General features: G+C 40.2%; 3 protein-coding genes across 6 annotated transcripts; 2 read left to right on the top strand and 1 right to left on the bottom strand.

The window, feature by feature from the left end:
* Nucleotides 1-15,692: 15,692 nt before the first annotated feature.
* On the bottom strand, nt 15,693-19,821 carry LOC132395919 (uncharacterized). The gene has a single exon (XM_059973124.1). The coding sequence runs from the start codon at nt 19,781-19,783 to the stop codon at nt 18,518-18,520; it is 1,266 nt and encodes a 421-aa protein (XP_059829107.1). The 5' UTR covers nt 19,784-19,821; the 3' UTR covers nt 15,693-18,517.
* Nucleotides 19,822-23,847: 4,026 nt separating this feature from the next.
* On the top strand, nt 23,848-63,410 carry LOC132395915 (B-cell CLL/lymphoma 7 protein family member B-like). Of its 3 annotated transcripts, XM_059973105.1 has the most exons (8): nt 23,848-24,035; nt 45,134-45,209; nt 45,565-45,594; nt 53,606-53,720; nt 59,023-59,193; nt 61,075-61,154; nt 62,665-62,790; nt 62,911-63,410. In XM_059973105.1, the coding sequence occupies exons 1-7, from the start codon at nt 23,944-23,946 to the stop codon at nt 62,761-62,763; spliced, it is 663 nt and encodes a 220-aa protein (XP_059829088.1). In that variant the 5' UTR covers nt 23,848-23,943; the 3' UTR covers nt 62,764-62,790; nt 62,911-63,410. The 3 variants fall into 3 exon arrangements, with proteins under 3 accessions (XP_059829088.1, XP_059829089.1, XP_059829087.1); XM_059973106.1 differs by having other exon boundaries at nt 61,096-61,154; nt 62,665-63,410; XM_059973104.1 differs by having other exon boundaries at nt 62,665-63,410.
* Nucleotides 63,411-68,278: 4,868 nt separating this feature from the next.
* On the top strand, nt 68,279-125,733 carry mks1 (MKS transition zone complex subunit 1). 2 transcript variants are annotated; one of them, XM_059973102.1, is made up of 18 exons: nt 68,279-68,402; nt 69,835-69,962; nt 72,195-72,259; nt 73,896-74,051; nt 75,220-75,317; nt 76,504-76,632; nt 76,722-76,826; nt 81,916-82,024; nt 92,044-92,100; nt 96,247-96,289; nt 99,917-99,979; nt 105,845-105,915; nt 108,684-108,753; nt 112,210-112,314; nt 117,813-117,946; nt 122,919-123,001; nt 123,661-123,758; nt 124,583-125,733. In XM_059973102.1, exons 1-18 carry the CDS (start codon nt 68,320-68,322, stop codon nt 124,684-124,686), a joined length of 1,701 nt encoding a protein of 566 aa, XP_059829085.1. In that variant the 5' UTR covers nt 68,279-68,319; the 3' UTR covers nt 124,687-125,733. The 2 variants fall into 2 exon arrangements, with proteins under 2 accessions (XP_059829085.1, XP_059829086.1); XM_059973103.1 differs by lacking the exon at nt 122,919-123,001 and having other exon boundaries at nt 68,306-68,402.
* The last annotated feature ends 6,400 nt before the right edge of the window (nt 125,734-132,133 follow it).

The following is a 132,133-nucleotide window of genomic DNA, read 5'->3' as shown; positions in this document are numbered from 1 at the left end:
CTCAGACAAAAGGAAGAGCGTTTCTGCTCTTCTTCAAAATAATACCTCAGTCCCAGGAGAGAGACCTGATCTTGTATTAAAGTCTCATTCAGCATATCAGGCATGCAGCAGGCGCAGACATTTCAAAGAGGGATGGTTTGATAGAGATTAGAACATAGAATATAGAACAGTACAGCGCAGGAACAAGCCCTTTGACCCACAATGTTGTGATGAACCAGCTAAAAGGTAAATTAAAAAAAACAAAAACAAATCCCTCCTACCTACATTATATCCATATCCCTCCATCTTCCTCATATTCATGTAGTGTCTCTTAAAAGCCTCTAATGTATTTACCACCATACCAGACAGTGTATTCCAGGCATCCACACTCTCTCAGTAAAAAAATTACCCCTCACATCCCCTTTGAACCTACCCCCTCACACCTTCAATGCATGCCCTCTGGTACTAGACATTTCTACCCTGGCAAAAAGATACTCCCTGTCTAGTCTATCCATGCCTCTCATAACCTTATAAAGCCCTATCAGATCTCCCCTCAGCCTCCACTGCTCCAGAGAAAACAACCCAAGTTTATCCAACATCTCATTAAAGCACATACCCTCTAAATTAGGCAGTATCCTAGCACCCTCTCCAAATCCTCAACACCCTTCCTGTAGTCAACATAAGTGCTGGCTCCATTGTCATCCTTAATTGAGCAGTCCTGACACCTATCACAACAAAAGGCAAAAGTCGATTTATAGTGTGGAGGAAGTGGCACAGCAGTGATAGGGAAGTGAATTAAAAATATTTGATTTAATAGGGGTAGTATAAAGTGGGGGAGAGTTGTAAGTGAAATACTCAGCTCAATCAACTTTTGTTCTCTTTTTATAGATTGTTTAAATTAGTATTTGGGGGTTGCAACATGAATATTTTGCAGATTGCACTCAAGTGAAGCATCAAACCATATGCTGGATGAACTCGGTGGTCATGCAGCATCTGTGGAAGGAAATTTTGTGTTAAAATCCCACATCCAATCAAGACTTTATCAACAGTGATGAGAACAAGAGTAGAGAGTAAAACAAAGAGAGATGGAAATAGGTATCCAATGGTTAATGTACATTGGAAAAATAAAAGACCAAACAGCACTTGATGGGAAGAATTTGAAGACTGCAGATGAACTGAATGTGGTAAAAGTGCATAATGCCTTGAAAGTTAATATATTGGCAATGCCTTTGTTCAGAGGAAATACAATATTTGAGCCAAGTGGTACAGGATGACACTGGAGGTGAGGAAGTTTAACCAGATGGAGAGATGTGAAATAATTAGACTGTTTTCACTAGACTGGAAAAGGCTGTTGAATATTGTTTAGAATCATTTTTCTTAAATTATTCCATTTGTTTAGGGCGGAGCAGGTTCTGGATGGGTAAAATAATATTTCATCTCCAAATTAGTTAGTGGTGAAAATCCAAATAGGAGAGAAGCTGGTGTTGGTAAAGGGGATCTTTCACCACAGGTAGAGGCCATTAAACATGTTGGGATGCAGGAGAGATATGTATCATTTTTAGTTTCACAGTGTGGTAAGAGTTTGGGCACTGGGTTCTGGGTGGGGTTGATATATTACATTGTAACTATGGATGTTTAAAATATATTCTATTTTAATGAACTTATTAATGTTTGTGTTCACATTTAACAAAATTCATGCCAAAATGATGTCACAATAATAAAGCTTTATGTTCAAGGCTGTTTATTTTTTCCTAACTAATGTTGAGGAGGAATTCCAGTCAATGGTTTTTGTCTGAGGCAGCCCCATCACTCATAAGATGCCTGTACTTGCACAAGAAAAGGATGCTACAGTCAGCTCAACCAGTCACCTGCTGCTCTCTTTGTTACTAAAGGCTGTAAATTGTGCTATTTACAAGCAAGCAAATTGATTGCAATTTCTCTTCCTTTACTTCAGGATATTGGTTGTTGGTTGGGAGCCAAAAGTTACGCCTCGTTGATGAAAGTGAAATGATGGTAGCAGATGGGGCAGCGAAGGCAGGGTTCCACTCAAATCTAATCCCTTTAATCAGATAGACAAGTGGGCTTGATGCAAATGTAATTGGATGAGTAGAAATATGGGGCATGATTGGGCTTTTGAATGACTGAAAATTGTCAGGAAAAGCATTACAATTTCACCCTCTTCTCTACCACACTGGCAATAGTCCTCAAGCCATTGTAAACATTCTGCCTATATGTAAAACCATGCCAAATAAATTGCAGTCCCGGCACAAAGAAAGTGAAACTGTGGCATTGGGACATCCATAAAACAAGAGGGAACATTAATTTTATGCAATGTCAAACATGAAGTACAAAAGATAAATTACTACACAATGTTTTAAAAGTCAATTCCTTGCGTTTTTCATCATGTTCCTATTGTTACCTATCTAGAGTTCAAGTTTCTTCTACATGAAACACTGTCGCAGGAAAGCAAAATCCATCATCAGAGATCCTCACCACCCAGGACATGCTCTTTTCTCACTGCTGCTATCAGGTAGAAGGGGCAAGAGCCTCAGGACTTGCACCACCAGGTTCAAGGTTAGTTACTACCCCTCAACCATCAGGCTCTTGAACAAAAGAGATAACTATACTCACTTCCCCACCCATTGAGATGTTCCCACAATCAATGATCTCACTTTAAAGTCTCTTTATCTTGTTATTTCATGTTCTTGTTATTTATTAATATTTATTTATATTTGCATTTGCACAGTTTGTTTTATTTATGCACTGTAGTTGATCTTTCATTGATTCTGTTTTAGTTACTTTTCTATAAATTTGCTGAGTGTACAATCTCAGGGTTGTATGCGGTGACAAATATCTACCCTGATAATAAAATTTACTTTGAACTTTGAAGTGATGGCAACAACAATGAGACAGGTAAGTTTAAGTGCTGAGATCCTTCAAAGGTACATTGTGCTGGAGCTGTGCATTACAAACAAGCCCAACCCACACTGATGGCAACAGCTAATGCTGAATGAGGGGGCCAAAGGAAAGAGGAAGGGCTGTGACCCCCCCGATGCAATAATGGAGATAGTCGGCTATTGTTGGTTAGCAACAGTATGAGCTATGCTTAGAATGAGAAATAAAATTATTTTTACATTCTAATTATTTATAGCTGACGAGATTGAATAGGAGGATTGCAAAGAACCTCCATATTAATCACTCCAAATTCAGTATAACCAGTTGATCTTCACACCCAAAATGAAAATGCTAGAAAGCAGGTCAGGTAGCACTGTGGAAAATGAAATATTTTGAGCCAGGACCTTTCATTAGAACTCTTTCAGATTTCAGCATTGCAGCTTTTTTGATTGTCTCAGTGAATTTTAAAATTGCACAAAGCCCAGGTATCATCTGACCCCTTTACTTTTTGTAACACTCCATGGAGGGTAGAGAGCCTCTAGTTGAAAACTGCATTGATATGTCAAAGTCAATGCTGAGTTTATTGCCTTATGGACAAGCTGCAATGAAAGACTGTAACAGCATCACATGCACATAGAAGGATATAAGCAGCATTCACAAGAAAATAATATAAATTAAGCATAATGTACACTATTTTACAAGAAAGGACACAATTAAAACAAATGTATATGTGTTTTGGTGCTAAGTGATCAGTGTTGCTAAATCTAGTGACTAGGTGTATGCCAGCTGGTTCAAGATTGAATGGTTGATATACTTTGGAAGTGCTGCTCATTGTGGTCATATGGCTCCCATTTAAGCCCATAAAGAAAGAACGAGCACATCAATGAGGATATAGATGAACATTTGGGAAACTAGCCTGAGAAACAGGGAGTACCTTAATCACCATAAAGCCTGTTGAGATGCCACCTGCTGGCTAGTAATGGAACAGTAGATTCAAAGCATATAGCGTACAGTAGTACTTCAAAGTTTCATTCTATGGTGCTCTTTCTTTCATCATAATGCAATTGAAAATCGATTCTTCTGTTCCAAGTTGAAATATGTCTGTAACTATTGTTAAATCATTTTGCAGATTCTAATTGTTGTGATTTCCACATCAGTGCACGTGTGAGGATGGCATTCTTCAAGATGGACTCCTCTTGAAATGTTGAAAAGGAACTTCAAACACATTATTCAGGAGATGCCCAGTACTGGTACTTCCAGGGCAATGTGGATATAAAACTGCATTACCAAACTGGGAGATCAGAAGATAAGTGAAGCACTTACAAAAATCCTTGGAACTCACAACAAAATAAAAGCACACTGCCCTTCATCGTTCATTCAGGCAGCATTGTGGTGTAATGGTGAGTACAATGCTTTACAGTAGATGACCTGGGTTCATTTCCCACCGCTGTCTGTAAGGAGTTTGTACATTGTCCCATGGTCACGTGGGTTTCCTCCGGGTGCTCCGGTTTCCTCCCACAGCCCAAAGATGTACCGGTTGATAGGTTAATTGGTCATTGTAGATTGCCCCGTGACTAGGCTAGAGCTAAATTGGGGGTTGCTGGGTGGCATAACTTGAAGGGCTGGGGGGGGCTATTCTTTGCTATATCTCAATAAATAAATAAAAGGTAAATAACTAAAATTCTCTAATCTGTCATTTATGATCCTGACCAACCTGCCAACAATTTGATGCTCTCCTTTGTGCCATCTGAACTTGCTTCCCCATTAATGTAGGTGAGACAGAATTACGATGGCACTCAATGGCGACTCCTTCATGTTCATTTGCGGAAACAGCTTAATTTCTACCTGTGATGTCTCTCTTTTTCCTTTTCAGGGTGGATGGGGTTCTGGTAGAGTCTGACTTTGGTTCTTTGTAGTGGTGGGACCAGGTTCATGACCGGCTGCTTTTCAATGTCCCAAGGACACGGCCTAGAAAGCGAGTGTGCCTTCAGCGTTCTGAGGTTTCGTAGCCCTGTGCACAGGTTGATTCTAAACCGCTGCCGCTGGCTGAAGCATTGCATCAGAAAACAGAACACCGGGAGCTGTCCGAGGCTCTGTATTTGGCAAATCCCATGCACACACTCTCTCTCTCATTGGAGGGGGAGAGTTTGTTGCCAAGTATCTGGGCAGAGAACTTGGGGGGGGGGGGGTGGAAGCAGTGCAACAGACTTTTAACACTGTAAATCAAAGAATTGTTTTATTATGCCTCCCCTCTCACTGTGAGAGTGGAGGCTGAGAAAGCCTGAGGTACGTCGAGTTGTCAGGTGAATGATTAGTTTTTGTTATACTGCAGATCATGGCCCTTTGCTATTGCATGTTTGGTGGGTGGAGGATGCCGATGCTTTTTTGTGGAAGTGTGTGGGGGTGGGGAGGGCCTTTGTTTTGCTGCTGCTTGTGTGTGGGAGGGGGAAATAGGGGGTCTTTGTGGTTCTAACATTTTAACTGTCATTCATTCTTTGGAACACTTCTGTTTTTGTGGATGTCTGTGAAGAACAAGAATTTCAGGACATATGTATTTGCATACATTTCTCTCATATTAACTGGAACTATTGAACCAACCCAAACACCTCACCATTACCTGAGAGGATACTCTGGAATGCCGTACTCCCAACAATAAGCTCCTGGCTGTGATCAACAAGAAGCCCTCATCCTACAATGACTACTGCCATTCCTTGTCCCTGTTCCCAACACAACATTATGCAAGTCACGCTCGTGATCTCAGCTCAACACCCTCACTGCTCTAAGTCACAACCTTGGCATTGGAGGATCAGGTGGCACATTTTTGCCTATCAAAAACACAATGCCTTGTCTTTTACCATTCTGCTTTGGGCTACAATTACAACCAGTTCTATGCACTTTGGCCAATGTGCATAGGATCCTCCCAGTCCATCATTTGAGTGCACCGGAACTTCTCAGCAAACCTCTATTGGGCAGCACTGCACCTGAAGCTGCCAAGCTGAAAGCTGGCAGCACATCAATTTGCATTAATAAAAGGCAGGTTAACTTTTCAGGTTTCACATGTAATTCTGCCATTTTATATTATATGAAAGGTTTGCACTCTCAATGTAGGTATGTGCTGTCTGTAAGGTATAATGAATTAAATACACATTCTCATAGTTCAAAACGTTCTACTCTTAAAGAGATTTTTTTAAGCTTCTCAGAAATAAATCAGTCAAGTATAGTTTGAATAGTGGTGTTCTCTTCTGTTCAATAGTGCTGAATGCAGTTGAGCTTGTAAGAACTTCTGGGAGATGCACCAAGAGCTGAGACCAAGGCACCAGGATTCACTCTGATGTACAGGGATAAGGAGGAATGTCTACCAAAGGTAACCAAAGATTCCATAGTGGGGATGGAAGTAGGGGAAATAAGAGTTTCATTTGTGATTTGAGGATGATATGCTGTAGTCATGATAGTAGGTGCTGAGCAACTCCAAAACATCTGAGGAAGCAGCAAAAGTCATAGTTCAAAGGGATTCTATTAATGTAGACAGAAAGAGGGAAGGAGTCTTGCAAACAGATTACATGGGCAAAAGAACTAGGTGCAGGAATTGATCATATAGTCCTCAAGCTGACTGCTATTGAATGGTTCATTTGATCTTTAGCCTTTATTCCATTTTGTTCTTTGATCCCAACATTGCCCTACATCAAAAATTCTTTCAATCTCAATCTTTAAAAAACTAAATGAGAGCAGAAATTTCATTTTCAGTTTTAAGAGTTTGAGTGTCTGTCCTGAGAATATACTCCCTATTTTTCTACTACTTCATCAGGAGAAACATTGACTTTGTCAAGTCCCTTCAGTGCTTATGTTTCAATGAGATCGGCTCTCATTCTTTCCTAACAAGATAAGCCCCTCATCCCCAGGGCAAAGAATTAATATACACTTGTAAAGGCAGGGATAGAACAAGGAGTCAGCACCACTTTACCGCTGGAAAATACCGTCAAACATTTTTTGAGTATTTTGAATCAGTAACAAAATATCTTGATGTGGGCCATGTAGTCAATTGATCTGAATGGACTTAACAAAAGCTTTTGAAAAAGTTCCAGATGGAAGGCTAGTCCAAAAGGTTTCATACCTATGAGATCCAAAGCAAGTTGTCAAATTGGATCTAAAATCGTATTGATAATAAGAAATAGAAGGTGATGGTAGAGTGCTGCTTTTCTAATTGGAAGCCTGCAACCAGTGATGTATCACAGGAAATGGTATTGGGACTATATTATTTCCCACATGCTTGATGACTTGGATGTGAATCTAAGTGTGCCTAGTAAGTTTGCAAATACCACAAAAACATTAGCATCATTGATACCGACGAGTATAGCATTGGACTATATGATTAGCTGTTAAATTGTGTACAGCAAATGACAATGAAATCTAATCTTGATAATAGCAGGATGTTGGGAAGTATAAGACTAAGATGTATATCACAAATGGTGATGTTATAGGAAGTCTTGAGGAACAGTGGGACCTTGGTGTAAAAGTCCATAGATCTCTGAAGGTGACAGCACACAGGTTAAAAGATGGTGAAGGCGGCAGGTAAAATGCACATTTTCATTAGCCAGGGCATTGAATTTAAAAGCCTAGAAAGCTTGAATACAATAGTTTACTTTGTAAACTATTGGTTAGGCCATGGCATGAGTACTGTGTGCAGTTCGAATCATTACACTATAGTAAAGACATGAATGCATTGAAGAAGGTGCTGAGGAGATTCATCTCAGCAGATTGTTTGGGATGGAGTGTTTGGGATGTTTACGTTTAAAGAGGAATCTGGGTAGGCTGGAATTGTTTATAAGGAGAAGAGGAGGTGTTGCATTGCTTGTCCGAGAAAATCTTATGACGGTGCTTTGGAAGGATAGATTAGAGAGCTCCTCTAGGGAGACTATTTGGGTGGAATTGAGGAATGGGAAAGGTGTAGTAACACTGATAGGAGTGTATTATAGGTCGCCTAATGGGGAGCGTGAGTTGAAAGAGCAAATGTGTAAGGAGATAGCAGATATTTGTGGTAAACACAAGGTGGTGATTGTGGGAGATTTTAATTTTCCACACGTAGATTGGGAAGCTCATTCTGTAAAAGGGCTGGATGGTTTAGAGTTTGTGAAATGTGTGCAGGATAGTTTTTTGCAACAATACGTAGAAGTACCGACTAGAGTTGGGGCAGTGTTGGATCTCCTGTTAGGGAATGCGATAGGTCAGCTGACAGATGTATGTGTTGGGGAGCACTTCGGGTCCAGTGATCACAATAGCATTAGTTTCAATATGATTATGGAGAAGGACAGGACTGGACCTAGAGTTGAGATTTTTGATTGGAGAAAGGCTAACTTTGAGGAGATGCGAAGGGATTTAGAGAGAGTGGATTGGGTCAAGTTGTTTTATGGGAAGGATGTAATAGAGAAATGGGGGTCATTTAAGGGTGATATTATGAGGGTACAGAATCTTTATGTTCCTGTTAGGTTGAAAGGAAAGGTTAAAGGTTTGAAAGCACCACGGTTTTCAAGGGATATTAGAAACTTGGTTCGGAAAAAGAGGGATGTCTACAATAGATATAGGCAGCATGGAGTAAAGGAATTGCTCAAGGAATATAAAGAATGTAAAAGGAATCTTAAGAAAGAGATTAGAAAAGCTAAAAGATACGAGATTGGTTTGGCAAATAAGGTGAAAGTAAATCCGAAAGGTTTCTACAGTTATATTAAAAGCAAGAGGATAGTGAGGGATAAAATTGGTCCCTTAGAGAATCAGGGTGGTCAGCTATGTGTGGAGCCAAGGGAGATGGGAGGGAGAGTGAACGATTTCTTCTCTTCGGTATTCACTAAGGAGAAGGATATTGAATTGTGTAAGGTGTGGGAAACAAGTAAGGAAGTTATGGAACCTATGACAATTAAAGAGGTGGAAGTACTGGCGCTTTTAAGAAATTTAAAAGTGGATAAATCTCTGGGTCCTGACAGGATATTCCCCAGGACCTTGAGGGAAGTTTGAGGGAAGATAGCAGGAGCTCTGACAGAGATCTTTCAGATGTCATTAGAAACGGGGATTATGTCGAGGATTGGCGTATTGCTCATGTGGTTCCATTGTTTAAAAAGGGTTCTAGAAGTAAGCCTAGCAATTATAGACCTGTCAGTTTGACATCAGTGGTGGGTAAATTAATGGAAAGTATTCTTTGAGATAGTATTTGTAATCATCTGGATAGACAGGATCTGATTAGGAGTAGCCAGCATGGATTTGTGCGTGGAAGGTCATGTTTGACAAACCTTATTGAATTTTTTGAAGAAGTTACGAGGAATGTTGACGAGGGTAAGGCAGTGGATGTAGTCTATATGGAGTTCAGCAAGGCCTTTGAAAAAGTTCCACATGGAAGATTAGTTAAGAAGGTTCAGTCGTTAGGTATTAATGCTGGAGTAATAAAATGGATTCAACAGTGGCTAGATGGGAGATGCCAGAGAGTAGTGGTGAATAATTGTTTATCGGGATGGAGGCCAGTGACTAGCGGGGTGCCTCAGGGATCTGTTTTGGGCCCAATGTTGTTTGTACATAAATGATCTGGATGATGGGGTGGTAAATTGGATTAGTAAGTATGCCGATGATACTAAGGTAGGAGGTGTTGTGGATAATGAGGTGGGTTTTCAAAGCTTGCAGGGAGATTTATGCCAGTTAGAAGAATGGGCTGAACATTGGCAGATGGAGTTTAATGCTGAGAAGTGTGAGGTTCTACATTTTGGCAGGAATAATCCAAATAGAACATACAGGGTAAATGGTAGGGCATTGAGGAATGCAGTGGAACAGAGAGATCTAGGAATAACAGTGCATAGTTCCCTGAAGGTGGAGTCTCATGTAGATAGGGTGGTGAAGAAGGCTTTTGGAACGCTGGCCTTTATAAATCAGAGCATTGAGTACAGAAGTTGGGATGTAATGTTAAAATTGTACAAGGCATTGGTAAGGCCAAATTTGGAATATTGTGTACAGTTCTGGTCACCGAATTATAGGAAAGATAACAATAAATTAGAGAGAGTGCAGAGATGATTTACTAGGATGTTACCTGGGTTTCAGCACTTAAGTTACAGAGAAAGGTTGAACAAGTTAGGTCTCTATTCATTGGAGCATAGAAGGTTGAGGGGGGATTTGATCGAGGTATTTAAAATTTTGAGAGGGATAGATAGAGTTGAATAGGCTGTTTCCATTGAGAGTAGGGGAGATTCAAACGAGAGGACATGATTTGAGAGTTAGAGGGCAAAAGTTTAAGGGAAACACGAGGGGGTATTTCTTTACTCAGAAAATGATAGCTGTGTGGAATGAGCTTCCTGTAGAAGTAATAGAGGCCAGTTCAGTTTGTCATTTAATGTAAAATTGGATAGGTATATGGACAGGAAAGGAGTGGAGGGTTAAGGGCTGAGTGCGGGTAGGTGGGACTAGGTGAGATTAAGAGTTCGGCACGGACTAGGAGGGCCGAGATGGCCTGTTTCCGTGCTGTGATTGTTATATGGTTATAAGGGGGAACTTGATGACGATATACAAAATTAAGAAGTGAGTAGATAGTAGGAAAGTGGAGACATAAAAGACTGCAGATGCTGGAATCAGGAGCAAAGAAACAAACTGTTGGTAGAACTCAGCAGATCAGACATCATCTGTGAAGTGAAATGTTTCAAGTCAAGATCCTGAAAAATTGAGGGGAGAAAGAGGAGAAGGGAAAAGTATGAAGCAAGAGCCAGCATGTGATAAGTGGATGAGGAGGAAAGAGTGGGAGCAGTGACAGAAGCTGAGGGCTGTTAGGTAGAGGCACGAAAGGGACCACAAATGTTGGAATCTGATAGGAAGTGAAGGTTTTTGGAACCAAATAAGGGAGGTGGGATGGGCCAATGGGAACAGTACAGGGTGGGGCCCAGTGGAAGGGATATTTAGATGATGGGTAGATGGAGTGGGTGAAAGTGAAACAGGATAACAGGGAGCTGGGTAGATCAGGAGAGAGACTAGGGACAGAGGGGGAGCAGGTTACCAGACAATGGAGATTTCAATTTTCATGCCATTGAGTTGCAGAATATCAGGTGTTTTTTCCTCTTTCTATTGAGTCTTATCCTGCCAGTGGAGGATGCTGAAGACAGCTGATGTAGGAATGCGGAAGGGAATTAAGATGATCAGAAAACAGAAGCATCAGAAAGCGATGGTGGATGGAAGGCATGTGCTCAATAAAGGGGTTGCCTCAATTGTGCTTGGTCTCACTGAGACAGTAAGGGCCATATCAGAGGCAGTGAATGCAAAAAAATATTGGAGGAGATGCATGTGATTCTCTGTCCCATCTGGAAAGATTATAGAGTAGCAAACAATTCTTTGCAGCAAGAATTTCAAACATGAATTTCTAAACATTAAACATTCATGTTTAGAAATGGACAGCATAGGTTTAAAGTGAAGACTAAGAGGGTTAGAGCGATTATGAGGACATCCCACCCTCCACCTCACCACCACATTAAAGGGTGGTTACAATCTGTAACAAAGTGCCTGCCTGAGAAAGTAATAAAGCCAGATATTCTTCTTCTTTTGAGGTTTAATGGAGGTTGGCAAATAGCTTCAAGGTGTTTTACCACCACCTTCTGAACTGGAGTGAGTCCTATATAGAAGTCAGATACTCTTTCTCAACATTTACAATGTATTTCAATGAGCACAAATTTCTGAGAACTGTCACAGCAATTCATTTGCAAACAAATCTGGCATTCACTAGGAAGCAAGTAGTGGCCAGAATTTTACAGTCCACAATGATCTGTCGGTCTGTGGTGCTAATATCCCAAGGTCACATTTACATTTTGAGTATTGTAGAGGGAATATTCTGAATGGCTGGGGTTTCTGTATTTTAAATCCCCTGTGTTGGGTAGGGGATACCGTGATATGATATATCCTACCATGTGAAACAACCTGATCAACTTTGATCTCCCTCAGCTGTTGAAATCGCTGGAGATGTATTCTCATAATTTCAGAGCTGCTCTGTCACAGGTTGTCTGAGCAGACTGCCCACCATTGATGATGGCAAATTGCTACAAGTTTGCACTCTGCTGCAAGACTCCATGAAACATGCAAATTTGAAATGCAGCCTAGAAAATGGAAGGTAACAAACACCAGCAAATTTACAAAAACCACTATCACATACATATTTGCAGAAATCCCAAACTTACACAATACCCTTGCACAGTCCAGTCCAATGTAAAAGATTTGTAAGGCTCTAAATTTGTAAAGAGAACTTTTTACATCTGTACGTAGCAAGCCGAACAAGTGAGGTCTTGAATTTTAGACTGAAACTGAGCTTGTGGAAGTAGAGTCAATGAAGGAGTATCCAGTACTGTTGGAGCCTGTGATCTACATTTTGGTCGTGTGCTTTCAGGCTGATCAAGCAGTATGGTGCTTTTCTGTCTCCGAGGAGGTTCCATAAGGTTTTGAGTGATGTGTGTGGCCTGGAGACAGGGTGAGAGCCCATGATGGACTCCATTTCTCATCAATCTCACTGATTAAGGCATCGAGGAAGTCACGGAAATTATTGAGGCAACTGAGTGTTTGGCGCTGTCTACCAGGCCCTCGTGCACTCCTGCCTGAGGAAGGAGTCTGTGTGTGACAGTTTCTCTCTCCTTTTCGTTTGCTGCTCATAAAGGAAGGTCCCTGCTTCTGAATGGTCTTTTTCTCCCTCTCATACAATACTGCCAGAGTCCTGGGTCTTGGGCAAGGTTAAATCAACGTGGTTTGTGGATTGGACTCTGTAGTTCACGTTATGATGTTTCTGGTCATTCCTTTCTCGTTACTATTTTGTGTGATTTTGATCGGGGCGGACTGGATGTGCAGCCTGAAGTTACCGAACAACACAAAGTTAGTTTGGACTGAACTAAGCTGAACTGAATATGCCTAGACTGTTTGATGATTTGTGGCTTGGCGTTTATATTCTGTGTTTCTTGCTCATTTTGTTGCCATTTGCTCAATTTGGGTTTTTTTTCGTGTGCTGGGAGTTTGATTTTCTTCTTTGAGCGGGTTCCGTAGTTTTATTTCTTGGTTTTGTGGCTGTCTGTGAGAAAACAAATCACAGAGTTGTATACTACATATATGTTTTGATAATAAATGTACTTTGAATCATGGAGTTAGTGATCATCCATAGAGCAGTTAAGGGAAAGGATAAAGTTAGAGCAATATTAAATGTAATAAATTGGAAATGCCTGATTTATTTGATTGATGTATGATTTTATATTAATTCACTGGTCAGAGCAGTGAAAGATATTCAAGACAAAGACAGTGGGCATTCAGGGATATCTAAACCTCGATACCCCTGGATATTAAGAAACTTTTCGGATGTGAGAAGTCAAAACTAGAAGCTTATGTTAGGCAGAATCAAAGCTGCTGATGAATCAGTATATAGGAGGGATATTGAAAGTCTGGCTGAGTGGTGCTACCTTCTTACTCAAGGTCAGCGAGATCAAGACTATGATTATTGACTTCTGGAGATGGAAACTAGAGGTCCATGAGCCAGTCCTCACCAGGGATTAGAGGTGGAGAGAGTCAATAACTTTAAATTATTTGGTGTTATCATTTCAAAGGATCTGTCCTGGATCCAAAACACAAGTTTACATTATGAAGAAAGTATGGCATCACCTCTACTTATAAGTTTGCAAAGATTCAGCATGTCATCTAAGTCTTTGATAAATTTCTATAGACGTGTGGTGGAGAGTATATTAACTGGTTGCATCAAAACCTGGTATGGAAACACCAATGCCCTTGAACTGAAAATCCAACAAAAATACAGCCCAGTGCACCTTCGGTAAAGCCCCTCCCACCATTGAGAACATGTATACAGAGCATCGTCACAGGAAAGCAGCATCCATCACCAAGAACCCCCACCACCCAGGTTATGCACTCTTCTCACTGCTGCCACCAGGAAGGTGGTACAGGAGCCTCAGAACTTACACCTCCAGGAACCACTCAACCATCAGGCTCCTGAAACAGAGGGCATAAACTACTCACTCAACTTAACTTGACCCACCACTGAGCTGTTCTGACAATGTATGGACTAACTTTCAATGACTCTTCACCTCATGTTCTCAATAGTTATTGCTTATTTTTTTTGTGTGTATTTGCACATTGGTTGTTGTCTGTTGTTGGGTGTAGTGTTTTATTGACACCACTGTGTTTCTTGTATTTACAGTGATTATCCATAATCGCAGGGTTGTATAAGGTGACATCTATGTACTTTGATGTTCTCCGTGGATTGTCACCTTGTCGTGGTGGAGCTTTGTGGTCCTGAGATCCCAAGAGCGATAGTGTTTGGAGCTATGCTCCTGGTAGAGTCACCCATGGTGGTAAGGTCGAGGGTGAGGTCCCTGACAAAGAACAATCAAACCAAGATCTCAATGGTGGAACAAGCGGATGAAGTTACTTCGAACTCAAGGGCTGTGAAGGCAGATGAAGGCTGCAACAAATCTATCAGCTCCAATCGTCATGGTTTCCATGCCATTGGAATCAGTTGGTTGATTCGTGAAGTATCGTGTGCTTCTTGGGAGTGCAACATTAAGTACACATTAAACAAATACATGCACAAGCGTCTTCACTCTGTGGGCTACATCTTCAAGTAATCAACAGAACGAAGACCATCATCCTCGACCTTGAGGGATAGCCACGACGATGTACTTTGATAACAAATATGCTTTGAAGAGAACTTGGAACATTGTATGACCAAGCATAAAAAAGTTGAAAAGTTGTAACAAATCATTAAAAATGTTAAAATTGAGCTGGCTTTACAACTGGACCTCAATCTGTGTGGGGTGGGGGGGAGAGCAAAGGAGGGAAGATGTTACTTGACACCATTTCCAACAGGTTAAACAGACACAAGACATTGTGTTCCCACAGTATGAACATCATAGTGGTATAACCTAAGTAATATGACCAACCACATGGCACCAATTTTCAGCAATGCCACGTATAGAACCTTATACCCTAAAGACTCCCGTCAGATAATTTTTAACTATCAGCATGTTAAACAAATAAAATTTATTGTATAATTTCATATCTTCAAGTACTCCTATCAGCAATGTAAGGATGCATATAAATAAAAAGTCATAGTAAAGGCTTCCACACTCACGCAAGGCATGTTCTTACATAGGAATTTGAATCAAATTGCATAACATCCTAGATAATTTAGTGTAAATATATACTGTTGTATAATGTATAGATTATTGTAATTTTATTAATAATATTTAAAGCACAGAATACTCTGTTCCACAACTTAATGGCTGCACATTTGTAGTTCCACTTACTTAGGTGATAGAACACATTCTAATTGGTTAGTAAAAGTCAAGAGGCTACTTTCTAAAGAATATAACTTGCAGCAATTAATTTATGTAGTGTCTCTCGTAACTAATTACGTTTGGTCATAAAGTTTCTATAAACCATTGCTCATGAGAAAAAGCTGCAACTATTGCATGTGATAGACCTTTTGTTCAATGCTGCTTTCAGAAGCACCAGCTTAACTTTGGTGGGGAATAAGTGGTGCTAGCAAATTCCACATGGAGTTTGAGGATTAATAATAACAATTACAAAAATGTTCTTTGTAGGAAAAATTGCTAGCCATGTCCCAGAAGCATGCTCTCCCACCTTCAACTTTACATTGTAATGCAAATTAACTATACCCCGGGCGAAGAGTATAATTTCTTTTATATCAATGTCTGAGCTTTAAGCTGGATAGATGAAAACATACAGTTAAAGACTGCATGCAAGAGATAAATCCATATTTCCATTAATCTGATAAAAATTCATTTTGCCGACACAATGAATCATAATTCTGATTTGGGATTTATCCATTAATCAGGTAACAGCCTCAAGAAAATAAAATTTTCTGGCAAGCAGGACTCCAAAATATAAGTATACAACTTGTACTTCACTAAGGCAACTTTACATAGCAAAACCTCCCAGGGTACTTTACAGCAATCTTGTTAAATAAAATATGACATTGAATCATGAGAAAATGTTAAGACAGATGACCACAGGAAGATCACACAGGTAAAATTTGAGTGTGTTAAAAGTGGATAGGTTCAGGAATAAACTTTAAGTAGTGAATTCTAGACTCTACGGTTGGTAGCTGAAGGTGCACTCATCAACTGTGGATTAATTAAATTCAAGAGTGATGAAGGGCTAGAATTGGAGCACTGCAAAAAGTACAGAAAATTACAATGGCAAGGAAGGATTAGCAAAAGAGATGCCTGAGAATAAGAATGACATTTTTCTAATTTAGGGTTAACAATGATGACCAGCAAGCACAAAGGTGATGAATGAAAAAGGAGGTTGAGATCTTAGAGTTGAGGAGCAGAATTTTGGATGACTTCAGATTTACAGAGAATTAAGGTTTATATGTGTATATATAGTAACAACTATCTTATTCTTACAGGGCAAATTATCTGGAAACCACATCCTTGACAGGAAAGAATAGCTGGATGGATCATCTTAGAATGTAGATCCTGTGGGTAGACTAGTGTTAGAATACATCAGGGATGAAACAATGTAAGAAGCTAAAAACAGTGGTAGGACCCAATGATAAAACCAACAATAGGTTCTAACATAAATTTTAGCATTTTTCTGACCAAAACAAAATCCAGTAACCTGTTGGATCTTCCTCATTTCTGTTTCACCCATCACTACCACTCCAAAATTTCCTTGTCATAGCCAATCTGACCCTGCACTCTACAGCAAATAGTTAAACATTGCTTTTTTACCATTCAATGGGCTTTCCTCCTCTCCCAAACACATTAATTCTAACTAGTGTGGATTTCATCTGGACTTGAAGTCATTTGGGTGTACTACATTAGAACTCAGGTAATGAATTTGAGAGGATTTCAAGCTGAAAAGTGAGAATCTTCATGCATAAATCCACTTTTTTATCTTTCTAACTGTAAACATATATTTTAAACTTAACACAGAACCACTACTAGTGTAGTGAAACATTCTATGACAATTAACAAAAGGATTACCCAATAAATGTATGCTATCCTAATGCAGTATATCCTAACAGAAGTCTTAAATGTACAGTAACTACATCAGGAAAAATGCAAATATATACTCAGAACCTCACAGTTAATGTTTCATCAACAAACCACACCTATGATATAGTGAAAGGTCCCAAGGGGGTCAAATAAAATTAAGACATCAAATCACACTTCAGGCAGGCAAATAAGATCTTGGTGAGGAAGGTTTTGAAGATCAGATTTGGGAGGGGATCTCAGATCTTAGAGCCCAGTGAACTGAAGGTAAGGGCATCTAACTGAGAATGCATATGGGTAAATAAGGGAGAGTGCAGACACTTCTGGGTATTAAGGCTGGAATAGATGAAAGCTTTGGGAAAGTGTAAGACTCCGAAGATTTCTTCATGATTTCAAGGAACCAATTGCCAAACTGGAAGCCAATGTTAGCCAGTTGATGATTTGATGTATTTGGATTTCAGACATTCTGTAAGGGGAGACAGTTAACTGAAACTCAACCACATTGCATTTGTAATGGTGTTAAAATCCAGAATCAGGATCCTAACTGGCTCCTGAGAGGAGTAAATAGCTCTATATAAATGATCTTATTGCAAATTTCCATAAAAAGAACCAATTGCTTTGCACTGTTCTTTTAGGCGTAGTGTAAGCCTGATCTTTTTAAGCAATAAACTGAACGATACAAAATGTTGTTTTAAGTCTTTTGGGATTCCATTGTTATGTGTTGCTATAATGCAGACATATCCATTTTAAAACAGCATCTAAATGAGACAAACACATAAAAACCCCACAGTAAAAGAAACAAGATGGAAATGTTTATAAATTATCTCAAAGACATCATGGCCTTGTATGGATACACCAATACCCTTAAATGGAAAATCCTACAAAAAGTAGTGAACATAGCCCAATCCATCATGGGTAAAGCCTTCCCACCATTGAGCACATCTACATGGAGCAATGTCATCAGGGAACCCCACCACCCAAGCCATGCTCACTTATTGCTGCTGCTATCAGAAGGTGCAGGAGTCCCAAGACCCACACCACCAGATTCAGCAACTGTTATTACCCCTCAACCATCTGATTCTTCAACTAGGGGATAGCTTCACTCAGCCCAACAGTAAACTGCTCCCACAAACTACGGGCTCACTTTCAAAGACTCTTCACCTCATGTTCTCGATATTTATTGCATTTTTTTGTATTTGCAGTTTATTGTCATTTGCACACTGGTTGCTTGCCTGTCCTGTTGGATACAATCTTTCATTGATTCTATTATGTGATTATGCCAGCAAGAAAACAAATCTCAGGGTTGTATATGGTGACTTTTATCTACTTTGGTAATAACCTTGTAAGTACAGGGAGGGTTGCCTGAATCTATAAAGAGAACAGTAGATGAAAGAGTTCAGGACAGTTCCTTTCCATTTTACAGACACTGCCCAGCTCGCTCTGTACACTAGCTTTTCAGCATTTGCAGTTGTTTTGACCCCAAGACATAGGATTGCAGCAGTAAAACATCTTGCTGTTATAATAAAAATGCAGCAATTACTGCAACCATGCATCTTACAAGTTGTGGCTATCGTGACAATACACGTTCCCTGAATGTCAAATCCCTGAAGAAGCTTGGTAAGTTATTTTTATTTTAAATTGCACAAGATGGCAAGTCCTGCAATAAGCATAGCAATCATTGACAACTCTACTAGCCTTTGAAGATTCAGTCTTTCCTCAAGGCTGTCCCTGCTTTTGAGAAGCTGCATCCTTCGCCGCCGCATCAACTGCTCCATCTCCAGTTGTTTTCCATAGTGAGCCCGGTAGAACTCATCAAAATCGAACTTTGATTTCCCATCATTTAAATTACCTTCTGAACTTCCAGACTGAGTTTGTTTTATTGTTGAGGCATGAACTTTGCTTGAAGGTTTCTTGGCAACATGCAAATCTGCAGGAGTCAGAATTCCTCGGTCATACTTTTTCCTTAGACTCACACTGCCCAGCACAGAATACGCCTCACTGATTTGAGTAAACTTCAGTGCTGCCTTCTCACTACCTGCATTTCGGTCTGGGTGATAAATGAATGATTGCTTGTAGTAAGCAGACTTGATCTGATTATGTGTGGCATTGGGAGAGACTTTCAAAATATCATAGTATACTGTCTTGCTCCTTCCTGGAAATAGGGCAGCATTCCCATCACCTTTATAGTTGCCATACATTCTGCATTGTTGTAATGCTTTCATGCTAGAATAAAAATGACTATATCTGCTACTGTTCTGAAGCAATGCATAGGTCTTTGAGCTGATTAACCGTTGAAATGTCCGAATCCAAAGCCCACTGTGGTAGTTCTCATTCACCCCTTGAAAAAACAAAGGATGCCAACACCAACCATCTCCACGGCTGGGAAACCCTTTAAACGTGTATGTGTCACTGAGGGTCCAAGCACAAGGGGCACAGTCACCACCCATTTCACTAGGCTTCAACGATAGGTGCTTTTTGCCGGGTGTCTCTGCTGGGGAAGGACTCACAGGTTTTACCACCGGGCTGTAGAAGGGCAACACAGCAAGGATTTGGGAGAAGCGTCCCACCACACGGCCTCCAACCTTGGCTGCTCCCCACCTGGCATTGCCTCTCACAGGGAGCAGTGGCAGTCGCGGCTCCCACTCTACGGCAACGGCTCGGTTCGAGGCATCGCGCCCCAGTGTCGGTGGGCAGGGCCGAGGCGCGACCCCCACACCCGGCGGCCCTCTCCGGCCGCAGGTCTCCGAACGGACAACCGGCCCCTGCCGACCGTCAGCCTTCGTGGAACCCGAGTTGTTTCTTCGGCCGCCGCCAACCATAAATCTCCCTGTCCGGTCTCCAGCATTGCGGTCACGGCGCAGCACCGCACCTCCACCGGCACATAAAAACGCCATCTTCCCACACCGGGAAAGCCGGGCCTAATGGTGATTGACATCCGTTTCACCAATCACCGAGTAGGGATCCGGAGTTACGTATTAACGCTGTGGACCAACGAGAATGCAAATTATGATGTCGGTGCCGCCCAAACGTCCTGATTAACAACTCAACTTCAAGGAACAATTCTCAAGTCGATTTGAAACGTTAAGTTCGTTTCACTTCTCACAGGCACTGTCTGGCATTTTCTGTTGTCGTTTAAGAGTTGCAGCACTTGCAGTTTTTTTTTTAACTTTCACTTAATATTGTGAGGGGTAGTACCACAATCAGAAAAATTAAGATTTATTTGGCTCATGGATATTGAAACCTTCAAGTACACAATGAATGCGCCGTTTTGCATCAGTAATTGTGCTGGTGAGCAGCCCGGCCGTGTCGTCACACTCCTGCTACCAACGTAGTATATATAGCTTCCACTCACTAACCTTACCATGTGCATCTTTGGAATGCGGGGAGGGGGGAACCAGAGTAAACCCAGCCAGTACAAACCCCTTACAGACAGTGATGGGAATCAAACCCCAATCAGTAATCAAGAGTGCCTGTGCTAACCGCTACGCTACCACACCACCCCCTTAAGATCTACTGAAGGAGGGGATTGTGTCTGGTCTAGTGTAGAGGCCTTGTTGTTTTGCACTGCTTTATCCTCCTGAATTGTTAGGGTTTTGGTCAATATGACGTCAAGTTGCATTCTCCATCGAGGTCGTGCCAAAGACTTAGTTTATTAAATTTATAGCAATGGTTTTGAGTAGAGAGGAGGGCTAGGGGTCAGGATGGGGTTTAACGACAGGGATTTGGTAGATTAGATTAGGGTTTAGGGACAGGGATGTGGAGGAGTTTGAGGTCAGATCAGAGTCTAGGCCTCTGTTTATGTTTGAAATGGATGGACATCTGGTGTTTAGACCTGCACTCCATGCTTGACAACCAGCGATCTGGACATGGGATGAAGGATGATAAGACTATAAGATCATAAGACATAGGAACAAATTTAGGGCATTCGGTCTATCAAGTTCGGCAGCTTTATTATCCCCTCAACATCATTCTCCTGCCTTGTTCCCATAACCTTTGACACCCTTAAATTAGTCAAGAACCCATCAACCTCACCTTTAAATATACCCAATCACTTGACCGCCACAACTGTCTGTGGCAAGGAATCTCATAGATTCTCCACCATCTGGCTAAAAAAAACTCCTCTCTGTTCTAAAGGGATGTCCTTGTATTCTGAAGCTGTGCCCTCTGATCTGAGACTCCCCCACTATAAAATCATCTTATCTACGTCTGCTGTATCTAGGTCTTTCCAATAGATTTCAGTGAGATCCTCCCCTTATTCTTCAAAACACCAGTGAATACAGGACTAGAGCCATCAAACACTCTTCATACATTAACCATTTCATTCCCGGGATAATTCTCATGAAGCTTCTCTGGACCCTTCCCGAAAGATGTCTGGAATCCAGGCTTCTACTCCATACTCGAAAGCCAACAATGTGGATGAGTGACGAAGGACATCCGTGGATCTCAGGTTGTCCCAGTTTGGTGGTCCTGGGATCAGATGTCTACTTGAGCTGGAAGCATGGGGGCAGTGAGTCAGTGACCCTGAAGTTCAAAGTCCCACCATTGGCTAGTCTGGATATCCATCGGAAGCTTGGAAGTCAAAGCCAAAGCCTAGAGGCAGGAGGACCAGAGGTCTTTCCTGGGGTGGGAGAACAATCTGTGTGTGGGGGAGAGTGTGGGAGGGAGGAAAGGGGCTTTTTTGCCGTTGTTGCTTTGTTGCTTGTAGATTTCTGTTTTGCTGTGCTCTGCTGAGCATTGTAGGAACACTACGTTGGCATCAGAATTTGTGGCGACACTTACAGGCTGCCCCCAGCACAAGCTGAGGTTGTGATGGTTGTTAGCGCAAATGGCACGTTTCACTGTGATAAATAAATGAATACGATCTGATCCGAATCTGAAGACTGCAGCAAGTAGTAGGATCTGGGTTGAGGGCTAGGACACTGGCGTGAAGATCTTTGATGTTCTTCTTCACTTCTGCTCCACTATGGTAAAGCTCTCCTCCATTCACCAGAGATGATATTAAGGCTCTTGAGCCTTAAATAATTTTCACAGTGATAAGAAATCCAGGTATGTGCTAGTTATCATTTTGTGCTTATACAACTGTCATCTAGAGTTTTATTGGGATTTTGCCCTTCAGATACTTATGTAGTTTTCAGCTTGAAAGCTGATATTTCCAGTCTAGGATGTACCAGAGATTAAAATAATCAAACTCCTTGCTTTCTCATCAATTCATCCTCGGTGTTTTGTAGTGGAGAAGCGATAATCTCTTTATAGGTGCCAATTGTAGAAGGCTAGAAATGTCCAATGTCCAGGTCACTCTCTCATTGACTAGGAATGGTTGGGTTGTTTTGAGTGACTGACTCAGTATATCTTTCCTTGAAGAGACTTGGAGTCCTTTGACATCAATTTGCACGTCACCGATTCCTAGCATTCTGCTCCCCCATCAAACCTCTCATGCCTAGCAATCCACACTGTTTCCCAGGGCAACTGCCCCATTACCTCCTTTTCTTGCATCCCTACGTCTCATTCTCTCACATGTCCATCAACCCCTCGTTAATTATTTTTGCCATTAATCTGCACTAAGGGATAACTCAGAATAAAGACACAGATTTGTCTTGTTTTTGTCACATGTACATCAAAGCATGCAATGGAATGCATCGTTTGCATCAGATTGAATCACTGAGGATTGGGGGCAGCCACAGGTGTGCCACGCTTCTGGCACCAACATGGTATGCCCACAACTCACTAACCCTTACCGACTCATCTTCAGAATATGGCAGGAGGAAGGTACAAACTCCTTATAGGCAGTAGCGGGAATCAAAGCCCCATCAGCAATCATTGGCACTGCAAAGCTATTGTGTTAACTGCTACGCTACAGCGCAGCTCTACAATAGCTAATTAAACTAAGGCAGGTATTTCAGATGTGTGAGGAATTCCATAAGATCTTAAGGTATAGGAGCAGAAGTAGGCCATTCAGTCTACCGAGTCTGCTCCGCCATTCAATTATGGGCTAATTCAATTCTTCCAGTCATCCACCCACTCCCCTGCCTTCTCCACTTGGTTACCGGGAGAACATGCAAACTCCACATAGTTAGCATCTAAGGTCACTGGAGTTACTAAAATGTAGTGCTAATTGATGCATTACTGTTGTCACCTTCTGCCCCATCTATGATATTCTGAGGGTCCCACATGTTTCATCAGTCACCTCAGAACCCAGTTCACTATGTTAATTTTTTCAAGTTATAACAGCATTACTTTTCAAAAATGATTATGGTTAATCAACTGACCATTGAAGCATCAGAATTCTTTTCTTTTACGTTAAGAAATATTTCACTTTGAAATCCAAACCAATTGCAAGATTAACCATGATTTTGTTATGAAAGAACCATCTTTACAACTTGTAACACATACAAAATGCTGAGGAACTCAGCAAGCCGGGCAACATCCTATGGAAAAAGAGTACAGTTAAGATTTCAGGCCGTTATTTTGCTGAGTTCCTCCAGCATTTTGTGTGTATGTTGCTTGGATTTCCAGCATCTGCAGATTTTCTCATTTGTGATTAGTTTACAACTTGTAACTAATGCAAGTTTTTATGCGGTAGTTATAACAAATAGTTTAAAATATTTGGATAATTATCTTAAGGTGTATCATTTATTGGGCAGAGATGTTATTTTTTTAAATACTCTTCATCATATTTTCTGGCGTACATTAACAAGTTTCAGGAAGATGGTAAGAGTTCAAGAAAAAGTTTCGGACCAAGTTTTCCATCACTTTCCGAATACCTCCACTTTCTAGTCATCACCTATTTCTCATGCTAGGTAATAGCCATGTAATACAGGCCCTATAAACGTAACCAGTTATTGTATAAGGAGAAATCCAGGCTTTACGCCTTTCAATGCTCATAATATTTAAATAACCTTGCGGGAAGGTCGTGATGACGTCCGCCAGCCACGTGCCCGATCTGCGTCAGGCTGTCGCCGGGCGCATGCGCATGGATGTACCGTGGGTGGGATTGGACCGCGCTTGTCGGGAACCCGAATAAAGTTTTTTTACGAAGAAGATAACGGATGAAAAGATGTCGGGCCGGTCGGTCAGAGCGGAGACTCGCAGCCGAGCCAAGGATGACATCAAAAAGGTTATGGCAGCGATAGAGAAAGTCCGAAAATGGTGAGCAGGTTTCCTGATAAGTACTTTTCTTATTCAGGCAAGAGATGAGCATGGGCGGGCGCAACGAAAAGTGACAGCGGATGTGACGTCTCGGATGGCTGTTGCTGACGTTTAATCTGGCCAATAAACAGGGGCATTGCGTTGCAGGTTCCGTGGTAACCGCGTCTCTGGGCCGACAAAAAAAAATCGGAGGTGGGACTTCCTGCAGCTCCGCGGGGGCGCGGTTAGGGGGAGGGTTTGATTTATCGGGCACACACAGACTTTCGCTGTGGGGTCGGTCGCCGTCACGCAGGCCTGAATTATGAAGCCGTCTCCTTCAGACCTTTGGCATTACTATTCAGCCTTCATTCTATAGACATGTTCTTCGTGACCACGCTTAGGAGACAGATTTGGCTTCATGAGCCTGTCCCATCGTTACCTGAAGGCAGCACACACCTCTTCTCCAATAAATGAAACTTTAAAAATATGTAAATAATGAAAATTGGAAAGTATCTCAAGCAATTTCCATTATAATGAACAAGTAAACATTGTGTGTTTCCAGCATTTTCTGTTTTTATAATTGTATGTCTGAAACTTTGGGGTATTTTAATCGGTTAACTAGCACCATTACTACGTAAGAGAGTTTCAGCTTGAGCCATCTTCTTCGTGTGGAATAGTTTCCTACTTCATTCTTGAAAGGCCAACTCTAATTAGACCATGCTTTAGACCATGCTCTGTTGAGGTGAAGTTACATCTCTCTGAGAAGCTAGCATCAGATGATGTATTAGTATTACAGTAGAATAAAAGGAATGAGAGAGGAGCTGGCCAAAGCTGAGTAGAAATGGACACTGGCAGGATGACGGTAGAATGACAAGGCTGGAGCTTGCAGGTGCAGTATAGATACATCCCAAAGAAGAAATATTTGAAAGGGACAATGAGACAACTATGCCTAAAAGGGAAATCAAGAGGTACCAAAAGTTTTTTCAGCTATTAGAAGAGTGGATGCTGGACTGCTGATTGAAGACAGCATTATGCCTTAAGTTTGAGAGTTAAAGGGATAGAAGTATGTGCAGTTGCAAGGTGCTTGGGAAGCTGAAAGGTTGGAAGATGTATACGTCACCTGAACCAGCTGATCTAAACATAAAAACATAGAAAACCTACAGCACAATACAGGCCCTTCGGCCCGCAATGCTGTACTGAACATGTACTTGCCTTAGAAATTACTTAGAATTACCCATAGCCCTCTATTTTTCTAAGCTCCAGGTACCTATCCAAGAGTCTCTTAAAATACCCTATTGTATCCGCCTCCACCACCGTCTCTGACAGTCCATTCCATGTACTCACCACTCTCTGCGTAATAAAAAAAACAACTTACCCTTGACATCTCTGTACCTGCTTCCAAGCACCTTAAAACTGTGCCCTCTCATGTTAGCCATTTCAGACCTGGGGAAAAAGCCTCTGTCTATCCTCATGATCAATGCCTCTCATCATCTTATACACCTCAATCAGGTCACCTCTCATCCTCCGTTGCTCCAAGGAGCAAAGGCCAAGTTCACTCAACCTGTTCTCATAAGGCATGCTCCCCAATCCAGGCAACATCCCTGTAAGTCTCCTCTGCACCCTTTCTATGGTTTCCACATCCTTTCTGTAGTGAGGGGACCAGAACTGAGCACAGTACTCCAAGTGGGGTCTGACCAGGGTCTTATATAGCTGTAACATTATCTCTCTGCTCTTAAACTAAATCCCATGGTTGATTAAGACAGGTAAACCATATGCCTTCTTAACCACACAGTCAACTTGCACAGTGGCTTTGAGTGTCCTATGGACTCAGTCCTCAAGATTCTTCTGATCCTCCAGGGATCTGCACCCCAGGGTTCTGATAGAGGTAGCTGAAGAGATTGTAGAGGTATTAGTAGTGATCTTTCAAGTATCGCTAGATTCTAGAATAGTTCCTGAAGAGTGGAAGATTGTAAATGTCACTCCACTCTTTAAAAAGGGAGGCAAAAGACAGGAAATTATAGCCCAGTTTGTCAGACTTCAGTGGTTGGGAAGATGTTGGAGTCTATTATTAAAGATGAGCTTTTGGAGTACTTGGAGGCATATGATAAAATAGAATGAAGTCAACATGGTTTCCTTAAGGGTAAAACCTGCCTGACAAATCTGTTGGAATTCTTTGCGATAGACATAGAGTCAGTGGATTTTCAGAAGGCATTTGACAAAGTGCTGCACATGAGGCTACTAAACAAGATGAGAACCCATGGTATTACTGCAACAATACTAGCATGGATAGAAGAATGGCTGACTGGCAGGAGGTAAATAGTAGCGATAAAGGGAGCTTTTCTAGTTGGCCTCTGGTGACTAGTGGTGTTCTGCAGGGATCACTATTGGGATTGTTTCTTTTCATGTTGTATGTCAATAATTTAGATGGCAAAATTCATGGTTTTGTGGCCAGGTTTGCAGGTGGTATGAAGATAGGTGAGGGACAGGTGGTAAGGAAGGCAATTGCTATTTTTGCATTCATTTCAAGAGGACCAGAATATAAAAGCAAGGATGTAATGCTGAGACTTTATAAGGCATCGATCAGACCATACGGCATATTGTGAGCAGTTTTGGGCTTGTTATCCAGAAAGGATGAGCTGCCATTGGAGCGGGTTCAGAGGATGTCCAAGAGAATGATCCCAGGAATGAAAGGGTTAACGTAAAGGAGTGTTTGATAGCTCTGGATCTCTGCTCAGATTTTAGATGAATGAGGGGGAATCTCAATGAAACCTTTTGAATGTTGAAAGGCATAGGCAGAGAGGATGTATTCTGTATTTCAACTTTAATTGTCATTCAACCACACATGAATATCTATGAATATAGCAAAATGAAACAGCTTTACTTCAGGGCCAGGGTGCAAAACACAGCACCAACAGTCACACAGCACAAGGCACATATCAGACAGCAAGCATGTAAAAGATACCAGTAAAGTAAAGATATAGTCCAAAACCCTGAGGCCATGAATAATGCAGGAGTCTGCAGTTGAACACAATACAGCTTGTCTTCTGCTGAGTAAACACTAGGGGGCAGCACTGACTCCTGCTTTGATACTGTGCCACACTGCCCCCGGTGGAGTGCACTGACTTTGATGCCTCTCTCCTGGGCAGTTGTAAACAGGCAACGTTGTGGCTTGAGGCCTATTCCTCACTACAACCAAGACCACACAGCTTCCCCACCAACTGCTAATAAATTAGTGACTCGGACTTGCAGCATTCCATGTTAACAATGTCTTAACAGGGTCTTGCGATCACAAGAAAAGCAATCAAGACAATCACTTGCTGTCATACTGCACAGCTCCTTCGTACACCAACTCGTCTGTTGCCTCTCTGCCGCAACCAGCAGCAGCATGATCCGCACCATCCAGCTCCTTCAGTTTCTCTGCCAACGAGCTATTCACTGATGAGGTAGACCTGCAGTACCTTAAGTACTTAATGTACAGCAGGTTCTTTTGATCGTTAAAAAAAAATGTAAAAACAACCCATCACTTTTGGTTGATCCCGTAGAAGCCACTGCAATTGAACATGCCATCGTCTTATCTTCTTAGAGTGGGGAAAGTCTAGGGCCAGAGGTCACAGCGTCAGAATAGAAAGACATCCCTGTAGAACAGAGATTAGGAGGAATTTCTCTATCCAGAGTATGGTGCATCTGTGAAATTCCTTGCCACAACTAACTGTGGAGCAATTCATTAGGATACTTAAAGTAGAGGTTAATAGGCTTTTGCTTCGTAAGACCACAAGGTGTAGGAGCAGTGTTAGGCCATTTGGGCCATCGAGTCTGCTCTGCCATTTCATCATGGCTAATCCAAATTTCCTCTCAGCTCCAATTTCCTGCCTTCTCCCGTATCCCTTCATATCCTGACCCATCAAGAATCTCTCGACCTCTGCCTTAAATTAACATAAAGACTCGGCCTCCACAGTTGCCTGTGGCAAAAATTCCGCAGGTTCACCTTTCTCTGCCTAAAGTAATTCCTCATCATCTCCATTCTAAGAGGACACCCTTCTGTTCTGAGGCTTTGTCTTCTGGTCTTAGGTTCTCCCACCATTGGAAACATCCTCCCGACATCCACTTTATCAAGGCCTTTCACCATTTGTTGGGTTTCGGTTAAATCACCTCTCATTCTTCTGAATTCTACTGATTTCAGGCCCAGAGCCATCAAATCCTCTTCATATGACAAGCCATTTAATCTTGGAGTCATTTTTGTGAACCTCCTTTGAATCCGCTCCAGTTTCAGTATATTCTTCCTTAGATAAGGGTCCCAAAACTGCTCACAATACTCCAGGTGATGCCTCACCAGGGCTTTATAAAGACTCAACATTACATCCTTGCTTTTTATTTTAGTCCCCTTGAAATGATGCTAACATTTCATTTGCCTTCCTCACCACAGACTCAACCTGCAAAGTAACTTTTAGGGAATCCTGCACAAGGACTCCCAACTCCCTTTGCACTTAAGTTTTTGTATTTTCTCTCCATTTGGAAAACAGTCAACCCTTTCATTTCTTCTACCAAAATGCATGACCATACACTTCCCAACACTGTTTTCCATCTGCCACTTTGTCCATTTCCCTAATCTGTTGGAAATCCTTCTGTAGCCTCTCTACCTCCTCAAAACTACCTGCCCCTCTACCTATCTTCATATCATCTGCAAAGTTTGCGACAAAGCCATCAATTCCAACATCCAAATCAAATATGTATAGTGCAGAAAGAATCGGTCTCAACACAAACCCATGTGGAACACCACTAGTCACCGGCAAGCAGTCAGAAAAGGCTCCTTTTACTCCTACTCTTTGCTCCCTGCCAATTGGCCACTGCTTTAATTATGCTAAAGTAATACCATGGGCTCATAGCTTGTGAAGCAGCCTCATGTATGGCACCTTGTCAAAGACCTTCCAAAAATCCAACTACACAACATGAACTGATTGTCCTTTGTCTATCCTACTTGTTATTTCTTCTAAGAATTGCAACAGATTTGTCAGGCAAGAATTTCCCTAGTTTATCATGTGCCTCCAAGTACCCTGAGACCTCATCCTTGATAATCGGTTCCACCATCTTCTGTAGTTTCCTTTCTTCTCCCTCTCTCCCTTCTTGAAGAATGGATTGACATTTGCAATTTTCCAGTAATCTGGAACCATTCCAGAATCTGGTAATTCTTATAAGATCCTTACTAATGCCTCCACAATCTCTTCAGCCAACTCTTTCAGAACCCTGGGGTGTACACTGTCTGGTTTACCTTCAGACCTTTATTTCCCAAAAAAAGTATAACTTCTCACACTTCTTGACTCCTGGAACTTCCACCATACTGTTTGTGTCTTCCACAGTGAAAATTGATGCAAAGTACTTATTCAGTTGGTCCGCCATTTCCTTGTCCCCCATTACTACCTCTTTAGCATCATTTTCCAGCGGTCCGATATCCACTCTCACCTCTCTTTTACACTTTATGTATCTGAAGAAATTTCTGGTATCCTCTTTAATATTATTGGCTAGTTTACTTTCGTATTCCATCTTTACCTGCTTTATGTCTTTTGTAGTTGCCTTCTGTTGATTTGTAATAAAGCTTTCCATTAATTTTTGCTTTAATTTACTGTGACATCTTGCCTTTAGAATATCTCTTCCTCTTTGGGATGTATATATCCTGCGCCTTTCGAATCGCTTCCAGAAATTCCAGCTATTACTGCTCTGCTGTCATCCCTGCCAGTGTTCTTTTCCAATTAATTCTGAAAAACTCCTTTCACATGGCTCTGTAATTCCCTTTACTCCACTGTAATACTGATACTCTGACTTGAACTTCTCCTTCACAAATTTCAGGGTGAATTTGATTATTTTCTGATCACTTTCACCTTGGAGTTCTCTAATCAATTCTGAAAGTTGAATACAGGACTGAAGGTCTTGTATTTGAATGTGTGTAGTATACAGAATAAGTTAGATGAGCATGTAGCACAGTTACAGAGTGACATGTAGGCTGAAAGAAGATTACAGCTGGGAGATTAATGTCCAAGGATACACATTGTATTGAAAAGACAGGCAGGAAGGTAGAGGGTTGGTGTTGCTCTTTGTAAAAAATGAAATCAAATTATTGGAAAGAGATGACGTGGTGTCAGAAGGTGTTGAATTATTGCGGATAGAGTTAAGGGACCGTAAGGGTAAAAAGACCCTGAAGGGTGTCAAAGGTGACAGGGAGAAGTCAGGAAAATGAGGTTGAGGAGGATAATAAATCAGCCATGATGGAATTGTGGAGCAGACTCGATAGGCCAAATGGTTCTCGATTTGAGAGAACTTTGGAAAATTACAGTTAGTAACTGTATTGTTCTTTCCTTCCCTTGAAAGTTCTGTGAAGGGAACCATCTGGTTCTGTGGCCCCAATTGCCATTGTTTTCTTCATTCTTGTTTCGTGATTTAATCCTGCTGAATTAGTATTCTTTTTATTTTTCCCAGGTTAACCGGAATACTATTTTCTATTATAAGTATTGGAGCAAAATACTTACATAACTTAAATCAACAAGTTAATTATTTTCTTTTTATTTGCAATTTCACTGACCACCTCTTTTTATGAAAATTTAGAAAATTCCTTTTTAAACATCTTCAGCTTTACTATTAATCGTCTATTAGTATATTTACACTGTGGGCAGTTACCCAAATAAAGAATCAGTGGAAATTTCAAATGTACAATTTCAGGTGTATAAATATTAAATTTCATCCTTGCTCACCAATTCTTTTTCTGCATTTTCCATGCTCATTAAACCCAAAGTATTTGTGCTGAGGTTAGTGGCAGAAAGTAGGGCTTGAATTACAAACATGACTTAAAATTTAAAAGGAAAAAATGCTTTCATAAGCAAATAGATCTAGAGTAGTATTTATAATTATGGTCGCAAATTTGGGTGTTAGAAAAGAAAGCTTTGAAGAAAGATTTATTTCTTGTGATATTTAGGTCCCAGCCATTGCAGTCAATCTCATTAAAGGTTCCTTGCATGACACTCTAATCCTGCAGTCTGGCCATGTAATGCGCTCTGGAATAATGCCAATACTTATATTTTAGTTTTTGATCTGGAAAAGAGGGCCCATAGCATACTGATGCATTTCAGATGGTTAAGTACTCATGGAAATGTTTGCAGGTTGCGTAAGATCTTAAGGCACATGATCAGAAGCTAATGAAATATGGTGTTCCTTTAAACAAAATGCAAGAAGCCATCCCCTTAGCTACCTTTCTATTTTAATTATATGCGTGGAGCATATATGAATAGGTTGAGTGGCCTAATTCTGTTCCTATGTCAAATGGTCATTTTATTTAGATTAATTGAAGAACCCCTCTTCTAAACTTCCTGATACATCCAATATGGTCTTACTCTTTCACTTGTGTTTTGTTAAAATATTGAGCTATTTGTACTGCAGACTGCAAACCCTGGTAGGTATTTGAGTTTGTGACTGCTGTTGTAGCTGAGCATCCTGACTGTGGTGCCCCAAATGCAGGACTGAAGTTCTTGAGATGCTTCTGAGATCTTTGATAGCTCTGTGTTATGATATAACAATTCAAACACTTTTGGGATGGCATGATAGCAGAAAAATGTACAAATATAAATTCAACTGGACGCAGATTGGGGACTGCTTTGTCGAGCGTCTTTGTTCTGTTTGTCACAAAAGGCCAATTCAGATTTATTGATCACATGTATATCAAAACAGTGAAATGTCATTTATGTCAACAACCAACACACTGAAGGGTGTTGAAGGAGCAGCTGTAAGTGTTGCCATACACTCTGGTGCCAATGTAGCATGACCACAATGTTCAGCAGAACAGTACCAGAACAAAGCAAGACGACAACAGCAAAACATCTCCTTTCCTAACCTCACTGTCACACCCTTAAACACATACACGCAGACATACCTCTAACCCAGTTTGCCACTGGGTAGAATTTCCTGGTGGCTACCAATTTCATTTTGACTTCCCATTCCCATGCTGACATGTCTGTCTATGGCTTCTACTGCCATGATGATGGCAATCTCAGGTATTTAGGAGTAACACCTCATGTATTGCCTGTGACCTCCAACCTTATGGAAGGAATATTGATTTATCTAACTTCCAGCAATTTCTCTCCCTCCTTGTTCCTAACTACATTCAGCTTTCTTTTGGTGTGATAGCTATCCATACAGACCACCAAACACCAAGACCATAAGATATAGAAACAGGATGAGGTCATTTGGCATATTGAGTCTGCTCCACTGTTTCATCATGACTGATCCATTTTCCTCTCAGCCCCAATCTCATGCCTTCTCCTCGTATCCCTACATGCCCTGACTAATCAAGAATCTATCAACCTCACCCTTAAATATTCCCAATGACTTGGCTTCCAAAGTCAAGTCAAGTCACTTTTTATTGTCATTTTGACCATAACTGCTGGTACAGTACACAGTAAAAAAGAGACAACATTTTTCAGGATCATGGTGCTACATGAAACAGTACAAAAACTACGCTGAACTACATAAAAACAACACAGACAAAAAAAACTACACTGGACTACAGACCTACCTAGGACTGCATAAAGTGCACAAAACAGTGCAGGCATTACAATAAATAATAAGCAAGACAATAGGCACAGTAAAGGGCAGTAAGTCAGTGTCAGTCCAAGTTCTGGGTATTGAGGAGTCTGATGACTTGGGGGAAGAAACTGTTACATAGTCTGGTCATAACAGCCCAAATGTTTCGGTGCCTTTTCCCAGATGGCAGGAGGGAGAAGAGTTTGTATGAGGGGTGTGTGGGGTCCTTCATAATGCTGTTTGATTTGTGGATGCAGCGTGTAGTGTAAATGTCCGTGATGGCAGGAAGAGAGACCCCAATGATCTTCTCAGCTGACTTCACTATCCGCTGCAGGGTCTTGTGATCCGAGATGGTGCAATTTCCGAACCAGGCAGTGATGCAGTTGCTCAGGATGCTCTCAGTACAACCCCTGTAGAATGTGATAAGGATGGGGGGGTGGGAGATGGACTTTCTTCAGCCTTCTCAGAAAGTAGAGACGCTGCTCGGCTTTCTTTGCTATGGAGCTGGTGTTGAGGGACCAGGTGAGATTCTCTGTCAGGTGAACACCAAGAAATTTGGTGCTCTTGACGATCTCTAATGAGGAGCCGTCAATGTTCAGTGGTGAGTAGTCGCTCCGTGCCCTCCTGAAGTCAACAACCATCTCTTTGTTTTGTTCACATTCAGAGACAGGTTGTTGGCTCTGCACCAGTCTATTAGCCACTGCTCCTCCTCTCTGTATGCTGACTCGTCATTCTTGCTAATGAGATCCACCACGGTCGTGTCATTGGCAAACTTGATGATCTGGTTTGAGCTGTGTGTTGCAGCACAGTCATGGGTCAGCAGAGTGAACAGCAGTGGACTGAGCACACAGCCCTGGGGGGCCCCCGTGCTCAGTGTGATGATGTTGGAGATGCTGCTTCTGATCCAGATTGACTGAGGTCTCCCAGTCAGGAAGTCTAGTACTGTATCCAGTTGCAGAGGGAGGTGTTCAGGCCCAGTAGGCTCAACTTTCCAGTCAGTTTCTGAGGAATGGTTGTGTTGAATGCTGAACTGAAGTCTGTGAACAGCATTTGAATGTACGTGCCTTTTGTCCAGGTGGAGGGTGATGGCAATGGTGTCGTCTGTTGAACGGTTGGGATGGTACGTGAACTGCAGGGGATCCAGTGAGGGGGGGCAGCAGGATCTTGATGTGCCTCATGACGAGCCTCTCGAAACACTTCATGATGATGTATGTGAGTGCAACGGGATGGTAGTCATTGAGGCAGGACACTGAAGACTTCTTCGGCTGTGGTAATGAATTACACAGATTCACACTCTCTAGCTAAAGAAATTTTTCCACATCACCATTCTAAATGGATGGCCCTCTATTTGAGGTCGTGACCTCTGGTCTCAGACTCCCCCACCATAGGAAACGTACTCTTCACATTCACTCTATCAAGGCTTTTCAACATTTGACAGGTTTCAATGAAATCACCACTCATTTTTCTGAAGTTCTGTGAGTGGAAGCCCAGAGCCATCAAATGGTGCTCATATGACAAGCTTTTCAATCCTAGAATCATTTTCATGAACTTCCTTTGAACCCCCTCCAATGTCAACGCATCCTTTCTTAGATAAGGGGCCCAAAACTGCTCACAATACTTCAAGTGAAGCCTCACCTATGCTTTATAAACACTCAACATTACAACCCTGTTTTTATATTCTAGTCCTCTTGAAATGAAAGCTAACACTCCAGGTTGAGTCTGTGGTGAGGAAGGCAAATGTAAGTTAACCTTTAGGGAATCCTGCACAAGGATTCCCAAGTCCCTTTGCACCTCAGATTCTTGAACTTTCTCTCCATTTAAAAAGCAGTCTGTGCTTTTATTCCTTCCACCAAAGTGCATGATCGTACATTTTCCAACACTGTATTCCATCTGCCACTTCTTTGCTCATTCTCCTAATCTAAGTCCTTCTGTAGCCTTTCTACTTCCTCAAAACTACCTGCCCTTCCACTTATCTTCGTATTGTTTGCAAACTTGGCCACAAAGCCCTTAATTCTGTCATCCAAGTCCTTGACATATAATGTAAAAAGGAGAGGTCCCAACACAGACCTCTGTGGAGTGCTACTAATTACCGGCAGTCAACCAGAAAAGACTCTGTTTATTCCTATTCTTTGCTTCCTGCCAATTAGCCAATGCTTTTTCCTGTAATACCATGACTTTTAACTTGTTCAGCAGCCTCATGTGGTAGCTTGTTAAAGGCCTTCAGAAAATCCTATTACACAATATATAACATCATGGTAGCATGCAGTTAATTGCAGCTCTTTACAGTTAACTCAAAAATGAAGTATTCTAACAGATGTTTGTGAAACTTTCTGGCTATGTGGGTCCTTTTGAGTTTCATCAGGCTAGTTATTCTTCTATTTTCCTGTACTTTTTAACACTCCGATGAGGCATTGATTTGGCTTAAACACTTTGCACGTATATTCTGTTCTTCTCTCAACTTCTGTGAGGCAGCTTTAATTTAAAGGTGTTTTACTTTTGTTAAAATTTTGGAGAGATTGTGAAGTAATTTTCAGTAGATTCTAATGCTTGAAAGACTTTATTCGGTGTAGTTCTGAGTTAGATGATTATAGATGCTTCTACAAGTAATCCTGTGTCATCAGCCGAAATTATTTTGGTTTAAGCCGTATTGAAGTTGTCACTCACATTAAAATGTGAATCAACCATGAGAAATCCCTGTGGGAATTCATCGTTAATAAGGTGGTCGCGTGTCAAAGTCAACGGAATTATCGATTAGAAATCATTGCTGAGGCATTAGCTGAGAAGTAAACATTCTTCAAAATGGAACTGGCTATTGTCACCACACAGCATACAAAATGTAGAGAAAGAGGTGATTGAAGTGTCTTTAGCCTTCCTCCAATGCTGAAAATATTCTTTGACAATCCTGAAGGATAAGCCAGTTAGCATCAAAAACTAGAAACACAAGAAATCACAGATGTTGGAATCTGGAACCCACTGGATTCCTGCAGCAGTTTGATTTTAGTCTTAATTTGCTTTATTGTTAGGAGGCTTCTTTGATGGTGGAAGTGAGGCAAAGTAGGCTTCAACATGGTATTTCTTTCTTTCCTTCAGCATTTTTCCATGGATGTATTGTGGCGAAATGCTTGAGAAACAGAACATGTCCTCTGAAATTCAGATAGGTACCATCTGGTATGATAATTATTTTAAAAATCAGGACATCAGGTACAATGTCTTCCTTCCTCACTATTTATGAGGAAGGAAGGATTTAGTTGCCCCTGACAATTCTAGAGTTTGTGGTAATGGTCACCCCATTCATAACTTATTGTTCTTCAACATTTTTTATTCTGAATGGAGATGGATTTTGATTGACTCTGTGCTGAGTGGTAGGGACTTTCAGTACACACAGGGTGCTGGTAAAGTGGCCAAGCTTGCATTTGAATTGGAGAAGTCTGAGTTTCCCGTCTTCTCATGCGCAGCTTTAGGCAAATGGCATTTAGGTATTCTGTCAAACCTGCTTCTTTATTTGTGCCTCTATCCTCTATCCTAGAGGATAGTTTTGAAAGCCACTGACCAGCAAGCAATGTTGCAGCCATGGCGTACATGCTACGTGCTGTTAAGTGTAAGATTCTAATATATTTTGTGAAATTTCTCTGAGATGTGGAGTTCAGCTGCTTCTTCTGGCAGTCTATTCCATAGACACACTGCCTTTTCTGTATGGTTGCCCCCTTCATGATTCTATTAATTATTTCCCTTCTCGTTTTAAATGTGTGTCCTTTAGATCTTGGTTCCCAATTCAGGGGAGCAGGGGGAGAAGACTATTTGAATTCAACTTTTCAAAGCCTCTCATGATTTTTATACACCTCTATAAGGTCAGGTCTCAGTATTCAGCACTTCACGGAATAAACTCTGAGCTGGTTATTTCTAAAACAAAAGTGTATAAGAAATCTGGCTATACTTCTCACTGCCCCAGTATAATCAGCATAATCCAAGACCCCACCCACCCCAGACATTCTCCATTCTCCCCCCTCCCACTGGGCTGAGTTACAAAGCCTGAGGGCATGTATCACTAGGCTCAAGGATGGCTTGTACTCTGCTGTTATCAAACTCTTGAACAGATTTCTTGTACTATAAGATGGACTCTTTACCTCACAGTCTACCTTATGATCTTGCACTTTATTGCTTGCTTGCACTGCGTTGTTGCTGTTATATTTCATATTCTGTTATTGATTTACCTTGTTCTACCTCAGTGCACTGTGTAATGATTTGATCTTTATCAACGCTATGCAGAATGAGCTTCTCACTGTGCTTTGATAGTGTCAATAATAAACCAATTTCCAATCTTAATCAGTAAGCAGTGTTATCAGTGGGAAAATGGTTTCTAACAGACCAGCTTGCTGGTAGTGGATTTTTTTGTGTTCTTGCATAATGAAATGTAGGTTCCTGGCTTGTTTTTAAAGTCAGTTATACAGCATGGGAAAAGGGCCCTTTGGCTCAACTAGTTCATGCCAACCTTCCTGCTATCCCCAGTTGCTTGCATTTGGCTCACGTACCTATCCAACTGCCTCTTTGTTGCAATTTTATCCACTCCGGCCATTTCCTCTGGCAGCTCCTTCCAGGTTCAATGTAAAGAAGTTGCCTTTCGGATCTTCCTAAAATCTGTCTTCCTATCTTGTATCTGTGCCTTTTAGTTCTGGCCTTTCAAAACTTGGAAGAAAGAATATTATTCATAACCCTCATGCTTTTGTAAATTTCTGAGGTTAACCTTCATTCTGCTACGTTCTAAGGAATAAACGTTCAGCATGGCCAAACTCTCCATGTAATTCAGATCCTCTGTCCAGGCAGCATCCTTGTAAATCACTACTGCACCCTTTCCAATGTCTTTGCTGTAGCATGATGAGCAAAACAGTATACAATACTCCAAGGACGGCCTCACAGTGACTGCGGCACTATATCCCTACTGCAACACAACTCTGTGCCCTGACTGATGAAGGTCAGCAAGCTAAATACCTTTCTCGTCGTGTGGCTGATCTCAGTGTACTTGTACTCCCAGGTCCCTCTGTTTCACAACACTTGTTGGTGCCCTGTCATTCACTGTGCGCATCCTACTGCTGGATCTTGATGTTTTTGATCCAAGGTTCTTTGGAAGTAAAGAACGCAACACAAAACTTATGGCTGTACTTACTAAGTGCTTTTTAAAAAATCAACGAATGATGAAGAGGCGATAGTGAGAAGCAAGAGCCTAGTAGCGAGGGGGAAGAGAAGTTACAAAAATATTAAAGGGTATTCACAGGATTATGTCATGATGGGTAGATCGGTCTTGTAAGTAGACATCCTTGCGTGGGTTTGAACTACTCTCTTAATGATTGTGTTTATACAAGTAAAAAAGATGGAATTTATGATCAGGCTTATTAGAACAAATATGACTTAGAACATTGAAGTAACCCCAGCTTTGCAGAGTTAATTGAAACCAATCAAAGAAATCCTATTAATCAGATTGATGTATTTTAGTTGTTTCTTTACAAATATGATCAGCCAAATCAGTTATGACTTCAGACATTTCAGATATGTAAGTACACCACTTCATGGCTACAACTGCACATGTTCTCCCTGCCCCTAACTGCTAAGAGAAGATCTAATGCCATACAATTTTGAAGAACCATCCTATGCATACCAACTACTTTGTTGTTACTTTACCCAAGGCGCCAGCAGTGTCATTGCTTGCTCTTTTTAAAAGCTGCAGCAACATTTTTAATCTTTCTTCAACTTGTTGCAATACCATAAAATGGGGATAAAATTGAAGCAAGACTAACTCCTGAAATGTCCTGTTTACTTCGAGACTAGGGATGTAATAATAAAGTCTGTGTATGTCTCATAGCAGGAAAGACATAACCCAAATAATAAAATCCTGACCAATTGCGTGGAAAGACATATACAGTCAGCCCTCCTTGTCTGCGAGGGATTGGTTCTGGGACCCCTCGAAGATACCAAAAAACGCGGATGCTCAAGTCCCTTATTCAACTGTCTTGGACCCAGCGGAACCCCGGACCTTATTTAACCTGTCTCACTGCGGTGGATGTTAGGACCCGGCAGTCGATCTCTGAATGCACAGTGTTTCTGTTCACGAAAATAATCACGATTACAATTGGAAATAAAGCGATTGGAAAGAGGTGAAATGCCATTGGTCATTGGAAAAAAGATAAAGTGAGAAATGCCCTGCTCTGATGAAAGCTACAATTATTACTAAGCAACGCAGTGGTTTAATTATTGGGTTTTGGGTCTTTGATCCTCCACATCAACCAGGCACGAAAGGAGAGCGCGCTCGTAAGTGGTCTGTCACTGGATTGAGCTCAGGAACTTCCCAAGCCCAGCGCTGAAACATACGTTCTTAAGTGTTTTATACGCATAGAAAGGTAAAATTTATACTAAAACAAATGTTTGACTACCTGACGCTAAATAATACCAGATGTATCTGTTCCAACTTCACGGTAAGAGAGCTTCCGATTTTTTTTTATCCCGATCCACGTTAACCTACGCACATCCTCTCGTATACTTTAAATCATCTCTAGATTACTTATAATACCTAATACAATGTAAATGCTACATAAACTAGTTGTTATACTGCATTGTTACGGGAATAATGACAAGAAAAAGTCTCTGCATGCTCGAACAACAAGTGCTGGAAGAGCACTTCCGGGCTTTTTGAATTCACGCATGTAGAACTCGGGATAAGGAGAGCTGACCATAACCACATAAAGTACATATTATTCCATAAACTTAGACTATTTATTATTTCTTGTCAAGAACCTGGCTGAACCATAATATTTTCTGATGCACATTGTCATTGAAAATTCAAATATCATAACTCCATTTAGGACAAAGTAAAGTATAATTACATAAAATCTGCTCTACTGGAATGGTACCCTCTGAACTCAAGCAAAAGGTAGCTTTTATAGTAAACACATGAAAGATTTAGTGGCTTTGTCATGAACATTAGATGCAGATACCCCAGGATAAGACATGAGTGGGGTCATCTATAGTGCCTATAACAAGTATTCACACCTCCCCCCCCCCCCAACCCTTGGTAGTATATGTTTTATTGTTTTACAACATTGAATCACAATGGATTTAATTTGGCCTTTTTTACACAGATCAACAGAAAGGGGCTTTCGTGTCAAAGTGAAAACAACTTTCTGCAAATTGATCTAAATTTATTACAGTTATTAAACAAGTAATTGATTACATAATTACTCACCCCCTTCAAGTCATTATTTAGTAAATGTGCCTTTGGTAACAATTATAGCCTTGAGTCTGTGTGGATAGGTCTCTATCAGCTTTGCACATCTGGACACTGCAATTTTTATCCCATTCTTCTCTATAAAATTGCTCAAGCTCTGTCTGATTGCATGGGGATTGTGAGTGAACAATCTTGTGAGGAGGCTCATGGGGGCCTGCAAGGAGAAGGCTGGCGAGAGGTTTCTGGGAACATTGTTCATGCACCTGGTGTTTCGAGCTGCTTTTGAGGAAGTGAATGGCTGCATTGGGCCAGATTCCGAATTTAGATGAGGAACTGTGTGGTTCACTCAGTCAAAGCCAAAGGTGGTACAGCCCGAGGAAGTAGCCAGAGTGATGGGTACCCCCAAATTTCCCAGAGTGCCGGAGGGTGAGGTCCTCTTAGTGGACGCTCCGGAAAACCATGAGGGGGAGTTGGGATTTCCTGCTAGGGTACTGGTGAGGCCCTGGGTTGTACAGGCAAGCAGGATGCATTGATTGCCCCTGGCACATCTGTTCCTGGTGATGGTAATGTCTAGTGTCCTTTCATTTTCCCAGCATCATCTCCATAGTAATAGCAACTGCACTCACTTCTGCCCCTTGACACTCTGGAACTTCTGGTATGTTAGTAGTGTATTCCACATTGAAGACTAATGCAAAATACTTATTCAGTTCTTTCACCATTTCCTTGTCCCTTGTTACTATCTCTCCAGTGTCATTTTCCAGCAGTCCAATATATATTCTTGCCTCTCTTTTACTCTTTTATATATCAGAAAAAACTTCTTGGTATCATTTTTGATATTATTAGCTAGCTTACCTTCATATTTCATCTTCCTCTTTCCATGGCTTTTTTTAGTTACCTTCTGTTGGTTTTCAACCATTTTCTAATACTTTAAACTTTGCTCTAATTTTTGCTTTATTATATGCCCTCCCTTTTACTTTTATGCTGCCTTGACTTTCCTTCTCAACCATGATTACATCATCCTGCATTTAGAATACTACTTCTTTGGGATATATTTATCCTTTGCCTTCTGAATTACTCCCAAAAAATCCAGCCATTGCTGCTCAGTTGTCATCTCTGCTAGTGTCCCCTTCCAATCAACACTGGCCTGCTCCTCTCTCATGCCTCTGTAATTCCCTTTACTCCATCGTAATACTGATACATCTGACTTTAGCTTCTCTCTCTCAAATTGCATGGTGAATTCCAGCATATTATGACCACTGTCTTCTAAGGGTTCCTTTACCTTCAGCTCCCTAATCAAATCTGCACGGCTCCAAATCCAGAATTGCAGAAAGCTCTCATGGGCTCAACCACAAGCTCCTCCAAAAAGCCATTATGTGATTGTAATATGGATTATTTTAGGATTGCAATCAGAATATTGCTGGTTTGCAAATGACGACAGTTATTTTTGACATTGGATTGAATTCTAAATGTTTTTTTTTAAAGCACTAGATTACTTTGGAGGGTTTCTTAGGTCCTCAAACATGTAGTATGAATTTAATTTTAGTGCTGATCGTACATTTCCAGTATAACGAAGTCTAATAGAGTTTTCCTTCACTCTTATATTTCCACTAGATGGTGCATTGAAGCAAGACTGGGTGATTTCTCAGACAATTTGGAAAATAAGGAGGCAGGTCATGCCTCATATTAAATTTGCACTAAAACTTTTCACTTCATCTGGGATTTTTCCAAGTCCTTAAGTCTTTGCAGCCATCCCACGACTGTGTCAAAATTGTTGGATCCTGATGCTTTTAATCCAAGGTTCTTTTGAAGTCAAGAATGAGGCATAAAACTTATGACTTAAGGCAGTTTCTATTAACCGCTAAAGAACAAAGGAATGAGGAAAAGGCAAATAGCGAGGAGAAGAGCCTAGTAGCAAGGGGGAAAATGAAGACAAAAGAGCCTGATCCAATGTGGTTTGGCCCTCTTGTACCAGTTTGTAAATTCCATTCAAATTCTTTTGCTTGAATTAGCCATTAAGTTAGCTCCCATTCAATTAATGAGATACCCACTACTAAAACTGTTTCTAGAATGATACAAAGCAACTGCAACCTCTAAAAAACACACTGAACAATGACATGTGCATAGATAATAGTATAAAATACAAATAAACATAGGAAAGTTAAACTCAAGGAAAATAACAATTATACAGGCCAATCCAACATGACCCTGGTTTAAGTACATCTCCTCACACTACGTTGAAATTCATTTGCCATTCCTCAACCCACCTCCCGATCTGATGAAGATCTCTTTGCAATTTATTGTAACCTGTTTCACTATTAACAAGACCCCCTTATTTAGTTTCACCAGCAGACTTGCTAATTGTGACATGTAAATTCATATTCAAGTCATTTACATAAATGAGGAATAATGGAGGTCCCATCAGGCTTCCAGTCATAGAATCAATCTTCAGTCTTCACCATCTGCTCCCTATCATTGAGCCAATTCTGAATCCACTTTGATAGATCCCCCTGCATTCCATGCAACCCAACCTTCTATATCAGCTTGCCATGCAGACTCTTGTCAAAGACCTTACTGGCTCCCTTCACCTATTCCCTCAGTTACCTCTTCAAAGAAAAACTCCAAAAGATTTGTCAGGCATGAACTCTCATGCACAGAATCATGCTGATTATTTCTGATCAGGCCTTGGCTATCTAAGCAATGGTAGATGTTTTCCCTCAGAATTCCCTTCAGTAATTTCCCTACAACTGAAGTCAGTCTCACCAACCTGACATTCCTTGGCCTGATCTTGCTACTCTTGAGCAATGGCGCAACATTAGTCACCCTTAGTTTTTCTTTTAAATTTATTCAGTGGTTAGTGATGAAGCGAGTATCCTTACAAGGGCCTCTGCAATTTCTCCTCTGGGCTCCTGTAAAGTCCAGGGGTGCATTTGGTCAGACCCTGGAGATTTGTCCACCTTAACATTCTTCAAGGCTGCAGGTACCTCCTTGTAATATGAATATGATCCAAGAACTCACCACTGATCACCCTCAATCCTTTAGTATGCATGTTATTCTTAGAAAACACTGAGGAGAAATAGACATTAAAATCTCAAGCATCTCTTGTTTTTCCACACATAGGTAGTCCTGATCCCCTTTAAGAGGACTAATCTCTTCCTAGTCACCCATTTACTGTAAATATAGCTGAAAAACTTCTTGGGATTATTTTTAAACCTGAATGTCAAATTTTTATACCCCTTTTTGCTATCCTGATTTACCACTTAAGCCTGATCTTAAACTTTTTATATTCATGAAGGGTTTCTTCCCTCTTCAAGAGACAGGTTGCTTCATTTTGTTACATATTCCTTTTGCCAAATTTTTGCCCACTCACTCAGCTTGCCTGCATCTCCTTGAAGCCTTCTTTCATTTTCTTCCACATTCTTAATCCCACCTAGTTTTATATTATTAGCAATCTTAGTAAATTGACTTCGGTCCCCTCTCCCAAACTGTGAAAGCTGAGTTGTGAGGATCAAACCCTGTAGTACCCCAATAGTCAAGAGTCTACAGAATAGCAACGGCCCTTGGGCCTAACTCACCAATGTTGACTGTGTTCCTAGTGTGCTAGTCCCTGCATTAGTTTGCCAACCTGAGAAAAATCTATTTATTCCCAAATGTCTGCTAACTAGTTCTCAACCCAGGTCATTATTGCTTGTGGTTCTGATACAGGTACATGTTTGCATTTGATGACTATTCTGAATGTTGTTCAATTTCCTATCAAGGCTGTTGGGTGAGAAAGAATGAAGAGCACTGGATCGCTACACGAGATGTTTGGTTGCTAAGTTCTGTCCAACTTTAACCGCCAAGATGCATGCTGCAGTGTTGTCATAATTTCCTGAGACATATTGTTCTTGCTTAACCGACTTGGTATCCAGGATGTGGGCCATGAGATTATATCAATTGTTTTTGTATTTGAGTCATAAATTGCACAGCACGGAAGTGGGTGCTTTTGACCCACAAACTCTGCTAACCATAAAGCACCTGTGTATCATAAATAAAGCATCAATCTCTGTTTTGTTCTCCCCACGTTTCCATCAGCTTCCCTCTGATTCTACTACTCACCTACACACTAGGAGCATTAACAGTGGTCACTTAACCTCCCAAAAGGATATGAGCAGAAACTGAAGCATTCAGAGGAAATCCACACCATCGAGGGAGACCATGTGAAGGTCAAATTGAAATAGATAACAAGAATAGTAAAGCAGAAGCTCTACACTTGCAGGATTGTTCCTGATAATTGTTTTTGTCAGTTTTGTTAGTTCTTTCATAGTATTTGGAACATAATAGTCCTTTTGTATGAATCTGATATATGCGTAGAACCAGTTCCACAAGATATTACTATTGAAACATATAAGATTATTAATGGATTGGACACGCTAGAGGCAGGAAACATGTTCCTGATGTTGGGGGAGTCCAGAACCAGAGGCTACAATTTAAGAATAAGGGGTAGGCCATTTAGAGTAGAGTTCAGGAAAAACTTTTTCACCCAGAGAGTTGTGAACCTATGGAATGCTCGCCTCAGAAGGCAGTGGAGGCCAATTCTCTGGATGCTTTCAAGAAAGAGTTAGATAGAGCTCTTAAAGATAGCAGAGTCAAGGGATGTGGGGAGAAGGCAAGAGCGGGGTACTGATTGTGGATGATCAGCCATGATCACTTTGAAATAGCAGTGCTGGCTCGAGGGGCCGAATGGCCTACTCCTGCACCTATTGTCTATTGTTGAGGCTCTGGTAGGACATTTTGAAAATCGGAGTCTTCAATACGTCTTATGGCCTAATAATGGCATCTGTCACTTTCTTAATTGCCTTCTGACTGATGAGATGATACATTAAGGGTAATATTTCTGCTCTTTCAAAAACGGGTGACGTGGTAAGCACAGGTAAATGTTTTATTTGAAAGAGTACACATTTAGTGTTGCAACACTCAGTATGCATTGAAACACATGACTGCTAGATTATAAACCATGCTAAAGATGTATGTGGAGTATTTTAGAATCCAGACATAGACAACTATTGGTTACTGTTTAAGCTTCCTACAGTAATTCTAGTATCAGTATTAAATGAGTGGAATTTTGTTTTACTTTTCATTTTTTGATATAGTCATTTGATGCTTTAAATGTAGCAGATCTGGTAGTTCTGTTTTGGAAGTTTATGTTGGGAATTTTGATTTGTTGACATTTTGTATGGTTTTTTAGGTTGGCTTCCTACAGCTGCTGAATGCTATTTGGAGCTTCTTGCCAATTGGAACCTTGTTTAAACTTTTAGAAGTCCTGTACCCTTTATAAATTGAGCTCGTTTACTTTGAACTTATACAGGGAGAAAAAGTGGGTAACCGTGGGTGACACATCGCTGCGGATATTTAAATGGGTACCTGTGACTGACCCCAAAGAGGTAGGTAGATATGAAGAAATATTTATTTATATCTTATAATCATAAATTTTGTTTGTTGCAAAAATTGAAATATGAAGACCTCATAATAAGGAGGTCCCTGATTAATTTTCTGTTGGATTAGATCTAAATTACTATCCACACATGTACAACGTGTATGGTGTGTATTTTCAGTAAAGTCAGCACAAAACTTGGTATAGATGAGAGTTTCTCTGATGCTCTCCATCTCCAACTTTGCCTTTGCTTTTTCCTCATGACGTTGAGTTTAATAACTCCTCAAAGTTAGTCATTAAAGAAACATTTGCTCTACAGTAAACACCATCCATGACTCCTGTTTTTTCCTTTTTCTTTTTTAAAGGACATACGAGCTCCTCGAATGACTCACTTGGTAAGTTGGTGTGGATCCAATGCTGTAAAATTATGACTCTGTGAACTATTTTGACTGATGTTAGCCAAGATTACTTCAGTTATACTACAACTGGTTTCCTTGTGGGTATGAATAGTAATTTTTTTTGTAAAACTTCATTGTGAGTGCTGCCCAGTAACTGCTCTTTTTTGTATAAATTTGTAGGAGCAGAATCTCACTAGTTTGAGTGGCTCCTTCCTCATTCCTGGCACAAACCTGTACATGTGGAGTTGCTGTTATAAAGTATAACTCTATGTGTAAATTCCATTACGCCAGTAAGTCCTGTCCTCTTGAAATGTAATCTATTTCCTTCACTGTGAATGCAGTTTTTTTTGCCATTAATAGGTTTTGAAATTTTCTGATTTTAACATGTATCAGAAATACATCAACTACTGGGGTCCCTGCAGTTTGAGAAACACCAATTCACAATGACTGTTTTCTTTCTCAATTCACAGCTTGTGTACTATAAGCTTTAGCCTTGGCTGCAAGCCTCTTATGTGGCACTTTAAAGAGGTGCTTTTTAAAGTCCATATACACTCACTGGCCATTTTATTAGGTACAGTTGTACACCTCATTAATGCAAATATCTAATCAGCTAATCATGTGACAGTAACTCGATGCATAAAAGCATACAGACATGGTCAGATGGTTCAGATGTTGTTAAAACCAAATATCAGAATGGGGAAAAACGTGAGCTAAGTAGCTTTGATTGTCAAATTATTGTTAGTGCTAGGTAGAGTGGTTTGAGTATTTTAGAAATCTTTGATCTCCTGGGATTTTCACACACAAAAGCCTCCAGAGAATAGAGCACAAATGAAAAAAAATCTAGTGAGCAGTAGTTCTATGGGCAAAAGTGTGTTATTAATGAGGGAGGTCAGAAGAGAATGGCCAGATTGGTTCAAGCTGACGGGAGGATGACAGTTACAAAAGAGGTGTGCAGAAGAGCATCTCTGAATATTCAACATGTCGAACCCTGAAGTGGAACGACTATAGCGGCAGAAGATCACACTGGGTTCCACTCCTGTACTGGATAAAGTGACCTCTGAGTGTAGATAGATTGTCATCTTATCAAAGTTGAACTTTGTTTTAATAAATCTATAAACCCCATTTCCAGAAAAGTTGGGATATTTTCCAAAATGCAATAAAAACAAAAATCTGTGATATGTTAATTCACGTGAACCCTTATTTAACTGACAAAAGTACAAAGGAAAGATTTTCAATAGTTTTACTGACCAACTTAATTGTATTTTGTAAATATACACAAATTTAGAATTTGATGGCTGCAACACACTCAACAAAAGTTGGGACAGAGTTAAAATAAGATTGAAAAGTGCACAGAATATTCAAGTAACACCGGTTTGGAAGACTCCACATTAAGCAGGCTAATTGGTAGCAGGTGAGGTATCATGACTGGGTATAAAAGTAGCATCCATCAAAGGCTGTCTTTGCAAGCAAGGATGGGTCGTGGCTCACCCCTTTGTGCCAAAATTTGTGAGAGAATTGTTAGTCAGTTCAAAAGGAACATTAGAATTTAAGTCTTTCAACATCTACAGTACATAATATGTGAAAAGATTCAGAGAATTCAGAGACACCTCAGTGCGTAAAGGGCAAGGTCGGAAACCACTGTTGAATGCGCATGATCTTCGAGCCCTCAGACGGCACTGCCTAAGAAACCATCATGCTACTGTGACAATTATAGCCACCTGGGCTTGGGAGTACTTCGGAAAACCATTTTCACTTAACACAGTCCGTCGCTGCATCCAGAAATGCAACTTGAAACTGTATTACACAAGAAGGAAGCCATACATCAACTCTATGCAGAAACGCCAGCGAGTTCTCTGGGCCTGAGCTCATCTCAGATGGACCGAAAGACTGTGGAACCATGTGCTGTGGTCAGATGAGTCCATATTTCAGCTAGTTTTCGGAAAAAACGGGCATCGAGTTCTCTGTGCCAAAGATGAGAACGACCATCCTGATTGTTATCAGCGAAAGGTGCAAAAGCCAGCATCTGTGATGGTACGGGGGTGAATCAGTGCCCACTGCATGGGTGAGTTGCATGTATGTGAAGGTACCATTGACTCTGAGGCGTATATTAGGATTTTAGAGAGACATATGTTGCCATCAAGGCGACGTCCCTTCCCGGGATATCCATGCGTATTTCAGCAGGACTATGCCAGACCACATTCTGCACAGGCTACAACAGCGTGGTTTTGTAGACACAGAGTGTGTGTGCTTGTTTGGCCTGCTGCCAGTCCAGATCTATCTCCTATTGAAAGTGTATGGCGCATCATCAAGAGGACAATCAAACAACGGAAACCACGGACTGTTGAGCAGCTCAAGTCTTATATCAAGCAAGAATGGACAAAATTTCCAATTGCAAATCTACTACAATTAGTATCCTCAGTTCCAAAATGATTAATAAGTGTTATTAAAAGGAAAGGTGATGTAACACAATGGTAAACATGCCTCTGTCCCAACTTTTGTTGAGTGTGTTGCAGCCATCAAATTCTAAATTTGTGTATATTTACAAAATACAATTAAGTTGGTCAGTAAAACTATTGAAAATCTTTTCTTTGTACTTTTGTCAGTTAAATAAAGGTTCACGTGAATTAACATCACAGATTTTTGTTTTTATTGCATTTTGGAAATGGGGTTTGTATGTCATCTTCCATTAAAACATACTTATCAAGTGCCTATTAATTTTCTTTCCCACATTATCAATTTTGAAAGCTTTCCCACCACAGATTGAACTGACTGTCATGAAGAGTTGGTTTATTTTCAAATTTCCGTTATTCTGGCATCATCTTAGAAACATAGAAGATAGGTGCAGGAGTAGGCCATTCGGCCCTTCGAGCCTGCACCGCCATTCAGTATGATCATGGCTGATCATCCAACTCAGAACCCTGTACCTGAAATCTTGTATTTAAGGATCTGTGGAAATTCTAGCAATTTTCACTTGTTCCTTTCAATGATCAAGAATGAACTTGATAATTTAACTGCGAACATAAATAGCATTTCCAAACTTTCACCTTGGTCTCCTCCACCAAACCTCCTCTGCAATATTTAAAATTTCTAATATTTTAATGGTTTGGATGAAAGACCATTGAATTGCAACATTAACTCTTTGCAGATGTTGCCTGACTTCCCGAATATTTTTCAACATTTATTGTTTTTCAGCCCTTGTAGTAAATCTTTATCAACTGTTAGTCTCTGCAGCAATGACCTCTTTTACTGTGGTCAGGGTACTATCTTCTTTCTTGTAAAGACATATGCATGGTACTTAGTATCTCAGTCGTGTCCTCTGCCTCCATTTTGATCCTTAATACTGCCCACCCTTTCAATTTATTCATTACATGTACGCTGATGGAAAGCAATTGCATTCTCTTTATGTTGGCTGCATTCAACCTAAACTCGATCTGTCTCTTTTCCTCTCTTGTGTTTTCGATACTTGGTATGATTCCCATTTGTATTGTCAACCTGACATCTATCCCCTGCCCTGATTTTCTGCTTCATCTTACTTTGATCACTTTCATCATTTAGGGATCACTGACTTTAGTTTCTAAAGGAGAAATAACTTCAGACTGTATCCAAACCACTTCTGCTTTATTTGCAGTTCAATTACTATTTTGTTTGCAATGTTTTAACTCCATTTGATCTGGAGTTCTATTTTATCATTCTCAACTCCATTCTCATTTTCTGAACATTATCTTCTGGGACTCAGTCCAAAATGTACACCCACTGACCATTGTTCTACTTGACCATTTTCATTTTGTCAGTCAAGTCCGGCAGGAGCTGAAAGGAGCATACTGATTAGAACAAAAATATTTTGGAAAACATTTAAGAAAGTTCTCATTTTCTATTACTTAGTTTTGTTGACCTTGAGGCAGTTGACATCTATTAGCCAAACTCTTTAGTTTTTACATTGCAAGTACTCTAAATTTTCCTCATCCATATGCTTCCCCTTTTAAATTCAAGATGAGATTGAGAAAGTTATCCATGAAATCCATATCCTAAACTTAAATAAAGGCACTTATGGTGGTGGGAGAAAGAAATAGATTAAAGGGCATGGCAGGGTATAAGCAGAGATGCGATCCAGCAGAGCCACACAGTCTCAAGCATGAAGACTTCTCTTTAACCATTCAGTTCTTGAATTAACCTCCACAAATTGAATCATCACCTCAGTATTGCACCATCTGAGATAGTTTTTAGAAACCAGCAAAGAATGATGTTTAAAGAAAGTAGAAAGCAGAAGAAGCTTGTTTATCCTCCTACATGAGCAAATAATATAAATGAGGGCAGCAGTGACTTTATAGAAATATAAAAAGAGTAGTTCCTTTTAATAATTTGAAATGCTGATATGATAATAAGATTTATAGAGCACTTTTTATACAGATGGTGTTAGCTGCTGGTGTAGTGACATCCACACCGGACTTTGGGGCAAGTGGTCTCGAGTTTGAATCCAAATATGTACATACTTACAGATGAAGTAGTTCAAAGTGCTGTATAATGGGGTAAAGTGCAAATACAGAAATAATCATGAAAATAAAATACAAAAAGATATTGGTTAAAAGCAATGTTAAATAAATAGGTTTTGAGTTGGTGTTTAAAAGTGTCAACTGAGTCTGCATCCCTTATAGTTTTAAGTATTGATTTCTACAGTTCAGAAGCGTAGTTCAAAAAAAGCTGACTTGCCCAATATCTTTTGAGAGAAATTGTTTAAACTTAAGAGACCGGTGGAAGAAAACATGAGAGGTCAAGCAGCATTATAAAATGAAAATGATTCTGCAATGTGCTCTTGTCCCAAATCATTAAGAGCTTTAAAAACAAGTAAAGAACTTTTAAAATCAATTCTAAAAGATACAGGAAGCCAGTGCAGAGAAGCTAGGATGGGAGTGATGTTTCCTCATCCTGGTTTTGGTTAAAAGTCTAGCAGTGACGTTCTGAATGAGTTGAAATTGATTTAGATTGCTTTAGAAGGCCAGTAAAAAGTGCATTGCAGAATTCAGGTCCATTCGTGAGTTTTTCAGCATTATTACATGACAGAAATGGATGTTCCTTTGCAATATTTCTTAAATGTAGAAATGCTGCTCCGGTTACTTTCTTTATGCCAGAGGTGAACAAAGTGCAACTGGTGGGTCTGGATCTCCAGGGGACACTTGAAAGCCTACCACATAAAGAATGGCTGCAAAGGAATACAAGGGTTTAAGGTTAATATGTGGATATCAGCATGGATAATATTGCTTAATGTCATTTCCTTTGCACAAGTGTAAAGGATAACAAAATAATTGTTAGAGATTAGCTAACTAACTGAAAATAGTGCCCAAGGTAAATGAACATTTTCAGATTGGCAGGTAGTAACAGGTGAGGTGCTATAGATGTCTGTGCTGTGGACTATATAAAAATACATTTATTGGTTACATAAAAGTACTGTCCATTTTGTGAAGTGGACAAAAAGAGCTTACAAAAGAGAAGTTGTATGAATGGCTAAGAAGCCAGCAGAAGGAATCTAAACTGGGAAAACTTTGAAAATGAAAAAGTAAGTTCCTATTCAAGTGGAATGAGAACAAAATAATTGATTGTAAAGTAATCTGAGGCACCTGGAGTGTGAAACAAGGATTACAAGGTGGTACAGAAAATAATAGAAAAACTAATGGAAAGTTAGCCTACATTCCAAAGAGTGCATAAGAGTAAGGAAGATTCAATGAAACTTTGCAGAGCACCTGTTACAGTCCTGTAGGTGTAATATGAACGGTTTTGCTGTTTTTAGAATGAAGCACGTGCATTAAAGCCCATGCAGTGGTTGTTTCCAAGATAAGGTGTTGATGTAATGATTAGCATATAGGAGGGAGATTGATAATCTGCCTGAGTGGTGCCACACCAACCTCTTACTCAGTCAGCAAGATCAAGGAGCTGATTATTGACTTCAGGAGGAGGAAACTGGAGGTCTGTGAGCCAGACCTCACGGGGGATCAGAGATGGAGAGGGTCAGCAACTTTAAATTCCTCAGTGTTATCATTTCAGGGGGCCCGTCCTGGGCCCAGCATGTAAGTGCAATTACGAAGAAGGCATGGCAATACCTCCAGTTAGGAGTTTGTGAAAATTCAGCATGACATCTACAAATTGGACAAACTTTTGTAGATGTGCAGTGGGGAGTATATTGACTGGTGGCATCACTGTCTGGTATGGGAACAACAATGCCCTTGAATGGAAAATCCCACAAAAAGTAGTGGACACAGCCCAGTTCATCACAGGTAAAGCTCTCCCCACCATTGAGCACATCCACATGGAACATTGTTGCAGGAAAGCTGCATCCATCATCAGGTACCCCCACCACCCATCCTTTCTTGTTCCATATCCTAATTCTCTATACCTTGCCAGGTTAAACCTGCCAAGAGTACCAATAAGCTCCATGTGGGAATATTAGAAGACTGTTCAAGTGTAAACTCTCATATCATGTCCCTGAGATATGTCTTCCAATCTCCTCAATTCTTCAAGCATGTGTTTGTGTACACTATTCCTATGGTTTCGGGTGTGATACTTCTGGTAATCCAAAGATTGCTATCTTTTGAGGTTCTTAGTAAAGTTTTTCACAGCATTCAAAAATCTTTCTTACAACTTGTGTATTTTGTATTACACAAAATCTGAATGCTCAGAATGTTTTGCAGTTGCTTGATGATGTCTCCCTGATGTAGGTATTATCTGTAAGGCTAAACTGTTGCACTGACAAAAAAAGCCTGTGTATTCCTAATGAGGCCCCAGTAATTTGTTCCTTATTTCTTGCCCTGTACAATTGAGACGCTCTTCTCCTCAACTATTCTTGAATATCAATGATAGGAAATTACAAGTAGTGGTCCACTGCACTGTTAGGCTGGTCTTTCTTTTCTGTCAGTAGATCATCTCCATCTGTATATAGCCATTTAATTGTGTGACTTATTTGCAGTTTTTTTTTATTGAGAAGGAACTGCAGAATTTATCTCAACTGTTTCTTATTTAAAGCAAGTCCAGAAAACAACTTTTTGTGCAAATTGTTTTGTCTCAATTACATTTTATCCGAGTGGACTTAGAGGTGATAGCCCAAAGTGGAGCCGATTAATACACATTAGCAAACATACTTCAGATTTGGTAATACTTGTGTAACACTTGCCCAACAGGCTGGTATATGTCCAGCCACACACCAACCCCACCTCCTGTACACGCAGGTGCTGTGAGAATCAAGTTTATGCCTCGTGCCCGCCCGCAGTATCAAACCCACAACAAATACCGTTATGAAATACACTTTAAAGAGTTTACTAAAGTTAAAAGAGTATTAGGCAATACAATATATATGCAAGGGAAAAAAACAAACAGGCGCCAACTTATCAAAGTTCAGTCAGTTTAGTGCACATCGTTGGAGCTCAAACATCGAACCATTCGACCCCTCGTCGCTTGCCTCTGACCTCCACGTCTTCGCACCTAGGACCACTCCCAGTGGTCTTCCGAGCAGTGCAGCGCATGTCCACCTTCCTCGGCGTCCTCCTCCCGGCTCTCTCCCAAAAGCCTGTGAAAAACCCCTCCCCCAAGTTCCCAGCCTCACAAGACAAAATAACATTCCCCATTGATTAACAAATGAATACAATTACCATATCAACAAGTATAAAGCAAAACAACTGCGAGAGAAACACTTATCAAAGAAGCATTCCTACTCTTAACAAACCAAAAAACCCATTTTGAGCAACCTACACAGGACATTGTACACTTGTGCTCCAGATCAAAGTCAGAGACATGGAATTGTAGATGATGAATGGGTTAGAACTATTCAATTATTTTAGTCAGGAGTTTTTTTTTATTAACCTTAAAAGCACATTCTTTTCACTGAGTGCAATTTAAAAAGTCCAAAAATGATTTCTCACTTTCTGGTGAAATGACTGTGATGACTTGAATGCGAAAAAGATGAGAAGAATGATAAAGTTCTTTGCAGTACGATCCTTCTTTGCACATTCTTTGTTTTATTTAGGAGAAGTCAAAATCGAAGAGCAATCTTGAATCAAAAGGTACAAAGGGGGATAAAGCTTTCCCACTGCTGCCTGTGTCTGACAACAGTTCTTCTCCTGTTCTCCTGGAGCTAAATGGTGAGTGTATGCTCAGACTCCTTTTATGTGAAGCTCTGAGGACCCTCTGAAGGTAATCTGTTTTATTTGCCTTTACATGCAATATTGATAATACTTGAAAGTTTAGATATAGTGTTGGTTGAAGATTGTTTTTTTTTAATATAGTGATTCATGCAGGGTCATTTCTGGGGGCTTTGAGAATGAGTGTGAGGCTCGACTTGGGATTTGATTTTGGGTTTCTTTCAGGTAAAGGTACCGTTACGCCAGCTAAGATATTTCGTGCAAGTTTTTCCTCCAGTATTAGTTCGAATAGAAAACGTATTTATTTTTAAGTCTGTCAGTTCAACTTTTATATAGTTAGTGCTAATTGGTGGAGAACTGTAAAACAGGTAATCATTTCATATTTTCATGAGTTTGAGGAATTTTTGTGCCCTTATCCCACATTCATAGCAACTACATTGTTCCAGCCCTTTTGTAAGGCAACACCAGATTACACAGGAAGCCCTGGAGTCAACAGTCTACAAATTATGGAACTTGAACATGCCCTCTTGAAGAAAGAGGGCACGTCATTTCAAAAAAAATGGAACCCTGAATCTCTTTGAGTTTGGTAGTATATTGCTGTCTGCTCATAGAGCTGTCTGTTGACAGAAGAGCTTGGGAAATATTATTTATATAAATAGAAATGTAGGCTGTCTAACCTCTGAATCAACTGGTGCAATGATCTTTGTTATTCACTTGTAACGAAATTGCAATATTTTGAAACTCCGTAAATCAACTCAGTGATCTTGACCTTGGATTAAGCCCAAAGATATATTATTTTGCTCCTATTTAGATAGTGTAAATAAAGTGAAGGTGGACTTGTATTTGGCCATGTGGAGGGATAAAATTGATGTTTTGTCATCTGCAGTTGACCAGAGGCATTTGTGCTATTCTCATTTCCATTATCTACCCCCTCCCAACAACTTTTGAGAAAAATGACTTTGAAAATCAAGGTTGTCTATGTCACATCCTCTGAGCTGTCTACACAATGATCCATATTTGTGAAAGCAGCTCCAGAAATGACTCCCTGTAGTGGACTCCTCCCTTAGTCCCATTGGATAAAAACAGAATCAGAAACGGGTTTAATATCACTGGTATATGTTGTGAAGCTTGTTTTGCAGCAGAAGTAGAGTGCAATTTATAATAACAAACTGTAAATTACAATAAGAAATACAAGAATAACATTAAGTAGTGCAAAAAGAGAGCAAAAAATAGTGTAGTGTACATGGGTTCACTGCTGTAGGAACAAACTGAAAGATCTCATGGTGTTTGTCTTTGAAATAATGGACGATTTTATTAAAAACTGGTCCGCTCCAAAGGCCAGTCAAAGCTGATCTTCCTGAGTGTGAATTTGGTAGGGTTTTTACATTCTCAGTTAATGAGATTACCAGTAAAACCACACTTTGATAACAGAAAGTTGGCTGCAAGAAGACTTAATTAGGTAACATACTAGGTCCTGATTACAGAGCAGAATGATTGTCTACAGGTCCAATTTTCTATTAAAGTTCAAAGTACTTTTATTATCAAAGTATGTATACAACCTTGAGATTCGTCTTGTAAGCAGCCACAAAACAAAGAAATGCAATTGAACCCATTTAAAGAAAAACCCTACACAACAAAACCATCAAATGCCCAATATGCAAAAAAAGAACAAATCGTGCAAACAATAAAACGTAAACCAATAACATTAACCGCAGAGTCACAAAAGTGAGTCCTCAGCAATATTGCGATGGCTACAGCTACATAGTTCACGCTGAAAACACTGTGATCAAATTGCTCAAATATTAAAACAGAAGTAAGCAAAAAGTACAAGGAGCATGACTGCAGAGTCTCCAAAGAGAATCTACAGCAGTGAAGTTTGTTCAGTGCTGACATGAGCCTGTTCAGAAGCCTGATGGCTACTGGGCAACAACCACTCCCGAAACTGGGGCCATGGGAGCCAAGACCCTACACATTCTGTCCACTGACAGCAGCAAGAGAGACCAGTCAAGCATGAAGAGACGGCGCTGAACACCTGTTCATTTTCGGCTCATGTCCTTGACAGTTTTAATCTTGCTCAATGCTTTAATTGGCTCAAAGTAATGGAACTAACCACTGGTCCATTACAACATTGGGTGCACACTATAACATAATTAACGAAACTCTTGAACCTTGGACATAATCACTGCTGCATTCCATGTCTCTTCTTCTAGACTTTGTCTGCAGTTCCCTGTTACCACATCAGCATAATTCACTCTTTTTTTTATTAGTTACCAGCCTTCACAGTTCTTTCCCCTACAGTAATTGTCCATCCAGAAATCTGATGGCAAAGTTGAAGAAGCTATTCCTAAACTGCTGAGTGTGTGTCTTCAGGCACCTGTACCTCCTCCTTGATGGTAGGAATGAGAACAGGTCATGTCCTGGATGATGGGGGTCCTTAATGATGGATGCTGCCTTTTTGAGGCATCACCTTTTGATGGTGTTCTTGATACTGGGGAGGCTAGTGGGGAAGCTGGCTGAGCTTGCAACTTTGCAGCTTTTTCCCATCCTATGCAGTGACCCCTTCATACCAGATAGTGTGCAACCAGTTAAGAGTGCTCTCCACAATACACCTGTAACAATTTGCAAGTGTCTTTCTCGTATCAAGTCTCCTCAAACTCCTAATGAAATACTGTATAGTCACTGTTGTGCCTTCTTTGCTATTACATCAACATGTTGGGACCAGGATTGATCTTCAAAGATCTTGACACCCAAGAACCTGTAATTGCTGACCCTTTCCCTGCTGTTCCCTCAAAGAGTACTGGTGTGTGTTCCCTCAACTTCTCCTTCTTGAAGTCCACGATCAGTTCCTTGGTCTTACTGCTATTGAGTGTGAGGCTTTTGTTGTGATGCCACTTAACCAGCTGATTGCTCTCACTTTTGTACGCTTTCTTGTAACTATCTAGATTTGATGTGACACAACTATTGTTGTCAGAAGTTCATAGATGCTGCTTGAGCTGTGCCTAGTGATCTGTAATCAATAAACAACAGCCTGATGAGGGTTTTGCTATTGTCCAGGTGATCCAAGGCCAAATGGAGAGCCAGTGAGACTGCATCCACTGTAGACCTATTCTGGCAATAAGCAAATTGCGGCAAGTCGGGATTATTACTTAGGCATGAATTGATTCTGGCCAAGACCAACCTCTCAAAGCACTTCACCACAGTTGATGTGAGTGCAGCTGGACGATAGTCGTCGAGGAAGGTCACCCATTTCATCTTGGGCTTCAGGTATGATTGTCACCCTTTTGAAGCAGGGAAGCTCTCAGACTGTAACAGTGAGAGATTGAAGATGTTTGTGAGCACTCCTGCTAGTTGGTTGGCAGAGATTTTGACTGCTATACCAGGGCCTGATGCCTTGCAAGGGTTTATCCTCTTGAAAGCTGTTCTGATGTTGGCCTCTGAGACATAGATTGTAGGGTCACTGGATGGTGCAGGAACTTGTATAGATGTAGTTTTAGGCATTCAAAGCGAGCATAAAAGATGTTGAACTCATCTGGGAAGTGAAGCAACACAGCCATTTATGATGTTAATGTTTACCTTGTCTGAAAACCCTGCCAGAGCTGATGTGCATCCAATTCTGTCTCTTAACTTCAATCAGAATTGGGTTTTTTTGCTCTTAAAATAGCACTCATAGGTCGTACCAGGAGTTGTATAGTTCTGGATCACTGGTGCTGAATACCACAGATCTAACACTCAGCAGATAACTAATCTTCTGGTTCATCCACTGCTTTTGGTTTGGATATGTCCAGAATGCTCATGAAGGCATACACTCATCCACACAAGTCTTGATGAATTTGATTTAGAGTGGTATATTTATTCAGATCCAAAGATGAATTCCTGAATATTGTCCAGTACGCCAACTCAAAGCAGTCCTGTAAGTGCTCCTTCATCCCTCTTGACCATATCTTCTTGATCATCACAACTGGTGCTGCGGTCTTTAGTCTCTGCCTATATGCAACAAGTAGAAGTACAGCCATGTGATTGGACTTTCCAAGGTGCGGCTGTGGGGTGGCACGAAAAGCGTTCTTCGTGATGGTATAACAGTGGCCAAGTATGTTGGCTGCTCTGGTTCTATAGGTGATATATTGGTGATAGTTGTTTAAAGATTCCTTCAAGCTGGCCTGGAAAACTCCCCGCAGTGATAGGGACGGCATCAGCAAGCAGTGTTTCATGACTGCTGACATGGTGCTCAGCTCCTCCAGTGCCTGCCTGACATTGGTGGAATGTACACCACTACCAGGATGATGCCAGAAAACTCCCTTACAGATAAAACGGACGACATTTGACCACTTGCTGTTCCAGGTTGGGTGAGTAGGATTGGGACTAAATCATTGTGTCTGTGCACCATGATAAGTTAATCATGAAGTATATTCCACCTTCTCTATCTTTGATAGACTCAACTATCCTGTTTTTGCAGTGGAGGATGAAACCCTCGGGCTGCAGTGCTGCATCTGAAATGGCAGGCCTGAGCCATGTTTCCATGAAGCGAAGTACACAGCAGTCCCTCTGCTCCTGCAATCTTGCTCTGACACCTTCAGTTTTATTTTTCAGAGACTACATTTGCCAGCAGGATAGTCAAGTGGGGGTGGTGGTGGAATGTGGGGAGAGTGAAGTGCGGTCGAAAGCCCCTGTGTTTCAATTGTATCTGCATACAGACTTGGCATTCATGTTTCTGTTTTCTTCAAGGGAATTGTACAAGCGACTTGAGTCTGCTGACTGGGATCCACCCATTTTGAGGATTGATGGAATTTTTTAAAGCACTTACCGAAGTGATTGTGGATTTCTCCTGTAATAGTTCTAAATGGGAGTATTAAATTTAAATTGGAACTACACTCAAAGAGTCACCATTTATCGGCACCATCTTGAAAAAGATCAAAAAGATTCAACAGACCAAAGCAATCCATCGGGTCCCAAGTTTAATTCCCAATGTATCTTCAATGCCTAATCTGAAATTTCAACTTCTGGACTATGGAAGGAGAAATAGTTTAGCTAAAAGAGAATAGACTTAGGATTTTTGTTTATACCTTATAAATTAAATTGCAGGCATATGCTATTTAAGTTTGTGTGCTAAATGGTCATTGCCATCAGTAGAGCACATTGGGCTCATATACAGCAGATGTTAGTGCTTCTGTGGAGCAGGGAGAGAAGCTGGGGAAGGATAAAAATACTTGTTAATGGCACTAATTGGGAAATGTGGTACTTCTGGGCTGTTTTGCTGGCTTTGATCATTTTCACTTGGTTTTATGTCTTTTCCTACTTTTTCCAGATGAGACAAGTAATCAGAGTTCCCTGTCAGATGCTTACCCAGTAAAAGTGGACAGCAGTACAAACTCCAGCCCCAGCCCAGAGCAAAGTGAGCCTGTCAGCCCAACGCTTCTCTCTGACTTTAAAGCAGATGACTCTCAGCCTCCCATGCTTGGGCAGGAAATTATGGAAGGTATGAAGAGCTTTAGGAATTGTTCTTGTATGATAAGTCTAAAAAGGGGCTATGACAGTTGCCTGATTAAAAATTGTGTGATGCATTTTGATTTTAGACTTTATACAACCATGTTACTGATCATGCCATGGTGTCGAAGGGCTAAGTTGATATAAGATCTGTACAAGAATGGGGCTCCATGAAGGTTTAAAAGTGCCATGCCAGAAACAAATGTGTAGGTCACTTAATGCTGTGGTGACCATTTAATCCTGTACCCATGTGGCACAAATGAGTTTTCTTTTATCTTACAAGCTGTTTGTAACAATGGTTGCCTAAAATGTGAAATCATGTATAGTTCAGTCTTAATTCTGTTGGAGGCCTTGCTTTAGTAGACAATATCTATTATCCTACCTTCATTTATCCTTTTGATTACCTCTTCAAAGAACTCTAAAAGAATTGTCAAATACAATTTCCCATATGCAAAGCCATTCTGACTCCTCATAATAAGGCTCAGTCTATTTAAATGCTGGTAGGTCCTGTCTCTCAAAATACCCCCCACCATGGATATTAGGTTAATCAGCCGCAGTTTCCAAGCTTGTCATTGCTAAAGAATGATAGCCACCTTAGTCTTTGCGAACTTCACCAATGGCCAAAGATGTAGTAAATATCTCTGTAAGGTCCTCTGCATCTTCCAAGATGTATTCGGCCTGGCCCTAGGGTGCTTATCCACCTTAATGTGCTGCAAGTCAGTAAATACCTCCTCCTTGGTAAAATAAATATTCTCCACTTGTTCCCTTATCTCTTGCATAGCTATAATTTTCTCCTCAGAAAACACTGAGGAGAAATATTCATTAAGTATCCATGCATCTCCTGCAGCCTGAGACATAAGTATCCTTGCTGGTCTCCATGGAGACCTATTCCCTCCCTTTCTCACTATTTATTCTTGTATATCTATAGAATGTCTTGGGACTTTCCATAACTTTACATGTCAGATGCACCTCCTACTCTTTGTCGTCCTGATTTCATGTGATCCTCTTCTGCAATGCAAGGTTACATAGTGCCATACAAACTAGAGCCTTGTCATTTTAGCTTCATATTATGTTGGCTGTTATCTTGCAGTTCCCCGTGAAACACTTGCGCACTGGTATAGTAACATTAATGGTGGGTGGTTTGCTGTTCCTCACATTTGAACAGTGTCTGGAGCTAAAAGACGATGTAGTGATTTCTTGGGAGAGGTGCTGGGTATATTTGGTGTATGGAACTATTCTCTATTTCGTGTTGATATTTTAGTAGAAGAGAGTAATAATTGTTCTCAGATTCTCCATGTAGGTAATTGTTGTAGAGCTAATTTTAACACTACAGCTCTTTCACAGTTTGCAGTTTTAATTTCCACTGGAAAATACTACCTTTCAATGGAGTACAATTTCCATCAGTGAAGCAGGACTCCGTGAGAGGAACGTCTTAACAGTCACTCTGAATAAATATTATTTGTTCTGTTCCAATGAAGATCAGCTAATCTGGCATAGGCTGAGTTTGGAGTTATTTCACGGTGAATTAATTACTGTTTTGCAATTAGTGATGAGAGCTTTGGCTGACTATCCTTCCTTCCTTTCTATCTATTCCTTCAGTTGAAACTGGCAATTTCTGTCCAAACAAAGATAATGGTAATTTTCAAGCTAAGCATGGCTTCCATTTATTAAAATACTTAAATTTTTTAGTAGTCTTTAAATGTTTTGTATAATGCTGTTTTGAAGGCCATTGGCAGTTTTAATTTCCAAGTTATGTTGGTCAAGACTTGCACTGTTCCCTTGCTTCTATTAATGGCTCTACTATTTACTTCTGTTCTGCAGCAAGCAGACAGTGTGGTTAAAGCAGTTATAATTTCTTAATTCTCTCTCACAGAACCTTCCCTTCCTTCCTCAGAAGTAGGAGATGATCCCCCAATGCTCACAAAGGAAGAACTGGTTCCATTGCAGCCTCAGGTAAGCCAGGAAGACACTGGACACATTCAGGGAAGACTAAGCTTCTATGTTCACTTTTTAATTAAAATAAAATACTTGTTTAAATTGAGTACCAAATTGCATTTGAACCTTTGGTTGAAGGTTGTCTGATAGGTTATTTGACTCAAGTTGGACACATTAAAGGTCAAAATATACAGAACTCTAGAGAAACACAGACTACTGGATGAAGGCAGGGCTTCAGTCTTTATGCATGCTTATCCCTGTTTAAGTAAGCCCTAATGGATGGAACTTAAGTATTGACAGAATTTGTCAATGAAATTATATTTCCTATATAATTTGTTCTGAGAGCTTTGGCTAGCATTAATTCTTTCACTGATTAAAAGAAGCAGCAAATTATAGGGTAGTTTTAAAATGGTTAGCTTCAAAGTTACTTCCTTGGGCATGGCCAGGGTGATAAAGAGCCACAAAGCAGAGATATGTTTGGCTTCGTTCTTTGCCTTGGATAGTTGGACCTAATGTTGACCTCATCTTGGGAAGGCAGAGTTGAGTGTCTACAGCTTCTGCTGAAAGCAAACATTGACTTTTTGACTGCATATCCTGCACGTATTGTGCCTAGAATAATTTTTTTTTTCCGGCAAGATGACAGTGTGCTTGGTTGCAGTGCCCTTTCCGGGTCTAACAAAAGGTGCAAATATTTATCTTAAATGTGTTTTTTTTGTGATCACAAAACCCTGGTAGACATTGGTAATACAAAATACTGCAAGTAAAGTTCATTGGCGAGACTGACAGCGGAGGAGGTGCATGGCCTTGGTTGCTGTGTGGTGCAGGCTCTCCCGTTGCAGCCACTCAAGGGAGGAGGTGCAAAGGCGGTTTGGGAGAAAACAGAGATGTGATAAGCAAGCTGGGTTGGGAGCTGGCCTTTCCATTGGTGGTGCTGCTGCTCTCCAGTGTTTGCTCCCTGAAAGACCAGCTGGATTACCTTCATCTGTGGCTGCAGGAGAAGAAGAACTCCTATGTGCTTATTCTCCAGGACAATATCCCAAGCCAGTTATGCCACTCAGGGAAAGTTTCAGTTCTACAACCCCCATTGGAATTAGAAAGGCAGAAGCCAAATTTAGTTTTGAAAAACAATCCCTTCAAAATGCTGAGATGGTATGGGAATGTGTCTGATGAATCCAAGACTAGAAACGTCCTGCAGATGGTGTCTTGCTAAGTGTTTCCAGCACTCTCCATTTTCATTTTAGATTCCTAGAGTCTGCTGCTTTCTGATTTTTCATTACAATTGTTGTTTTCAATTTTAATTATGCAGGAAGGCTAAAATACGGTTATGTTTTAATATTTTAAAAATCATTTAAAATGAAGGTTGAGCCAGTAACTTCCAGATTATGGAGAGGTAGAGTGTTGGAGGCTGCTTATGGATGAAATGTTAATTCTATTTGTTTCTTAAATCCAAATATTGTTAATTGATTTAAGACAGGCTTTCCAAAAGTTCTTGTTGAATTTCCTCATCAACTTCTGTGTTTGATACTAGGTTGTGGAAGAGGAGGATGACGAATATTCAGGGGCACCACCACTGAAGAGGGTTTGCACCGGACAGAATGTTGTGACTCAGCCAGTGACTGAGAGCTAACCCAGAATCAAGACTGGCATTCCCATGGTACCTGCTGACTTGCCATCACTGACTGACTTAAAAGAATGTGATATTTATTTTCTACTTTTGATGAATTGTGATGCTTGTAACTTAAGTGTCTGAATTGAAAATGTTTCTGTATTGCAGGGTGATGTCTCTTTTGTTAGCAGGAATGGGTGTGATCTGTGGCTCCACTGGGCCTTCCTAGTTGAAGAGACTTTTATATTGATAGTGTCAAAAGTAGCACTAATACAAAGGAAGTGTCTCATTCACCTCTTTAATGGGCCCAGCTCAGCCTTTTCCATGGACAAGAGTACCCACTGGAAGAAAAGATGGGACTCTGTATTGACGCTCACCAGGAACCAGCTGCAGACTGGTACAGTACATAAAGATGGACTGAAGATCCCTCTCTCTGCTTTTCTGGGGTCTCAGCATCAATATGAAAGTGCCTTGATACTGAAGTGCCTCTAAATCTTCGCCATTGTTTGTGAGATGACTGAAGATGGATTTGTGCGGTTGATTGTTAGCTATAAATAAAAATGCGGTCTTCATCCTTGTTTTACCCATGGTATAAAATTGGACTTAAGCATTTGCATTCAAGGAAGTACGACAGCATGCAGTTTCAAAAATAAATGCTATTGAATTTGTTACTGATTTTTTTTAATGTATTCCAGTGGCTCATGATTTTGCTGAATTTATATGATGGAAAATGCATTTCAAAATCTTTTAAGTTGGTGTGGGTACCTATTGGATTAGTTTCAATGATACTGAACTAATTTTAAATACCCATTAAACTGGACTTGCATTTCCTTTGGAGAGAGCCTACAGGTGATTTAGTTTATTTTCATGAAAGGAGAATTTAATCTTTTCTATTTGTTCTTGTTAACGTTTATTGCTACATGTACATTTGGGTCAGATAATGTATGGCATACCAGCTAGAGTTTTTGCTGATAACTGTGCATATGTGTGGATAGTTTAACAGGGTTGTGTTGGCAATTCACATTCTCCATATTTGACTGATGTGTTGATACTGATCCGCTCAGGCTTGCATAGTCAGTATTGACCAATTAAAGAGTTGGTACAAAATATTGGAATCCCAACCTCCCTCATCAATATAGATAATACCTGAATCAATCTGCAAGCTGGCTTTTGAAGCTGATTTTATTTAAAATGGAACAGTTCCTAATGGAATCAAAATTAGATTAAATCCTATATCAACCAGTTTAGGAAAAAATGAACAACCTAGTAGCTGTGTGGAGATTTCATGGACATAGCCATGATTCCAGTATATTATGCTGGTAATCATATCTTGGCATTTAAGAATTTTAAAAAATTCATTATTTATCCATTATTAGCTGGGGTATGGCCAGTGCATGAGTATTTTGCTGAAGCACATCAAGTTCATAAATGTAGGATGATTACTTGACTGTGTAGCAGAGGAATATTTGAATTCTTGATCACAGATCCCTGAAGAGGATGTCTGGAATCAAGAAAGTTGCAAAATAAGACTTCATACTGTATTCAGCCCCATTATGAGTTCTTCACTAGATGATTTTCTATGTAGTTATTGATTCTTTTAACATGAGGGTAAGAAAGTCATTTCTAAAAACAAAATGCAGAAAATACTTGGCAAGTCAGGCAGTCATGCGAAAAGAGATACAGTTAACATTTCAGATTAATGACCATCCTGATGTTCATTGTAACATCTTTGTATTGCCTATTTTAATAACATAATCTTGATTTCCCAAATTCCTGCCCTTTCTAATAGAGGCTTCTTCTTTCGGTAGTGGTCTTGTCAAAACAATGCAGTTGGGAAACTACATTAAAATGCATGTCTTCATGGTATTTCTCCTGTCATTTTCTGCATCAAGCCCCATATCTGGTACTTTCATCTAACCCAGGTAGCAGTATTTTAATTCTGAGTTGTTGTTGTTGTACTTTCTATTTTAAACCCATTTGTTTTGCATCGGATCTCTATTTTGATTGCTCAACCTGTCTGCAAAGATTTTCCACATTGTCTCTCAACTGGGATACAATTTATCACTTTGAGAAAAGTGAATAATAATTCATTTCCATTTCTGCTCAATTAAAAAGAAAATCAGGTTAGATTATTATTTTCTTTTTGACTGATTGAAAGTTAAAATCACTCAATTGCCAGAAGCCTATCTGTTTTGTTTTTAAGGTCTTTATTGTCTGCTTCAGTATCTTGTCCTTGTATTTTATTTCACATTTGCATAGCTTTGTGATGATGTTTCACTTGCCATTGCTTCTCATTTCTTACTTCCCATTTTTTTAAAGTTTGTGTTCACAGTGTGCTTCATTAGTTAATTATACCATCTCAACTTAAAGTATTAAATATTTAATATGAAAAATATGGATCTTTTAAATTCTTTTGGTGTTCGCCCCCCGTGCAGTTTCAATATTACTTGCCGTTCAAAATAGCAGATCTTTTAACCAATTGGTTATCTTTTAGAATATATGAAGATGAGAGAGCTCCTAGTTACAGTATGAACACCTTCCTTATTTTTCATGGTAGTGTAGCCAGGACAATGTGAAAAATGTTCATATTTTGAATTTTCTGATGAAAATGCATAGATATATTTTTGAATATAAGATTAAATAGACTAATCAATTTGTATGTTGAGTTTCTTTGTAATTCCACTTAATTTGCTGAAGTGCATAGAATATTATGCAATGGAGCAGAATCCAGTATTTCAGAGCATTCAGACATTGATCATAAAAATATTTGAAGGGCAACAGTTGATGTTTTTCAGAGAGCATAATGAGTCATTCTTTGTTTGGTGACGCAAATTTCTCAATTTGTAACTCAGTAATTTCTTCTAACTAATATCTGACAACATCTAAATAAGGAATTTTATGTGTGTGTACAAATCCTTGATCCTTATTAGAGGAGTGGAACAGTAAAGATTGCTTAAAGTCTATACACGTGCATTGTTGTTGAGTAATTCATGACTCTCTAAACAATAATTGTTTAAAGTTTTTTTTAAAGGCATTTATTTAGAAAATCTTCCAAATAATACAAATATTATTTCTGATGTTTAGTACCTACTAAGTTTCACCATTCAATACAGATATTTTTTAATAAGTTATCCCATTTCAGTTGTGTGACATTCCAAAGAAGTATGATTTGAAGGGTGTGTATTGTCTCTTGGATGGATCAGAACACTGTGGCTGCACTCTTGGCATACAGCACTTCACATATAGGGAACACTGAACAAATGACAGCTTTGATTACATTGTGCAACCCCAAACCTGAACACTAGATATCATTTGTTTGCTTTAAGATAATGTTTTCATTTTTTTTCAATTCTTTAAATTTTTGAAAAGCTGAGCACCTACCTTGGTGATCAGTACAAACAGATAGCATATTTTTTTTACATATTAATATATTGCCACTTTCGTACTTTGGGTTTTGGGGTAAGCACCATGAAATTTCAATTCTGATATTTACAAGGGCACTGCAGAATGGGTGCTGATCCTCTCTTGTTGGCTTTACTATGTTAATGATTGTAAAATCTGCCTTTTGTTCATGAAAATACACAAGCAAACAGTGAAAATCACTGGTATTTGCCTCAGTGATGAAGCAGTAATGTCAAAAAAATTTCATATTTCAAAGGTTAAGTGTTGCCTTTCAAATTGTAAAACAATTATTTAGAGGATTGTTATTCAAAATGCTTGTGAAAATAAAGTGGAATGAATTTTAAAAATTGTTGTCTTTTTATACTGTGGCAAATTCACAGCACCTCTTCCCTGTTTCCCTCCTCCAACTGTCAGAAGGTATAGACAAGGTTAATATAATGTACTGCCATTTTAAATAAAGTAAGTTAATGATTAAGGGAGTTGTGGAATAAACAACAGCTAGCTACAAAACACACTGGATAGAGGATTAAAATAGCTATTTGAACTTGCGAAGTGGCAATTTGTATTCCACAGGGACCTCTTATTTATAGGTTTACAGCAAATTGTGAAGATTATAATTAACACTGAAGATTGTGGCAATGTTTCAAAACATTTCCATTTTACTGGGTGTTGATGGTAAAGCCTTCTCTATTGTGCATTCTTAATTGCCATTCCATCCCTTCTGATATTAAGGTTATATGGAGTGAATTGTTTTTTATGTCTATCAGGTGAGAAAGTCAAAATGGATTAGCCATTTCTGGCTGAAGATATTTCTGAATGTTTCCCGGATATTTTTGGCATTTGTAAATTGGGCCCAACACAGAGGATGGTTGTCATTGAGGACAAGGACACTTGTCTTTCTACTGACTTCATTTGTCCAATATTCCCAATAAATATCAGGAATGCAGAGCTTTGATGTGCATTGGTTGTAGGATTATTGTGACAGTTAAACATACATTGGATATGTGTAAGCTTTCCCCAGGCTTGATTGTGATGATGGATAGAGAGTTACGCTTGTATGCCAACTTGCAAATTGTGATGAAATACAAGTCTTTGCCTAGTAGTCCATGCCATCTCTGTTTTGAGCTGCCGAATCTGTTCTTGCCACATTCAGTACAACAGGGGCAATCTCTGGTGAACTCTGTCATTGTTTCAAGTAGTGATCGTCGGTCACACATATATATAGATGGAAATCACTATATAGGATTGTTCCTTGCATTATTCACTTGCAGAACCTATATGTCAACAATAACTTGGCTGGTCTCATTAGTAATGGTGGTGCTTCTCAGCCATTCTTAATGAGTTTTTACATTTTTGGGGCAGGTATAAAGGTTCAGAGCACCACAGCTATGTATGCTTACATTTAGTCAACTGTAATACTGCATCAGAAAGGATGGGTACATGAATGAGAGGGATCTGGTCTGGGTGCAGGTAGATGTGACTAACAGAAGCACATGTTGGCATGGACTCAATGGGCTGAAAGGCCTGTTTCTGTGCTGTGGTACTCTGGCTCTATAAATGCATTCCGTGCCCTTGATAGTTTTGATTTTTGCTCATCCTGACTCAACAGCTGAGTGAGGACAGGTGTTTTTCCTTGTTTGTGTTTGGATTAATTTCATGTTGTGGACTCTATCGCTCAATTCCTATTATACTGTTTTTTTTAAATTTTCTGGAGATTAGGAATACAGTGCCTCCTTGAAGGTATACTTTTCAAATTCAGCATTTTCATTGAAAGTTATTTTACTTCTGTTACTTGACATGAGCGTCGGCCTTTTTCATTCAATACAAAATGTTTTTTTGAGTAGTGGCCGATAGGCCCTGAACTGTAACCAAAACTAAAATGGCCACAGCTGATGGAAATTTGAAATCGAAAATGTTTACAGTATACTTTGTTTTTCTTCACAATCGGGCCGCTGATACCAGGAAGTAGCGGGAGAGCCCTGCTGTCAAAGGGGTCTATGACGATCTGTATCGGGGACCGGGGACTATGCTTCAGTCCGGCCGGAGATGCTCTGCCAGCGGGCGCCGCTAGTGGGCGCTCCAGGCTTAGGCTCGCTCCGTTCCCATGGGAATCGCCGAGTCGGATCCCGCCTTCCGTTACCCCGGTAACGGGGCAGTGGGACGGAGTCAATTTCAATGGCGGCCGACGGTGGCGGCGGCGAGGGAGGGGCGACAGCCATTTACCGGACTCAGGATCCCGTTCAAAACCTCCGCATCCGGTGAGAATGCGGGATAAAGACCCGTTCGGGGAAAGCAGCGGGTCGATATTGCAGTTGTGCGGGAGACAGGAAATGGGATCAACGCGGGGTTGGGGGGGGGCAGGGAGTGGGGTTAACACGATTGCATACAGTACTTCAATAAAACGTCTTTCAAATGAACAAGGTAACGCCAAGGTGGATACCAAGTACAAGTCTGTCCCCTCAGCTCAGTAAATTACAAACTGTCCCTAGGTTCAATGGTGCATCCAGCGGCAGAAGGTTAGGTCAAATGTACCCACATCTGATTTCAGCCCATCCATTCTTCTACTCTGTAAATGTGGAAGAGCGAAAGCCCAGAACTCCATGGAACTGCAGAGTAGCTGACACTTTGATCCAGCCCCTTTCATCATAGGAGCACTGACCTAAAATAAAACCATTTTCCTGCAGAGTTTCTGCTTCCCGAAAATTCTGCGTCATCTCCCGCCATTTACTGATTCTGCTTCTGTTTATAAAATTCAAAACATTCCTATATCGTCAGAAGCCGTGCTGTTCTCTTTGGCAGTGGAAACCAAGGTGGCATCTCAGCGGAGGTGCTGGAAACAGTAGAGAGTGAGCCATTAAGTTGGGCCTCTTTGGAATGAAAAGAGAATATGTTCTGTGAGAGATGGGTAGGGTCAGAGCTGAGGGGACTGAGATGGAATGAATGTGGGTAGACAGCCTTCCATCATGGGTGGAACCTTCGGATGAAGGACAGTGGAAGATACGCTGGAGGTTCTGGTTATTAGGAAGGAATGATTCACAAGTGTTCTATGTTCTAATTCCAGAATCATTTGAAGTGCAGAATGTGGGCCCATATTTATTTATCTACATCTATGTTTTTTTTTTATTTTATTTCCTGAGTCATTTGTAAAAGGTTTGATAGGGAGGGGAAGCAGTGGGTTAGAGGAGGGGTGTAGGGGCAAATGGGGCACCATGACTGATTATGGGTGAAATATTAGAATTGCTCTATTTTCAGCAATTGCTCCCTAACTTAAACCTGGAACTTGTGACTGGGGTTTCATCCTGTGTACAAAGCCAAATACGTGACTGTGTCTCACCCTGTGCAAGGATGGCAAATCTAAAAAATTGCTTTGATGCATCAGCACAAAGGAGGCAGATTTAGTCTTGCATAAGATATAGGTAGGAGTGACCAAAAAAAGAGAAATTGGCCATTTGACATTGGCCATTTAAATCTGTACAGATACATTGAATGGACAGTGGGCAGCAGAATGATATTCCAAAAGACTCTCCATCTGACTTTTTCCATTTTAGTTCTGTCCTGCCAGTTGATAGATTGGGATGATACAAAATGCATGAATAGGGTTGATTTATGTAATCAATTAGAATTAATTTAAAGATCATGGGCTTTATGAAGGGAGGTATTTAAATATATTTTTATTTTACTTCTAAAAAGTATATGGCTTCAGCGGGTCACCCCAACGACACTCCTCACTCAACATGTTTTGCAAACTGCTTCTATTTCCAAGCAAAATGCCATTGAAATGGCTACGTTCAACACCGTGACTTCAGAAGGCATCACTGGTAAGTTTTGCCTGACAGGTTTTGCCCTAAAATGAGCTTCAACAAGTAACTACCAAATAAGGGGCTACTTTATCTAGCATGAAATAACTTTTTTTTTAAATGTTGGAAATTGCTGGTTGTGCAGAATCACTGGGGAGATAGAAGAAACACTGTTACTGCATGGGAAGATGATCCTTTATTTGAGAAAGGATCAGTATTTGAGAAAGGTGAAAGTGCAGGGGTAAAACGAATGGCAAGTGGAATACAAGAGGGATTAAATAAAGAAAGGAATGAGTTACAAGACAGATAATAGGATAAGTAAGGAAGTAAAATGTAGTGTACAGAATATGTAAATAGGTGTAGCAGAAGCAACAGAAATTAATTTTTAAAAGCTGTAATGTTTTAACACAAAGGTTAGATGGTATTCTTTGAGTCTGTGTTGGTTTTTATAGCAAATATAGAAACCTACAGCACAACTACAACACCGCCAACATTTGTGTCATCAACAAACTTACTAACCCTCCACTTCCTCATTCAGGTCATTTATAAAAATCATGGAAGAGTAGGGATCCCAGAACAGATCCCTGAGGCACACCACTGGTGACTAAACTCCATGCAGAATATGAACTGTCTACAACCACTCTTTGCCTTCTGAGGGCAGGCCAGTTCTGGATCCACAAAGCAATTTCCCCTTGGATTCCATACCTCCTTACATTCTCAATAAGCCTTGCATGGGGTACCTTGGCAAATGCCTTGCTGAAATCCATTTACATTACATCTACTGCTCTACCTTCATCAATGTGTTTAGTCACATCCTCAAAAAATTCAGTCAGGCTCGTAATGCACGACCTGCCCTTGAGAAAGCCATGTTGACTATTTCCTAATCATATTATGCCTCTCCAAATGTTCATAAACCCTGCCTGTCAGGATCTTTTTCCATCAAATTACCAACCACTGAAGTAAGACTCACTGGTCTATAATTTCCTGGGCTATCTCTACTCCCTTTGTTGAATAACGGATCAACAGTTGCAACCCTCTAATCCTCTGGAACCTCTCCTGTCCCCATGGATGATGCAAAGATCATTGCCAGGGGCTCAGCAACCTCCTCCCTCACCTCCACGGTAGCCTGGGATACATTTCGTCCATTCCCGGCGACTTATCCAACTTGATGCTTTCCAAAAGCTCCAGCACATTCTCTTTCTTAATACCTATATGCTCAAGCTTTTCAGTCTGCTGTAAGTCATCCTTACAATTGCCAAGATCTTTTTCCGTAGTGAATACTGAAGCAAAGTACTCATTAAGTACCTCTATTATTTCCTCCAGTTCCATACACTTTTCCACTGTCCCACTTGATTGGTCCTATTCTCGCAGGTCTTATCCTCTTGCTCTTCACATTCTTGTAGAATGGCTTGGGGATTTCCTTAATCCTGCCCGCCGAGGCCTTCTCATGGCCCCTTCTGGCTCTCCTAATTTCTTTCTTAGGCTCCTTCCTGCTAACCTTATATTCTTCTAGATCTCTATCATTACCTAGCATTTTTGAACCTTTTGTAAGCTCTTCTTTTCTTCTTGACTAGATTTACAACAGCCTTTCTACACCATGGTTCCTGTACCCTACCATCCTTTCTCTGTCTCATAGGAATGTACCTATGCAGAACCCCGCACAAATATTTCCTGAACATTTGCCACATTTCTTCCATCCATTTCTGTGAGAACATTTGTTCCCCATTTATGCTTACAAGTTCTTGCCTGATAGCCTCATATTTCCCCTTACTCCAATTAAATGTTTCCTTAACTTGTCTGTTCCTATCCCTCTCCAAAGCTATGGTAAAGGAGATAGAATTGTGATCATTATCTCCAAATGCTGTCCCACTGAGAGATCTAACAGCTGATCAGGTTCATTTCCCAATACCAGATCTAGTACAGCCTCTCCTCTTATAGGCTTATCTACATATTGTGTCAAGAAACTTACATTGAAATGTCCGGGTCTGAGTGACAATGGGATGAAAAATTCAGATTATGAGATGCTGTAGGCCTATGGTGTAGAGAAGGTGGCAAATTTGTTTCTCCAATATAAGCGGCAAGTACACAATTTTAAATAAAGCTAGAAAGAATTTTTAAGTCTTTATAGAAAATTGCTGCTCATCTGAAAGGTATATTCGTTATCCTTCATTCAACACACAACCATGCAAAAATATTTATTTATTTGCCTTGAGCAACTCCATCATTAATTGGAATTTCTTCCCAATTTTGCAGATAGTTATCGGACTGACGACCAAGAAGAAGTTGTAGTGGGTTGGCAAGAGAAGCTATTCAGCCAGGTAATTTATCTTTAAAATTACTGTGCAACTAATTTCTGAAGCTCCTTTTTAAGGAAAATATATTTGAGGCATTAAATGCAAAATACTTAAGTTTACACTTGTGCCATACAATACAATTTTTAGAAACAAATAACTGGAGCTTACATATTAAGAGCAGCTCAATCAAAAGACTTCAATATGATCAAGCTTTTTTTGTTGATTATATACTTGATCAAAAATACTTCATCATATTGAAGTCTTGTCTGGATTAAATGAGCATATGGTTGGTGACCAGCAGAGTTCCGCAGGTCCCAGAATTTCTGGGACCCCTCCTCTTTGTGATTTTTATAAATGACCTGGATGAAGGAGTAGAAGGGTGGGTTAGTAATTCTGCTGATGACACAAAGGTTGGGGGTGTTGTGGATAATATGGAGGGTTGTCAGAAGTTACAGCGGGACATTGATAAGATGCAGACCTGGGCTGAGTAGTGGCAGATGGACTTCAACCCAGGTAAGTATGAAGTGGTTCATTGTGGTAGGTTCAGTTTGAACACAGAATGTAGTATTAATGCTAAGACACTTGGCAGTGTGGAGGATCTGAGTGATCTTGAGGTCCATGTTGATAGGACACTCAAAGCTGCTGCGTAAGTTGACAGTATTGTTAAGAAGGTGTATGATATGTTGGCATTCATCAACTGTGGGATTGAGTTCAAGAACAGTGAGGTAATGTTATGGCTATATAAGACCTTGGTCAGCCACTTGGAGTACTGTGTTCATTTCTAGTCACCTCACTACAGGAAGAATGTGGATACTACAGAGTGAGTGCAGAGGAGATGTACAAGGATGTTTCCTGGGTTGCAGGGCGTCCCTTACGAGAATAGGTTGAGTGTAGTTGGCCTTTTCTCCTTGGAGCGATGGAGGTTGGGAGGTGACCTGATAGAGGTGTCTAAGATGATGAGGGGCATTGATCGTGTGGAGAGCCAAAGGCTTTTTCCCAGGACTGAAATGGCTAAAATGATGGGGCGTAGCTTTAAGGTGTTTGGAAATAGATACCGAGTGGATATCAGGGGAAAATTTTTTCACACAGAGAGTGGTGGATGCATGGAATGCACTGCTGGCAGCGGTGATGGAGGTGGGTACAATAGGGTCTTTTAAGAGCCTCTTAGATAGGTATATGGAGCTTAGAAGAACAGATGGCTATGCAGTAGGGAAGTTCTAGGCAGTCTCTAGAGTAGGTTACATGGTCGGCACAACATTGTGGGCTGAAGGGCTGCAAATGTGCTGTAAATGTTTATGTTCTATGTTTGATCCTGGGTCTGCAGCTTAGATTCTCCTGTTATAGCTGCCAGTGAAATGACGGTCTACTCTTAACAGAACATTAAATTTGGAAGATGATTCTAATGACCTTCCCTGTGTGAAGCTGGTTTGTAACCACCCCACTGATGGTGTTGAACAACAAGAATAGAAATGGGTTTTCCTCAGCATCTTGATGGCTGTAAATTTTGCTACAAATACTTCACCACCTGCATGTGTCTACCCTCTCTGTTCCAGCCTCATAATTTCTAAATTCATAATGATCAAAAAGCAGGATTTCAGTCCTTAGCTGGACAAGGATAGAAGATTGGAAGTAAACCTAAAGTAACTGCTTTCAATTTTAGTTTGAAATTGACCTGTTCAAGAATGACTATGCCTGCCAGAGTCCACTGGACTATCAATACCAAAATGAGATCCTGCGCTTGGAGGAAACTGGAGAGAGAAAGAATTGCAGAATCTTTACTTACACTGACTTTGACCGCTACACCAGCACTGAAGAGGTACTGAATCTGATTGTTCCCTTTTCTTAGACTTGAGCGAAATAAACTTCTTTTAACATAATACCGTCTAACCTCAGGTTAAGAACACCTGTTATGGACATCCATGCATAAGATTGAGCTCCGATAATATTAAATTCAGTGTCCAATGTATGTATATACATTCATTCCTATAAATGCCACAGTTAGCTTTTCCTCCGCTTATCCTTCCCTCCACTTTTGCCCAACAATGTGTATATCTATTACTGTGTGAAATAGCTAAGAAAGAAGGGAAGAAAAATATTGCCGGTAAATAGTAGAGAGAAGCAGGTGGGAGGACAGATAGTAAAAGTTCTGATGAAGAACCTCTTTACTGACATCAAAGTTTCTGATTAGAAGAACATACAGGCATAAAATACAATTTATCTGGGAGGCCCATCATGTTCCTATATGGAAGCAGTAAATGATGAGAATAGTGGAAGCTGAAGGACAGAATTGACATGGAAATTTGGGGAATGTCCATGATAAATAAATGGATTTTAGGGATGTAACCAAATTGCTGTTTATCTTTCATCCAAGATGATCAAAAAAATTAAATTGATAAAGCTATTATTGTATTTGCTGTTGTAAATAAGATGTTGGCTTGGACCTGAAGAACTTAACTTCAGGTTTTCCTCTCCTTCTCTCTGGGTAAAGAAGTTTCTCCTGAATTCCCATTTGAGTTCATTAGTGACCAAATGTTTAAGATTTGCTTCTACTCTCACCTCCAGACAAATACCTCTTAACTGTATCAATCTGTGAAACCCTGTAACATGGGCACTTTTTATGTGTTAATGATTCAGTCTTTTGGGCAGGAAATATCCCCAACCTAGTTGGTCTTTATTGAAAATTTCTCGATTCTGGTATTGGTCAAAGATCTTTTATTAATCCATGGCTTTTTGCACAATCTCCAGTTCATTTTAATCATATTTTTATAGAGTGGCAGCCAGAACTGTTTGCTGCATTCAATTTAGTTTGCCATGAATTTAACATAGTTTTAAATGTTGTAACCCTATATTTAAACAAAACCTCAGTGCATTTCCCATAACATATTACAGCTCTGGCTAAGAACAGACTTCGCTGAACGGAGGGTTAAATTAACAACAGATTGCTAAATAGTGTGCAGTTTTGATTAAATGTGTCCTTATTGCAGCACTGTAAGATGGTGACTACATCAGCAATGGAGACTCCATCTTACCTGACAGAGAGAATGTCACATGTTCGACGCAGGAGGCAGGAGCGCAGAATTATGTAAGTGAGTGGGAGAGGAGTGAGTGTGCAGTACAATATAAACTCATTGGATCTTTCTGTTATTAAAGTTTATTTGACATTCCACAAAATGTGGAGTGACTTGCCTTGGCTTTTAATATTGTGCAATATTTTTCAAAAATTGTGTTGAATCTTTATTTGTGTATATGCTACTGCTGAGCATCCCAGCTATAGGTGGGCTGTGTGTGATCTTGACATTTTGAATTGTGAAGAATGTGAAGTGATCTCAGACCCAACATGTAAAATTTTGAATCAGCTTGATAGAGCAGATGTGGAGTCGATATTTTCCTCCTGACTGGAAGTCTTAGAATCTCGGGTCACAGTCTTAGAATGCAGGGTCAGTATTTACAACCATGATAGAAAAAAATCTTATAGAGTGAATTCTTGGAATTTGCTTATGAGCGCTGTGGGGGCTCGGTTTTTAATTATATTCATCCACAGAAATAGTCGAGTTTTAGATATTAAAGAATCAAGGGAAAGAGACATTGAGCTAAATGACTAATTGGTGAGTAGGCATGAAAAATGACTGGCCTACTCATACTTCCATTTCTATGTTGGTATATTCTTACTCTAATAATGCTGATAATTTTATTCTTTACAATGGTTTCCCCTTTGTGATAGGGGCATATTGATCCTGGCATCAGCCTGATCTGCGCTCCATTATGTTTTTGCAGTGGAAGTACTGCATTTGCAAGAAACACGTGATTTAGCTTGAAGTTATTAGTCTTGGGATGAAGCTCCTTCGCTCTGCACAAGTGACATCCTCAATCCCAGTCTAGAGGATTCCTTTTTCTAATCTATTCTTCCCCATTTCATCATCTCATTCCACCACAATGCCACAGTTCCCATCCTAAAACATAAAAATCACTTTTTAAATTTGTGATGCATATTACTTGAAAGGTTGAAGTGGAAATGTTTCAATCCATTTCCTCCTGCAGATAGTTCAGACCTTAACCTCACTTTTGAACTGAGTCCTAGAGATCTATTTATAACCCATTTTATCACCTTGCTTCCTGGAGAGGACCAATAAGTGTGCCATCAGTTTACGATTTGCATGCAAGTGACACTGAATCCTAATGAAACCATTCTCCCGCTCCTAGTAATGAGTTAACTAACTCAGTGCAGGCCAGCATTGGTGTACAAATCTACCTTCGTATTAACTTTGCAGGGAAGGGAAGATTCCAAGATCTCGGATCATAACCTGGGAGCCGACTGAAGAGTTTGTAAGAAACAACCATGTTCTGAATACTCCAGTGCAAACCATGTACATCATGGGAGATCTGGGGCCTTATGGAAAGTAGGTCTTTCATCTCAGAAACCCATTTTAAATTACGCTTGGTATAATGAATTGCTATTTCAGTTATTAATTATGTTCTGTATGTTCAGGCTGGGACACCGTGAGCATGAGTATATATTGTGTACCATTAAGATGGACGGCAATGGAGTTCTCTCCATCAAACCAGACTTCAATGATTCTAAAGCAGCCTACAGGCAAGTACTGTGCTCAGATTAGTGTGTGTACTACTACCGGTTATGAATATTCATCTTTCTTATATCACATTTTAACATGTTTCTGTAGGCAATTTCTATCTCCAGGACATACTTTTGTATGTCATTCTCTGTTTCCATTTTGTAATAGGTTTGAATCATGAGAACTTTCTAAACACATGGGCTTACAAGCCATGTGGAACCTGTCCTCCTAATCTGTCCCTTTGTCTTTTGAATCTGTGTCCCACCACTTATGTGGCTGATGGATTCTGATGCCTAAAACTAAACCCAGGGTTCTAACAAGATTCTTTGCAAAGGAAGTGTAATTGTTTCCCTTTGCTATTGCAGCCTTTTACAAATAGTCTAATATCTCAAATTAGTCTGTTGTATTGCATTTTGTACCTGTTCATTCTCTCTTAATTGCATACCGTGTTGCTGGAAAGTTTGTGAATTCTGTAGAATTTTCTCTGTTTCTGCATAAATATGACCTATAATGTGATCACATCTTCACACAAGTCCTAAAGCTGGGTTAAAAAAAAAGAACCCAATTAAATAAATAACACAAAAGACATTATACCTGTTCATTGAGAAAAATGGATCTAATTTTATATGTATTTCTTGGAAAGAGTATGTGAAACTTTGCTTTCAGTAACTGGTGTGAGCCCCTTGTACAGCAATAATTTCAACTAAACGTTTCTGGTAACTGTTAATCCGTCCTGCACATTGGCTTGGAGGAATTTTAGGCCAATCCTCCTTACAAAGCTGCTTCAACTCTGGGATATTGGTGGTCTTCCTTGTATGAACTACTTGTCTCCGTGACCGTTATCTCATCTTGGATGCTGTAGAGGGGGGTGATCTGACAGAGGACAGCCACGGCGATCGGGTCTCTGGCACTGAGCCTGGTTCTGTGATGCAGAAGGGAGAGAAGCAGATGAGGAATGCAGTAGTCATAGGGGATTCCATAGTGAGGGGAGCAGACCACATGGTGTGGTGCCAGGGTATGGGATGTCTTGGATTGGGTGCAGAGCATTCTGAAGGGAGAGGGTGAACAGCCAGAAGTCTTGGTACACGTTGATACCAATAGCATAGGTAGAAAAAGGGAGGAGGTCCTGAAGAGAGAATTCAGGGAGTTGGGTAGGTAGCTGAAAAACAGGACCTCCAGAGTAGTAATCTTGGGATTGCTGCCTATGCCACATGCTAAAAAGCACAAGAATAGCATGATCAAGCATATCAATGCATGGCTCAGTAACTTTGGATCATTGAGGCATCTTCTGGGGGAGGTACAACCTGTACAAAAAGGACTGGTTACACCTGAACCCAAAGGGGTCCAATATCCTAGCAGGTGGGTTTAATAAAGCTGTTAGCTATTAAACTAATTTGGCAGGGGGTGGGAATCGGAGTGATAGGGCTGAGGAAGGGGAAAACAGAAATAAATCAAAGATAGCATGTGATAGAGATGATAGAAAGGACAGGCAGGAAATGAGGAATAATCACAGCCGGTGGGATGAATTACAGGGCAATAGAGGCATAATGCAGTTAAAACAGAAAGCAACAAATACTGGACTGAAAGTGTTATATTTGAATGCATACAGCATAAGAAATAAAATGGGCGATCTTGAAATTCAGCTACAGATTGGCAAGTATGATGTTGTGGCCATCTCTGAAACTTGGCTAAAAGATGGCTGCCATTGGGAGTTGAATGCCCAAGGATATATGGTGTATTGGAAAGATAGGTTAGTAGGCAGATGGGGTGGTGTGGCCCTGTGTATGAGAAATATGAAATCATTAGAAAGGGATGACATAGGATCGGAAGGTATAGAGTCTCTATGGTTGAGTTAAGAAATGGCAAGGGTAAAAAGACCTTAATGGCAGTTGTATACAGGCTTCCAAACAGCAACTGGGATGTGGATTACAAATTACAGCAGATGATAGAAAAGTCGTTTCAGAAGGGCAATGTCATGATAATCTTTGGGGATTTAAAAATGAAAGTAGATTGGGGGAACCAGGTCAGTATTGGACCTCAAGAGAGAGAATTTGTAGGATGTCTAAGGGTAGCTTTTCACAACAGCTTGCTGTTGAGCCTACTAGGGAATTGGCTGTGCTGGATTGGGTGTTGTGCAATGATCCGGAGGTGATAACAGAGCTTAAGGTTAAGGAACCCTTACGAAACAGTGATCACAATACGATCGAGTTCACTTTGAAATTTGAGAAGGGGAAACTAAATTCCAGTATGTCGTTATTTCAGTAGAATAAAGGAAATTACATTGGCTTGAGAGGGGAACTGGCCAAGGTTGACTGAAAAGGGACACTAGCAGGAAGGACAGCAGAGCAGCAATGGCTGGAGTTTCTGCGAAAAATTAGGGAAGTTCAAGACAGGTATATTCCAAATAAGAAATTTTTGAATGGAAGAAGGACACTACTGTGGCTGACAAGTGAAGTCAGAGCCAAAGTAAAAGCAAAAAAGAAGGCATACGAGGAAGCCAAAGCTAGTGGAAAGGTAGAGGATTGGGAAACTTTTAAAAACTTGCAGAAGAAAACTAAGAAGGTCATTAGGAAGGAAAAGATGAATTATGAAAGGAAGCTGGCAACTAATCTCAAATATCAAAGAAGCTTTTTAGGTGTAAAGGGTTAAGGAGAGTTGAGGGTAGATACAGGACCAGTAGAAACTGGCGCTGGAGATATTGTAATGAGAGACGCAGAGATGACAGAGGAGCTGAATACATATTTTGCATTGGTCTTCACAGTGGAAGACATCTGCAGTATACTGGACATTCAAGAGTGTCAGGGAAGTGAAGTATGTGCAGTGAAAATTACGCCTGAGAAGGTGCTCAGGAAGCTTAATGGTCTGAGGGTGGTTAAATCTCCTGGACCTGATGGAAAGCACCCTTGGGTTCTGAAGGAAGTAGCTGGAGAGATTGTGGAGGCATTAACAATGATCTTTCAAGAATCAATAGGTTCTGACATTATACTGGATGACTGGAAAATCGCAAATGTTACTCCGCTATTTAAGAAGGGTAGAAGACAGCAGAAAGAAAACTAGACCTGTAGCCTGATATCAGTGGTTGGGAAGTTGTTGGAATCGTTTGTTAGGGATGAGATTATGGAAGATTACATGACAAGGTAGGCCAAAGCCAGCATGGTTTCCTGAAAGGAAAATCCTGCCTGACTAACCTACTGAAATTTTTTGAGGAGATTACAAGCAGGCTAGACAAAGGAGATGCAGTAGATGTGGTGTACTTGGATTTTCAAAAGGCCTTTGACAAGGTGCTGCACATGAGACTGCTTAGCAAATTAACAACCAATGGAATTACAGGGGTGTTACTAACATGGGTGGAGCATTGGCTGATCAGCAGAAAACAGAAAGTAGGAATAAAGGGATCTTATTCTGGCTGGCTGCCGGTTACCCAGCAGAGTCTCACAGGGGTCGATGTTGGGACCGCTGCTTTTCACTATATATGTCAATGATTTGGACTATGGGATTAATGAATTTGTGGCTAAATTTGCTGATGATACAAAGATAGGTGGAAGAGCAGGTAGTGTTGAGGAAACAGAGAGACTTAGATAGTTTAGGGGAATGGGCAAAGAAGTGGCAAATTAAATGCACAGTTGGAAAGTGTATGGTCATGCACTTTGGTGGAAGAAATAAACGGGCAGACTATTATTTAGATGGGGAGAGAACTCAAAATGCACAGGTGCAAAGGGACTTGGGATACCCTAAAAGTTAACCTGTAGGCTGTTGGTGCAGTGACATCAGCGCTGGACTCTGGAACGGAGGTTCCTGGGTTCGAATCCAGTCGGGCCATTCCCGAGTAGGCTTTCCCAACATGCCAGGTTTAGCTCGCAACTCGACCTTGTAAAATAAAGAAAAAATACTGCGAAATGCCTGTGTGAGGAGTGGCGCACCACACAGTCTTTCATTCCACGCCATGAAAAATGCCCAACGCTGGCCTCTCAGGTTGAATTGGTGGTAAGGAAGGCAAATGCAATGTTGGCATTCATTTCTAGAGGTATAGAATAGAAGAGCAGGGATGCGATGTTGAGGCTCTATAAGGCACTCGTGAGACCACACTTGGAGTATTGTGTGCAGTTTTGGGCTCCCTGTTTTAGAAAGGATATACTGACATTGGAGAGGGTTCAGAGAAGATTCATGAGAATGATTCCAGGAATGAAAGGGTTACTGTATGAGGAACATCTGGCAGCTCTTGGGCTGTATTCCCTGGAGTTCAAGAGAATGAGGGGTGAATCTCATATAAACATTACAAATGTTAAAAGACCTGAACAGATTAGATATGGCAACATTATTTCCCATGGTAGGGGAGTCTAGGACAAGAAGGACGTCCATTTAGAACAGAGATGTGGAGAAATTACTTTAGTTGGAGGGTGGTAAATCTGTGGAATTTGTTGCCATGAGTGGCTGTTAAGGCCAAGTCATTGGGTGTATCTAAGGCAGAGATAGATGGGTTCTTGATTAGCCAGGGCAGCAAAGGGTATGGGGAGAAGGCAGGGCAGTAGGGATGACTGGAAGAATTGGATTAGCCCATAATTGAATGCTGGAGAAGACTCGATGGGCCAAATGGCCTACTTCTGCTCCTATTCTTATGGTCTTATGATTGATAGGTCCTAAATTAGCTCATTGGCTGCCATAATCTGGTAGTGTGAAGATGTATTCAATGAAAGCAAGAATCTGTTTATATATCAGGCAAACATGAGGAAATCTGCAGATGCTAGAAATTGAAGTCAGAAGTCCTGATGAAGGGTCTCGGCCTGAAACGTCGACAGCGCTTCTCCCTATAGATGCTGCCTGACCTGCTGCATTCCACCAGCATCTGTTTATATATGGTGTTCTCCAAGGAGACCGGAAGATTGAAGTGTGATTTCTCTTTCAGATGCTAATGGCTATGCTATCTATTTCCAGTTAAAAAAATAATTTGGCATTTTTGTCAGATTTTTGCAATCCACCGCACACTAAGTCTGCATGTTCATCTGAAAATCCTTTTGAAGAACTGATAGAGTATCTGCAATGTCTTGTATAGCTGAGATCCATAACTTTTCATTTCTTAATTCTGTTTTTCTACATGCTTGCTGTGAGTAGGATTGAGACGGAGGGAGAGAGGAGGGATCTGTGGTTATACATCATTCAAAATGTTTCTGCTGATGCCCAACCTGAAGAGCAGAACAGAGAGAAAAACCTTCTCAAAGATGTAAGAGCTATCTGTTTTTAAAACTGTTGATTCTTGTTTTCTTCTCCCAGCCCTTTACACAAGTGATGTTTGGATTGGGATGCTAAGATGGAATTGAATATGTTTCTAGACAGCACAGAAGATTTAAGATGTGGCTGAGCAGGTCAGCAGAGAAGCATTGCTGTGGACCATAGCTTCAGCCTTCTTACTCTCTTATCTTATTCTCTTGATCTGACCTCGTGTGTGTCAGTCCAGGTCCAGACCTGCCCCAGAAAATCAGTAGCACTGGCTAAATTCCCATCATCTGTCCCCTTTCCTACTCTGAGTCTAAGTCTGAGTTACCCACCTACTTCAAGCAGGCTTCAAGTATACTGGTGTCTAAGAAGAACATGGTGCCTCAATTACCATCATCCAGTAGCGCTTATGTCCACTGTGATGAAGTGTTTTGAGAGGTTGGTGATGAAGCACATCAGTTCCTGCCTGAGAAGTGACTTGGAACTGCTCCGATTTGCCTACTAGCATGACTGAAACACGGCAGATGCCATTTCATAGTCTCTTCACTCAGCCCTGGAACATACGGACAGCAAGATGTATATATCAGGATGCTCTTTATTGACTACAGCTTGGCATTCAATATTATTATTCCCTCAAAATTAATCAATAAGCTTCAAGACCTTGGCCTCCATACCTCCTTCTGTAATTGGGTCCTTGATTTTCTCACCTGTAGACCCAGTCAGTTCAGATTAGCGACAATGTCTGCATAATCTCTCAGCACAGCTGCACTAATTCTGTGGCTTAGCACAGCTCCAATGCCATATTTAAGTTTGCTGTCAACATCACTGCCATAGGCTGAATCAAAGGTGGTGATGAATCAGTACATAGGGAGATTGAAAATCAAACTGAGTAGTGCTACAACAACCTCTCCCTCAATGTCATCAAGACCAAGGAGCTGATAATTCATTTAAGGAGGAGGAAACTGGAGGTCCCTGAGGCAGTCCTCATTGGGGACCAGAGTCAGTAACTTTAAATTCCTTGGTGTTAGTAATTCGGTGGACCTGTCCTGGGCCTAGCACATAAGTGTAATTGTGAAGGAAGCACAGCAGTACCTTACTTCCTTAGATGTTTGCAAAGATTTAGCATGGCATGTAAAACTTCCACAAACTTCTGTGGATGTGTGGTGGAGAGAATATTGACTAGTTCCATCACAGCTTGGTATAGAAACTCCAATGCACTTGAATGGAAAATCCTACTGTCCAGTCCATCGTGAGTAAAGTCCATTCCACCATTGAGCACATCTCCAGCTGCTACCATCTGGGAAATGGTACTGAAGCATTGTGATCCAGTAGAAGTGGTAGAGGCAGGTTCAATTTTGTCATTTAAATAAAATTGGATAGAGATATGGACAGGAAAGGAATGGAGGGTTATGGGCTGAGTGCAGGTAGGTGGGGCTAGGTGAGAGTAAGCGTTCGGCACAGACTAGAAAGGCCAAAATGGCCTGTTTCCATGCTGTAGTTGGTATATGGTTATATATATGGAGCACTGTCAAAAGTTTCATCACTTTTGTGCTGATTTTCATCCTACTGGCTTTCATCTTGCCCATGTCTAATTCTTCCCTTACCTTTTTCCAACTTTGGATAGTTTACCATTTGAAGCTTCCAGATCTCAGAGCAACTTCCACCATGCCTTTCCTTTCTCAGTTTCTCTGGCTTTGTTGTAACTGTTCTGATGTCTACTTTATCAGTGCTTTCAAAACACCTGGAGGAAGTCTGCAGGTTGAACAGCATCTGTTGAGGCAAAGAGGTGTTCATTATTTCAGATCAAGGTCCTGTACTCAGGCGGAAGTTCTTCCAGCAGTTTGTTTTTTTGCTCAAGACTCCAGCATCAGCTGACTCTTGTGTCTCCTTTGTCAACATCTTCTTTTTCATGTAATTGTGTTTTTTCCTCCATCATAGTTGACAAGACTCTCAGCTATATCTGTGGGACTTTTGATTGTGGTGCATTCTCACAGGGCCTTTGTGGTGGCTGCACCGAGCACCAGTGTGTTCCTGAACATGAATTCCTGTAGCTGGGAATGTGGCAGACAGCAGTACTCGACCACAGGCATTTTGCTTTAACGAGTCTGTTCTCACAGCTTTTCTTTTGAGTCCATTATGCATGTTTTCTCTCTACCACCCCCATCCCTTTGCAGGTAGAAGACCCTTTAGTTTTGTGGTGAGGGACGGCAGCATTATCTTTCAGATACTGTTCCCCCTAAGCTGTGTGGGTGTGCGGTTGAAGTGCTTCTGCACACAAAGCCTTTGTTGCCACGCAGCTGGAATTTTCTTTTACTTTATGTTTTATTAAAGTGCCGCGTAGTTTTCAGGTTATGGAAAAAAAAATTCCTGCTGAGAGCAATGGTGTGTAATTAATTAATAGATAGATAGATAGGTAGGACTGTTGCTTTCAGGTGCGATGATGAGTTGTGTTCTGTGTTGGTATATGAGAAAGATTACCAAATTATAAATAAGACTAGGGAGTTTTCCTGATATCTTTGGTTCCAGGTCCTCCTTAATCAATACAGTAAAAATAGTGTCTTAAGCTCATTAGTGTTTATAGTTTTTCTTTCTTTCTTTCTTTTTCAATCTTTTTATTGAATTTCATATATAAAGAAAACATAACATAATAGTGAATAGGTTATAAGTGCAATAGACTTGAGATTACATTAATAATAAGATAACAATATCCTATTAAATATCAACAACAAAAAAATAGTATATTAATCAATCAAGTCTATAATAATTATATATGAAAAAAATAAAAATAATCATCAAAAGAAATTAAAATTAAAAGAAATTTAAAAAATTTAAAAATACAAGAAAAAATATATAGAAAAAAAAACACTAAACTAAACTAACATGGGCAATAATAACAGTTTATATGTATATGATAGTGTCAAGATCTCCGGAACTCCATACCTGAACAAGAATAAGCAGAGAGAAGGTCTGGAAGAGGTCAAATTAATTCATATGAAAATGTCGAATGAAAGGCCCCCAAGTTTCTTCAGATTTAATTGATGAGTCAAAAATAGTGCTTCTAATTTTTTCCAAGCTCAGATAAGAAATAGTCTGAGAGAACCACTGAAACGTGGTAGGAGGATTTACTTCTTTCCAATTTTGTAATATAGACCTTCTGGCCATTAATGTTACAAAAGCAATCATTCGTCTAATTGAAGGGGAAAACTGATTACCATCCTCATTTGGTATACCAAAAATTGCAGTAGTAAAATGAGGTTGTAAGTCGATATTCCAAATTGAGGAAATGGTAGCAAATATGTCCTTCCAATAGTTATGTAAAGTGGGACATGACCAAAACATATGGGTCAATGAAGCCACATCTGAATGACATCTGTCACATTGAGGGTTAATATGAGAATAGAATCGAGCAAGCTTATCTTTAGACATATGAGCTCTATGTACAATTTTAAATTGTATTAAAGCATGTTTAGCACTTAGAGAAGAAGAATTAACCATTTGTAAAATTTTTTCCCATTTTTCTGTTGATATATTATATTGAAGTTCTTTTTCCCATTCTTGTTTAATTCTACCTGATATTTCTGGTTGTATCTTCATAATCGTATTATAAATAAAAGCCACTAATCCCTTCTGACAAGGATTTAAGGTAAAAATCAAATCTGAGAAATCCATTGAAGTTGAATTGGGGAAAGATGGTAGAACTTTATGTAGAAAATTTCTGGTTTGTAAATATCTAAAAAAATTAGATTTAGGTAACTTAAATTTGTTGGAAAGTTGGTTGAAAGACATCAAACTACCTTCAAAGAAAAGATCACAAAAACATTTTATACCTTTCCTTTTCCAGATGCTAAAAGCTTGATCTGTCAAAGAAGGTTTGAAAAAAAAATTAAGTAAGATAGGGCTATCAAGAACAAAGTTTTTCAGAGTAAAAAATTTAGGAAATTGAAACCAAATTCGTAATGTATGTTTGACAACAGGATTAGATATCTGTTTATTGAATTTAACTAAATCAGTAGGAAGAGAAGAACCAAGAACGGAGAATAGAGAATATCCCTGTACCTCATTGCTTTCTAAATTTACCCACTGTGGGCACAATGGTGAATCCAAATCTAATTTCCAATATATTAGGTTACGGATATTATTCGCCCAATAGTAAAATCTAAAGTTAGGTAAAGCTAAACCACCATCTTTTTTAGATTTTTGTAATTGCCTTTTACTTAATCTGGGGTTTTTATTTTGCCACACAAATGAGGAAATTTTTGAATCAATATTATCAAAAAAAGATTTAGGAATAAAAATTGGTAAAGCTTGAAATAAATATAAAAATTTCAGTAAAATCATCATTTTAATAGCATTAATTCGACCAACTAATGATAAGGATAGGGGAGACCATCTTGTAGTAAGTTGTTGAATTTGATGGAGCATAGGTAAAAAATTCAGTCTAAATAAATCTTTATATTTCTTGGTAATTTTTATACCTAAATAGATAAAGTTATCAGTAACAACTTTAAATGGTATCCTATCATTCAATAAAGTTTGCGCGTTTAAAGGGAATAAATCACTCTTATCCAAGTTTAGTTTATAACCAGAAAAACTACCAAATTGAGCCAACAAGGATAAAATAGCGGGAATAGACCTGTCAGGATCAGAAATATATAACAACAAGTCATCAGCATAAAGTGATAACTTGTATAACTTCTCATTTCGGGTAATACCAACAATATTAGGAGATTCACGAATAGCAATGGCTAAAGGTTCTAATGCGATATTAAATAATAAAGGACTTAAGGGACAACCTTGTCTCGTACCACGAGATAATTGAAAAAAAGAGGATCTGTAATTATTTGTAAGAACAGAAGCAACAGGTTTATAATATATTAGTTTGATCCATGATATAAAATTAGGACTAAAATTAAAATATCTCAAAGCATTAAATAAGTATGTCCATTCAACTCTATCAAAAGCTTTTTCAGCATCTAATGAAATAACACATTCTGGAATTATGGGTGATGAAGTATAAATTATATTAATCAATTTTCTAACATTAAAAAAGGAATACCGATTCCTAATAAAGCCAGTTTGGTCTTCTGAAATAATCTGTGATAGTACCTTTTCTAACCTAATGGCTAAAATTTTTGTAAGAATCTTAGAGTCTACATTTAATAGTGATATAGGGCGATAAGATGCACATAAAGTAGGATCCTTATCTTTTTTAAGAATTAGAGAGATAGTAGCTTCATAAAAAGATTGAGGTAATATCTTCTTAGCAAATGCATCATTAAAAATTTCACATAACCAAGGGGAAAGCGAAGAAGAAAAAGTTTTTAAAAATTCTATAATATAACCATCAGGACCAGGAGCTTTCCCTGAATTCATTAACGAGATAGCCTCTCCTATTTCAGTCATAGAGATAGGAGCATCAAACAAGCTACGATCTTCATCTGTCAGTTTGGGAATATTCAAATTGTTAAAAAAAGTTATCCATCATGGACAGATCGCCATCAAATTCTGATTGATATAAAGATTTATAAAAATCTTGAAAAGTGTTATTGATTTCTTTATGATCAGTAGTTAGATTACCGTCTTGTTTATGAATTTTAATAATTTGTCGCTTAGTCGAAATAGCTTTTAATTGATTAGCTAACAGTTTACCAGTTCGACCACTATGGATATAAAATTGAGCCCTGGTCCTAATTAATTGATTCTCAATTGAAGAAGATAATAATAAGCTATGCTCCATTTGAAGCTCAACTCTCTTCTTATAAAGTTCTTTGGTAGGAGTCACGGAATAAATCTTATCAATTTCTTTAATTTTATCCACTAATAAAGCAATATCTAAATATCTTTGTTTTCTTTTACCAACAGAATATGAGATAATTTGTCCACGGATAAAAGCCTTAAAAGAGTCCCAAAGTATTCCTCTGTCAATCTCTTCAGTATAGTTTGTTAAGAAAAACAAGTCAATTTGCTGTTTTATGTAGGTGATAAATTCTGGGTCTCGAAGCAAAGTAGCGTTAAGTCTCCAAGATCTAGTATTATTGGAAAAGTCCGAAATCTTGATAGATAACTTCAAAGGTGCATGATCCGAAATAGTAATAGAATCATATTTACAATCAGTAACATCCGTTAATAAACGATGATCAATAAGGAAATAATCAATTCTAGAATAACTGTGATATACATGTGAAAAAAATGAAAATTCTTTATCTTTAGGGTTCAAAAACCGCCATATTTCAGTAATTCCCGAATCAACCATGAAAGAATAAATAAGTAAGGCTGATCTATTCGGAAGAATTCGGATAGGTTTAGATCTATCCATCGAAGGATTCAAACAACAATTGAAATCTCCACCCATTATCAACATATATTCATTTAGATTAGGAAGGGAAGTAAATAAACATTTAAAAAATTCAGGGCAGTCAAAGTTTGGAGCATAAATATTAACTAGAACCACTTTTCGATTAAAAAGTGTACCAGTTATCAACAAGAATCTGCCCTGTGGATCAGAAATAATTTCATGATGTGTAAATGAAATTGAGGGGTCTATAAAAATAGACACACCCCTAATTTTGGCGGTACAATTCGAGTGAAATTGTTGACCCTTCCAGAACCTAAAAAAACGATTATCCTCCCTCCTAATATGGGTCTCCTGTGCAAAAATAATATTAGCGTTTAGTCTATGGAATATTTTAAATATTTTTTTATGTTTAATCGGATGATTTAAACCATTAGTATTCCAAGAGATAAAGTTAATAGACTTATCCATCATGCCAATATTAGTTGTGTATATCATAAAAGGTTAAAAAGACACATAACCCATAATTCAGGAAGAAGGAAAAATGATTCAGGAGCAACCGGAGAACATGACACCTCAACAATATTAATAATTTAAAGTCGGCCCATAAACTAAAAGCAAAAAAATAAAAAGCAAAAGCGTGAAAAAAGATCCCTACCCCCTCCCCCAACCCCTCGAAAAAGAGCCAAGCGGCAGGCGCACAAACTAATACTAATATTACCCCCATTTTCAAGATGGCAACTTCATGAAAAGAAAGCAAAGAGAAACTATATAACACCCAGATATAAATACAGGGTTGTAAAAAAAAAAGAATATATATCAATCAAAATGAAAAAATAATATAAAAAAGCAAAAAATCATTAATAAAAAAAGGATAACCATTGAAATTTAAAGTAGTGCAATATGCCTTTAAAAAAAAGATTCCATATTCAAATATAAGAAAATGACGTTTCAAAAACAGAGACTTATGGGAAGAAGAAATGACATTTTGAAAGGACCATATTACAGAATATAAATGTAAATTCGCCAATCTTTTTTTAAAAAAAAGGTCATCAAAATAAGATTAAAAAAGGATTCAATAACCACTACAATGTATATAAAAAAAAGGTCCAAAAATTCAAGACATTCGTCCCATTCTCAAATACAGGCAAATAAACGCTTACGGAAAGCAAAGTCTTATGGGAAAAAGAAACGACATCTTAAAAAATAAATCATTATTGCAAAATCTTAACGTGTATATCTAATCCAGAGGAAAAAAAAACTTAATTAAAAAAAACATTATAGTAAAATTAAAAGAGCATCTGTAAATCATGATAATAAAAAAAAACAGGTCTACAGACCAAAAAGCTATACCGCAGCTTCATAAGTTAAAGCCTAAAAGCGGAATGGCGTCTTCTCTCCAAAAATTCTTCTTCAACATAACGCATAGTTCAACTTGTACTAGAAGATCGATATTCTTCAACGAATTTCTTCGCTTCTTCCGGAGTATTAAAGAAGCGCTGACTGTCATCACTCAACGTAATTCTGAGATTCGCTGGGTATCTTAAAGCTTGTTTAAGTCCAATCGAATGAATCTCTGCCATCACCGGTTTAAAAGTGATTCTCGCCCTCATTACCTCGAATGAATAGTCCTCCACAATACGAAACTTGTTGTTTTTGTGAGAAATCATACCTTTCTGATGAGCTAATCGAATTAGAAGCTCTTTCTCCCGAGGATAATGGAGACGGACAATCACAGCTCGTGGCTTGTCTCTCGCAGCCGAAAATCTCGGAACTCTGTGGGCACGGTCAATAGTAGGTTTAACCCTCAAAGCGTCCTCGCCAAAAATTTCCCACAATAAGTTAGAGAAATATTCAGTTAAGTCACCAGACTCAACATTTTTGGGAAATCCAATAATACGCAAGTTCTGTCTGCGAGATCGGTTTTCAAGATCGGTGATTTTAAACTTATTCTGCTCCACTATTTTAGCGGTCGATCGTACCTTCTCCTCCAAAGTTTCGATTGTATGTATTTTTTCACAAATTATCTTGTCAAGAGCCGCAAACTTTTCTTCATGCCATTCAATATCTGCTGCCAGCGATTGAAGCTTGGTATCAAATGATCTAACGACATCTTCAAGCTCAGACATTTTCGTAGTAAGTTTATTTTCCAGACTTGCAAGTTTAGTATCCAGTTTAGTATCCAGAAGACTGGAGATTGCATCGAGAGATATAGGGTCTTTAGACGATTTCTTAGGTACAGACATTTTAAGTTTGAAAAAATTAAATCAAGTATTATTTTAAAGAAATAAATCGTAAATATCAACCCATGTAGTTAGGTATGAAAAGATTTGATTAAAGGGTGATTATAGCTTAAAACATGAAGAGCGCCTAAAAGGCAGATGTCTACGTCGCCATCTTGAAACTCCACCCCAGTTTTTCTTTACTTCTACTTACTGATTGCCATATTTACAGATAAAAAGGATTCTACATTTTAACTGATGGTTTTTGGAATATTTCTAAAATCTAATAAAGTAGAATGTCAAGTAAAAGTTAATGCTTTATATTATCAAGAGACTCGGTTTAATCAGTTTTGAGTTTGGCCATCATTCTCTGTCCTAGTTGATCCAAATATTGTATCACCAGAATATTTAATGGATTGGTAATAATGTTGCAATAATGATTACAAACTGGGTTGAACTATTGTTCAGCTGTACAACTTTAAATAGCAAGTCATAATCCCTAACACTGGGGCAGATTCTGTGACTGCTTAGCGGTTGTTTAATGGACTTGTCAGTGTTGAAGGCCCTGACTCCCACTCCTTCACATCCACTTTCCTCTGTCCTACCAAACTGCCAATATTTTCTGAAGAGCACTTAGAGACATCTTAGATTGTACAATCTCAAGCGTTGGTGAAAGTTTTGGATAGTTCAGCGTAAGTGTTTTCCAAAGGTTCATATGGGAATTGACAGGACTCTTAAAGAGAATTTGTTACTTCATGATGGAATACTTCAGGTTTGCAGGTTGATTGACATGCAGGATTTCCCGCTGTTGAATAGAAAGGACCTGTGTTGTAAGAGTTTGAAGTAGCTCCTGCACTTGCCTCTACTGATAGATATTACTGTTATTGAAGTGAATCTTCAGTGCAGTTTGTATTTAGTGATAGGCTTTTGTTGTCTCTATACATGTGGGTGATGGATCCCTATGTGACTAAGGTGCCAAAAATATATTGGTCTTGCTTCCTTTCTCTACTTTTCCTTCTCTCCTTCCATATTATTAAATGCTATGAGTTTTGCAGAAGCATCCATAATAGTAAGAGGCAGTAGACCATAAGATATAGGAGCAGAAGTAGGCCATTCGGTCCATTAAGTCTGTTCCACCATTCAATCATGGGCTGATCCCTACGGAACCCTTTCATTCCTGGAAGACAATATAATAAAACAGCCTGATGATGATATGGTTTGTCATTAAAAAGCTGCAAAGAAATTCCTTTGTGGCAGTGCAGCAAAATGGGTGAACCAGGACAACATTCATGTAGGTAAGGGAAAAAGGTTCTTGCCACTTACCCAAGTCCCATTTCCTGTCCCACTCCTCATCTAGTGCACAATAAAATTACTCTTAACTGCACTTAAGGTATTGTCTATATACAGTGCTCTGATTGTTACTGTGTTGGTTATGCAATGGGAATGTAATGCATGTATTGTCTTTAATTTAAATTTGCATTACCTGATTTTTTTTCTTTCTCTTTATGATAGCTGTACAACAGACATAAAGAATATCTCAGTACTTTGGTTGGAGATGAATTTGAAACTGTAAGTATATATTTTATCCCATTTAGACTTTATTGAAAAGGAACTATAATTTGAAGATACATGTTAAAGTTGCCTGAATCAAACCAGTATGTGTTGAAAAGAGTTCCCATTCTTTGCGGGCAGCGCCAAGCTGACCTTTGGGCTCAACTGTGATATCATCACTTGAGGTTGGAATTGATGGCATTCTGCTTTCCTTTGGTTTATTATTATTGTCACATGTACCAGGGTACAGTGAAAAACTTGTCTTGCATACCATCTATACAGTTCAGTGCATTACAGAGTTCAATGAAATACAAAGTAAAGCTGTAACATTGCAAAGAAGGTGCAGTGGAGGTACACAGAAGGTGCAAAGTCAGTCATACTACAGAAGCATTCAACAGGAGTAGAAGCTGACCTCAAGCCAAGTGGAGCATGCTTTCAAACTTTTGTATCTTGTGCCCGATGAGAGTGGGGAGAAGAGTGAATGTCCAGGGTGGATGAGATCTTTGATTACGCTGGCTGCTTTACTGAGGCCATGAGAAGTTTCTGTGATGTGCTGAGCTGTGTACAATACTCTCTACAGTTTCTTGTCATGGCAGAGCAGTTGCCATACCAAGCCACATTGCATCCAGATAGGATTATTTCTATAATGCATTGGTAAAATTTGTTGAGTGTCGAAGGGACATATCAAATTTCGTTAGCCTCCTGAGGAAGTAGAGGTGGTGGTGTGCTTCCTTGGCTCTGGCATCAATGTGGTTCGACTAGGACAGGCTGTTGGTGATGTTCACTCAAAGGAACTTTAAACTCCCTCGACCTCAGCGCTGTTAATGTAAAAAGTAGTTTGTCCTTCCTGAAGTCAATAACCAGTTCTTAATTTTTGCTGACATTGTTGTCAGGACACCCTGTCTCTAGGCTCTTTGCTTCCTTCCTGTACATCATTATTTGAGATACGACTCATTTGTAAGCTTGTAGATGGAGTTAGAGCAGAATATGCTCAGGCATATTAAGGGGCTGAAGATGCAGGCCTGTGGGGTGATAGTGTTGAAAATAATCATGGTGGTCAATGTTGGCAAGTTGTGGATCTGGTTGTAAAGGAAGATGTAGAGTCCTACATTTAGAGATGCGTCTACTTAGAATTATAATATTGAAGGCAGAGCTATAGGCAAAACAATAGTCTAATGTAATTGTCTTTTATTGTCCATATGCTCCAGTGTTGGGCCAGTTCATGTTGCTGTTCTCTTCAGCAGGTGAAGTCATTTCCCTTTGTAACTACTTCTTCTCATCCTTTGGTTATGGCACTTGCAAAACAGCATTAATCCTTACTGAGCTTCCCAAATCACTTTTCCATTCCACCTAAAGCAAAATGAAAAAGACTGCAGTATCAGAAAACAACACACACAAAATGCTGGTGGAACACAGCAGGCCAGGCAGCATCTATAAGGAGAAGCACTGTCGATGTTTCGGGCTGAGACCCTTCATCAGGACTAACTGAAAGGAGAGATACTAAGAGATTTGAAAGTAGTGGGGGGAGGGGGAAATGCAAAATGATAGGAGAAGACCGGAGGGGGGTGGGGTGAAGCTGAGAGCCAGACAGGTGATTGGCGAAAGTGATACAGAGCTGGAGAAGGGAAAGGATCATGGGACGGAAGGCCTTGGGAGAAAGAAAGGGGGGGAAGCACCAGAGGGAGATGGAGAACAAGCAGAGTGATGGGCAGAGAGAGAGAGAAAAAACAACTAAGTATGTCAGGGATGGGGTAAGAAGGGGAGGAGGGGCATTAACGGAAATTAGAGAAGTCAATGTTCATGCCATTAGGTTGGAGGCTACCCAGCCGGTATGTAAGGTGTTGTTCCTCCAACCTGAGTTTGGATTCATTTTGACAGTAGAGGAGGCCACGGATAAACATATCAGAATGGGAATGGGACGTGGAATTAAAATGTGTGGCCACTTACTGTTTGACAGTTTGAGTTTAGTTTCTCCATGGGTCTGCTTACAGCTCCTGTTCCAGCTAAACGCGGCCATCTCAGCACATCTTAAGGTAATGACATTTCCTGGTGTCCCTGAATCTCCCAGTGGCCCCTACTGTCAAAATGAATCCAAACTCAGGTTGGAGGAACCTTATATACCGGCTGGGTAGCCTCCAACCTGATGGCATGAACATTGACTTCTCTGATTTCCCTTAATGTCCCTCCTCCCCTTCTTACCCCATCCCTGACATATTTAGTTGTTTTTTATCTCTCTCTCTCTGCCCATCACTCTGCCTGTTCTCCATCTCCCTCTGGTGTTCCCCCCCCCCCTCTTTCTCCCGAGGCCTCCCGTCCCATGATTCTTTCCCTTCTCCAGCTCTGTATCACTTTCGCCAATCACCTTTCCAGCTCTTAGCTTCATCCCCCCCCCCCCCCACTACTTTCAAATCTCTTAGTATCTCTCCTTTCAGTTAGTCCTGATGAAGGGTCTCGGCCCGAAACGTCGACAGTGCTTCTCCTTATAGATGCTGCCTGGCTTGCTGTGTTCCACCAGCATTCTGTGTGTGTTGTTTGAATTTCCAGCATCTGTAGATTTCCTCATGTTTGCAGTATCAGAAAGCTCATTAGATAGTTGAACTTTATTTAAACTATATTAAATTGAGTTTTTTTCCAGCTGTAAACACTGAATGGCAATAATGGCTAGGAGGAGACAGTTTGAGTTTAGTCTCTCCATGGGTCTGCTTATAGCTCCTGTTCCAGCTAAATGCAGCCATCTCAGCACATCTTGGGGTAATGACATTTCCTGGTGTCCCTGAATCTGCTTTACAATGGACATTGTGATTGCCCATGTTGAAGTTCTCGACTTTCGGGAATGCTGTAGTTCATGTACCAAACAACAAAAATCACAAATAAATTTCTATTTAATCTACATCAAGATCAAGTAGTTATTAATGTATAGAGGCCCTTTGCTGGTTTTATCCAATATTCCATCCTCAAATTTTTCAATATTTCCCTTTTAATTGACTATCTAACTTCTCTTAATAGTTATTATTGTATCATTTTTGTGATCCTAACAGAAGTTTTTTCATTTCAGCTGATTAAGTTCAAATTTATTTTCATTCAACCATACATGTGTAAACCTGATTAAGCCTAGATCCTTGAGTTATCTGCTATTGAAAAGTTATTTTTTCTTCAACAATCTTCTATATAAATACTTTTGCTAAATATTCCTTTATCCTTCTCTTTTTATTCACCTGCTCCTGTGATGCTTTGGTTTGAATAGATCAGAATAGTTTCCTGACCGAAAACTTCTGTTGGGGAATTGAAACACTGTCTACAGAGCCATCTTGTGGCAAATAAAATTTCTGTGTACTGTGCCTCATAGCTTCTTTAGCTTTAGCTCCTTTAGCTTCTGTTTGAGAACAGACGTTGATCCGGAAGTCCGTTCTGTTTGCATCCCATGACTGATATCAGAATGCTCTTGAGCAGGATGCATTTTTGCTCTTGTCCATACATACATAAAGGAGAAAGAGGCCTTTTTGGAGAAGATTGTGCAAAGTATTAAAGATGAAGGAAGAAAATAGAAATTGTAATTTTATAGCAATAATAGTGAAATAGTGTGCAAATTCATTCAACTTCCAAGAACCAACGACACTGCCATTGTTGATTTTAATTGGACATGAGTAGACTATTCACCCTGTTGAATTTACTTGATCACTATTGGGCAATGGTTGATTATATAACCAGGACTTGTGATATGCACAGCTGCTCATATGACCGACCATCCACCACTTGTTCCCGTGGTTTCACGTGACACTAACTGGGGTGGGGGGGGTTAAACAGGTGCTATACCTTGCCCAAGGGTAACCTGCAGGCTAGCGGAACCTTGTACCTCCTTTGGTAGAGACACCTCCACCCCACCACCCTATTAGAACATTACAATATTACCTAGTCTATTAAACCTTTAGCATTTTAAGTAAAGTGAGACCATTTGTCAGTCTTCTTTACAAGTCACGGGTACTGAGACTTGCCTTCAGCTCTGTCTCCATTTCTGATAATAATCTGTATTTCGTAATCACTTTAATGTGATCATCCTCCTATGGGTAATGTGGCGATCACAGCCATAGGCAGTGGCCTCTTGTGCTGTCACAACATGTTGTAGGATTTTCAGTATTTTAAACACATTTCATGTTTATTTTGCAGCCTCCTATGGGTTTTCTTCAGGTGTTTGTGAATGGTGAAGTTGGTAAGTTGGATCTGTATTAGATTTGATTTGTAATCTCTCTGTTCTCACTAGCTTAAATCTGGATAAGTTCATGACCAGAAGCCTCACAAGAAAGAGAGCAAGACCACTCTGTATAAATATATTGCTGTATTCTTTAATAAGCTGTGTGAACTAGAAGGTTGCTTAGGTGATCCATAGGCTGCAAATCTGTGAAAGATAAAGGAAAGAAGTTCAGTTGATCCATGAAGTATGTCCCATATGCCATCATGTGCTAAGCAGTGAATTTTATAACTAATGTCAGCAGCCACATGATCAAACAGAAGAGACAGGAAAAATATATTTTTTTTAAATGTATGAGTTTAGGGAAAAGCAAGTCTGAAAGTACCCTGGAGTCCAAAAGATTAGCTTGACCATTATTTCCTTGATGTTATCCCTCCTGTGTGGCCACTTCCTAGTCTCAGGTTTGGAGCTGGACAAACTCTACTTGACTGGTAAGTGAATCTGCACTCTGCTGTAAGCAGAAACTTGTACCATAGACGAGGTGCTGCTTGTACCATAGAAACTCTTGAGATTCTGTAGATGTTGGATGCTGAAAGTTTTGAGCATCTTTGCAAGAGAATAAACAGTCAATGTTGCAGGCTGAGACCCTTCATCAGGTCTGGAAAGGAAGGGGGCAGAATTCAGAAGAAGAAGATGGAATGGGAGAGGGGGAGCAGTACAAGCTGGCAGCTGATAAATTAGTCTAGATGAAGGGAAAGGTGGGTGGATGAGGGAGGGGATATGTGGAAGATATAAAGGGGTGAAGAAGAATCTGTTAGAGGACAGTGAAGCATGGAAAAAAGGAAAGGAGGTAAGGAACCAGAGAGAGTTGATGGGCAGGTGAGCAGAAGAGAAGGGGTGAGAGGATAGCCGTAATAGAGAGCAGTGAAAGAGAGAAGGAGGAAGGGCAAGAGTTTACTAGAAGTTGGAGAAATTGATGTTCATTCCATCAGGCTGGAGGCTACCCAGATGGAAAATGAGCTTTTGTTCTTCCAACCTAATCTTAGCCTCATCATGGCGGTTGAGGAGGCCATGGACAGATACATCAGACTGGGTGGTGAATTGAAATTGCTGGTCCCCCGGGAGATCCTTTTGCAGTGGACAGAGTGAAGGTACTTGACAAAATGGTCCTCTCATCTGCATCAGGTCTCACTGATATACCATAGGCTGCCTGGCCATGGAGGAAGGCAAAAATGTCTGAACTTTTAGCTATTACTGCTCTCGCTTAACTAGAATGTTCAGCTTCTATCTCTTTGAATCTGACTAATTGAAATAATCTACTTGTGAGCATAAACTAGACTTTAAGTATTTTAAAATAAAAATGACAATTTCTGTTCCCTTTAACATTCACACCTTCTCTAAATAAATATATTACAAAAGTTAAGGTTGGGAATTATTCTTGGGATCTTCATTTGACCTGTGTCCAGTGTTTCATCTACCTGACGGAGACCAAAACAAGGCACCAAGTAAAATCAATTAATGGGTTAAAGTAGACAACTCTAATTGGTTTTGGTTTATACTGAATCATTGTGACGGTAAACACGATGATTTGGATATCATTTCCAGCACTGGACATGAGCACAAAGGGAATTATGAACAATAATATTGAGATCAGTTGCCTTTTCATCAAACTTGTTTTTGCAAACCCAAGGGTATTACATTAGTTACCTTAACATTTACCAAAAGTAGTTCAGATTGCCCTTCCTCTTCCCCCTTCTTCGGTCCAACACATCAAGGTCCAGGGAGTGTTTTTTCTCTACCTACCGTCTTTGTCACAGTCTCTAGCTCATCTGCAAACTTGCAAGAAGTACTCCAATATCTGTGTCAGATTGCCAGATAATGTTTGTATGCCACATAATGGATCAGAATAGGGAAACCGGTTTCCTGCTTTAAATTGGTAAAACATAATAATTAGTCTGTAAAAATGCACTAATGTTTCCCTAGATGCCAGTGGTGTAATAGGCAGTAACTAACTAACTACAATGCACTAATATCATGCATGAAGAGTGATTGTTGTTAATTCTATTACAACTTTGTAAACTGTTATCTTGGTGATCAGATCTGCAGGATTAGAAGACTGTTGAAGTTTCTCTGTATGCAACCCAATTGTCAAAGTAGGCTGTGATTTGAATTCAAATGCAAGTTCTAAGCCAAGCCAGAATGGATAGCTTTTTTGTGCCCTTTTCCTTTACAACAGAAAGCATTGACTGTTACAGTTCAGACACAAGTGAAAATTAATATTTCACCATGTTTTGTGGATTTAACATACCCAACAATAGGTTTCTTGAGCAGTAGTCAGATAGTTGGTCAACATTAATGATCACAGTCTTTGAATTATGACTAGGCTAGGTGTTTTCCTACATATTCCAAAAGTTTGATTACTTTGAATGCTTCTCAAATCATATTTTATTATGGGATGCAGTTCCTCATCTTATTAAGTTTCTCTAGAAGATGAGTGATAATTACAAGGCAGACTGTCCAGCTGACTTATATAATTCCTATAATTAATGCATTTCTTAAAAGATGCTTGCATGTCTGTGAGCAGACTAAACAACCACAAACTCTAGTCTGCCTACATTGTCATGCATTAAGCTGAATTTCAAATTTCTCTGATGCTGCTCCACTTAGATGAAAATGTTGAGGTCTGACTTTGGTAGCAGGAGATGGCCTCTTATTTCACTGCTCCTAATACCAGGATTGGGAAATGTCTTGGAGATTCGTGTATGGAATCTAGAAAAAGTAAGTTTACGGATGAACTTTGAATCTGCATATACTTAGTGTATTTGAGTACAATCCTTGAGTTATCTGGCCTGTTTCCAGAGATTAGCCCAGGGATCGGCAACCCGCGGCTCTGGAGCCGCATGCGCCTCTTTCATCTCTGTGCTGCGGCTCCCCGTGGTTTGTTAGTTTTTGAAATGTAATTTGAAATTTGAAGATTATGGTGATCTTGTACAATCTAAAAACATTGTGGAGACCCCATTTCCTGGCACATCCAAACTGGCTCACAATTAGCCACCGTTCCGGCTAAGGGAGTTAGCCTATGGGGGTTTGTGAGTACGTGTCTTTTGGAGCATCCGTGCCCACGGGGTCGGGTTGAGGGAGGCTTTAAAGCAAGGCTGTTTAGTTCGAATAAAGTTACCTTGACTGCAGTGTCTTTATTTTAGCGCTGCATGTAGCACACCGCTACAACGTGTTTTTTATCGCTATTAATATACATCACCACTGCCAATGCCTGACACCCGCCAGTGTGCGCTTTCTTTTAATTCTTCGATCCAAGGTAGGCTAACTATGGAGTAACCTTCAACCCAAAGTCTTTTTTTCGGAGTTCAAAATGTTTTTGTTGCATGCAGAAATGTAATTTCGTTTTCTCTGCAGGAGTTCATCAATTTCATAAATGCAACACATTATAGTTTGTTTATACATAGCATAAAGGCAAAAAAACCGTTGTATGCAGTGTTATTTCATTTTAAATGTCAAACGGGTTTTGTGGCTCCCAGTGTTTTCTTTTCTGTGGGAAATGGGTCCATATTGGCTCTTTCAGTGGTAAACGTTGCCGACCCCTGGATTAGCCTAATAACGTGTTTGAATTGATGCTGTTCTTGTTTTTAGTGTCAGCTCGTGGGTTTGAATATGACAACCTTTATGTGCAATTCTTCCTTGAACTTCCAGAGAGTGAGTATTCCATTTGATTTTCGTTTGTGAACATGTTAATGAATATATCTGTACTTTCTACTATATTATGTATTGTGTCTTGCTGTTTATATATCCTCCCCTTTTCCTCACACCTTTCATCTTGCTGTTGAGCAATACCTGGCACATTGCTTCTCAGCAGCAACATGAGTGGAGTTTTCACAGGTCACCACTTCCATACTGATACACTAGTGTGTGTAAAGGGAGATTCCCATCAAAAACATGGCATCCATCATTAAAGATCCTCACCATCGGGGACATGCCCTCTTCTCATTACTATACTTCCGTCAGGGAGGAGGTATGGGAGCTTGAAGACCCGCACTCAACATCGTAGAAACAGCTTCTTCCGCTCTGCCATCAGATTTCTGATTGGCCCATGAACACATGCACACTACCTCATCATTCCTCTTCACATTACTTACTTATTTACTTTCAATTGTGACTTGAAGCAAATTTTTATGTAATGCACTGCTCTGCTGCCACTAAACAACGTGTGTCAGTGATAATAAATCTGATTCTGAAAATTATCCCTGCAGTGCTACAACATCTTTTACCTCCCTCCCTGATCCTGGTACAGAAATGTGTGAGCAGTTCAGAAAAGCAATCTGGTGGCAAGGTTTAGAAAAATAATTTATTTGCAATCTATTTCTTTACTGGCTGCATCAAACTTTTTGATTTCCATCGAAGTCTAAAATAATCTCATCATAGTTTTTTGACACATTGTTAGCATTTACAGGATAATTACATTTTACAGAATTTCAGATTTTACCAGAGGATCACCTTGATTTATTTCTCTGAAGACTTGCTTGACCTTTTTATTTATATTAGCAGATATCCTATGTCATAACAAACAAGATGCTGGCAGAACTCAGGTTAGGCAGCATCTGTGGACAGAAATTAACTGTTGACACTTTGGGTCAAAGCTCTTCTTTGGGATTCCAGACACACTGATCTCCTCTTGTATCTTGATTGTTGCGCCAGATTCTAGCATCTGTAGTCAAAGTTTGCTGACAACAGCACTGTTGTTGGCTGAATCAAAGGTGGTGACAAATCAGCATGTGGGAGAGAGGTTGAAAATTTGGTTGAACGGTGCCTCTCACTCAATCTCAGCAAGACCAAGGAGCTGATTATTGATTACAGCAAGAGGAAACTAGAGGTCCATGAGCCAGCCCTCATCGGGTGGTCAGAAATGGAAAGGATCAGCATACTTTCTTAAATGTTTGCAAAGGTTCGGCATGTCATCTAAAACTGTGAAAAACTTGTATAGATGTGTGGTGGAGAATAGTTACCGTAGGACTACAGAGCGCACCTGATTAAAAGCCGCACACTCTAATTTTAGAAAGAAAATCAATTTTGTACTTATACAGGCTGCACCGGATTTTAAGCCGCAGATGACCCACATTGTAATATGAGATATTTACACAGAAAGATATTACATGTGAGGATTTTTCAACTTTTAATTAAATCCGTATGGTAACATAAACAAATACATATTGCAAATGCTTTTTTTTGAACAGTGCCTGTAACACAGCTACTTTTAAATATACATACGTATCGGTAACACACAAATTACGTTGCGCATACTTTTTTACTGAACAGTGCACGAACAACATTCCAATATCTCCTAACGACTGGTAAAAAAAATATATATACTGCAGCCTACCAGGAAAAGTTATTGATCGCCTTCTTCATCTTCCTCCTGCGCACTAAAACCATCAAAATTCTCTTCTTCAGTGTCCAAATTGAACAACCTCAGGATCTCGTCACTCACTTCAGTCTCTTCGTTGTCGCTCTCACTTGAGCGCACGCGGTCCTCTTCATCACGCAGCAGTCCAGCCTTTCGAAACCCGTTGGTGATGGTGGATGTTGTGACACGGCTCCATGCATTTAGGATCCACTGGCAGACTTGAGTTAAAGATGCTCTTCGCATGCGTCCTGTTTTGGTAAAGGATTTCTCGCCGCTCGTCATCCAAGCCTCCCACTCAACACGCAGCGCCACTTTAAATGCCCGGTTCATGCTGATGTCCAGTGGCTGCAAATACTTCGTGGTGCCCCCAGGAATCACAGCTGGAATTGAGTTTGTACTCTTGATGGCAGCTTTCACTGAATCTGTTATATGGGCCCTCATGCTGTCCGTAACGAGCAATGCTTTTTTTCTGTGAAAAAATCCCCCTGGTCGCTTGGCATAGCACTCTCTCAGCCAATCCGTCATTAGACTCTCCGTCATCCAACCTTTCTTACTGACTTTCACCATGATTTCTTTTGGGAATTTTTCCTTTGGCATTGTCAGCTTCTTAAAAATCACCATCTTTAGTCCAGATGCTGTGCAGCTCAGAACGCAAGTAAAATGCGTTCTCTCATGGCCACTTGTTTTCAGTGTGATGGACGAGTCACCTTTTTTATTAACAGTCCGAGTGAGAGGCAGGTCAAACGTCAAAGGTACTTCATCCATATTTATGATATCATCTGGCCCGATGGAATTCTCCGCTCTCTGCTATCTTTGTTTGAGTGAATGTGCGGAAGTTAGTTAGACCTCCTCTCGTGGTCGGGAGGGAGCTGCTGACACAGAGTCGTGCGTACCCTGACGGACAAGCCTTTTCGTCTCATAAATCTAAAACACCACGATGGCCCATCTCTAAAATCTTCGATTTTCATTTTGGTGGCGATTGCTTTAGCCTTCAGTCTGATCTGCATGGTGGAAACACCGCGGCCGCCTGCTCTCTGTGTGTTAACCCAGTCTTCAAGAAAGTTTTCAAGTTCGAGCCATCTGCTATGATTACTAAGCTATGATTGCTAAGCTTTTGTCGTCTTTTTGCATTGACTCAGTTCTTCACGCTGGCGTCTCCACCGTCTCACCATTGATTCATTTATGCCAAGATTATGTGCAGCAGCTCGATTTCCTTCTTCAACCGCCAGATTGATCGCCTTTAACTTAAAAGCTGCATCATATGCTTTTCTTCGAGTGTTTTCCATGTTGATGAGGGTGAGTACAAATGACTGATTTACAATAATTTAATTGTGAAAGTGCGCTTGATTTATCGTACAATTTCATTGGACCTCTGTGAACTACTCATCAATTTTATTGGTCTACTGTTACGAGGCAAAATGTTTTTGGCGGCATGAAAAAAAAACATGCATTAGCCACACCGTAGTATAGGCCGCAGTGTTGCCGCAGTGTTCAAAGCGTGGGAAAAAAGTAGCGGCTTATAGTCCGGAATTTACGGTACATCACGGCATGGGGTGGAAATAATAATGCCCTTAAACAGGAAGGCCCATAAAAAGTAATGGATACAGCCTAGTCCATCATGGGTAAAGCTCTTCCCATCATTGAGCACATCTACAATAAGCACTATCGCAGGAAAGCAGAATCCGTTATCAAGGACCCCCTCTATTCATCCAGTCCATGCTCTCTTCTCATTACTGCCATCAGGAAGAAGGTACAGGAGCTTCAGGACCAACACCACTAGGTTCAGGAACAGTTATAACCCCTCAACCATCAGGCTGTTGAACCAGATGGGACAACTTCACTCGACCTAACACTGACGTGTTCCCACAGTCTATGGACTCACTTTGAAGGACTCTTCATCTCATGATATTTTTTGCTTATTTATTCTTTACTATTATTATTATTTTCTTTTTGGATTTGCACAGTTCGTAGTCTTCTGCATATTTTTTTTGTATGTCTTGTGTTCAGTTTTTCATTGATTCTATAGTGTTTCTTTGTATTAACTGAATTGCCTTTAAGAAAATGACTCTCTGGATAATATCTAGTGACATATACAGTATGTTCAAAGGCCAAATTTAATGTCAGTGAAGTGTGTACAATATACATCCTGAAATGCTTTTTCTTCGCAAACATCCACAAAAACAAAGAAGTGCCCCAAAGAATGAATGAATTAAACGTGAGGACCCCAAAGTCCCCCCGCCAGTTCCACCCTCCTGCTTGTAAGCAGCAGCAAGTGACGGTCCCCACTTCCCCCACCAACAAAAAAAAAGCACATCGGTACCATCACTGAGCCCAAGCATGTGCTAAGCAATAGCAAAGAGACAGACCAAAGTTACCCCAAAGGCTTTGCATTTCATCCAACATTTGACAAACCACAGGTTCTCTCTCTCCCTGGCAGGAGAGAGGGAGGTGTCCCCCATTTTCACAGCGAGTAGGAGAAGTAACAACAACCTGCTGGTTTACGATGTTAAAAGTCCATTTCGCCACTTCTTTCAAGCTCTGTGTCCAAAGATCGCAAAGACCTCGACTCTTTGGGCCCACAGTGAAAGATTTTCCAGCCTCCCCAATGACTCACAGGTCTCCTGCCAAGACACATCCGTCTCCAGAGCCCTGACATTTTAGGCTTCTGAACACAATCAAAACTCTCAGGCCAAACCCTTAGCATGTCGAATAACGGCCAGTCGTGAAACCCCAAGAACAGGCCTCATTCCCGCAAAGAACCAAAGTCTGCGTGTAACTCCAGGTCAGTCTTCAAAAGAACCCTGAAAGGGAAAAATAAAGATATTAAAGGTGGAGATAGAACTGTTTCCAAAGATGCAAGCAAAGGAGTTGCCGTTAGGCACCATTATCCCTCCTAAGCTCTGCCATGTACTTCAAAAATAAATTTGCTTTGAACTTTTGAGTCTCTTGTACCCTGTGGCATTGTACACTGAGAAGTGAAATAAATGACAAACTATATTTGCTGCACTGAACAGAAATAAACTTCTCTTATTCAAATGGTGCCATGGGGCCCTCGTAACTTTGAAATGGGCCTCTGTTTAACATCTTAGCTGAAAATTGGCACCTGTAATACAGCAATGTGTACTGAGCTTGGCCTTACATCCTGGAATGGAACAAACTTGTGATCTTTTGGCTGAATTCCACAAATGAACTAGGACTGATTGTTTAGAAGATGGTTGCTAGGGTGGTTCATTTGCTTGTAAATGACGGGCTTTTCTCCAACACCAAAGTAAGCCATTGATGTTTATTTAAAAAAACATAATACATTATTTGGATCAAGTTATAAATTTATTTTAAAATATTGAAATAGTTTCCCATTAGGGTGTTAGCTCTGGAATGTATTTGGAGGCAACATGAACTATTTCCATGGAATCAGGAAGCATATGCAAGTATTGGTAAGGTATTAACAGGGTGTTGAAATTTCAGAGGAGGGGAAGAAGTTACGAGCTATAGGTAAATGAACGATGTATCTGAGCATAACATGAGCAACAATCACAGACCACTCATCAACTTGTTGCAGTTCTGTTGCGATGGTTTACAACAATAGTTTCCAGCAATGATTTCTCAACACAAAGATAACCTGTGACTTGGTTTCTTTAAAACTTTGTGTGTTTACACTCTAATTATAAACCTAGAGAGTGTGCTTTAATTAACTAAAAAAAAATGATCCTAGCACTTTGCTGGGAAAGACCTTAGACAACAAGGTAGCTGAATTGCATGCTTAGCTATAGATGCTTTAATGGTTTGGTCTGCTTTACACTATCATTTCTTTAAAGCAAAATATTGAAATGAATAGAGACACGAGAGACTGGAGATGCTAGAATGCTGGAGCAACTCAGCAGGTCAGGTAGCATCTATGGAGGGAAGTGAAAAGTCAACATTTCAGACTGAGTCCATACATCAGCTGAGTTCCTTCAGCATTTTGTTTAAGTTGCTATTGAGGTGAATGAGTGGGTGAGTTTCCTAGTGGAAATAACTACAAAATCTCTGTATTGTTGAACTGTTTGCCATTTTTTGTGATTTCTCATTGAGATTGAGGTCTGATATAATGATGTGCATCATCACCACAGATACATGGTGCTTGCAGAGCCTAAATAACATCTTCATCTGTTAATGCCTAGATTGGACCTGTCCTCCAACCCAGCAGTTGTCAGGAGTGACACAGACTTGTGCTACCAAGGTTGATGACCTGGTAAGGGTCTTACCAATGTTTCCAACATGTCCAAAGTGAGCCATGTCTCCATGAAACAGAGAATTTAGCAATTCCTCATTTCTTTCTGATCCAGCAAACTTGCCCTTAAGTCATCAATTTTGTTCTCCAGTGACTGTACGATTGAAGGTTAAATTGTTATCAAAATATACAGCTCTGAAATTCTTCAATTCTCCGGGTAGCCATGAAACCATGAAAGAAAAGGAAAGAAAGGCAACACAATCATCAACCCCCAAATCCTTCCACCCGTACAAAAACCAAGCAAGATGAATCAGGCATCTTGACCCCAAATCCCCCTCCCCACACAAAAAAACAAGCAAAATGAATCAGACATGTTGACCCCCAAATCCCCCTCCATGCACAAAACATTAACAAAATGGATCAAACACATTGACCCCCAAATCCCTCCTGCACAAAAAAAATAAACAAAATGGATCAGGCACATTGACCCCCAAATCCCCCTCCCCACATAAAAAAAAGAGAAGATTGGGTGAAAAAAACACAGAATATAAAAACTAAGACTGAAAAACAGACTCAATAATCCACATCCAAAACTCAGAAAAAACCTGGAGAATACTCTATGGGCCTGTGCACAGCAGCAAGCTCTCTCCTCTCTAGTACAGAGCAACCTATCAAAAGGCAGACAGCTGGTGCTCACCCTCTGCACTCACTTCGATGCTTCAGTCTCTGAAATCGCTTTAATCTGCAAACAATGGAAGCTTTAATCGGTGAAATGGTGCCCAACAGTCCTACAGCCTGCCTACTATGAGGTTCACACATGCTGCCTCCCAGAATCCTCACAGAGACTGCAGAGCGCTGGAACATCCAAATGAACTCCAAGTTTCAGCACTCAGCTTCATGTTTCATTCTCCCTTGTCACTTTAATCGGCGAAATTGGATCAAACATGAGCTCGCACGCCATCTCACAGCCTTTTTGCCACAAGGTTTGCTCACACTGCCTCTGCCTCCCGGAATCCTTTTGATGCTTGCAGAGTACTGAAGCACCCAAACGATTTCCAAACAGCAAAACACGGGCTCCACACAGTTCCAGATTTACAGCCAAGATGAGAAACAAACATAAAATACATAAAAGAAGGGACAAAGATGATCTCATGATCTATCCAGAAGATGTTGACCAAAGGAGTGTTGTACTCAGGAGTCACCTTGACCGGAAACAAAATTTGCTAATGAGATGCTGTGAAGTGGAAGTTTAACACCTGGTTGTTTTAGCAAAGAGTATTATTAGCATATAATCTGTTTCAATTATGTAATTGAGGTTTGTTTTTTCAAATATTACCTACTATACAGCATAGATGTGGTTTGCTATCTCATCAGAAAGATGTGCTTGGAATATCACACTAGATTCTGCACTCAAGTCCTTGGAGTAGTATTTGAATTCACAAGCTCTCAACTTGGAATGGTGTCACTGACCAATGCTAACAACTTAAATGTCTGATCTGGAAATTGATTTATGAAAATAAGTAACAAAATTAGTAAAGGAACAAAATTGTAATAAAACTCTGTTGTACTTTAACAGGTGCTTTGGTCAGTTCACTGAATGGATTCCTGGGATCAGGAGTGTTGAAAGGGACTATTGGTGCATGTATTACTGACAGTACTGTATTTTAGGGCTCTGGTGTAAACTCTTTAAAACCACGGCTGTGTGATGCCAGGAACCTGACATTGAATCCTTTCCAGCACCAGTGCTTCAGCGGTGTTGAGGAAGTTGGTGTGAGCAGTACAGAAACATAGAAAACCTACAGCACAATACAGGGCCTTCGGCCCACAATGCTGTGCCAAACATGTACTTACTTAGAAATTGCCTAGGGTTATCCATAGCCCTCTATTTTCCTAAGCTCCATGTGCCTATCTAGGAGTCTCTTAAAAGACCCTTTCATATCCGCCTCCACCACCATTGCCGGCAGCTCATTCCATGCCCTCACCACTCGCTGCGTTTTAAAAAAAAACTTAGCCCTGGCATCTCCTGTATACCTACTTCCAAGATACACACTGATCAACATGTTGAGTGCAGCTAATATTGGGGACTGGCAGCAGATGCATGCTCCATCGGCAGCTTCTCCACACCAGTGCAGACAGCTCTTTTTGCTGTAGGAATACCAGTGGAGAGTAGGGGTTGATGCCAAGTTTCCACTACAGGAACTTACAGCCTGTATCTTCCAGCTCTTCTCATCAACTCTTGTTCGTTATGATGGATGCTGCTGTTTTTCCCCTTTCCTTGCTCCAAGCACAAAGGCCAGCGACCACCATAAAGCTTGTTACCACATGCTGGGAAAAATTATGCAGCCAAACAAAGCGAAGCAGAGATGGCAACTTCCATCTCCTCTAACTGAGATTGCAGGATTTGGGAGATAAGTCAATGTATGGGACAGATGCTGCCATTCACCACATTTATCGGCCTAGCCCATTCCATTACGAACCCCCACAGGTAGCCTCCCCACACCAGGGTAGTGGTCTTTGCTGTGAGAGCACCAGCAGAGAGGAGTTTCCTCCAAGTTCCCTGGTCAGAAATAACATGCCAATCAAGTGCCCTTTTGAAGGGTAGATAGGAATTCTATGGGTATCAGACTGAAGGATCAATAGTTCTATCATGAATCATGTTAATGTTAACTGGGTCACCAGCAATTGCTAAATTTTCAAAATATTCTTGGGGTTCTAAGCCAGAAACAAAGAATTGTCTTAAACTTTTAAGGATTTTGCCCTGTTGTAATTGCTGTTATTATTTTAAATAGGAGAATGTGGCCTACTTTTCTTATCCATTCAACTTTGAAATGTCTATCAGAAGCGAAGATCAGCCTGAGGGTGAGTATCCCTTTGGAAGCAACACTATCCTCTTCTACAGGATGGGATCTCTGATTTTCATGTATGGCGCTGTGCTGAGATGTCCATTGCCTTCTAGCTTGTTGATTTTAAAAGGTTTCACATATTCTTAAGAATTGTAGCAAGCCGATCTTCACTGTTCATGGAACAGTACAGCACAGTGCAGACCCTTTGGCTCACAATGTTGTGCCAACCTTTTAAACCACTTCAAGATCGATCTAATCCTTCCATCCCGCATAACCCTCCATTTTTCTTTCATCCATGTGCCTAAAATATCTGCCTTTACCACCACCCTGGACTTCCTGTCAGATTGCTGGCAGTGCCTCCCCCACCTCTGCCCCTCTGACCCTTAACACAGGTGCCCCTCAAAGCTGTGTACTAAGACTTCCCTTTACTCTTTGGATACCCATGACTGTGTCACCACCCACAGCTCCAATCTGCTAATTCAATTTGCTGACGACACTACGCTGATTGGCCTAATCTCAAATAATGAGGCAGCCTACAGAGAGGAAGTCATCACCCTGACACAGTGGTGTGAAGAAAACAACCTCCCCCTCAACGTTGCAAAAACAAAGCTGATTGTGGACTACAGGAGGAATGGAGACAGGATAACCCCTATTGACATCAATGGATCTGGGGTTGAGAGGGTGAACAGCTTTAAGTTCCTCAACATAAACATCACTGAGGATCTCAGACGGTTGAAGAAGTTTGGTATGCCCCCCCCCCCCCCCCCAGATTCTAAGAACTTTCTATAGGGGCACAACTGAGAGCATCCTGACTGGCTGCACCACTGTCTTGTATGGGAACTGTACTTCCCTCTATCGCAGGACCCTGCAGAGAGTGGTCCAGGCAGTCCAGCGCATCTGTAGATGTGAACTTTCCACTATTCAGGACATTTACAAAGACAGGTGTGTAAAAAGGGCCCAAAAGATCATTGGAGACAGGAGTCACCCCAACCACAAACTGTTCCAGCTGCTACCATCCAGGAAATGGTACTGCAGCATAAAAGCCAGGACCAACAGGCTCTGGGACAGCTTCTTCCACCAGGACATGCTGATGCAATTGTGTTTCTTTGTCATATATTGACTATCTTGTTGTACGTAATTATGAATTACTAAATTGCACATTTGAACGGAGACATGTAAAATTTTTCACTCCTCATGTATATGAAGGATGTAACTAAATAAAGTCAATTCAATTCAATTCACCCTAGGTGTGCACCCCACTTACACTCTCTGTGTAAAAACTTTACCTTCGACATCATCCCTATACTTTCCTTCAATCACCTTAAAATTATGTTATGTCACATTAGCCATTGCCACTCTGGGGAAAAAGGGGCTGGCTGTCCACTCTACGCCTATTATCATCTTATACACCTCTATAAAGACTCCTCTCATCCTGCTTTGAAAACCCTTATTTCGCTCAACCTTTCCTCATAAGACATATTCTCTAATCCAGGCAGCATCCTGGTAAATCTTCTCTGCACCCTCTTTAAAGCTTTCACATCCTTCTTATAATGAACACAATATTTAAGGTGTGGTCTGACCGGAGTTTTATAGAACTGCAACATTATTGGATCCCCCGACTAATAAAGGCCAACACACCATACACTGCCTTAATCAGCCTGTCATCTTTCACAGGAAATTTGAGGGATCTATGGACTTGTTCCCCAACATCTATATGTTCATCTGTACTGCTAAGAAACCTGCCATTAGCCTTGCATTCTACCTTCAAGTTCGATGGGTCCGAAGGGTCTCGGCCAGAAACATAGATTGTACTTCTTCCTATAGATGCTGCCTGGCCTGCTGCGTTCCAACAGTATTTTGTGTGTGTTGCTTGAATTTCCAGCATCTGTAGATTTCCTTGTGTATCATTTCACACTTTTTTTTTGGAATGAGTTCCACCTGTCACTTGTCAGTCCAGCTCTGCATCCTGTCAATATTCCATTGTAACCTATGGAAACCTTCTACACTATTCATAATGCCACCAACCTTCATAGACAATTACAGAAGCTTTAGGTTACTACTTGCATCTGTGAGATTGCAGTGCATGTAGTTCTCTCACGATTCTCAGTGAGTTAAATTGTGGACTTTGCATCCTGAGGTGATTATCAGAATTGTTCTTTCAAAGCAGCTTTTTATGGATTAACAGGTTTTATTTCACCCTCACCTGAGGATTATTAAAATCAGGATAGGAAATGGTCAGCCATGAACATTGGTTGTAGATTTTAACTGTACTTTGAATTGATTTACAGTATTATCTATGATTGATTCACTGTATTTTCAATTCAGTTGTGTTTCCTGCTCTCTGTGCTTCAGGCAAACAGGGTTCAGCATTGTCTGGAATGATAGTGGGCCAGATAGGAAAATAGGAGGGGAATCAACTTGGGCTTCTATTGGGACTGCCTGGTAACTTTTTACCGAGCCTATTTTAAACCCTGACAATAAGGATGATGGAAAAATTAGCTGAGAGGAACATATATTTATGCACTGTTTCTACTCCCCTGAATTCTATGCAAATTGAATTTGAGTTATTGCCAAAAGCAGATCAATATTCATGTAGATAGTGTAACTTTGATATAAGAAGTAGATAGCAAAATGTCCTAGCAAAATACTGGCACATTGGATAATTAAATAGTTTGTTTCCTGTTAGAAATATAACATTAGATCTATTGATTTAAATTCCATGAAACATTAACAAAAGAATAAAAGATATTTCAGGGACTTAATGTTTTATCTCTTGCACCTACTTCGGACCTCTAACTATGAAACTTCTGAGCTTTTAAGAAAAAGTTATCAGTTCTATAAAATTTTGTAGGCAGAGAACGCATGTTAAAAATAATCTTTTGGTTCTAAATTGTGGATTTTTTGGTCAGCTAGATGTCTGTTGTCTGGAAACCATTCCAAATACATTTAAACCAAGCAGCTGACAATCTACATAGTTTTTAATATTCAGATACTGCCAGACTTGCTGAACATTTACAGATTTCCTATTTAATATTTCAGATTTCCAGCATTTGTGCGTTATTCTTTGACATTTTGTTATTTTTTTTGTAGTTTCTTCTTCGTAATCAGTCCTGAGTTTGTATTTTTCTTTTTACTAGTATTCCTTTTTGTAAGGTTACTTAATGTAAAATAGCGCTCAGATTTAACCTACATAACCATTAATTGATTTGGAGCAGCACCATTGGTGACAACTTTATTCTTGGCCTGATGCTATATCTCTTTGATCTTCCAATTCGTAATACCAACAAAAAGGATGGCATATTGTTCTTTTTCATTTTTTTAATTACGTGCATCTCCAAGCTCCTCAAGCCCTTGGGCAAGAACCTTCTGCATTTCAGTGCTCCCTGGTCCGTTGTGAAAAAGCCATCCATTTCTCATCAGTGTTATGTCAGTGACATGTTCATTGCCTTGTTCTCTTTTCTGGATTTTGCAGGTTTGCTGCACTGGCCTATGATTTATTTTGGGGTGTATTCTTGTGACTTCTGGCAGAGGTACCGTATTGAAGGCTATGGTTACATCAACATTCCTGACAGTCCAGGTAAAAAAAACACTCATCTTCTGAAATTAAAATCTTTTACAGTACCCAAACTAATGACAAAACTGAGACAACTACACTGGTAAAAGATTAATGCCGAAGCATTAACTTTGGCCGACTTTACTGCTGCTCAATACCCCCAGCATTTTATCCGTTGTTTCATTAGAAACATTTACTGTTTTTATTCATCTGTTAGCTATTGCTCCTCTTCAAATAGGCTGACTGCCAGGGTGTTCCAATTTCATAAGTACTCAGTTTTTTCTGTTATAGGGCTTACATGGTATTCTGCAATGTACTGTAACTATTTACATATAATCCATTAGCAATGTGATTAAAGATCTTTTTTGTTCTAGATGGGATTGCTGCCCTGTAAATTGATTCTTGCTGATTCATATTATTGCTGTCCTCATGACACTGCACTTTACTATTATCATCCCCACCTATAGATAATAATACTGCTGTTTGCCTGCCAGAAATTTAGCAGAGCCATTCTCTTAGGAAGTATTATGTTTTCAACTCTTAAGAACTTCATAGAGTTGCTAGTGTCCATATTCTGTGATTCCCTACAAAAGCTGGCAGCTTAATGTTCCAGGGTTTAGGTGTTTCAGACATGATAGAGGCAGAGTGATGAAGGGTGGGGGGGTGGCATTGCTAGTCAGGGAAAATATTACAGCAGTGCTCAGGCAGGACAGATTAGAGGGCTTGTCTACCGAGGCCATATGGGTGGAGCTGAGAAACAGGAAAGGTATGACTACATTAATGGGGTTGTATTATGGAACACCCAATAGTCAGCGAGAATTGGAGGAGCGAACCTGCAGAGAGATAGCAGACAACTGCAGGAAACACAAAGTTGTGATAGTAGGGGATTTTAATTTTCCACACATTGATTGGGACTCCCATACTATTAAAGGTCTAGACGGGTTAGAGTTTGTAAAATGTGTCCAGGAAAGTTTTCTAAATCAATATATAGATGTACCAGCTAGAGCGGATGCAATATTAGATCTCCTATTAGGAAACGAGTTAGGACAGGTGACGGAAGTATGTAGAGGAACACTTTGGTTCCAGTGGTCATAACACCATTAGTTTCAACTTGATCATGGATAAAGATAGATCTGCTCCTCGGGTTGAGGTTCTAAACTGGAACAAGGCCAAATTTGAAGAAATGAGAAAGGATCTAAAAAGCGTGGATTGGGATAGGTTGTTCTCTGGCAAGGATGTGATTGGTAAGTGGGGGGCCTTCAAAAGAGAAATTTTGAGTGCAGAGTTTTGTATGTTCCTGCCAGTTGAATGAGAATAAGGAACCTTGGTTTTCGAGGGATATTGGAACTCTGATAAAGAAGAAGAGAGAGATGTATAACATGTATAGGCAACAGGGAGCAAATAAGGTGCTTGAGGAGTATAAAAAGTGCAAAAAAATACTTAAAGCTGGAGGGATAAAAGAAGACATTAGGTTCCTTTGCCAGTCAAGGTGAAGGATAACCCAAAGAGCTTCTACAGGTATATTAAGAGCAAAAGGATAGTAAGGGATAAAATTGGTCCTCTTGAAAATCAGAGTGGTCGGCTTTGTGTGGAACCAAAAGAAATGGGGAGGTCTTAAATGGGTTTTTTGCGTCTGTGTTTACTAAGCATGGAGTCTATGGAAATAAGGCAATCAAGTAGTGAGGTCATGGAACCGATACAGGTTGAAGAGGAGGAAGTGCTTGCTGTCTTGAGGCAAATCAGAGTAGATATATCCCCAGGACCTGACAGGGTATTCCCTCGGACCTTGAAGGAGACTAGTGTTGAAAATGCAGGGGCCCTGGCAGATATATTTAAAATGTCGATATCTACGGGTGAGGTGCCAGAGGATTGGAGGTTGTTCCGTTGTTTAAAAAAGGCTGTAAAAGTAATCCGGGAAACTATAGGCCGGTAAGTTTGACATCAGTAGTAGGTAAATTATTGGAAGGAGTACTAAGAGATAGAATCTACAAGTATTTGGATAGACAGGGACTTATTAGGGAGAATTAACATGGCTTTGTGCATGGTAGGTCATGTTTAACCAATCTATTACAGTTTTTAGAGGAGGTTACCAGGAAAGTGGATGAAGGGAAGGCAGTGGATGTTGTCTACATGGACTTCAGTAAGACCTTCGACAAGATCTTGCATGGGAGGTTAGTTAGGAAGATTCAGTCACTAGGTATACCTGGAGAGGTGATAAATTGGATTAGACATTAGTTCAATGGGAGAAGTCAGAGAGTGGTAGTGGAGGATTGCTTCTCTGAGTGGAGGCCTGTGACTAGTGGTGTGCCACAGAGATCAGTGCTGGGTCTATTGTTATTTGTCATCTTTATCAATGATCTGGATGATAATGTGGTAAATTGGATCAGCAGATTTGCTGATGATACAAAGATTGGAGATGTAGTGGACAGCAAGGAAAGTTTTCAAAGCTTGCAGAGGGATTTGGACCAGCTGGAAAAATGGGCTAAAAAAATGGCAGATGGAGTTTAATGCAGGCAAGTGTGAGGTATTGCACTTTGGAAGGATAAACCAAGGTAGAGCATACAATTTAATGGTAGGACACTGAGGAGTGCAGTAGAACAGAGGGATCTAGGAATATAGATTTTAAAAATTCCCTAAAAGTGGTGTCACAGGTAGATAGGGTAGTAAAGAGAGCTTTTGGTACATTAGCCCTTATAAATCAAAGAATTGAGTATAAGAGTTGGAATGTTATGGTGAGGTTGTATAAGGCCTTGGTGAGGCCAAATTTGGAGTATTGTGTGCAGTTTTGGTCATCTAATTTCAGGAAGGATATTAATAAGGTTGAAAGTACAGAGAAGGTTTACAAGGATGTTGCCAGGACTTGAGAAACTGAGTTACAGAGAAAGGTTGAATAGGTTAGGACTTTATTCCCTGGAGCGTAGAAGAATGAGGGGAGATTTGATACAGGTGTATAAAATTATGATGAGGATAGATAGAGTGAAAGCAAGCAGGCTTTTTCCACTGAGGCTAGGGGAAAAAAAACCCCAGAGGACATGGGTTAAGGGTGAAGGGGGAAAAGTTTAAAGGGAATATTGGGGGGGGGGGCTTCTTCACACAGAGAGTGATGGGAGTGTGGAATGAGCTGCCAGATGAAGTGGTAAATGCGGGCTCACTTTTAACATTTAAGAAAAACTTGGACAGGTACATGGATGAGAGGGGTTTGGAGGGATATGGGTCAGGTGCAGGTCAGTGGGACAAGGCAGAAAAATAGATCGGCACAGCCATGAAGGGCCTGATTCTGTGCTGTAATGTTCTATGGTTCTAACAATGCAATTCAGAACATGATCTTAATATGCTGCAAACTGTTGTTTCAAACTTGGCATCACTCATCAGTTATAGCAACAGTGTAATAATAAACTCAAACAGTCTTGCAATCATGATGTACAATTCAGTCATAGAACACTACAGCATAGAAATGGGCCATTCGACCCATCTGATCTAATTCCTGGCTTTGTGTCTGGTCCCATTTACCTGCATGAGCTTCAGAGTTCTCCATACCTCTGTATGGTTCAGGCAATAGTTAGGAAAATACTAAAAATGATGCTTTATTTTACGCAACAATTGCCTCAATTGGCAAATGATTTTTATTTCTCTCTTGTGTCTGCATTTAGCACTCTAAGCATGAGTCAGTGCATCTTGGTACAAACTTACACTCTTATAATGCTGAGTATAAGTGTGTTTTACTGCATTACTGTGATTGCAGTCTTTGAATGTGATTAAAGAGAGAAGATTATCAATTAATGCTTCTGAGCTTTGAGTTTGATATTGTTGGTGAATTTGATAGAGACTATCCAACATCATTTTATACCACTGGTCTGTCATTATCCGAAAACAAATCAGAATGCTTTGGATTTAAACCTCGTACTGTTGGTTAGAGCACTTGTACAATGTTTTACTTTGGACTTCATGTGACTTCTTCAGGATCCACACCACCAGATTCAGGAACAATTATTACCCCTCAACCATCAGGCTTTTGAACCAGAGGAGATAACTTCACTTGCTCCATCACTGAACTGTTCCCACAACCTATGGACTCACTTTCAAGGACGTTTTGTCTCATGTTCTCGATATTTGTTGTTTATTTATTTATTTCTTCCTTTTTTATTTGCAGTTTTGTGTCTTTTGCACATTGGTTGTTTGCCCATCTTGTGGCTTTCATTGATTCTACTGCCTTTGCAGTTCATATGCACAAAGCTAGGCAGGGAGTTAAACACTTTGTCATAAACTACCTGTGCTAGAAGCTTTCATCAAGGTTTTTAATGAGAACTTGAAACTGCTGAAATTTAAGTAAAATATGTATTAAGTTCATTACAGAATCGCCACACACCTGAATAAACTAATGCTATTGATTATTCTTATGATCGGTGTTAGCCAAGGTAATATACACATGCCACATTCCTTATCTGTGCTGTGTGGATTAGAGTGGACTCATAGTGCAACGATAGCTTAATAGTGATCAACAATAAACATAATACTTCCTACAGAATATATCTACTAAATGTCACCAATATTAAGAAAGCTTTAAGAATCACAGATAATGCTGTTTCAAGGGCAAATAAAGAGAGGATGAAGGTGGATGTCTTTCCTCACCATGTGCTTCATGTTGAAATCCAAATTAACCCATGCAGGACAAGATATAAAAACATAGCTTACATACAGGAAGTGATGTTCATACAAAATGAACTGCTCCTTGTAGTTACTGTGAATGCCTGCAAGAAAATGATTCTCAGGGTTGTCTATCGTGACATATATGCACTTCAATATTAAATTTACTTTGAAGATGGTGCTGGAAAGTGGTGAGTTGCTCCAAAGGGAATCATCCAGTATTCCTGATTAAGACTACAACAACTAAAATCCACATTCATAACATATTTCAACACATACAGTACTGTGGAAAAGTCTTAGGCACGTATATATAGCTAGGGTGCCTAAGAATTTTGTACAGTTCTGTAGTAATTTTATATATTGCACAGATCTGCTGTCACAAAAAAATAGATTTCATGAGATATGTGAGTGATGATAACCCTAATTCTGGTATGAGTTTCTTTGTGGGAAGGAGGCAGGGAGAGGGGAATCATGGTTGTGAAAAGGGAAAGGCAGAGGGAAGCACCAGAGAGGCATTCTGTAATGAGCAATAACAAATTGTTTGGAATCAACTGACCTTGCTTGATGTCTCAACTCTGGGTGTGTGTGCACCTGCGCTATTCCCAATATCCTTTGCTCCCGTCAGATTTACAAACTCACTCTCTGCTCTACGTGGATAAATACAGTTATGTGCCTAAGATTTTGGATAGTACTGTATGCCAGTGATATTAAAACTGATTCTGATTCTCTTGTCTCATTTGAGCTCGGATCTTATCATTCTATTCCTCTGCACCACAATTGAAACCAGGTTCCATGTTAGTAACTAAACTACTTGCTTTCTGGCTAACTCTTTGTGTAGGTCTAATGCATATTATAAGGTATAACATTTTTGTTGACAGGTAGTTATACAAAGACATGCCAGACTTGGAGACCAATCTTGCCTGGAACATATGCAGAAATGCGAAGATTCTTTGTTGGTGGTGCACTTGAGCTTGAAGATATGACTTACGTCCGTATTCCAAGCACATTTAAGGTAGTTATGAAAATTACTGGAGGGAATATGAATTCCTCAGGGCATTAAGATACCAGAATTACAACTGCCTCCTGATTCAATCAGTACACAATTGTCAATTTAGTCATCTATTCCCCTTATAGCTAATGGTTCTCAGATTCTCTATCCATTATGTCCATTCTGATTACTTTATTTTCAGCTGCTTTGCAGTTCACATCTGAACTTAGCATGAATTACCCTTATTTTGGCTTCTGCTGTTCATTTTCCTGCCAAAAAAAACAGTCTGCACAGCCCTCTGGTTGAAAACAGTCAACAGAACAGTGGAAGAGAGGTTGAAAATCACAAAAAGACATTAGGAGTAGAACTTGGTGAGAGAAAATGAGAACCAATGAGCAGCAGCTGGGAGAAATACATAGTTTAGGAATGAGGGATTTTGTTCCAGAAAATCTTTGATCAAAGAATAACCTGGAGATGCAGGGAATGTTCTAGTTGTAATTGAGAAGTTGAGAGACTTGGTGAGTTCAATATGGAAACAGATCCTGTGGCCCACTGAGTTTGTGCCAATCATCGATGACCCATGAGATTCCATAGAGGTGCAGAAAATGTCTTGATGGATTTAGACAGAGAAATTGTTTCGATTAGTGTAGGAGTCAAGGCCCCAAAGATTGCAGGGTGATGCAGGAAGAACTTTTTTTTATAACAAATATGATTTGGAATGTTTTTCTTGAAAGTGTTGATGAAAATTTAACTTGGCTTTCGAAAGGAAACTGAAATTGTGAAAGTTTAAAACAGGAACTTGGAAGAGCAATATGAAATGGAAATTGTCAGATTTTTCTATAAAGAGATTCGATGGACATAAATCTGTGATTCCATGGCAGCAGGAAAACGTGATATTTAAAAAGCAGAGAGCTGAAAAGGATGAGGAAAAGAGGGGAATCGACTTTTTCATAAAACAAGATGTTTGGAGAGAGATCCTGTGATTTTTTAAAAAATGCCAGAAATGTACCAATGATATTTATCTAACTGGCAGGCCGACATTTAATGCCTTTGTCTAATTAGGCTTGTGAAGGGCTGCCACTGTCAGTGTAAATAGCTACATATTGAAGGTAATCACAATGATTAGACTTGGAGAACTTCACAGAGGGTGATGAATGCATACACATCATTGTAATTTTATGACACAGGAGACCCTTCCAGCCTATTATATCTGGCCAGTGGATAAACAACCACCCAACTTAAACAACACTCTCAAAATGCTGGAGGAACTCAGCAGGCCAGGCAGCATCTTATGGAAAAGAGCAAGTAATCGACACTTTGAGCTGAGATCCTTTGTTAGGACTGGAAAGGAAGGAGAGAAGTTTAATCTTGCTTCCTGTATCAGATCCATTTACTGTAGGCAGATACACACATAGTACAAGTATGCTTGTATTTAATGAAGGTCTGTGGCCCTGGTTTTTGAAACCTCTGCCTAAGGGAAGTTTTTTCTTCCTATTTATTCTTTCTAGGCTCATCATCATTTTGCACCCTTTCAATTAAATGTCCACTCAGCCTCAGTAAACAAGCCTGGCTTATCAAATCATACCTCATAGCTTAATTTTCCAATCTATATAACATCTTTGTAAATTTCCTCTGCATCATCTCCAGGGCAAGCCTGCATTTCCTTTAGTGTGGTAACCATAGAGGTGAATGTTCCACAGATGTTGTTCAAAAAAGTGTTGACAAGATATTGGTTTGCAGATGCAACCATTACAGCCATGATGAACCAGAGGCAGTGAGTGTAAGTTTTCAGGATCGGGTGCCTGTTAAGTCATGTATTTCTTGGAGTTATTGGAGCCGAATGTGTGCAAGAAAATGGAGAGCATTTTATTATTCACTGAATGCAATTGTAGCTCATTGAAGGACTGAAGGATCAGCAGATGACGACCATGTTGCACTATACACATTATAACATTAATGTGATCTCCAGTTCAGTTTCTTGTGAAAGGTGAATCCCCAAATAATTGAAATTCTGTTGGGTGTCATTATTGACCCAATGATAAGAGTAATGTTGCTCGTCCTTTCTCTGCTCTACTTCAGCCCTTCCTGAATGTTGCTGAGTTCTTGCAGGAAAGGGACGTGGACTGCCTTGCAAGTGACTGGGAACATGGCCTCCGAATGAGTGCATGGGCAGACATTGTGTACTGCAGCATTAAACTTGCATTGACCTTGATTCTGCAAAGGAGATCTAGGTTGAACAGTGCCTCGTTTCTCTATTACATTAGAGAAATAAAATTTTGTTGGGGGTGAGATGTAGCACTGGAGCAAGAAAGTTTTGAGAATATAGGAGTGATGTCAAACAAGGATGTGAAACCAGTGCACATGCAAATTGGACTGAGGAATTACTGGTTAAGGCAGTGTTCAATAGATGCCAATGATGTAACTATACAGGAATTATATTGTAGAGTCATGACTAGTTCTGCAGTACCAGCTGTCAGCACCACTTTGTTGTCAGAATCTGCTGTATTCAGTGTAGCTAGCAATTTCTGAGCATTGAATGGAGATAATCAATTAGCTGGCTTCAGTAGTGTCAGCAGGAGGAGGCTAGGATTGTCAGATCCTAAACTGAAGATGGTTGTAACTACTTGACTTGGTCTTTTGCGTGCAAACCTAAATCTCTCTTTAATTGTCCACTGTCATTAATGACTGGATTTTGCAGGACTGTAAAACTTTAATGTGATTCATTCTTTGGCAGATTATGTCTTGGCAATTCTGTTCTGTATTTTGGATACATTGTCATCCTGGGTTGGAAATTGGCCAAGATTGTAGCATGTTGTCTAGAAAATGAGTTGAAGCAGTGAAGAAATTGTGATTGGTTGTTGTATTGGGCTGGTGCTGTTCTTTATCAACAATCTGGCTAATGATGATATGCACATAGTAGAACCTTATTTAAATTGATCAGCATATACTCACTGTTGTGGAGATCTGGCATCTGGCAGGATTATCAAGCAGAGTGGATTTGCAAGGCCATTTTAAATGGTGTAGAACACTTGAGTTTGTCGTGGAGGGGGCGTTGGGGAGATTATCCTGAAGAAAAAATATACTAGACCTTATACCCTAATATTGATGTTGTGTATTTCCCATTAATTATATCAAGTGTGTGGAGCTGAACTTTTGAATGGCATTTCTCAGGGTTAGTGATTTTTCCTTGCATCTTGAAATAAACTTTTGCAAATACCTAGGATTATAATTTCCTCCCTTCACTCACTAATAGGAAAGCTAACAGAGAGGGATATGAAGCAAGTGTTGGTGTAGAGGGAGAAGTGAGAACGGATGTGACTAGCAAAGTAGAGGTAGCTTACTATGAGTATTTATATTCACATTGACTAAAAAATTGATTTTCAGATAGCAATAATATAGCTGTGATCCTACTTAGCTATATGTTCCACCTATCCAAACAGTTGAGAAAGTAGGATTACCAAATGTATTCTTTCAACATCTGATCAATATCTCTTTCAAACATTTCACCGTTCATGACTTTTTTTTCTGATTCGTCATTGTTTCTATCCCTTCACAAATCAACCTCCTGAAGTTGCTGCATTCTAATGCCACCTTATCTCTCTCCAAATAACTGTGACCCTTCTCTTGACCACTGCACATATATTTCTACACCAATTGCCTGAAATGAAGCTGGGAATAGGGGAGGCTACCATTCCCTTTGATAAAATAATAGAAAAATTGAAATTATTCAGTTCAAGTTTGCCACAAACTTGGTATCTGTTCCTGTCCACTGTCTCAGGCTGGATCCATCGCTTTTCTGTCTGAAAAGTGTATTTAATCATGAGCTGATCTCAATACTCCCTCCATTACAAGGTTAACCTGTTAAAACTTTATAACATTGGGCATTACACACCCACCACAAATGCCAAAAGATTCCTGCACAAATGCAGAAGTCTCGAATTTGCTGACCAAGGTCAGCTTTTGAGCTCTGTAAGTCCTGTGGCAGAGTGTCAACTAGCTGCAATTCCTCATCAATTAGCGGTGGAATCTGCCTGTCACTAGTGCAGTAACAGCAAGATCCTTCACAGGAATAGCTGGGAGAAGAGAGGGTAAGAGGTAATTTCTAATCGATTTAAATTGAGTTTGCTTTAACATTCTAATTAATTAAAATCATCAATGTGATATAGGTTTTCAAATATTTTATTTGTTTAATTTTTCAAAGTTTTGACTTTCTTCAGAATATTGGGGCATAGGAGCATGGCTTCACTGACTAGTAGGGTTTTTTTTTAGCTGTTTTGTTCGGGGTGGAGACTTGTTCTGACCCCTCCACCTGACAGCAGTGTGTTGTGTAGGGTCACACTGTTTCTCATCAAGGAGACAATGTGAATCAAATTGTACTGACATACCCAGAAAGGTTAAATTCATTGTTGGTACATAATCAAATATGAGCTTGAGTGACTTATTTTTGGCAGCAAGTTCTGCCTGGTGCCTGCTTCCATTCCTACTTAGATCTTTGTTATAAATCCATATTATTGTAGTTTCCTGACCAACAATCATGGTTCCATTTCATTTGTTCTGTACCATCTTATCTAAAGCTTCAGCTGAAACTTCCAGCCTGATGTTCATCAACATCACCTCAAGTCCCTTGGTTTTATCTCTATTCTCTAATTTTATCATTCTCATCTGCACTTTAACTCCCTTCATATTCTCCTCCCTATTCATGTACTCTCCATTTATTTAACCTTCAATTTGTGCACCCCTCTGCCACTGATCTTATGGCATATTTCTTTGGCTTAATCCTTTTTTTGTTGTTTGCTCACCTTTGAAGTGTTTTGCTTTTTGTTTTGTTCAAAAAGAACTATATACATTTTGCTTAAGAGAGGAAAGCAAGAGAACAGATTGTGAACTAAAGGTATACCTAAATGATGGAGAATATGATGTCTGATTGTATGGTAGAAGAATATAGATTATGACCAAAGAATAGGTAAACCAACTAACTTATTTTCCTTGCATTCAGGGAGAGAGACTGAGTCGATTTGGTTTCAGAACTAAAACAACAGGAACAGTAACCTTCAAGTTTTATTGCATGCAGCAGTGCAGGTGTGTACACAAGGTGGTGAAGTCAATGACTTAGCAATGCTAAACTAGGTAAGTGATGCTTGTGGAAGGGGAGGTGATATTCCTTGTCCCCAGATCAGGAATGACCTTGGAAACTGCTGATCTAAGTGCAGATCCTGGGATCTTAGGTGACCACTGCACTGGCTTGACCACTAGTGATCAAAGCAGAGTATAATTATTGAGGAGGTGAGTGTGTTTGAGGTAGTGGTTGTTTGGAGATCATGGTGGGACATGGTAATATGTGTGGGATTGGTGCTGGTGTCTAGTGTATGTAAATTAACTATATAAAATTGAGACCAAATTCGAACTGAAGGCTTTACCTCAACAAAAAATTATGTTTAAAATTTCCTAGTTGTTTCTTTGTGAAACTGAGCCATGCATTTGGGCAGCACGGCGGCAAGACTAGTGGAGCCACTGTAAGGAGCCCAGACTCAAGTCTGACCTTTGGTGTTGTGTGTAGGGAGTTTGCACACCACGTGGTAGGGAGGTTAATTGATCGCAGTAATCAACTCAGATGGGGTCGACCCAAAATGTTGACCCAAAATCTCTTGTGTCTCACTGGAGGTAGTCTATTAAGGCAGATGATGCCAAACATGACACTTTGTTTTTGAGTTGAAGTTAATCCTGTGGTGTTTTGGTAGGACTTTTCTGGATTCAACCATGGCAAAAAAAAGATCGCAGAATGTCCTGGATCGCATGGGAAGACTTACTCACCAGGCTACATTCCATTCTGTGCTGGGTAGGTAGTAGTTAAGTTGTAATGCACATTGGCTGGGCTGGAATTCATCATATTGTTTTATCAGTAGTATTTACTGCCTTGTACATTGCTAAAAAGTATTACTGTTGTGATTTTTGCTAGTTTCTTCATTACCTTTAGATTGTGAGACCATTCTGTGCCTAAAATGTCAAACACCAGACGACATACTTATAAGTTAAAGTTAGAGGGGAGTTTAAAGGCACTGTGAGGGGCAAGATTTTTACACAGAGAGGCATAGGTGCCTAGGGTAGCTGTGGAACCAAACAGTTTGTATGTGAATATGAAGGGTATGGAAGGATTAGGATGATACCCAGGAAGCAGACTTTTAATATATAGCATAAAAATGGGCCCATGATGAGCTGAAGGGCTTGTCCAGTACCGTACTGTTCTATTTTCTACGCTTGCTGTTTGTTAGTTGTTTTCTCACAATAAAAAGCATCAGGCCTTCTGAACCCAGACAGGACAGATGTGTTGATAACTGTCTACTCTGTCCTAAGGATTAAGGTTAAATTCTTGCTGGGTTTGGATTGAAATTCCTCACTGAACATGATTTAGCAATCCTAAACTTTTGTGTTACAGCCAGTCACCGGCAGCATAAGCTTCATTAAGTTGCACTAAATTGACAATATTTGTAAGTCATGAGGAAGGTTGGTGTGACAACTGCAATACTTCCTTGAAGCAGAGTTACGGTATATTGTGGTAGTTTCACAGGCCACATGGGCTCATTACTATTGCTCCCCTAGTTAGATGGATGGAAGTCTCTTACAGTTTTTTTTAAGAGCTTGTTTTGTCTTTCCTCTGTCCAGCGGCATTTGGGCAAGCTCAGCACCGCATGCATGAAGCACGAGAGAACCTTCCAAAGGACCTGCTGCGTACGTCTGTGGATCTAGAGTCTGATCCAAGAACATAACAGATCAATGTTGGCTGCACTGGCTTGAGCCACCATGACTCTAAAACTCAAGAGGAGGAACTGCTTTCCATGTTATTTGAAGGTGGAACATTCGGTAGTTTGGTTTGTTTCCAGTTAAAGTTGGTCTATCTACATACGATGCAGGCAATGCTAATATTATTGAGAAACTGTTAATAGCTCTCAACCGGCCAACATCTTAACCATGAAGGGTCGTATGTATGAGTTGTGGTAAGTAATGACAAAGCATACCCAAACTTGATTACGCCAATCTACAGTACCTTCATTAATCCCAGGCAACATGGTAAAATATACATTGAAGAAGATTCTTCATGTATAGCTTTGAGTGGAAAAATGTCCTGTAGAAGACAGAGCTGAAAGTATTGAGTTTAATTTCAAGTCATTGCTGGACAAGATGATCTCAGAAGCATGACAAATGATAAAGCAAGTGGGAGAAAAATAAAGTTTGAGTGGTTTACAACCACCAGTTTTTCACTCCTGATTGCTGGCCCAAGAACACTTTATAGATGATTAAACATTTAAATTGGTATTACCTTCTGTCAGTGTTCACACCTGAAGAATGGAAAGTTGGGAAAAAATTGGCAGTTGATCCCAGCAAAAATCATTTGATGGAGAGGATAATTTGCAAAAGGTTTTCTATGCTTGTACACTCACTTAGATTACAAGAAGTCAAAATGGTTGTACAGGACTTTTTTCTGGCATATGAACTGGCTTGAGGCATCATGGCTCAGAAACTCATGGAGGAATTGCTTTCAAATGTTATTTGAAGCTGGAACACTCAATTATTGGTTATATAGTTAGAAACTGACAAATGTAAACAGTGCAATGAAACTTTAAATATTCAACATATCATTATTTTCTGTTTGCTGAGAACCTCAAATATTTAGTTTGCCAAAAGCTACCTTGGACTTTCTGACTCTCTACAGAGTAACTGATTTATAGTTTTCAAGAAAAAGTGCACTAAATCAGAAAATGTAATCTGAAAAATACCAGCATAAATCTCTCTTTTAAATAAAATAGAATTTGATATATTCACTCTGTTTTTGGTGATCTTGCCTCTTAATCTGATTGCTTTATAGATTTTCATTAGATTTGGGGTTGGAGGCATGACTGAACTATAAGATACTGAATGACCCAGCAATAATTGCTTTTCTAGTACAGTTTTACAGATGGATAAGATTCCATTAAAGGTACTAAAGACAATCACTATTACTTTAGCAAGTGTAGATGAGAGGAATAAGCAACTAACATCAGTTTAAGTTGTTATAAAAAGCAGTCACTCATTTGAAGCTGTATAATATAAAGCTGCGATAATCTATGATCGCCAGCTTTTTATGTGAATGTGTGTCCAAACTGGATGATGAAGGGGTTCCTTCAACTTGTTGACAATGAACAAATTTTATAATGACTGAGCTGAAAGGTGATGGGGACCGAGAAACAAAAACAAATCATTGTGCAATCTGGGATTGTGCAGTTGGTCAGGCACCATCAGTGAGAAACAAAACAAAATGAGCAGTTTTAATTCTGATGAAAAGTCCTTCACCTAAAAGGGAACTTCTTTTTCCTCATTACAAAAATCGCCTGGCTTGCTGAGAATTTTTAGGGATTTCTGTTTTCCTTCAAATTTCAAACTCCTATCTCAGCAAGGACCTGGATCATCTGCAATTTGCCTTTTGCCACAATAGGATTACAGCAGATGTGATCTCATTGGCTTATCAATAGCCTTGGATCACCTGGACAATACAAATACCTGTGTCAGGCTCAGCATTTAACACAATCATTCATACAGTTCTGACTGAAAAGCTCCAAAATATGGGCCTCTGTATCTCTGTCTGCAAGAGGGTCCTCAACTTCCTAACCAGAATTCCACGATCTTGTGCGGATCGGAAATAACATCTCCACCTCGCTGTCGGTCAACACTGTCACACTTCAAGGATGTGTGCCTAGCCCACTGCTCTATTCTCTCTACACCCATGACTGTGTGGCTAGGCACAGCCCAAATGCCATCTCTAAATTTGCTGATGACACAACTGTTATCAGAATTTCAGATGGTGACGAGAGGGCATACAGGGGCGAGATATATCAGCCGGTTGAGCGGTGTTCAGCAACAAGCTTGCACTCAACATCATTAAGACCAAAGAACTGATTGTGGACTTATAACACAAGGGAGCACACACCAGTCCTTTTATTGAACCATCTTGACTTTATCTAATTGTATTCGCAATTTAAAAGTGCCCTCTTAACAAAATAGTATCCCTTGTTTTCACTTTTTATCTCATTAGCTACATCTAATGGCTCATTCTCTGTCAGATTTGGGATTGCTGATGCGACATGACCATTAATTTTTCTCATCCCTTTTTAGCATTCTGAAGAGACTCTTCTCTCTCTGCTATCCATATCCACTACTCAATCACCAAGAAACACTCTCCCTACTCTATGTCACCTTACCATGTAAGCAGAGGTATTACACCTATCCTTTATTTACATAAGATATAATATAGTACAGCACAGTACAGGCCCTTCGGCCCACGATGCCGAACTTTGAACCTACTCCAAGGTCAGTCTCAGAAGAATGCTATGTGTATCATATACAGACAGGATAACCAACGAAGAAGTTCTACAGAAAACGAATACAAAACGTATATTACTTTAAAAAATCAGAAGACAGCAATCAAAATTCTTTAGACACATCATACGAAGAGAGACATTAGAATGTTTAGTTACAACTGGAAAGCTGGAAGGAAAAAGAAGCAGAGGCTGACAGAGAATGAGAATGAGAGATGGATTAACATCATGGTTAGAAACAGGGGAGGCAACAACTACAATTCGGAGGGTCAGGGACCATGATGGATGGAGAGACATAATTGCCCACGATGAACGGCAAGGCACTTGAATTAACTTAAGATCAGTCTAATCCTTCTGTCCCACACAGCCCTGCATTTTACTTCATCCATCTATCTATCAAAGACAGTAGACAATAGGTGCAGAAGTAGACCATTCGGCCCTTTGAGCCTGCACCGCCATTCTGAGATCATGGCTGATCATCTACTATCAATAGCCGGTTCCTGCCTTGTCCCCATATCCCTTGATTCCCCTATCCATAAGATACCTATCTAGCTCCTTCTTGAAAGCATCCAGAGAATTGGCCTCCACTGCCTTCCGAGGCAGTGCATTCCAGACCCCCACAACTCTCTGGGAGAAGTTTTTCCCTAACTCTGTCCTAAATGACCTACCCCTTATTCTTAAACCATGCCCTTAAAACAAAGAGTCTCTTAAATCCCCCTAATGTACCTTCTTCTACCACTACCCCAGGCAGCATTCTACATACCAACCACTCCCTGTGTAAGAAAACCTGCCTTTGACATCGACCCTATACTTTCCTCTAATCACCTTAAAATTATGCCTTCTCAGACCTCTGATTCACATTCATGTACAATGAATGCATCGTTTGCATTAACACAATCTAAGGATGGCCTGGGGCAGCCTGCAAGTGTTGCTATACATTCCGCTGCCAACATAGCAGAACAATGCAGAATACAACAAGCAACAACAACAGAATAAGCCCCTTTCCTCCACCCCCCTCCCCCCGCACTCATTCACACACACAGACATGTATCCGATCCCAGAAAAAGCCCTCTGGGTCTCCAGCCTCCGGTGGACTCACAGACAATGTGCCTCCAACCTGTCTTCTGACTTTGAGCTTCGACTTCCTGATTACAGATTAAACTTCAGGCTTCAATCTTCCGGTATCGACCCCTAGGACTAACGGATGACAAGACCCTGAGTCCCAACGAAGGGTCTCTGCCTGAAACGTCGACTGTACTTCTTCCTATAGATGCTGCCTGGCCTGCTGCATTCCACCAGCAATTTGTGTGTGACCCTGAGCTCCTCAACTCATGAACCTAGGGGGTCTTTTGTATTTGCCATTTCTGCCCTGGGAACAAATCTCTGGCTGTCCACTCTATGCATGCCTCTTATCATGTTATACACCTCCATCAAGTCTCCTTCACTCCTAACAGAAAAGCCCTGGATCACTTAACCTTCCCTCATAAGATATGCTCTCTGATCCAGTCACTCTCTCTAAAGTGTTCACATTCTTCCTTTAAAGAGGAGACTAGAAATGAACATAATACTCCAAGTGTGGTGTATCCAGAGTTTTTTAGAGCTGCAACATTACAGCTCAGAACTCAAACCCCTGACCATATGCCTTAACAACTATCAACTTGTGCAGCAAAGGGGATCTGGTCACAGACCCCAAGATCCATCTTTTCTCCAAAGAATTGTACCCTTAACTCTATACACTGCATTCAGATTCAACCTTTCAAGTTCACAGTTTTCTGTTTTGAATTCCATCTGCAATGTTCCGGCAAGAACTGTCCTTTGTTATTCAAATAACAAGCCATGGGTAACAAAAGACATTAAGGACATCCTGAATGTTAAAAGAGGGCGTTTAGAGATGGAAATAGGGAGGAGCTGAGGACAATATAGAGGGACCTGAAAGCCAAGATCAAGGAGGCTAAAGACAAGCTTGAGTGGAAACTCCAGCAAAACAACATGAGAGAGGTCTGGAGTGGGATGAGGACCATTACTGGGTTCCGGCAAACCAGCAACAGAGGAGCTGAAGGCAGTGTGGACAGGGCCAACAAACTTAATCTGTTCTTCAACAGATTTGACACTGTGGCCCCTGCCCATTCCCCACATGATTCATCTGTTTTCGGCCCCCAACCAACACATACCCCACTCTCCCCTCCTACCCCTCCTCACAGCCCCCCACCCAGCTCTCATGACTACACCCCTCCCACACTTGAAGCCACCACAGTGGGCTTCACAGTTGAACAGGTGAGAAGACAGCTGAAACGTCTCCACCCAAGCAAGGCTGCAGGCCCGGATGGTGTCAGCCCCAGGGTGCTCAAAGACTGTGCCCCCCAGCTATGTGGAGTACTTCACCATGTCTTCAACCTGAGCCTGAGTCTCCACAGGGTTCCTGTGCTGTGGAAGACGTCCTGCCTCCTTCCTGTACCAAAGACGCCGCACCCCAGTGGCTCCAATGACTACAGACCGGTGGCATTGACCTCCCATATCATGAAGACCCTGGAAAGACTTGTTCTAGAGCAGCTCCAGCCTATGGTAAGGTCACACTTAGACCCCCTCCAGTTCGCCTATCAGCCCCGACTAGGAGTTCAGGATGCCATCGTCTACTTGCTGAATTGTGTCTACGCCCACCTGGACAAGCTGGCGAGCACTGTGACGGTCATGTTTTTTGACTTCTCCAGTGCATTCAACACCATCCGCCCTGCTCTGCTGGGTGAGAAGCTGACAGCGATGCAGGTGGATGCTTCCCTGGTGTCATGGATTATTGATTACCTGACTGGCAGACCACAGTACGTGCGCTTGCAACACTGTGTGTCAGACAGAGAGGTCAGCAGCACTGGGGCTCCACAGAGGACTGTCCTGTCTCCCTTTCTCTTCACCATCTACACCTCGGACTTCAACTACAACACAGAGTCTTGCCATCTTCAGAAGTTTTCTGATGACTCTGCCATAGTTGGATGCATCAGCAAGGGAGATGAGGCTGAGTACAGGGCTACAGTGGGAAACTTTCTCACATGGTGCGAGCAGAATCATCTGCAGCTTAATGTGAAAAAGACTAAGGAGCTGGTGGTGGACCTGAGGAGGGCTAAGGCACCGTTGACCGCTGTTTCCATCCAAGGGGTCAGTGTGGACATGGTGGAGGATTACAAATACCTGGGGATACGAATGGACAATAAACTGGACTGGTCAAAGAACACTGAGGCTGTCTACAAGAAGCGTCAGAGCCGTCTCTATTTCCTAAGGAGACTGAGGTCTTTTAACGTCTGCCGGACGATGCTGAGGATGTTCTACGAGGCTGTGGTGGCCAGTGCTATCATGTTTGCTGTTGTGTGCTGGGGCAGCAAGCTGTGGGTAGCAGACACCAACAGAATCAACAAACTTATTTGTAAGGCCTGTGATGTTGTGGGGGTGGAACTGGACTCTCTGACGGTGGTGTCTGAAAAGAGGATGCTGTCCAAGTTGCATGCCATCTTGGACAATGACTCCCATCCGCTCCATAATGTACTGGTTGGGCACAGGAGTACATTCAGCCAGAGACTCATTCCACCGAGATGTAACACTGAGCGTCATAGGAAGTCATTCCTACCTGTGGCCATCAAACTTTGCAACTCCTCCCTCAGAGTGTCAGACACCCTGAGCCAATAGGCTGGTCCTGGACTTATTTTTCCACTCGGCATGATTAACTTATTATTATTTAATTATTTATGGTTTTATATTGCTATATTTCTTCACTATCCTTGGTGGTGTGGCTGTAATGAAACCCAATTTTCCTCGGGATCAATAAAGTCTGCCTGCCTGTCTGTCTGCCACTTCTCAGCCAGTTTTGCATAAGATCAATGTCCCTTTGAGACTGTCACTATGACAGCTTTCTACATTTACCCAAACACCACCGACCTTTATGTCATTCGCAAACTCACTACCCTGCACTTCCACTTCCTCACCCAAGTCACTTACAAAACAAAATCTCAAAGAGCAGGGCTCCCAGAACTGATCCCTGTTGAACACCACTGGTCACAGACTTCCAGGCAAAATATGTTCCATCAATACCACCTTTACCTTCAATGGACAAGCCAGCTCTGAATCCATTGTAGCCAAGTTTCCCTGGATCCCATGCCTCCTGAATTTCTGAATGAGCCTATCATGGGGAACCTTGTCAAACACCCAACTAAAATCCATATGCACCACATCCACTCAACCTGTGTTTTGTCACTTTCTGGGGGAATTCAATCAGGCTCCTGAGGCACGACCTGTCCCTCAAAGCAAAACTGACTATCCCTAATCTTCAATATTTGGGTCAAATCATATTTTCTAGGTGAAACAGTAAAATATTTATTTCAACATTTATATTATATTTGCTCACAATTGTTTCTTCCTAATTGCAAATGGCACAGACAATATGCGTGAGTGCTTTGCCAAACGCCTTCAACAGATCTGGAACTTCTGGTTGCCTGCGCTGTAAATCTCCATCACGCAAACACTATGCTTTCCTGTCCTCAGCCTTTGACAGCATTTCAAAGAAGGTCAATTTAGAGTTTACCTTCCAAACTCCACAGGCTCGATGATTTCAAATGATTTTGTAGTGATTACATTTCCTATAGATCTGTTTTTCTTTATTTGTTCCATAACAGTCTCCTGTGTTGTATGTCATCCCTCACTTTCCCTGTTGTTTTCTCCTTCCTTTCTCTGCATCTTTAGATTTATTTAGATTTTTAATTTTTCCAGTAAAGTAAAATAAATTTAAAATGTTAATTCTTCTCTGTACGAATCCTATGTGTTCAACTTTTTTTTCCCTTTCTTTTTAATTGAGCACAGGATCATTCTCATTTCAACAGGTGTG

The sequence above is a fragment of the Hypanus sabinus genome, chromosome 6 (genome assembly GCF_030144855.1).
Source record: "Hypanus sabinus isolate sHypSab1 chromosome 6, sHypSab1.hap1, whole genome shotgun sequence".
In the NCBI taxonomy this organism is placed as follows: Eukaryota; Metazoa; Chordata; class Chondrichthyes; order Myliobatiformes; family Dasyatidae; genus Hypanus; species Hypanus sabinus.
The sequence above is the reverse complement of the archived record's forward strand: the minus strand, read 5'-3'. Positions and strand labels throughout refer to the sequence as shown.

Bases quoted from the DNA above. Each gene is read 5' to 3' on its own strand.
- LOC132395919 (XM_059973124.1), bottom strand. From the start codon at position 19,783: ATGGCGTTTTTATGTGCCGGTGGAGGTGCGGTGCTGCGCCGTGACCGC.
- LOC132395915 (XM_059973105.1), top strand. From the start codon at position 23,944: ATGTCGGGCCGGTCGGTCAGAGCGGAGACTCGCAGCCGAGCCAAGGAT. The intron at 53,721-59,022 runs GTGAGTGTATGC...TACTTTTTCCAG, and splicing joins TGTTCTCCTGGAGCTAAATG to ATGAGACAAGTAATCAGAGT. The intron at 61,155-62,664 runs GTAAGCCAGGAA...GTTTGATACTAG, and splicing joins TGGTTCCATTGCAGCCTCAG to GTTGTGGAAGAGGAGGATGA.
- mks1 (XM_059973102.1), top strand. From the start codon at position 68,320: ATGGCGGCCGACGGTGGCGGCGGCGAGGGAGGGGCGACAGCCATTTAC. The intron at 75,318-76,503 runs GTAAGTGAGTGG...TTAACTTTGCAG, and splicing joins AGGCAGGAGCGCAGAATTAT to GGAAGGGAAGATTCCAAGAT. The intron at 96,290-99,916 runs GTAAGTTGGATC...TCTTGTTTTTAG, and splicing joins GTTTGTGAATGGTGAAGTTG to TGTCAGCTCGTGGGTTTGAA.